The sequence below is a fragment of the Diadema antillarum genome, unplaced genomic scaffold (genome assembly GCF_040938485.1).
Source record: "Diadema antillarum isolate AM-2024a unplaced genomic scaffold, OU_Dant_1.0 seq00000177_RagTag, whole genome shotgun sequence".
In the NCBI taxonomy this organism is placed as follows: Eukaryota; Metazoa; Echinodermata; class Echinoidea; order Diadematoida; family Diadematidae; genus Diadema; species Diadema antillarum.
The window spans coordinates 901,083-1,032,217 of NW_027271244.1; the positions used below are offsets into that span (position 1 = coordinate 901,083).

Consider the following 131,135-nt stretch of genomic DNA (forward strand, 5'->3'; position numbering starts at 1 on the left):
CTTTATACATGTACATATACATACACATGTACTGATGTAGCCCATTGTAGTACCACATGTAGTAATGTGTATACTGCAACCTTTTCATTGTTACATTTGGGGATGTTTCGGGATGTTGAAATGTCTGAAGGTAAGCAATTTGGAAGGAAATTTGATGCAATGTATGTTAATCATATTGGAAGTAATATGTAATTCATGTGTGTTTGGGTAGGAGTTCTCAAGGAGTTGGGAATCCCCCTTTCTTCCCGTAATTAGTTTAAAAAAATCACGGCGAGATTGCGTCCGGATAATAGAGAGATCCGGATAAAGGGAGGCAGGATAATAGAGGTTCAACTTTATTTTGTATTATGATCCCGGATTTGAATTGGATAATGAGTGATGCACTGATGAACGAAGTCTCATTTACCCGAGTTGGATATTTTAGTTTGAACGAGTGTACAGTGTAAAGGTAAGATCGTAAGCGAGAAAGACAGACTCTAGAATATGATGAGAACAACAGGGATATTCTGGATTGGTATGTGTAATGCCAAACGCATTATCTATCTCACTCTATAAATCTTTAGCTTCTCTGAAAGTGTATGTATTCAAAGATTTCTGAGTATGAGATTCTAATGTCATAACCCAGTCCTTGCAAGTTATTTTTTTTTTTTAGACTTTGTTTCATCTGAAGGATATGACTAACATCGCTAATGTAGTTCAATTCATCTATTATTATCATCCATATCAACCAGTATGGAACCTCCATTAGACAGGAAGATTTATTTTTCTATTTGCAAAAGATTTTCCTACTTTCAGGTGGATTTCTCATGCTCAACATGATTCAATTTTTGTTTTTGCTTTCATGATAAATATTGATAATGACCCACCCCCTACTCATGTTTTATAAGAAAAATTTATGGGAATCGATGTCATTTATTTTGTTTTGTTGAAGAAGGGTCAGTTTTAGTAATGTCGTGTTTTGTTTCTGTATATCCCGGTTTATACTTCAAAGTGTACCGAAAACATAAATTATGCTTATTATTCATATCGAAACTATTATGCACGTTATGACATCAAGATGGTGCCACGGTACACCTTCTTTCAATCGATAGGCCCTATATAAGTAGGCCTACCATTCTTCTCCCAGACGAGAGATATTGGGTTAGATGTTTAAAGAGCAACCAGAATTTCATAACATTTTATTTTTTGAAAAAAGGCGCGCATATTCTCGACTTGTCACTGACGTATCTTAAGGGTACTATTATTCCCACTGCCTTTTGAAATTGTAAGTTGTTATTTCTTTCTATTCTAATATTTCTGAAGGCAGGATACGACTAATATAACGTGTGAATCATTTTCGTTTTTTTATCACCCATGCCATAGGCCTATCCATATCATACCAACCAATCCCGACAGGAAGATTCTTTTGTTTATTTTTGCAAAGGACTTCTCTACTTTCAAGTGGATTTCTCATTTCTGACATTCTTTAATGCTAATTTTGCTTCATTGTTTAAATTTTGCTATGTACTCAATTGTTTCAGAAAAATGTAAGCTGATGTCATTTATTTTGCTTTATTGACAATTGACTTTTATATTTTTTAATTAAAAATTTAACTATGAAAAAAACAAGGAAACAAAAACATCACTCTCCTCTTATACGCAACAACAGGAGTAGAGTAGTAGGGATAGGAGTAGATTAGTTAGTTAGATTAGTTAGAGTATTCTTAAAATGCAGCAGTTCGTTCTGTTCTAAATAATCTAAATAACTATAATAAATATAAATGTAATAACAATTATGATTATTTATGTTCTAAATAATTTGGGATAGGAGTAGAGTAGTTAGAGGAGTTAGTCTTAAAATGTATTTTTATATATAATTGAGCAATGAGTTACCCACAACATCCAACAAATCATACTGTTTGCGCTGGAGTTGAATTAACTGTTCTATCATCAACAACAACAACAACAAAAAGTACAAAGAAAGGTATTCTGAATCATCGTTATCCTATTAATTTTGCTCATCAAAGCTACCATACTCAAGACAAGCAAGCCTCGGAAGTTCTATTCAAAATATAGCGCGCGCATTCCATGATTACATTTTACTGTAACACAACATTCTAGCGGTGTCTTGCCATACACCAGCGGGCCGCGGCACCGGGGATAAGATAAAGGGGTTGGTTACTACACCAGGTCTACACGTGCTCGGTCGATAAGAAATGTATGTCGGCTTTCTGGTGTTACGGCCACTTTCGACTTTCTGCTTCGCATTCGATGAAAATCTGTTATAATGGCAAGAGCGCTCCCACCAGAGAAGATAACAGAACTGAAGCAGATCATACATAATCAGCTCGATCAGGTAAATTTAGGATATCGACGGGATCGAATGTTCCCAGACCCAGTCCAGTCCCAACCCTATCATATCCTTTCCACGGCCATGTTCCATCGACAATGATCCTGCGAGCGCGTATAAAAGATGGGAGGATTTCCATTTATATTTGGCCATATAATTGCAAGGATTGCAATATAGACTAGTAGATTTATACATGTAGAAATCTTATTAAATAATGTTAAGGAGTGAGTGACACATGTGCCCAGGGCTCGTCTTTTTAGTAATTTTACTTTTTTTTTTAGGGCAAAGCTGCCATTCTTCTTAATAAAACGTTAACATTTTGTAACAAGCCCAAACCTTAACAACGTTGATAATACCAAGGAGGTTTGAGAAATGGAGTTCCAACTGGCTGTGAAAATTCAAACAACTGTCAGTTTTCTTTTGATGTACAAAATAATTCCTCAGGTGCATTTGTCACTGTGATGATCGGGGTTCAATGCCACCGTCTTTCTGAGCAAAGTGATGATTCATTTGGGACGCTAACATAATGTCAGCTATAGTGAAATTAAATTTCAGCTAATGATGATGAGGCATAATAAAAAAAGAAAGTAACTCCTGTCCAGGATTTATGTCACCATGGGTGTATGCAAGGGGGGGTCGGGAGGGTCGTACGACCCCCCCAAATTTTCAAGAGGTCCACTTTTTGTAAAAGACATTTTTTTTTAGGGCTTTTTACTCTATATAGGCCTACAACAGGAAAAAAAAAAGTGACCAGGTGGTGTTCCAGCAAATTGTCAAAAACCTCGTAAATTTCGTAACTTAGTTTTAGTATGCCATAATTTACCTTATTTCTAAGCTGCACTGCCATGCCGAAAAAGTCACTTTTGTATGCACCAAAGTGCCCCATTTTAAGATATAGAATTCAAAAACTCCCTATACCGTGGAAGGGGGGACACCCCCCTCCCACACCCTCCCCCCGCTCGGTCGCTCCGCTCCCTCGCAAAGGTAAAGGTCCAAAAATTTTGGTTACGACCCCCCCAGAAAAAATCCTGGATACACCCCTGGTCACTAGTGTAAATCTGAGCCGTACGTTGTGAAAATATTTGAATGCACATTAATACTACGGACTGGAAAGTCGATTTTTATCATCTTTCCGATTACTTCTGTGGCAAATGAAATTGGTATGGTACTGTATATTTAAATCTTCAAGTGTAGTTCTTTATTAATTCATATGGTAAGATTAGTGTAAAAGCATGTAAAGTTAGGTAATTTTAATTCTTATTTTATAAATTTTGTGGAAATTTTATTCGCACATCCCTGTGTCTGTCTATATCTTTATGTACCGCTCATGTTTCATAAAGAAGGGACAGCGAAAAGTAATTACCATCATAAAGACATATCTTCCATTAACTATACACAGCCCTGTTGCTGTACACGAGTGTAAGTCGCTTGTGCACGGCGTCTGGTCGGGCTAATCTTCCATGAGAGTGAAGAGTCATGATGCAATGCTACATGAATCAATTGTCTTCCTATCTGTGAGGCAGCTCCAGTTTAGCACATCAAATGTTTCTTATAGTGGCAGCATCAAACATGGGATGAAAGGGAATAACACTGTTGTTACTCCATCTCTTGAACCTCCTTGATAATATAATGAAGTATTATTACATGTAGAAAAAACTACATGGCAACTAGAACTAGGGTCTATGAAACATTGTTGAAGCGTTGTCATGCAGAGATGCCAAGTTCAAAAAAATGTTATGCGTGAGATTTTCATGACTCGGCATCTCGGCGTGCGCGCGCATTTGCGAGGGTGTGGAGGGGGGGGGGGTGTCTCCCCTCCCACGGTAAGAAGCCTTTTCAATTTTTAGCTCATAATGGTGCATGTACTCAAGTGACAATTTTACTTATTTGGAAGACAAAAAGGGAAATGTAGGGATGCCAAGTTCAAAAAAATTTTATGAGTGAGATTTTCATGACTCGGCATCTCAGCATGCGAATGTGCGCGCGAGCGAGGGTGTGGGAGGGGTCCCCCCCCCCCCCTGTGGCCTCCCACGGTAGGGAGCTTTTTCAATTTTTAGCTCCTAATGGTGCGATCAGATGCATACTTAAGTGACTATTTTTTACTTATTTTGAAAGACAAAAGGGAAATATACCTTCATTTGCAGAGACTCCAACCCAAAGCACCTTCAGATCTGGAGATTCTCCCGCCTGAAACCCCTAGCAAACGGGAGACTCCAACTTGATGTGTGCGAAGCGCGAAGTTCCTAGGGTTCTAGATGCTCTCTTGTGCTATCTAAGGCTTATTTTTTCAACACACGATAGAAATAAGTAAGGAATCCTTTCCAACGGGAGACAAAGAGCCAGGGCGGGAGAAATTAAATCTCAAACGGGAGAACGGGAGATTTTGCAAAAATGGGTCTTCGGCGGGAGATCTCCCGTCGAAAACGGGAGAGTTGGAGTCTCTGCATTTGCAACTATCACTTTAATCTTTTGAGCTATGCTCATTGTCCCCGCCAAACGAGTTCGAGCAGGGGACTATGAAACGGGCTCCGTACGTGTGTGTGTCTGTGCGTCCGTCCGTGCGTCCGTCCGTCCGTGCGTCCGTCCGTGTGTGATCAAAATGTTCAATTTGCTACTTCTCTGTCATTTATGAGCCAATTTTGATTCTGTTTGCTTTATATGATAGCACTACATGGGAGCTTTAAAACTTCTACACAGAATTTCAGTTGTGACCTTTGACCTTGACCTTTGACCTATATTGTACATTTTGCTACAAAATGCTACTCCTTCGCCATTTCTAACCCGATTTCGATTCCGTTTGCTTTATGTGATGGCACTAGGTGAGGGCTTCAAAACATCTACACAGAATTTTGACCTTTGACTTCTTTGACCTTTGACCTTGATTTTTGACCTATATTGTACATTTTGCTACAAAATGCTACTCCTTCGCCATTTCTAACCCAATTTCAATTCCGTTTGCTTTATATGATGGCACTAGTTGAGGGCTTCAAAACTTCTACACAGAATTTTGACCTTTGACTTCTTTGACCTTTGACCTTGATTTTTGACCTATATTGTGCATTTTGCTACAAAATGCTACTCCTTCGCCACTTCTAACCCGATTTCGATTCCGTTTGCTTTATGTGATAGCACTAGGTGAGGGCTTCAAATCTTCTACACAGAATTTTGACCTTTGTCTTCTTTGACCTTTGACCTTGATTTTTGACCTATATTGTACATTGGCTACAAAATGCTACTCCTTCGCCATTTCTAACCCAATTTCGATTCCATTTGCTTTATATGATGGCACTAGGTGAGGGCTTCAAAACTTCTACACAGAATTTTGACCTTTGACTTCTTTGACCTTTGACCTTGATTTTTTACCTATATTGCACATTTTGTTACAAAATGCTACTTCCGGCGGGGACATATATTACGCACCGCGTAATTTCTACTTTTCCTTGTTATTATAGGCCCAAGTTGCAGACTTCGCCCGATGCGTTAGAAAAATAGGTGCCATGCGTGAGATCGTGAAATGGCCCCTAAATGCTTGAGTCTCACGCAGAATTTGTGAGACTTGGTAGCTCTGGAAATGTACCTTCAATTGCAACTGTCACTTTAATCCTTTGAGCTATGTCCGAATGTGTGAGAAAATTGGTGACATGCGTGAGATCGTGAGACAGACCCTAAATGCGTGAGTCTCACGCAGAATGCGTGAGACTTGGTAGCTCTGGTCATAAGGCAAGGCAATGAAATCTACTATCTAGATTAGGGGGTCTAGCTAGATCCATTTTCTAAACTACTTGTCTGCATTATAAAATAGAGACACTAGAGTTAAGAATTCTTCATCAGATTTATCAACATGTGATGTACATTTATGGTGCGGTGCATGTGCATGTGTGTAACTGTGGCCTTCGTAACTTCGGGCTTCTGAAATGGTATTGTGTTGCTGTTGACCGTTGACTGTGGTTTACCAGCCCAGAGTAGGGAGCTTAGTAAACCCCCCCCCCCCCCCTCCAAAAAAAAAAAAAAAAAAAAAAAAATACAGAATAAAGATTCTATCTAGAGTTTTTCTGTGTTACTAATTTGTTGTAATTTGTTGATAGTCTCAAATTGTGAGTAAATTTTACCTTACTCCACGCATAATTCATGAAGACCACCACCTTCTTCTTCTTCCTTCTTAAGCTGCCTCCTCCTGAAGATTCTTGCAATATGAAAGGGGCTGCATCGCAAAGGAAGTGAAATGCTGAGTGTCCTAAAATTTAATAATGAAAGTTTTTACAAAAGTTATAGGGACTGTACAGTACTGGTTGAGGTGAGGGATTAATGTTTTCAACATTCCTAAGTGAGATAATGAGAAACCTCCTATGAAATATTAAAGAGCATGTAATTTTAAGAAGTATTCAACATTTATTTGATGAAATTTGGTTTTCAAATGGCTGAGATATCCAAAAAAGTGAGAATAATAAAAGGCGACAGGCCACAACTTTATTAGGATCTCTTTGTTTCACCTTGTTTTGGGATATCTCAGCCATTTCAAAACCGATTTTCATCAAATGAACTTTTGATACCCCTCAGAATTGCATGCTCTTTGGCATCTCTTAGAGTGGTTTCTGAATATCTCGCAAAACGTTAAAAGCTAAATCCTCGCCTCGACCAGAATTGTACACACCCTTTAATGTGTGGACTTATTTTGAACCTGATTCCATCCATTCTCTTATTCTTTTTTTAAATAAATGAAAATGATTTCGTTTTTGCATCATGCGATACTGATAGCATTTCCTCATAAAATTTGCCAACCCGCTTCACAGATGAATGTCCAGGCGAGAATCCGTGACATTCTCTCCGATTCAATCGGCGACAAGGTGGACGAGAGCTTGGCTTTGGGGGAGCAGGAGCTACTTGAGGCTGTGCGTCAAAGAGGTTTGGTGGAAGAAATCATGGACAGATTGGAGATCGGCGGGAGAGAAAGGAGTAGTCCATCAGGATCACGGTCTGCATCACACGGTCCACGCTCAAAACAAGCCACTCACTTCATAAACAAGGACGACCGCGTCTCTACAGTCCCCCTGAAGAAAGGTGCGTGTGTGTGTGTGTGTCAGGTGTGTGAAATATAATCTAATTATGCACTTCACCTTCAAAATTACCTGTTTGCATAGTTGTACTGCAGTTTGCAATTGTCAGTTGTTATGCTGCTGTCTACAACAGTTTCCTCTGGAAACTTGAACTAAAATGTGGTGAGGAATGGCTGCATATCAAATGTCACATCATGGGTATAAGTACTCTGTTTCTTCCTTTGAAAAAAATTGAAAATTTGTTTTTTAACAGAAAAAAAATGATATTCTGAAGGTTGATTTAGTGTGGTAGTGTATTATAAAAGTGCAATTATGACAGTTTTATGCTAAAATTTGTTTTTTAACAGAAAAAAAATGATATTCTGAAGGTTGATTTAGTGTGGTAGTGTATTATAAAAGTGCAATTATGACAGTTTTATGCTAAAATTAGATTTTTTTGCCTTCAAAATAATGATTTTTACTTTCATCAGTATGTTTTTAGATCTGCAGATGCAGAAGTGGGCAGCCCTGCAGATATTTCATAAAATTTGCCTATCCTTGTGCAATGAGCATGTTGTGTCTTTTATATAGTGTGGCGAAAGATGAATTGACACTCTCAGTAGTCCAGTGTTACAATAAGCTTTTCCCTTGGTTTGCAGCCTGCTCTTTGCTTGAAAATGACCAAACGTTTATCTCTGTCATCCCTTCCAAACCAGCCAACATCGACCCAACACGGCGCTACCTGTACTTCCAGATTCTCGGTGGCAAGGCATTCTTGGAGCATCTCCAGGAGCCGGAAGCGCTTCCGGGTCAGACCACCTCCACATTCGCTATCCACATCCACTTCCGGGGTCAGAGGTTTCGGTCGCGGCCAGTGCCCTGTGCCTGCGAGCCTGATTTCCAGGAGGGCTTTTTAGTTGAACTTCACAATCGTACAGGAGGTATGGAAAATGTTTTTATCAAATAAATTTGTACTTAATGGAAAAAACGACAACAACAATTAGAATGTATGAGGTATCGTAGAGACACAGGCTGTCCTTTAATGTCAGACATTCTGCTATGATTCTCATAGTAAGTGTAAGAAGCTTATTGCATCATTTTCCACAAGATTAGTTAAGTGTCATGTATTGGTATAAAACTGTGAAATGTTTACAATACTCTGACATAGTTAGGGTTTTTATGCATCCGCCACGAAGTGGTGCCGGAGGCATGTTTTCGGTTTGTCCGTCCATCCGTCCTTCCGTCCGTAATTAATTTTGTGGCAAGCGTAACTAAAAAACTTTCTAAAGGGATTGTATAGTTTTGGTTGAGACCTAATTTCAGGTTTCTAACATTTTTTTGGTGAGATAATGAGAAACCTCTTATGAAATGTGAAAGAGCATGTAATTCCATGAGGAATTCAACGTTTATTTGATGAAAATTGGTTTTGAAATGGCTGAGATATCCAAAACAGAGTGATTCTAATAAGTGTGGGACCCACACTTTATCATGATCGCTTTGTTTTACTTTGTTTTTGGATGTTTCAGTCATTCCAAACCCGATTTTCATCAAATAAACTTTGAATTCCTCTTAAAATGGTATGCTCTGAACTATTTCATAAGTGTTTTCTTGGTATCTCACAAAAAGTTAAAAGTCCAATTCTCATCTCCACCTAAATACTGTACTATCCCATGAAGGTATCCTAATGAAACTTGGCATGTATGTGTATTAGGGGGTGAAGTTGTGCCTATCAACTTTTGTGTGCACATGCTCAAGGTCAAAGGTCAAAAGGTCAAGGTCAAATACATACAATTTCACTATTTCCACCATATCTCTGCAATACCTGAAGATATTTTCTTGAAACTTAGTGTATTTATGGATTACCCAATTAAGATTCTCTGGTGAAAGTTTGGGGTCATGAGGTCAAAGGTCAAGAGGTCAAGTAAAAATATTAAAACTTCACTTTTTTCTCTGTACCTTGGAAATTGTTCGAGGTATCTTCATGGAACATACATGTACTGACTGGCAGTGATTATCTAGAGAATTTAGGGTTCATGGGGTCAAAGGTATGGGGTCAAAGGTCAAGGGCAATGTTTCAAAATTTTACTATTTCCCTCATGCTTATGCAATGCCAGCAGGATTATTTTCTTAACACTTGGTGTATGCATGTATAACCTAATAGAGATTCTCTGGAAAGCTTTTTTTTTTTTGCCTCAAAGGTCAAAAGGTCAAAGATCAAGTGAAAGTGCTGAACTAAGTTTTTCCTCCATATCTCGGAAGTGGCTGAAGTTATCTTTAAACTTTCTACATATTTATGCATGTTCTGCCTGACAGTGATTATCTTATGAATTGTAGGGTCAAAGGCCAGATGAAAATGGTAACAATTTACTATTCAGTACAGAAATTGCACTTTTCCTCCATACCTTGGAAATTACTCAATGCATAAACGTATGAATTGGTCAAAGTCAAGTTAAAGTCCTTAAATCCCAAATCATGCTCTCCTATTCATCCAATTAAGCCTAGGTCAAGGAAGGTGAACATTCAACACATTTGTGACAAACTTGTCATTTTAATATTTAACCAATTTTGTGAAAATATAATCACACATTGTCCACATGTACTATCTACACCTATTAGGAGAATCATGCATCATGGCGGAGGCATACCAGTCGCCATAGCGACATTTCTAGTCTTGCTTTGGATTTCCTTCTGCATGCATGGGCATAAAACTGAAAGCAGTGCCAGGTACCCCGACTCTGCATGAAAAAGGGAGCCTTTCTGACATTCAAAAGTCAGTCACACCCAGATAGTATACTTAATTTATTCATAATTTGACGGTATATAATTATGACTTGTATGGAATATTTTTATGCCTCCGCCAACGAAGTGGCCAGAGGCATTATGTTTTCGGGTCGTCCGTCCGTCCGTCCGTCCGTCCGTACGTCCCGTTTTGTTTTTGTCGATATCTCAAGAACCGTGTGGTGGTTTTACATCAAACTTGGTATGAGGGTATATCCTTGGGGGATAATACTTTGTGTGGATTTTAGGGTCACAGGGTCAAAGGTCAAAGGTCACAGGTTATTTTGTGAAAAAAAATTGACATTTCATGTTTTTCTCCATATCTCGCAAATGGTTCAAGGTATCTTCATGGAACTTAGTATATATGCTTGTACCGATGGGCAGTGATTATCTAGGGAAGTTGGGGGTCATGGGTCAAAGGTCAGGGGGTCAAAGGTCAAGGTCAACTCCTCAAAATATCACTACTTTCCTTATATTTATGCAATGCCTAAAGGTGTTTTTTTGATGTATACATGTATACATGTATTACCCAATATATATTCTGTGGGAAGTTTCTTGCCCAAAGGTCAAAAGGTCAAAGGTCAAGTGAAAGTGCTGAATTGCACTTTTTCCTCCATATCTCAAAAGTAACTCAGGTATCATCATTAAACTTACATATTTATGCATGTTCAACCTAACAGTGATTCTCTTTGGAACTGTGAGGTCAAAGGTCAAAGGCCAGGTTTAGATAATGCCATTTTCCCATTTGATACTGAAATTATATTTTTTCTCAATACCTTGAAACTGAATGCATTTAAACTTATAAAAGGGCCAAAAGTCAAGTAAAAATCATCAGTTCCCCAAATACCTGCACTCTGACATTTTAATCATTCATCCAATTGAACCTAGTTCTAGGAAAGTGAACATTCAGCACATTAAATGTGTCAAACCGGTCATTTTAATATTTTGCCAATTGTGTGAAACTGTCATCACACATTGTCAAGACATTGTACTATAGACCTATTAGGAGAACCATGAATTATTGCGGAGGCATATCAGTCGCCATAGCGATATATCTAGTTTTAGATATGATGCATGTGCATGGACAATGATGGTCATCTTTAGATACTGTTTGATATGTTTCTCTCTTGTATGCATTTGGCCCTCAACTTCATTCAGGGATTTTACTTTATAATCTCCCACGATAGTTCATTTTCCATGTTTCATTCCCATGCTAGCCGTCATCTATATATCATTTCCTCCTTCCCTCTCGCTTCTCTGTGTATAGGAGATGCAGCCAGGATGGCCGACACCACCACCCTCCTGTCGCTTAGCAACCCCATCCACTTGGTCCTCATCAAGACAGATCCCACGGGCGAAACAACCCTCCTCTCATCTCATTATCTAGAGTGGAGGACAGTTCTGTCCACCAGCAGTGGTCGGCAGAGCATCCCTCTTGAGCTGATGGGCGTTGGTAGGAGGAATTCCCTTTTAGTCTCCAGAATTCTCTATATGCCATATATTTTGCGAGTTTTTATTTTTTTGAGGTTGCTATTTTTTGCTAATTTCATATGTCAGATGGCATTCATGAATGTAGCAACACATGAAAATATTTGCAGATCCCGACATGAATGCGACATGCATGTTTACATTTCTCCGTCCTTTGCTGTACTCCACCATCATGAATTTAACTACTCGCAAAATTGTCAGGAAGTTCCGATTCATGAAAAAATTTGCTCTCTGAGTGTATGGCATATATAGTAATCAAGTTTCCAAACTCTTCATGTGCCATGGTGTAAAGCCCTGTGTGCCGCATTATTCTGAGACAGCAACGTAGTCATGCTTTGGGAAAACATGCTGTTTTTCAAATCTGTGTAACTTTTATGGATTGTTGTTACACTGGACATGTAATGAGCAAAGTTGTAGAGAAAATGCCAAGCGTTGCTTTGATGTAAGTTGCATGACAAATCTATGAATGTTTTTCCTTCAAATGACCATGTAGCTACGCTATTGTAGAGCCATTACTTTTGCACACAAAACAGTGACAGAAACTTAGAAATTACTCACAAATCTAGTTGGGAACACCACTTGATAGTCGATCATCACATAAAATGCAAGCTACATGCAACAGGAATGGAATTGCGAGAAGCACTTTCATTGTACTGTGGCATTTGGCAATCATTTTGATCATTACTTTAAATTAAAAATTGTGCAGAACTGCCCAAGTGCCATGATGTATAGGAGCATTAAAACTTCATTTGTTTTTTTTCTTCCGTAGTAATGTAAACCTTTGTAGACAACAACTGCACTGCAGAATGCAGAATGATTGCAGTGAATGTGGTGAACAGGGGGTTGATAAGAACCAGTTGGCTTTTAGCATTTGATTTGTTGCCATGATAACTGCAAGAACTGTATCTTGCAATGATTTTACACTTCCTAATAAAATAGGTCCCTTATGCTGAAGCTTGATATATATACCTGTATATATGCCTTGCATATGAAGTGTATTCATTACGTTGTAGTTAAAAGAGATGTGATTGTGACTTGGAGACTTATTGTCAAGTACTCTTTTTACCCTCCTTCTCCCTGCGATATAGGAGCTGAGTGCAAAGTTCCCGTAGGAATCTTGGAAGTCAAATTAGAGCTCCTCCCAAGACCAGACCAGATGCTTGCCGAAGAAGTGATATCAACACAGGTAGGGCTCAAAAGATGTACAGTGTAGACAGTGAAAGGAAATATGTAGGCATGTGTCTATCTGCGTGTGTGTCTGACATGGTGTTGTTGATTTTGTGATGTACTCATTTTTCTTCGGTAAAATATCTGAAACTATAAAACTATGTGTGTGTAATGTGATGAGCAGTTGACCAATCAGATAGCTAGAATCTTTTTAGGTGTTCCAAAGATAGTACCACATGTTTTAAGACACTGCTCAGTACTATTCTGTTTTTGTTTTGTTTTGTTTTCTTGGTTTGTATGGACCAGATCTCAGTGGAAAGGAACCGGATAGCAGAGCGGGAGCGTCTCTTTCTGGTGTATGCCAAACAGTGGTGGAGGGAATACCTGCAAATCCGACCCTCACATCAGGGTAGACTGGTCAAGATATTTGCACAGGTGAGCTGTGCTTTCATCGCTTAATGTAAGCAAGTAAAATTTGTGCAAGTCAATGCCATTTGAACAAGAGAAAAGGCTTGGATGTAACTGAGTATTTTGCTCGCAAGTTCATCCCATACTGATTAGAAGCAACATTTTCCGCATGGAGTATTTTCTGGACAAAAGATTTGTCATTTGTAAAGGATATAGTAAAGTGAAAAATACTGAAAGCCATCCAGCTACATGAAACATCTTGGCAGTTTTAACAGCTTGTAATGTGTTGGAAGAATGTATTGCCTAAAATCCCCAAATTGTGTAAGGCCAATATATATATGCTTAGCATAATGATTTCAGATCATTGATTATGGCCAGCTTTTTTGTTCATATTTTTGTACACATTTAGCATTTTATTTCAAGAATGTCCTCCAAATGACATTTGACTGGAACAGCAGAGCTGCCAAGTCTCCCTGATTCTGCAGGAGTCTCCCTGAAAATATCAAAATCTGTTCACGTCTCAATAAAAGAATATGAAAATCTCCCTGATTTGGGTATTATTTTTGCCCATTGAAATGCATGGAACACACAGATATCTCCCTGATTGCTGTGTGGAATCTCCCTGATTTGGTTGTGGGAATGTTGGCAGACCTGGAACAGGAACATTTAGCAGGAGCTGAAAGTGAGGATTGTTTGCATAGATGCAATGTCAGAATCCCTGAATCTAACTTGAGACACAAAAAGGATACCGTACAAGTTGATGCTGTCAAACTTTAAAAACACTTTCTCCTCCATTTTTATAGCAGTGCTCATTGATATACTCTGGAAGGGGATGTTTAGAGTAGGAAAATAAAGCACATTGCAGTGTGCAGTGAAAATGTGTGCCCCAAATTGGTAGGGGAGCGGGTTTCTTGAGCCAATCAGCCCCTCTCTGCCATCATAAGTCTTATGTAGTGTAATAGCAAATTAATTGAGATGCCATTTAGATACCGAACCAAGAAGAGGATGTTGCCTATGAAACTGTTTTCTCTGCAATGCACATTTTCCCTTCAGCAAGGCACTTTATCCACATTGCTGCTCTCCACCCAGAAGTATAAATAGGTACCCGGAAGGATGAGAAATGTTGGTTGATCAGCATTAGCGTGCCTGTAAAATGGCGACTGGCTGGAATCCTCCCCAGGGAGTGGAGAGTGAGCACAGTCAATGCTGGTGGGAAATAATGTATCTAGAGACCAGGATCATAATAGTATGTACATGTATGCGCTTTGAGCACTCTACAGAGTGAATTTGGCGTAATGTGAATTCATATTATTACTATTATTATTATTATTATTATTATGATGATGATGATTATTATTGATATTATTATAATTATTGTTATTATTGTTGTTATTGTTATTATTATTTTTATTATTCGCAGGATGAGAATGGTGTGAACAGGCCAGTTTGCTCATTCGTCAAGCCACTCTCGGGGGCGCGCCTTCTGGACTCTCCCCGGCACGCCGCCCGATTCGTCAGCGTGGTTGGGTACGAGCGGGTGTCTGTCGTGGGAGGGGGACAGCCGAAAGAAATCTGGAGCAGTGTCCATGCCTTCGTCTGCAAAAACAAAGGGGTGAGTGAGATGCCACGTTGAGTCTACATCCTAACCCTGATGCTAATTTTTGCCTAATTTATATCAAAATTTGGCTTTAAATGTATTGTTGAAGCTGGGTAATCCCACATTTGCTGCTGCTGCTGGAAAAAACAACAGCAACACACACAATAAAAGATAAAAAATGATTACAAAAAATAAATAGAAATAATAATGATGCTAATTATAAATGACATTTAATTCTAACAATATTCCAAAAGACAGAAAAAAAGCATGTTTTTCAGTGATGTACTTAACCTGAAAAGTCTAATCCTTTTTTTATCATAGTAATATGTTTTTCTAGAGACGCTTTGAATCATTTATTGGACGGAGGAGAAAATGGAGGCAAGAAGATATTTGTTTAAAGTTCATTATGTCACTCCCATGAACTGGCCTCGGCTCAGTTGGTAGTGCTGTAGGTGAGTGAACTAGCAACAGGTGCAAATCCGAAGATGCTTTTTATGCCGCCGCCAACGAAGTGGCCGGAGGCATTATGTTTTCGGGTCGTCTGTCCGTCCCGTTTTGTTTTTGTCGATATCTCAAGAACCGTGTGGTGGTTTTACATCAAACTTGGTATGAGGGTATATCCTGGGGGGATGATACTTTGTTTGGATTTTAGGGTCACGGGGGGTCAAAGGTCACAGGTTATTTTGTGGAAACAAGTTGAAAATTCACAACATATCTCACAAATGGTTCAAGGTATCTTCATGGAACTTAGTATATATGCTTGTTCCAATGGGCAGTGATTATCTAGGGAAGTTGGGAGTCATGGTTCATAGGTCAGGGGGTCAAAGGTCAAGGTCAACTCCTCAAAATATCACTACTTTCCTTATATTTATGCAATGCCTGAAGGTTTTTTTTTTAAAAACTTGATGTATACATGTATTACCCAATATATACTGTAAAACGAGGAATTTTCGCGTGCATTTTAATTTCGCGAATTTCGCGAGCGCCAAGATTCGCGAAATTAAAATGCACGCGAAAGTTCTTGTCTACACTATATGCATTGAATGCCAGTGGCAGTTCGCGAAAATTTCATGCCGCAAAAAAGGCCGTCGGCTCCAATTCGCGAAAAATTCATGCCGCGAATGTATCATGTTTTACAGTATTCTGTGGGAAGTTTAATGCCAAAAGGTCAAAGGTCAAAAGGTCAAAGGTCAAGTGAAAGTGCTGAATTGCACTTTTTCCTCCATATCTCAAAAGTAACTCAAGGTATCATCATGAAACTTACATATTTATGCATGTTCAACCTAACAGTGATTCTCTTTGGAACTGTGAGGTCAAAGATCAAAGGCCAGGTTTAGATAATGCTATTTTCCCATTTGATACTGAAATTATACTTTTTCCCAATACCTTGAAAATTACTCAATGCATAAGCTTATAAAAGGGTCAAAAGTCAAGTAAAAATCATCAGTTCCCCAAATACCTGCACTCTGACATTTTAATCATTTATCCAATTGAACCTAGTTCTAGGAAAGTGAACATTCAACACATTTGTGTCAAACCTGTCATTTTAATATTTTGCCAATTGTGTGAAACTGTCATCACACATTGTCAAGACATTGTACTATAGACCTATTAGGAGAACCATGCATTATGGCGGAGGCATATCAGTCGCCATAGCGATATATCTAGTTTCTCTTACACTTGGTCCATTTTAGTGAAACGGCTTGTATCAGTGAGCTTACCCAGGGAAAGCTGCAACCAAAACAGCTATTCATATAAACCCCAACCAATGTTACAGTGTTACAAAAAAACAAAACACAAAAAACAAGAAATGCCGTTGTGGAGGATAGTCTCACTTCTTGATAAACTTGCCGAGGAAGTGAGTTAAGGTTAATTCGCGAGAAACCTCTGGGTGCTAAAAGGTTAACCCTTCCATTCCTGCCAGGACTGCGAAGATCATGCGGTACTACTTTGCAGTCTGCTGCTGGGGTTCGGCCTCAACGCTTTCATCTGTGTGGGCACAAAGGGCAGAGGTCAGGCGCACTCCTGGGTCATGACCTCGGGCGCGGACGGACTGGTCACATTCTGGGAGAGTCTCACCTGTCAGAGGTAATTTAACATGTCATGTGACATGTCATGTGACTCTTTGGACTCAACATAATGCTGCATGTGTTTGACTTTTCTGCCTCTGTCTGATTTTCGACAAACTATCCAAACATGGAGTGCAGTGAGGAAATAAGTCTTCTGACATTGCAAACAATATCAATGCAATCTTTTTTTAATGATTACATATCAGTATCTCACACCGCATTTTCAAATATCTGGGCTACGCAAGAATAACAATTGTGCAATCAGTTGTTGGTAAACATAGATCATCACTGAAGATATGGGGATTGCAAGGTTCGAGGTCAAACTCTTAGGTGTAAAGTCAGCTTTGTCATTCTTTGTGCAATAATTCAACTGTCATAAACTGGGATGACCTTTATATTACAATTCACTCTATGTGCCTATGCACCAAAAGGGTTGCCATTATTGTTTTTTGTTTGTTTCCGAAAGCTCTGCAAATGAATTTTGGAGGTGATGAAAGATCAGACATGTCTCAAAATTGTTCTGTGGGTGAAATATGACAGGGACATTGATTGATAAGACACACATTCTTGATCAAATTTCAAGGTTGTATTCTACATTTTAAAATGTGTGTTTGTATGTATGTGTGTGTGTATGCATGTGTATATGCATGTACAAATTTTGTATGGTCGTAAGTATGTTTGTATATTATGTATGTATGTATTTAAACACTAGTACTCTTCTATTCATGTATTTGTCTTAATTCTTTATGTCATCATTTATCTAGTCATCATTCCTTCATTCTTCCATTGACTACTAAGGTACATCCACCGCCCTGTGAATCCCAATGATCCCCCGTCTGTGGAGCAGCCCACACCTCAGTACCCATACCGCACCATTGGCTGTGTCTTCAACCACCAGGCTTTCTATGCAAACTGTCAGGTAATCTTAACCCATTGAGGACGAGTCCCGAGTATACTTGGGCTGGAATATATGGGAAACTTGTGTTGCAGCAAAATCAGCCCACCCTCAAGGGGTTAAGCCATTTGGAATGTGTGACTCAGGGGACTTGATGGGGTAAATGTTATCTGAAGTCATCTCTATGCTGAAAATTATGTGCATGGAAAAGAAATGAAAAAACAAAACAAAACAAAACAAATTTACCTCCAGTATTCGAGGATAGATTTGGTACAGTAAGTAGTATGTGTTGTGACAGGTGGCTTCCTAGGTATATGTGGCTGCGTGCATCCTGTGTGTGTGTGTGTGTGTGTGTGTGTATGTGTGTGTGTCGCGAATAGACATACCTAGGAGATTGACTTTGCACCTTTATACTGCTGAAAATCACTCTACATTGCCCAAGTGGTTTGCGATGAATACGAGCACAATGCCAATCTAGGAAACGTGTGCAATACCACCTGGGGGCATTTCATTAAGTGTTTAAATAGTCAGATATTTTTATTCTGACAAACTGTTTTAAGCTACTTAAATCCATGCATCTGATCAGCTGAGAGCAAATTTGTCAGAAAAAATATCTGACAAGATACTTATGAAATGCACCCCTGGGAGGCATTTCATGAAGCATTTTGTCAGACAAAGTTGTCGGACAAATTTGCTCTCTGCCAATCAGATGCAAGAATTTCAGTAGCTTGTAACAATCTGTCAGGAAAATATCTGACCAAAATGCTTCATGAAATGCCCCCCTGGTGTCCTCTTCTGCCCAGATCAGCCAATGTTGTGTAACTCCATCCATATGTATGTATTTTGTAAGAATGAGCAGCCTAGATTATATCAGGTAGATCTTGAATGCCAATTTTAATTATAGTAGTAGTAGTAGTATATGGAGTGTACAAGACGCCAAATCAATCTATTAGTTGAATGCTCCAGGCGCAACTTGTGTAAAATATGAATTACTTGCATGCGCACAAGAAAGAGAGTGAAACAGTACAGTACATTGAAGAAAAGTAATGGCAATCAATTATTGTTGGCCAAGTTATACAAATGCTTCTTGAGATAATCTTTAGGTACTTCAGCAGAATTACTATTCTTAATCAATTGAGAGAGTGAGTTCCACATAGAAGACCCAGCATGAGCAAAGGTTCATTCCCCCACTTTGTGTGCACCCTAGGGATAGTGAAAAGGCAAGAGTTCTGAGAACATAGAAGTCTAGAGGGAATGTATTGGTTGACCAGGCCAGTGTTATACTGTGGAGCAGAGCCGTTTAAACAGTGAAATAAAAGCAAAAGAATTTTGAAAATAACATGTTATCTACAGGCAGCCAGTGGAGTGATTTCAGAACTGATGTGATTTGGCTGTGTTTGTTGGAGAAGGTTATTACATGAGCAGCTGACTTCTGTAATTTTTGTAATGTTGCTAATAAGTTAAAAAGCAAACTGAACAGGAGGCCATTACTGAAATCCAGGCACGATGAAATCAATGCATAAAAATTTTTCCTATTACTGTAGCACTACTGTTAAGATATTCATGGATGAAACCTAACTTGTGTAACTGACATCAATTGATCTCAAAACAAACTGAATTTGTGTAGACATTGTCATATATGGAGTCAACATACACACCGAGGTTGTGGCATACGTTAGACAAGTTAGTAGTGTGTCTGCCTCATGAGCCAAAGGACCCCGGTTCGATTCCCGGGTTCCACTGAGCATTGTTGTGTGTAATCATACTGTCCTCTCTAGTAAGAGACAAAACATTCTGTCCCTCAGATAGGACATAAAATGGAGGTCCCATGTTTGAGAGACTCACAAGTCATGCGCGTAAAAGATCTCGCTTCATTCATTCATTGCAAAGAGCAGGGTGTTTAACCCGGTGAAGTGGTCCTGTCGTACATCCAGCTGGACCCCATGGAAGACCAGCTATTGCAGCTGAATATGGGCTATCCAGCCATCTTCTCAGATGGAAATGAAACAAACAAGCAATTTCATATCTAACAAGATTCATAGAAGTGATCGAAATCTTCTTGAGTGGAGTCTTTGTCTTTTGTCACAAATTTGTCCGGAGTAACATTAAAAAAGGATTGGTTTTTTTTCTCGCATAGCAACTTACATGGAAGCTACTGGCAACAATCACTGTGTCAGGTTCAAAGTATTCTGTGATGTCTGCGGGATAGTGTGATAGAAGCGTCGCCAAGTTTTTTATTTGGGTTACATGTGTGCAAAACATGAGTTGAGAAGTTTCAAACTTCCTTGTAGAGTTGGTGTGAAGCAGAATATTTTGATGCAAGAATCTCTTCAAGAGTTTCATTTATTCGTGTATCCTTGATCTAGAAACCACGAAGTACATGAATAGAATTATGTATGGGCATTCATACGGAAAGCAAATGTATGACCAGTAATGGCATCAATAAAGAAATGTTTTTGGATTTTTTTCTCATCAAATCCTATGAAATTACATTTCAAGATCCTTCAGCACTGCAGCTTGTGACGTAAGACTTCACATTTTCAAATAGGCTTTGTCTTAATACAGGTGCATGAAACTACTCGGAAAAGTAATTTTAAAACTGAATCACCTAGAAAAATCACCTAAGTATTAAATGCCATACCGAGGACAGTCCACTCTCTTGCAAAGCCAGCGGCATCTTAGATTCTTTGAAATGTATTCAACTGATTATTCCCAATGGCCTTTAGATAGAGGTGGAGGATTTGCCTGTTTTTCATGGAGCGAAAAATAACCAGATTTACCTCAAGAGCTCACAAGCCCCATCTGAGACATTCCGTTATCATGTAATTCATTCATATCCATCTCCAGCTAACCGTACTGAACTCTTGAAAATATCCGATGTATTATTCAGTTTTTTCATCCTCGGTCTCTTTCCTCTCTCCCCCACACTGACTTGTTGCGGCATCTCATGAATTATTTATGCCAATCTCCCCACATTCTAGTAGAGTGTGTCCCGCGGGATGATGTATATTCTAAATGGCAGTAATTAGAGGTAAACAACGAATCAATGAGGATTAAAGGCCCATTCCTTGGCATCCTCTTCTGATCCTGTGTATAAGATAATAGCTCTTCACATTGCAAAATCAGATAACATTGTTTGATTGAAATACGTGTCAAATTGTTTTAATCGTGTGATTTTTTTTAAATGCCTCCGCCGCAAAGTGTCATCTAAGGCATTTTGTTTCTTGGGTTGTTCATCCGTCCATCTGTCTGTCCTTACGTCCGTCCATCTTTCTGTCTTTTCATTCGTAATTGAGTTTGTGGACAACATAACTTCAGAACCATTTGAGGTACTGTAAAACGAGAAATGTTCGCGTGCATTTTAATTTCGCGAATTTCGCGAGCGCCAAGATTCGCGAAATTTCTTATCTACACTATATGCATTGACCGTAAGAGGCAATTTGCGAAAATTTCTTGCCACGAAAAAGGCCGTCGGCTCCAATTCACGAAAATTTCGTGCCGTGAATATATCATGTTTTACAGTATCTGAATGAAACTTTGGAGTTGTATGTATGAGTTGACAAAGCTGTGCCTATCAACTCTTGGTTGCCCATGCTCAAGGGCAAAAGTCAAGATCAAATTCTAGACTTTTACTTTCCCCCCATATCTCTGCAGTGCCTGAAAATATTCTCGTGAAATTTAGTGTAACATGCATGAATTACAAGATAATGATTCTGGAGGGAAAGTTTAGGGCCAAAGGGTCAAAGGTCAAAGGTCAAGTGGAAAGGTTAGAATTCTACTTTTTTTCCTCCATAGCTTTCAAGTGGCTCAAGGTATCGTTATGGCTCGTGATAGATATTGCCTGACAATAATTCTTTTGGGAATTTTGGGGTAATGGGGACAAAGGTCAGGTTATGCTAAAATTTTACCATTTAGTTCTGAAATTACACTATTTTCTCCATACCTTCGAAAGTACTTGATGCATACGCTTAATTAAAGTAGGTACCTGTGTTACTGCACAGTAATTCTGTCGGGAGAGATTTGGGTCACTGGGTCAAAGATCAAGTGAAAATGTTAACATGTCAAAATTTTTCCCAGAATATGGAAGTCACTTTTGAAAGAGCTTTACTTACTCTTATTTCAACCAAGATATTATGCTAATTTTTATCTGCTTTGTCCAATTTTTTTCACTACAAAATCCATAAAGAATATCTTGCATGTTTGATTGTCATTTGTCAGTACACATACTTAATTTCCAGGAAAGGACTCAAAGTGAATCTAATCTGCAGTCGGGCACAATCATTATGCAATGATGCAACAACCATGTGTTATAATTTGCACAATTGAACAAAGCACTGTTAATAGCCTTGTCTGCATACTTCTATTATGTGTATACCAGCCCACAGATAAAGTTGAGCTGTGTTACTTCGACCTCCACGACTCCTCGCTATGGAAAGCCATGAGCGCTGACGCCATCTCCTCCGTGTGTGGTCCATCAAATGTGGTGAGCTATTTCCATTGGCATATTCAATGAAGTACAGAAAAGGCCCGTTATGACATGCTTGGTTACAATGATGAATAGTTTCTTAACTCGGTGAATGTGGCAGTCCTGATTTTCTCTCGCTGTGTTTAGCTGGTCTATATTTTTGATATATTTATGAGGTATAGGTCATAACAAGGTGAAATTGGAGATCCTTGTGACCTTGTCATGACGAGGATTCCCTGTACTGATAGCTTTTAAAGCCCTTCAAGTGAAATCAAACAGTCAAGGTTCATAAATTTCAAGAAATCCATAATCTAGATCACAAGCACAAATTAATTGAGGTGATAATAAATACTGCACATGGCAAGTCTCTAGTTGACCAAAATACAAATCATCACTTAATTTACACTTTAAAATGAAAACAAATCAAAAAGAGTAATGTCTGTTGCATGAAATAATTCCTTTAGAGTTGTAATAGCTGAGCAATACTGCATATATGTGGTATGCTGTTTAAAGGACAAGTTCACCTTCATAAACATAAGGATTGAGAGAATGTAGCAATATTAGTATAACACATCATTGAAAGTTTGAGGAAAGTCGGACAAAAGTTATGAATTTTTGAAGTTTTTGTGCAGTAACCTCTGGATGAGAAGACTACTGCAGTGTATGAATAACTTAGATGTCACATGCGTACAACAATATAAGGAAAATATAAAGAGAATTTCACAAAATTTCATCTTTTGAAAAAAGTACACATTCCCTTGACTCGTTACCGACATATGTTATGGGTAATATTATTCCCCCTGCCTTTAGAAAGAGCCAAGTCAAGTGCTCTTTTATTATGCGAAAAAAGTGAAAATATGTTGAATTTTCTTTACATTTTCTTTATACTGTTGTACGCATAATTACTCACAAGCTGTAGTAGTCTCCTCATCCAGCGATTCCAACACAAAAATTTTAAAAATTCATAACTTTTGCATTGATTGTCCAATTTTCCTCAAACTTTCACTGATGCGTTCTGCTAATATAGCTGCATTCTCTCAATCCTTATGTTTATGAAGGTGAACTTGTCCTTTAATGCCTGTAAAAAAGCAAACTTCGACACAAAATCTAATAAGTGTTGATATGTTCATTTCTATGTGAGGGAAGTTAATGATTGCCAGGTAAAAGGGACATCCTGTTCAGTGCCACAAATATTTTTTTTTCGAAATGAATAGAAAAAGGATGTCTTTCATATTAATGTATGAAATTTCACAACTTTGTGCTCTACTTTCCCATTCTCTCATTTTCTTGTCTGCAGTCTCACTGGCCCAATATCCCACCCCTGGTGCCATCCTCTTTTGACCACGCCCTGGTCAGCAATGAGCTCGAGCTCGAGCTGAGAGCTCTGACCGTAGACCACAGAAAGGTAGGTTTCATGGACATCATTGTTTGATACTGTTGTCATGAATATGCGTTTTTGTGCAAAGTGGGTGTGTCCTGTTCAGCCCACGTTGGAGAAGAGGGATCAGGACTGGGACAATGGCGCTCGAGGGGAGGGAAAAATAAAGTTCTCTTGTTACTTTAAGTCTGATGTCATGTTGGTGGTGATTTGTTTTGTTGTCAGAATGTGTGACATGTTGTTGTGCTACCACTATTTCCCTCCCTCCCGTGATACTGTGGTGAACTAGATGTTAGACAGTTGTCAAATGTAGTTATGTCAACCGTATTATTGAAATGGTTGAAATCGTGAGATAAGCTCTGAATGGCCACAAGTGTTTTGTCTGACATAAGTCATTAATCAGCACTTATATTACATGATAAGTGCTCCTACCAGAAAAAAAAACCCCAAAAACCTTTAATTGTATTGATGTTTTGCTTTAAAAGGAAGGGATTCCCTTTTCTGAATCCTAGCAGATATGGAAAAAAAAAAATGTTTTACATGATTTTGCATCTCAAAAGCATTTGAATGCTCTGATTTTTCCCCCCAGATTTTCACTGATTTACTTCTCTGATTTTGGTTTTCATACAAAGCAACATACCATGGTGGGATTTTCATTGTAAGTTGGTGTATTATAGGCTCACTTCTTCATATTTATCTTCATAATCATTATTGTTTGTGTCTCACTGACCCTTTGCAGGACATCGGACTGACCAGTGTGTGGGACGAGGAGCTCAGCTTCCTTCTCAACCCTGCCCTGGCGGCCTACGAGCTGGAGAGGACCACGGGACTGTCGCCAGGCAATGAGGAGTTCCAGCAGGCAATCAGGAGGGCCGTGCCGGACGGGCACACGTTCAAGGGGTTCCCGATACAGTTTGTCCACCGCAACGCACGCAAGGTGTTTGCAATGTGCCTCAGGTTTGTAACATGCTATGTCGTACTGATATACCATTGAAATGTCAGCATCATGTAGTGTTGTATTAGTACTGTGTAGTGTAGTAAAGTGTAGAATTAGTATAGTATTAGGATAGTAGTATTGTGTACTAGTACTGTAAAAGCTGTTATATCCACTTCCAATTTTGTGAATGAAGAGGTCACAGACATTTTTGCAAGATGTTTTCACAGATTTGACGCTGTGGCTATGGTAAGTGCACTAATGCCTGTCTGTTTGCCATATTTTTGTGCATTGTTGAATTTGCAGTCGAACAGTGATTCGCAAAATTCTTGAAAATTAAACCCTCCTTGCAAAAATAGCAACTTTTACAGTAGTATAGTGTTATATCGTAGTGTACATTTGTATAAGTACACTTGTAGTAGTATTAGTAGTAGTAGTAGGAGTAGTAATGTAGTGTAATTGAGTAGTATAGTATAGTATTAGTACTGACAGTATTTTGTTCTCTGTGTTTCAATCATTCATGCATGTGAAGAATTGTGGGAAGCTATGAAATATGTTCCCCGATAAAATGTACAGTGTACATTGTAAGCACTGATTCCTGAATATACGTTAATCATCAATGCCTAGTGGACATTCTTTGATGTAAATTGCCTGATATTTGCCAAATATTGTAATGGTCTTTGTATTCACTGCATTACTTTGTAATGTTTGGTGATGTACTGTGTCAAACACTTTTCACAACTCAACATAATTCAACATAAATGTTGTTGTAGCTGATGAGATATGCAAGGAGCATATGATTATGGATAAGAAGTGCACACTCAACAGGCTTCTGTAAAATTGGAAAAATTTTCATAATTTTTTGTACCCATTTGCAGATTTAATGTATATTTCACCAATATAAAATGAGGAATGTTCGTGTGCACATCAATTTCACAAATTTTGCGAGAGCTGATATTTGTGAAATTAAAATGCACAAGAAAGTTCATGTCTGCACTATATGCGCTGAATGCCAGTGATAATTCGCAAAATGTCATGCCGCAAAAAAAAAAAAATGAAGTCGGCTCCCAATTTGCAAAGATGTCATGCTGTGAAAATATCTTGTTGTACAGTAGTTCTTTCTCTAAAGTAGGCTTCACATTTAAAATTCTGAATTGCCTATTCAATGAGGAATAGGAGAGAATTTGTACAGCAAAATTACCACGCGACTTGATAGGATACTGTATAACCAGAAATATTCACAGCATTTTTCGATTTGAAGTCGACGGCCTTTTCGCGACATGAAATTTTCAGGAATTGCCACTGGCGTTCTGTCCAGTGTAGACAAGAAATTATATTTCTAATATTATAATATCGTGAACTTTGCCTCTCGCAAGATTTGTGAAATAAAATGCACACAAATTCGTGAATTAAGGTGTACGCGAAAATTCCTCGTTTTACAGTAATATTTTCTGCCCTGTGTTGATATGTTTTCAGGTCACCAGTGTGCCAGGAAATCATCGCATGCCGTGGCGACCATGTCAGGCTGGCCGTGCGGGTGCGTGCCTTCACATACCCCGAGGCGGCTCTTGCCGTGTGGGTCATGTTTGCCTGCAAGTACAAGTCAGTGCTTTAATGGAAGCCAAAGCCCAATTATAAATGTGGATTGAGTGAAAAAAGTAATATTAGTAGAAAACATCAGCAAAAGTATAAGGAAAATCTTGTCGATTCAAAAGTGATATATTTTTAAAGTTTCAGTACCATCAATCAGGGGTCGCACTTAACTTTTTTTTAAACTAGCCAGGCGGACTACTTAGAATCAATTTTGACACTGAAGCAATAGTTTGGCTAGCCAGACGGACTAGTTACTTCAGAATTTTATGATTTTTAGCTAGTCCGACATGATTTTGGGTGGCCACTGGCCAGCGGACCATCGCCAATTTCGAACCCTGATCATTGCTGGATAAGGAGACCATTATACTTGATAACATCATTATGGACAATGATATAAAGAAAGTTCAACATATTTTCACTTTTGTAGCATAATGAAAGAATACTTGACTTACCGCTTTCAGAAAGCAGGGGGAATAACATTACCCTTAAAGGGATTGTATAGTTTTGGTTGAGACTTAACTTCAGGTTTTTATCATTTCTTGGTGAAATAGTGTGAAACCTTCCGCCTGCTATCCGTGGAATAATGAAATCCTGAAATATCAGCAGTCTGTAGGAAGCTGTGGAGATTATCTCGGGGGACTGAATAAAGCCTAATAGGCTTTATAGCATTTTGAAAACCTTCGATCTAGTATGCATGCCCCAGTTGTCGTTGGGTCACGCTTGCCAAGGACATGCTGCCTTCGCGTCAGGTAGAGCCTCTGTGGATGTACCCGGAAACTGGTTTCTTTCTCCTTGCCATGATGCAAATGCTTAAGCTTACTGCAGTGGACTCCCGTTGTAACGAAGTCTTCGGGACCAGCAGTTTTCTTTCATCATATCGAAATTTCGTTATAACCGAACAAATAAACAATAACAACACATAGAGCTGATAATGTTGTGGCTTGAATTTTTACTTCGTTGTAACCAGAATTTCGTAATAACCATGTTCATTATAACGGGAGTGCACTGTACATGTATTCTGATCTGTTCCTGTATGATTTTATCAAACATAAATGCCCACTGGAAAAAAAAAAATATCTATAAATATAATCAAAATAAGGCAGAGGGACTTTTTTGTTGTTGGTGTTGTTATAGTTCAATGTGTTGGTTTGTGCTTATTGCTTTTGATATGCTATTTTCATGTTTAAGTGCAGTTTGCGTGCTTTGTTATGCTAGTTTCTTTTTGTGAAGATGTGACAAAATTCCTGTATGGACAGGGGCACACATCTTGGCATGGCATCAAGAATTTTGCCATAATGTAAGATGTGAAACTACCAGTACTTGAGTTAAATGATGTCGCATCAATACACAGTTCATTGTAAAAATGTCAGTGACCAGTATATCAGTGTCTTTGTCTTTCTTAAACCCACTGAAGACTAGTCTGAATAATACTTGAGCAGGTGTCTATGGGAAATGTGTGCTATAGCAAAATCAGCTCGTCCTTTAATGGGTTAAGAAGATTAGGTATCAGGAAGGAACTACATTTTGAAATCTTTACTTGATAGTGATGGTCTGCCAAGTAACTGGAAAGGGAAGGAGAAATTAACAATCGATTGTAATTAAGTCTTTCTGTGCTATAATCACAAAACATTTGTCACACCAAACCAAAAAGCCACAGATTTTGGGGGGTAATGAAAATGATTCCAGGCATTGTATGAGCACCCACATTCTTGTCCATTCTCATCTCGTGTATGCCCAACTTCAATCAGACATGTAGCAGAAGAAAGGACAGGCGAGGATTTGGTTGCTATAGAAACCAGTTCAGTCTTCATCTTCTTTATATGGCCTCTTTTCAAATACTTCTCGTGGGTTTTGTACCTCTGCTAGTTGGATTTTTTTTGATTAGCGGGTAATCACACAGATCAGGGGATGATTCGCAAGTAAATTTTCTCAAATTCTCCACAAGGTTCCAGTTGATCGTACTGTAGAAATGACTCGTCCCCCATCCCCCAGATTTACATATCAAATTGGACAAAAGCCCAAGGATTCTAATGAAGGATCTGCATATCTCATCTCATTAGTCCAACAAGATATGGGAGAGCCTTTTTCTTTGTATTGAGTTAAGAGTCTTTGTAGTATCATTGGCTGTCGCTGTTCTTTGAAGATGGATGATTGCCATTGATTGGCCTTGCCAGTGAGGTAAAAAAAGAAGCGCTTATCACAGATTAAAGAGACATGTTTCTTCACAGAGTCGGTCAATGAATTTTAAATCCCTCATACCTACAGAAGTACGCATACATATACGTGTGCAAGGATAGGCCGACAGAAGGGTCATGCGAAACGGAGGAAACCACAACAGTTCATCCATCAGAGAATGGCATAGTGTAGGGCAGTGTCGGACTTTGAATACATCGTAATTGTTTAATGCCAAATTTGCTTTAACCTGTAACCATGTTTGTTTGTTTTGTTTTTCTGTTGTTTGCATGCCTTATTGTATCATGTGTGTGTGTTTGGGGGGGGGGGGATGGGAATGGGCAAAGAGGCATTAAAGCCACTGTTTACCATGGGAGAACTGCTTAAAAAGATTTCAAGTTCTCACATTTGATGCATATGTATAGTTCAGTTGAATCACATACCATATCAGTTATAAAAATTTTGCAATATAGCCACAAATATACGGAGATACCACCAATTTTTTAAATAAACCATAACTGATAACTGGAGACGGTTTATTGTAGAAATTATCTTAATAGAACTCTTGTTCATATTTTGTATAGTTAACAATACCCAGCACAGATTATACTGAGTAATATATACATTGGTTGTTTCTGTCTCATCTCACAATCGAGAACGATTTTGAAGCACTAAAGCTGGGGGGGGGGGGGGGGGGGGGTTGTTAAAGTAAACAGTGGCTTTTCAATGTGTTCATGCACATGGCTTCTCTGTACACATGAGGAGATACATGGATGGCTCTGCTAAAGAATTTGAAGAGGATAATTAATTTATGAAACGTGTGTGTCTTCAGTTGCAAATTGTCTCACATGTATTCAGCTTCTGAAGGTATTACAGGAAAGGTACATATTCCTGGCAAGAATGCTTATTGTTGGTGTCAGGCAGTATGTGACATGATGAAAGAAAGAATTTCCAGGATATATTGGCCGTATTTGTATGTATATTAATATCAAATATTAAGAAATATGAAAGGTGCAAACGTATATAATTTGATTTTTTTTTTGTAAAATCCATTGTGTAAATAGGTATGAATGAATTTAAAAAAAAATTACTTTCCTGTCTGAAAAGGTGTAATTTCTACTAACTGTAGTGCCTCATTTATGGTATGTTTTTGAATTCAGCTTTTTCTTTATGACGGAGACGAGTGACATACAAGATTCTGAAGAGAAATGTTTCCTATGTCTGCATGAGAAAGTGTCTGTGCTACATGTGTGTGTGTATGCATAAACACGAGCATTGGTTTTAATACTGGGGGATAGAATTGAGACAATTGACACTTTCCTGAAATGAACCAAACCGTACTGTACCCGAGCCAGAGGAGCGCTTGAACGCTCCTATAGTGTACCGTACCGGACTAAACCGAGCATTTAAAAGTGGACCACTTCCCGATGTGATCCAAAAGTGGTCCAAAACGTACAGGGAGTTGGCATGTGAAGAATGCATGTAACATGTATACGTCACAATACAAAGAGTTCATTCCCCACTTGTTTGGGACATCTGTAAGTAGTTTAAGCACGCCAGGTGAATGACCCTGTTGGTACAAAATGTGTGACTGCCTCTAAAAATGCCTCATGGGTACGTTTTTTCCACAGAACGCTCAAACGCTCCAAATGCGGCACAATGTGGTTCACTACACTTTGGTTCTGTTCACTTTGGTTCGCTTTTGAGAGCTTAAAAGCACCCAAAGTTTCATGATCACGGCACTTACGTTGATACTTTTGTAGGACCATCATGATATTCAACCTAAATTTCTGGGTTGTATCTATGATAAGTAAACTCTTCGCAAACTCATTTCATGATTTTTAGAGATAATGATAATAGTAGCACACAGTATTTCTCCACTTGCAGTCATCACACATGTATAACATATTGATTAGTATTGTAGTCCTTTTAACACATTCCCACCAACAGAGTCTGTACAAACAACTTCACAATGCACGTAGATGACATCAACAAGTCCATAAAAGAAGCCATTAAGATTGTTTAATACACTGTACAAAGCATGAATAATGTTACATAATATACAAACTTTACTTCGTAAGTATTTCACGCATGAGCGTACAACGTCACACAGTGGACATTATGCAAGTCTGCTGCACAGACTGCCTTCTGAATACTTCAATACTCCTGAAAGTACACTCTCTCTGTAACTGTAATTGCACATTTTCTTTCCTCCATACTTTCACGAACACTAGACCAAATATGCAAGCATGTGCTGCCTGCTTGATGGACATACAATATCACAATATAATACACAGCAGTATTTATCTGACCAATGAGCATTCGTTTCATTTCCAAATCTGTCAAGCTCATATCAAACATAGGTCCTGTTGAATACTCCTTTCAGGTCTTTTAATTCCTGTCCAGCATCACTATGATGCTCTTAAATCTGTACCTCACCCCTCCCCCATGATGCAAGGTAGAACAAAAAATGAAAATAAAATAAAATACATGTAGATAAAGATGAACCAGATATTTCCTCTTTGCATTATCACATGGCTCAACTGATAGAGTAAGAGAATGCCTATTTAGGTTGATATCACACCTGTAGCAAGAAGATTACTCTTGACAGAGGTATGCAAAAGACTTTATTCCTCCGAACACTGGAAGAAAAGGATGGACCAATCGGTAATATATCAAGAGCAAAGGAGAATTAGTCATGCCAAATAGGAGACCATTTCCTGCACGTCCTAATTGAATGAATAACAGCTTAACTTGGATCCTGCTCAGTGCTAGCTGTAATCAATCTTACGTGATTGATATATTCTGTGACATTTTGGGAACTTCAACATGCACACCTGGGTCTTTGATTGGGGTGTTTGTTTTGTTTCAATATACTTTGTTTTCTATCTGTCTGTCTGTCTGTCTGTCTGACTTCTTATTATTACATATCAGCGGATTTGTTTCCATCTAATGGAGCAAACAACAACAACATAGCTTGATTGAAGCAAATTGATAGCGGGTTCAGCCCTAATCTTGATGACGGGAAAAGACACGCAGCACAAACAGAAAACAGGTGAAAAGGGTCTCGGAAATCTGTCTTATCTCCTTTGAATAAATACATGATAGATGGCATGTAATGGATGCGGGAGCAATCACTCTAACGAGAAAAGTGAAATCCTGCGGAGCCGCTGACTCCTCGAGAGAATTTGGATGACAGAATTCCACAGACCAATTCCTGAGCTGGGTGATGGACTGGTTATATGAATTACATGTTTGCCCTGACAAAAAAAACAACAAAAAAAACAAAAAAAACACAGCAGCCACTTTGAAAAAGGAAGAGGAGGAGGAGGAGAAGGAGGGATGGGGAAGTAACGGGAGGGGTTGGGATGGAGGAAGGCGAGTGTGTCTGGGGGAAATGTTGACAAGAGTGGTTTGGGGGTCGGAGCTGAGAATAGTTAATAGAACATTTACAGCAAATAAAGATAAAGGGGAATCCAACTGTAACGAGATGGAAAGGTCCAGCTAATTCAACTTGTTGTATCCAGACTCTCGTATACATATCTTTGGACCACATCCATAAATGTACACTGTATGAATATGCTGTGGTAAAATGGGTTACTTTGATAGTTAAACGCATTATCAATGAGCAGGAAGATGGAAAACACAAAAAGAAAGTGCTACAAGAATTTTCGTGAAAAACAAACACATTATTCTCTCTGCTTGTCAAATTTGTAACTTATACAGTAATCATGTTCAGACACGACCAACCTTTTGTCGAGTATGATAATAAATCTTCCCCTTGTTTACACGTCATCTTTAAATTGTACCTAAGGAATCTACAACACTGTTATTTGTGCCAAGCGATAATGCTTTCTTGTTTCTTTCAGACACAATCAGATTATAAGGTGGATAACCCCCTTCCCTCCGGCATTGTATTTGGATGAGTGAATACAGAAATAGAGATTGAGGAGCTATATTAAATCTTAATTCAGGAGCTACTGTATATTAAATGTAAAATTGAGGAGCTATTGTGTATCAAATGTTGATTGAGGAGCTACTGTATATTAAATGTTAATTGAGGAGCTATATTAAAATCAAGTGATTATTGGAGAACACAGTGAAATAGAGCAAATTGAATTGGGTAAATATCAATTGTTATTAGTCTCTGTTGTTGACTATTACCCTAGAAACAAATACTTAATTGGAAGAAAACAATTCGTGTGTTCCAGTTTCTCAAATTTGCATTAACTAAATGTGTGTGTCACGAGATGAAAAAGATAATTTCCACCCAAAGTATGAACGGATCAAGCAAAGTAAAGATGAGATATTTCATATAAGAAAGGTATTGCAAATGGGAAAAAATAACATCTTGGCCAAGGTATTTCAGAGGCATAAATTCTCTATAAATATGAATTGAAGCACACCAAAAATATGAATATCTTTCTTTTAATAATGTCATGTGAACAGCCCACATACCAAAAACACTCATTGGCAAGTATGGAAAGTAGCTATTCAACATAGTTTGCTGGTTTTAACAGTGCTTCATTTTGGCTGGTTTGATTTGAGACAGAAACTTTCATTACATCCGCAAATATTCTCCTTTGCTTTTCTGTGTTTTTTGGGGGTGAAATTTCTCTCACAATAATACAAACCTCAAATTCCAATAGGTGAACACACATAAGTCAGTTGTGACCCGACAATCTGCCTCGTTAAAAGTGGACTCCCGTTGTAATGTATCCAACCTCGTTATAATGGGATTCCCCAGTATTTGTGTAAGTTACTGTCTGGTGGTCCTTGAGCAAACCCATTTTTCCATTGAAGTTTTGTCTACAGATGGCAGTTTCTTTGCTTGCAGGAAGAAAGGGGTATCTTTTTGCCGATAATAGTATAAAACAACATACATGTCCTTTAAATTTCTCCTTATTGAAATTTCTAGAGGTTGTGAGTACTTCATATGTCTTCCAAGCAACATTTTGATCCAACCAGTCAAAATTTTTCAATTCATGAAATTCTTCCATCGATGTAGGGTAATTGTCAATCAGTTGCAGTCAAAATTTACCAGCCCAAGGTGACAATGAATTTACAAACATTTGATTCACTGATATCCATGCCAGATAATCTCCAGTACCACTGACGAGACATACAGTTTATGCTCGTCACCTCAGCTTATTTGTTAAGGTTGTCAACTACTTGCAATATATCAATCTTGCCGGTATAAATTGTGACATTCCGCTGTTAATACAATATACAGGTATTCCACATCAGAAGCCAGCACATTGTGTGTGTGTGTGTGTATCCATGTCATCATAATTCTTCATCAGTGTCGATGTCGCCATCATCCTCCTCCTCCTCCTCTTCCACCATTTGCATCTCTCTCTGAATGGCCGTGAGGGCAGCAACACACTCCACCGTTACTCCCATCACGGCGATAACCGTGGTCCCATCCGTGGCACTGTACACTGTCAATTAAAGGGTGGGTGGAAAATGTATTTAACAAGACAAGTTCTGGTGGAGCACTTTTCTAAGGACATATAAAGGCCCATTCAGGTATACTGGGCAAAGTTCAGATTGTGCTGTGGTTTGGAAATGTTTCGCTCATGGGTGGACAGGCAGAATAATCAAAACAATAAGTAAGATTGAACAAGATTTCTAATTTCATGAGAAGATTTGTTTTGAATGATGATCACTCTTTTCCTTTGTTTTGTTTTGTTTTTACTTTGCTTTAATGTCACAACACATAAGAGTTGGGAACATGCATGTGTCTAATCTCATTAGTATATCACCACTCATGAAAAAGCTGAAAAATAGACACACTTACATGCCTTAACATTCATTACTAATAAAAAAAATCATTTGCATAAAAAAGAACATGAGATGCTGTAATAAGTGCAGGTAGTAACAGCATAGCAATAAATACAATGTACTTTTTTCTGCTTATTGTCATATCAGAGAAATCAGGGGGCCGATCCAGGAATTCTGTAAAGAGGGGGCGCCTTTACAAAAAGTGGGGGGGGGGGGGGGTGCACGCACACACCCCTCCCCACATTTTTTTTCTTTTTATTGCTTTTGTTTATAAAAAAAAATAATAAAGGGGGGCGCAAGCCCGATGCGGTCCTCCCTGGATCTGCCACTGGAAAGAATACAGACTAGAAGCAAGAAATTGCGATGACAACCCACCATCGACTTCTCCATCGATCATGTCCCGCCCCTCCTCCAGCATGGCCCGGAGGTCTACGTAGGCGTGGCCAACCTCCACACACTCTGCATCCTCCTGCTCCTCCTCCGGGGGCTCGCTGACGACAGTCAGTCGGAGTCTGAAATTGTCGGAGAGAGAGGGCTTGGTTCATCCCACTCTTGTTTTTTTTTTCTTTTGTCTGTTTCCTTCATCCTTCTTTTACTCTGTTCATTTCATCACTTCATGCAGTTCATCAAATTTACTATGTTCATTTACTCCACTTAAAACCAAGTCCATAAGTTAGCATTAATACTCGTGACTATGAAATGTTATCCCAAATTTGAAGAGTAATTGAGGGCTAGTGAAGGCTGCTTTGCGTGATATCTTGTGCATCAATACTACAAACCTTGGAACATTTGAACAAGACTGTAAAAGAATTGACATAAAAAGAAGTATCCTAACATTTTTGAGGAATGTAAACTTCATATGGCTTATTACACTGACTCAAAGTTGGATGACCCAAGGAGGTTTGAGAAATGGAGTAACAACAGTGTTATTCCCTTTGATCCTATGTTTGGTGCCGCCACTAAGAAATATTTGAAGAATGTGCTAAACTGGAGCTGCCTCGCAGATAGAAAGACAATTGATTCATGTGGCATTGCATCATGACTCGTCACTCTCAATGGAAGATATGTCTTTATGATGGCAATTATTTTTCGCTGTCCCTTCTTATGAAACATGAGCGGTACATACACTGTAAAGGTACAGACAAAGGGATGTGCGAATAAAAATTCTGAAAAAATTGATGAAATAAGAATTAAAATTACCTGACTTTACATGTTTTTTACTGTGTCAGTTTCATTTGTCGGAAGTGGTCGGAAAGATGATAAAATCAACTTTCCAGTAAGGGTGCAGTTCAAATATTTTTAATACATACGGCTCAGATTTACACTTTTTGACATAATCCTGGACAGTAGGATACTTTCTTTTACATATGCCTTATCATTCACTGAAATATCCTTTAATACGAAAACAAACAAAATATAGCCGACATTACGTTAGCATTCCAAATGAATCATCTCCTTTCTCGGAGAGACGGCGGCATCGAACCCTGATCATCAAAGTCACAAATCCACCTGTGGATCCAGCTGTTTGAATTGACTACAGCCAGTTGGAACTCCATCTCTCAAACCTCCTTGGATGACCTTAATACTGCTGCTGTTTGAGACATGTGTGCCTCCCATTCTTATTATCCTTTTTTTTTAATTGTTCTATCACTATTACAGTCAGTATTACTGCAGGGCTTGACATTAGCAGTGGCCCAGGGCCACTAAAAATTGATGTTGGGCCACCAAATTTCCAAAGAGTTATCTTTTGGTGGCCTGATTGGACAGCTTAAGTTGAAAATAAAAATGTATATAATCTTCTATTTTGGGCCATTGCACATCTTTTTCGCACCAAAATTTCAAATTCAAAGAATTGAGTGGCCCAAGTTTAGTGGATGGATTACTTTTGCTCATCATTGTACTCATCATCATCATCATCATCACTGGCATCATTATTCTCATCATCATCATCATCATCCTCATCATCACCATGATCACTGCTATCATTGTCATCACCATCATCCTCACCATCACCATGATCACTGCCATCATCGTCATCATCATCATCACCATAATCACTGGCATCATTGCCATCATCACCATCACCATGATCACTGGCATCATTGCATCATCATCACCATCACCATGATCACTGGCATCATTGTACTCATCATCATTGTCACCATGATCACTGGCATCATTGTACTCATCATCATTGTCACCATCATTATGATCACTGGCATCATTGTCATCATTATTGTCACCATCACCATGATCACTGCCATCACTGTTCTCATCATCATCCTCACTATCACCATGATCATTGCATCATTGTCCTCCTCCTCCTCACCATCATCACCATCATGATCATTGCTATCATTGTCATCACCATCATCCTCATCATCACCATGATCACTGGCATCATTGTCCTTATCATCATCCTCACCATCACCATAATCACTGCCATCATTGTCATTGTCATCATCATCATCATCACCATCACCATGATCACAGCCATCACTGTCCTCATTATCATCATCACCATCACCATGATCACAGCCATCACTGTCCTCATTATCATCCTCATCATCACCATGATCACTGGCATCATTGTCCTTATCATCATCCTCACCATCACAATAATCACTGCCATCATTGTCATCATCATCATCACCATAATCACTGGCATCATTGCCATCATCACCATCACCATAATCACTGGCATCATTGTCCTTATCATCATCCTCACCATCACCATAATCACTGCCATCATTGTCATCATCATCATCATCATTAGTCCCTTGACATACATGTATCACTTAAATAATTGGGGTTCCTCATGAGAGTCTAGTGGCCCAAACTCACCTTCCCTGCTCGGCGTGCTCTGGTCTCAGGAAGTCAGCAAGGTATTCCCTTCGTGTAGCGTGGTTCTCGGCATCAACGTAGATCACTGTGTGAAGGCAGTGGGTTTAAAGCACATATCAAGGTGAGTGAGGAATACACTATCACATTCAAATATCACATTAAAACAGCATAATGTGTGTGTTTGTATTTGTGTGTATGTGTGAGGGAGAGAGAGAGAGAAAGACAACCGAACGTCATCTCATGCACTGTTACATGTGCCTACAGCATTATGATGATATCGACTGCCTTCACCTTTGATGTAACATACTTCTCATACATGTATTACATAGTCACATTTACTTTAAAATCAGAAATATTTGCGACATGAGATTTTTGCGAATTGGTGCCGACAGCCTTTTTTTTTTGTGGCATGAAATTTTTGCAAAGTGCCACTTGTATGCATAGAGTGCAGACAAGGACTTGGGCTTTACCTCAATTTTGCACGTCTCGGCTCCTCATGAAATTTGCAAAAACTTACATGCACGCAAAAATGTTTGGTTTTACAGTATCCCATGAATTTTCAGCATTTAAGTTTTGGCTAAGTGAATCGGACCACTGACTCTTGATTGTGAGGTTTCTCACTGATGTCCTCTTGGCAGATGTAGATGTAACCTCATGCAAGGGGCTTTACCCTGACTGCCTAGTAACTCCAAGGGGACCTAAAGCTGCTCGTCCCATGTACTGTATATGCCAAATATTTCACAAGGTTTTTATGTTTGCGAATTTTGCGAGTCAGGTGCTATTTGCCAAATTAAAGACACACGAAAATAACGACCCTGATTCCGATATGACTGTGACGCAGATCTATACATTCATTCGTGCAGCACAGTACTCCACAATCGCGGATTCAACCACTCACAGAATTGTTGGCAAGTCTTCATTTGCAAAAAATTTATACTCACTAAACATATTGCATATACAGTAATTTGTTCAAAGGTATACAAGTGCTTCCTAAATAATATTGTTAATGAATCCAAAAAGAGAAACAAGGACTCCTTCTACAGGAGGTTGAAAGAGAGTGCATGCAATGAAAATTGATGTCATAATAAGCAAGATATTACGAATGACATTATCATTACCATCATCATCATCATCATCATCATCATCTCTACTTCCTCATTTGTTTTCCTACCTTCATCAGTAACAGCATCATTGTCATTATCATCAGCACTTTGAATTATTATTACCTTAATATTCATCATTACCACCATCGCGAAAGAAAATTTCAATTTATTGATGGCAAGCGTGACAGTTTTCTAAGCCTGTCAAAGAGTGCAAGGTCCCTAGTAAAAGGTGAAACACACCTTTAATTACGACCACTTTGTTTTGCATATAACTCAACCATTCCAAAACCTATTTTCATCAAATAAACTTTTAGATCCTCTTAGAATCATATGCTGTTTAATATTTCATGTATACATGGTTTCTAATCATTTTGCAAAAAAAGTTACAGCCTGAATCCCTATCTCAACCAACACTACATCATCCCTATAAGCATCATGCATTCATTTCTTACAGTTAATCTGAGTAGGCACTGGTATTACTACACCATACAATTTATTCTAATGCCAAAAAACTGCCTGAGGAGGTGGAAACAAATCTTATAAAGAATAGACGAAGCTTGGCAATCAGAGATTTCACTTTTGTGGTATCTTCTAGTTACACTGTATGTGTACCTTAAAGGCAAAACATAGGTAGTAATGTATACCTTAAAGGCAAAGCAATGCATTAATTTTTTACAGCTAATCTGAGCAGGCATTAGAGCTAAAATCTGTATATGATTTATTCTGATGCCAAAACACTGTCTAAGGAGGTGGAAAGAGATCTAAGAAGAATTGAAGAAGTCTAGCTGGCTATTAGAGATTTCATTTTTGTGGTATCTTCCAGTTATGTATACCTTACAAGAAAAACATACATACTAATGTACACCTTAAAGGCAAAACAATGGATTAATTTCTTACAGCTAATCTGAGTAGGCATTAGAGCTAAAATCTGTATATGATCTATTCTGATGCCAAAACACTGTCTGTGGAGGTGGAAAGGAATCTGAGAGGAATTGAAGAAGCCTGGCTGTAAGGGATTCCACATTTGTGGTATCCTTTAGTAATGTATACCTTGAAGGCAAAACATAGCAAATAATCATTTGCTGCGAGGGCGATGATACAATTTAACAATTTGACAATTTAACATCGCCAAGCTGATCCACGAGGTGTCTATGAGGCAGAACCGCAGGTGAGAGCTGAAAGAAACCTCAGGGATCACCAAGGCGATGTCACATTGTATCCATTGCCAGAGAAATAGGAGATGATTACATGTATTTGCTTTATATCCCACATCCATTACAAACTTGAGATTTGATAAAAATGTATTCCATTAACCACGCAGATTTCATTTTTATAATTGTGCTGAATGTTACGACACAGGGGGTAGTACCATACAACCACAGTCCGCGACATGGCAGCAGTCGAATGAACAAGACTAACATAACATCTCAGACAATAACAAGTGATACTGCTGTATCAATAATTGTGCAATGTGTGCCACTACTGTAGAACTTGGTAGCTACTCGCGTGGCTGATAGATGCAAGCAATACCTCTATCAATTTTAATTGCGGGTATGTAAAAAGTGCTCATGAAAAAGACGTTCACATATGTTAAAGCACCATGACATGGATGTTGGGAGAAAGACATCTCTCGGCCACGTGTTTCAAATTCAAGTAATCCCATTGGTCAAACATACTTATGTGGGATATAACTATGAATACCTCAAAGGCAAAACATAGTTAGTTATGAATACCTTAAAGGCAAAACATAATTCTCAGAAGCACACAAAATTCATCTTTCATCAATTAAGATTTGCTTGAAAAATACTAAAAGGGACTTTTCTGGTTGACAAGATTTGCCATGATAATGACTTGGTTTGGAGCATTTTTGAGACCAAAAGTGTAAAATAAGACTTGATGTACCTGACTTCCATTCCCGAAGCTCCTTCCCTGCTCAGCACTGGGTATGTAGAATGTCATACAGTGATCAATCATGCCCTTGCAATTGTTATTTCCCAACAAGCTGCATGTGATTTACTTGTGCTTGAAAGAGTGACGGATACTGCTTCAGTCTGATTTGTCAGTTATTGATAACCTATCATAAAACATTAAATAGTAACCACCACCATTGGATACATTTTCTGATTGCAATACTTTGTCATTATCTAACTGAAATTGTGTCATTATCTAACTGAAATTGTGTCATCTCAGAGTTATTTTGCACATTTCACACAAATCATATGAGTACATTTTAGGGCAAAAATCAACAGTTTCTGTATTCCTATCAAAACTATGTTTTCCCATGTTAGGGCAACTACTCAAGACCCTTCCCCTAACTGTAACCCTAATCCTAATCCTGAACCTAATCCAAACCTTAACCCAAACTCTAACCCTAAACGTAACCCTAACCCTAATCCTTCTACTGCACCACCGCTGGAGAGCAAAACAAGAAACCAACAGGTCCTCTCAGTACATGGGAGTGGAGCACCACCACTTGTATAAGCCATAGTCCCCTCCAAGTGTGGGCCAAAATGCAGCCATCAATTTTCAAGAAGATGAAAATGTAGAAAAATTATGACAATATCAGCTAAGTTAGGGTAATGGGGGCCTCTAGGGGTCCAACACAATTTTGGCACAAACTAAAAATTAAAGCTACTTTAAAAAAAAAATGAAAATGTAAAAAATTGAGAAAAATTAGCTAAATTTTCATTATTTCAGGCCCACTTTGGAGCCCACTTTTGAGGCCCCCTACTGAACACCCCCACCATCTGTACAAAACATGATCCCCTCCCCCTTCCATTAGTAATTCCCACCAAGTTTGGTCAAAATCTAGCAATATGTTTTCAAGAAGATGAAAGTATGACAGAGTTCACGCACAACACATAACGCGGAGTACGCTCTGCCATAGCTCAACTATTAAGCCAGTTGGCTCAAGTGAGCTAACAATGAATATTCAATACTGACCATGCTTTTCGTGTAGATTTCCTAGATTAATTTTAATTCTGATACACACACGGATCACAAACCATTCTAAATGCATGGCAGTAAGTCTTGTCTATATATCGATGGCATCAGCACAGAAAATCGATGCATAATTACTTCCTGTGAGAAGGTGAAAAAGAGAAAAAACAAGAGCTTAATCAGACAAACGGACAGAAAAAGGAGGGAAGGAGGGAGAAGTAAATCTAGAAAATCTCACTGGCACTGCCATACGTTTTGCCATCAGAGAGAATGAGAGAGAACAGTTTGCATAAAATCCCCTTCTACTGATATTCCAATGAATCATTTATGAAGGGATATTGACTGGATTAGTCTTAATCCCTCACTAAAATTGATTTGTTCAAGTGCACAGGTGAAAGCCCACTTGAATTTGTCATATACAAAAATATATACAACTTGCACACAAACAAACAACAACAACACAGAGTGACATCAGTAATGAAAAAAACAAACTCTTCTTAATAGCAGGGATCTACTTTCAGTGAAGAAAAACAGCAGAGTTCAAAAAAAAAAAAAATGTCAATGTCCATGCTTTGTATTGGTCACTTCATCTTTCAAAAGTGTAAGCCAACTAAGAAACTCATAAAATATTCACGTTAATAGAGTGAAATATTGTTACTGTCTGAGTATTGTGCATAAGCTAAAGTGTATTGATCGCGTCACTGATTATAGGCTTACGTGCTGCAGTTGTTACGTGCAATGAAAGTGTGATATTGAATTGAATAGAGACTCTAGGTTTCCCCTCGTCCAGTTTCTGCCCTTTCCTCTCTCTTTTGCTCCTCCTGCATCCAACCCTGTTTGCTTTTTGAAGTACAGAATTTACTTTCCACAGCATTGTGTTCATTTGTTTGATGAGATGTCACGCCTTCCCTGCAGTTGAGAGGTTTTGCTGGCACGTTGCAAGAACTGAATGCGCATGTGACATGCTTTCTATGTTTCCCCATGTATTTGCTTTCATGTGGCATAGTGAAGTACCATTTGTTTCAAATTTCATTTTGTTGCATTTCATTTCAAAGAAACCAGAGCCCAAATATAAACGGGGATTACGTGAAAAGCACCAAAAATATCAATAGAACACTTCAGTAAAGTTTGAAGAAATTCAAAAAATCGATTTAAAAAAAATGAATTTTTAAAGTTGCTATGCCATGATTGCTGGATGAAAAGACTACTACAATTCATGATGTTATTTTTGACTATGATTTAATGAATAAAACGACGCCATGAAGTGTAGTAGTCTCCTCATCAAGCGAAGATGGCACCAAAACTTCAAACATTCCCAACTTTTGAATAGATTGTCTAATTTTCCTCAAACTTTCACTGATGTGTTCTACTAATATTACTGCTTTCACTCACTCCACATTCATATTTGGGCTTTGCTGGTTTCCTTTACGTCATACCTTACAACTCCAGGAAATACTTTTCCTGGTATTGTATTGCAAATTGCTATGCATTTTTCTTTTTTATACCACTGCTACACAAACTATCTTTAAGGAAGAAGTTTTCTTCCATAAAAGGGTACAGGATACCATTTGAAATATTGTTCATCAGCTAAAATTGCAAATCAAATTTGAGTTGGAACACTATCATACTCTTGAACTCTAAAAGGTGTGGCTTGCTCTTTGATCTAAGCATGTCTCTCACCTTTGTGAAAATTGTAGGAGAGCGAGAGGGAGCCCGATTTGCCCCTCTTCGGGAGGGAGAAGGGGGTCTCTAACTCCTCCTGGGGGATCCCCAGAATCTGGTACTCAACAAAGAGCTTGTGGATGCTGTCATCTTCCAGCAGCTCAGCCGTGGGCTCCAGGTTGAGGTGACTGACGTTGACGATCACGATATCCTCACTCTGGTTGGGGGGGGGGGGGGAGGGAGTCGAGAGTGATAATAACCCACTGTTTACTGAGAACATGTTGGGTGCTGTCAAAATTCTGCTGGGATTCTTTGAGTCTCACTAGAAGCAGGTTTACATTGTGTGATTATACTAGATTTTCACCCACATATACTAGATGCACACATGCATCATGCAGCAAAATTTCCTGGGGGAGATTTCCTCTGAGTAAAACATGTTGTTTATACCAATGATACAGAAGCAGTTCTATGAGCACACAATCTATAACAATTGCAGAAATAAATCACTCATCCACTAAATCTGTGTGTGTAGCTACATGCAACATATGTTTCTGCAGAAGTACGTTGACACTACAGAGAATTATCCATACATGTGCCGCATTACCAACCTTCCTTATTGTCATGTCTTTTGTTTTAATCACATCAAAAATGTCTGTGTCAGTCCACAAATTTAGGTCATCTTTAGTAACAGACTAGAACTCGAAATCCAAGCTTCATTAAAACTGAGCAATTATCTGCAAGTAATGACTTCAGAAAGAAAACAGTTTCCCATCATGTTTTAATGATTAAGCATGGGGGTATTGCAATTTCAGACAGGAGAATTCATTGCAGATGTCATGTAAATGTGATGTCCATACAACGGAGATAAGAAAATTAATTTGCAGTACAGCAAAATCCATGAAAGCTCTCTAATTTAAACATGCATTGCTATAGCAGGGGACAGAGTTCATATTGACACAGCAAAACTTAACCAGATTTGAAATAATCTTCATTGGGAAATGAAACAGTTGATGCCTCCGTTGCATGGACATCAGGAGCTTGTTGACCCAACCTGATGGAGTGACCCATCTGGCAATGTAGACTAGGCAATTCAAACAATACCTTACAGAGGGACCATGCAAGCATGTCGACATCAACATTTTGCTGATTAAAAATGTGCACTTTGTGGAAGAATTGTATGACCTGTACAGTGATAGAAAGGGGGGGGGGGGGGTGTGGTTAATGGGAGTATATCTATTGTGTCGAGAAATGGAGATGATTTGTAGATTTATGGAAGGTTTATAGGACTTATTGTCCAATCCTTGCTGTAAGAAAGAAATGCCAGAAACACCCACTGCCATCGCCGAGACGGGTCTGCTCGTAGACGTCGGCATGACAACGCCTTCGCTATCACTCGATGCCTGGCTCTCTGGATTGGCCACCCTTGCTTCCTCCACATCCTCTTCCTCCTCCTCACCAGCTTCTGGTATCTCAACATCCTCCTCAATAGAGGATTCATCAACTGTTGGACAAAGAGGGATTTAAATAAATTTGCATAGACAACACAACTTTATGAAAGTCATTATTTGCTCAGCATCATATGGTTCACGCCTTGCAAAAATAAAAAATAAAATAAGATCATGAAAGTGTTTACATAGGATAGAATGATCAAAGTAATTGGTTAACACAGCATACAATGAAAGTAAGACAAATATGCAGCATTGCTGACTGGAACAACAGTTGGGACTTTGTGAATGAGGTAAAGCCCACACAGTCAGTATATGCCAAAGCCTTTGAACAAATTTTCTGACTTTGTTGATTTTCATAGAACATTACAAAGAGTATACCATTAAACTTTTGAAGAATTATTCACATAATCAGGATATTTCAGCAAGAAATGCCTTGATAACAAATAACACTTTAAGTGTCTATGAGAAAACTGCTGATGCATGGAGAGTTCAAGTCTTGCATGTATCTTACGATATGATTTAATTGTGGCAAGGGGAATAAACCCTGTGACATTCGCAACTCCCTAGACATCAAACCATAAGCAAAACAGTCAGAAAATGTGAGATACTGGTCCATGTATTCCTATTCAAGTAATGTCTGGGTTGAATCTCCACAGGGATATATAGAGTTTCTACACAAAGTATTTTGAAGATGCGTCTCGACTTTCAAAGCATGAGAGTGTGTATACTTCAAGGCTCTAACTTACACTCATTGTCTGCATTCGGAGCGGATGTTTCCCCAAACATTGTGTCATCATACACCTCGGTCTTTCCAATCTGAAAGAGAAAGGGCACCAAAAACAAACTTTAGTTGGATTTGAATTATTCATCATGACTGCTTAACAATAAAACCTCGATAACTCTTTAATGGGGATGGCTAGTAACTGATCAGTGGGAATGCTGGGGGATGATTGTTCCAATCCTTGTGGGATTCATTTAAGAGTACATTATATATCTATTGTTGTGTGCCCGTTAACAATCGCCCTGACACTGTACAGGCATGCTAACCTGGAAACATTGAACTGCACATTACTTAAATATGAGACCACTCTGAAGCAAATAATTTTCACACAACAATAGATATATAATGTACTCTTAAATGAATCCCACAAGGATTGGAACAATCATCCCCCGGCATTTCCACTCATCAGTTACTAGCCATCCCCTTTAAATAGCTTTTTGATCCCTCTAGTTCCATCTGTCAATACACTATTCACTACTGGATTTGTGAACAGCTTTTGGAAAATGCCAATGCATTCATCAGATGCAACAAGTAAAAAAATAGTAGGAATGGAATAATAATGGGGGGAAACTTGCTAGATGACCACGACATGGCAACACGGTCAGCATGAATGTGACTTTGGACTCACCTGCGTGGTGTCCTGCCCAAACTCCTTCTGAAGCTCTCTGGCTACCAGGTCATCGTCGTCGTCCTCGTCCGCCTCCTCTTCCTCCTTTCCTTGCCCCTTCGCGGCTGTCTTCCCAGCGGATTCATCCGGCCCCTGCGCCTCTCGCTCCTGCCGGGCCATCTCTCCGGCAATCTCCCTCTCCAGGTCGTCCATGGAGGATTCCCCCTCCTCCTCCCCCTCTTCGGTGGAAGGAGGACCGTGGGGGACTTCTTCTTCCTGCCCTGGACGAGAACCCTCCTGAGGCGTAGCCTCGCTGCCAGCTGAACTCGGCTCGCCAGATGTCTGTGGGTCAGCGTACAAATTGTAGACATGAACAAAACATGATTTAATGGTTGGTTGAAGAACAATTGTCCCAAAAGTGCAGGTGTCGGGTCTGCACTTTGCTACTTAATGACTTGGTGTTTTACAAAAAATAGCATTTGGGCAATTCCACGGTATGTAGGACACAGATGCCGAAAATTTAAAATGATATTTGTTTCAAACACCATACATTTTCAGACAATACTTGAGTTGAAGTTTTAAGAATCATTATGTTTTTCAATAAAAGCGGCCATTTTGATTTTCAAAATGGCTGCCAAAATATGCCTATAACTCAATGGTAAGAGAGAGTGTATTGTCGCATAATTTACCCTCTGTATATCCACTTTATTAGTACTCTAAACAACAATCTTTTATATGATTGGAGTTACCAGACAAGTCTTTTACCACATGATAAAAAGAAAAAGCTGGTTGCTTTAAGGAATTTTATAAAAACTTTTGATTAATTTGACAATGATGGATGTAACGTCAGTTACCAAAAACAAGGAAATTTCAACATTATTTATCAAAGAAAGTGAGCTGTATGATATGACTTAGGATTTCTAATGTAAGCCCATATGCCTTCCTTTCAATACCAGAAAATAAGGATACTTGGCATACTGGAGAGTCAAATGAACACATCAAAATGTGTAACGTCAGTTACCGAAACGTCATATACCAGTATGTAACGTCAGTTACCATGGCAGTAATTATAACTTAGGCAAATTTTTTGACTTTAGGCCATTTCAATACATCTGGGAAGTCAAAGGTTATCAACAAAGAGCAGCAATCCCTTTGATAGGGAATGATGTCATCACCATGGTACACTGTATGTCCATGGATACATTTTTTTTTTTCACTTTATCTTATTTATTTATTTATCATATTTTTTGGGGGGTGGGGGCGGGGGCTTGAGCTTTTGATTTTCGGTTCAGCACAAGTTTAAGGTTAAATCATCTGGAAGTTTAGGTTTACCACATGTAATATAGAGTGCACTCAAATTACTACCGGTATACAGTACTCACTGTCCTACGGGATGATAAAGCTACCAAATTTGTAGGCCTAATCAATGATGTGGTTGCATGGTAACCACCTTTTTCTATTAAAAAGCTTGTGTACATCTGTATACCAACAGTTTTATAATCTTTACTAATGACTATTTTTGCAAGCATTTTTCTTTTTTTCTGGAAGCTTAGTGGAGTTTCTACCTCAAGGCAAATGCAGGAACAGATATATTTCTTCGCTTGCACTTAAATGTGTGGTTTAGTTAATATGGCACATCTTGAAATGGTACATAGATGAGCAGGCCTGACATAAGGCATGTACTGTCATTACTGTTTGAAACTAACACTGATGTTGCTCAACATTTAACACTGATGTTGTTCAAAGTGAGAGGTGATTCTAGGGTAAAATAAAAAAACTGTTCATGTTTGTTGATTACTTTATTTCATTCATGCAGGGACATTTTTGTAATACATGATAATCATGAAGAGGAAGATTCGTTTATATTGATCTTAGAATTCTTTTGGTGCAAAGTCCTATTTCTTGGTTTCTGGGATGTATTTGCAAGCCTTGATATACCAATGAAAAGAAAAAGAAAAACAATTCCATTCCTTCAAGCAAGGAATAAACAAATACAGTAATGCCCTTTTGACCAAGAAAGCATGTTTCTTCTTCACAAAAAAAAAACATTAAAAGTGTTATGATGATGGAGATCATTTTTTATTTGTGGCCCTAACAGTGCCTTGAGGGAGAAGGAGTAAAATAAAGAAAAGAAGAAAGAATATATCACGGTAGATTTCATACATATTCATGAATATTTTTATTTGTATGTGTTTTTTCCCCATGACCTGAAAGATATTTTTTTTTCACACACAAAAACATCTGTGTTTAGTGTAGTACTGGAGGGCATTATGGGTGGGGTACTCTAGATAGAAACTTTCCTGTTCATAAAAAAAAACAAAACAAAACAAAACATAAAAAAGACAAAAAACAACCCTAAGTTATGTCAATATTTATACTTGGAACTGCTGAATCTAAATGGCTCTGTGTAATCATAACTGTTGAATAAGCATTCAATCTTAAGACAAATGTCAAGAAATATCCTCTGGTGCATTTACATTATTTTTGCTCAACTGTGCTATGGCATGGGGGGGGGGGAAGCTTGCCCTCTAAGGGCCCCACCCCATTTTTGTCTTAAGATTTTGTTTTAATTTGTTGCTAAGTAAATGCCTGGGATTGTTACTGGTATATTGCAGCAGTATAATAACGTGTTAAATAAATTAGTTCTTTGTAAACCTCATAGCAAAAGTATGTGTAACGTCAGTTACTGACATGTTTACCTTTAAGTTTTCAGAAAACATAAAGAAAATGAACTTATGTTTCATTTCATTTGGGTATTTGTAATTGATGAACCAAGGCATGATTCCATATCAAACAAATCACTTTGAAAGGTCAGAATTATAAAATATCACAAAATTATTCCTAATCATGATTTTCCATGTGTAAACCCTATGGCAAATGTAAGCGTAACGTCAGTTACCGTCATGCCTTCACTGAAATTGGCATGGTGCTAAAAGGGAATATCTAAAGTGCACATTATTTTGCACACCTGTTCCTAAGAACCTAGGTGTATTGCCATATTAAATACATAAAGTTTAGAAGTCAGGGACATGAGATATTTCCATTTAAATCTACACCATAATTTCCCATGTCCTTTTTCCGTAACGTCAGTTACCGACACATTTTCACTTGCTATGTGATAAGAAATGCAGTTTGAGAGAAAAACTTTCCACCTATTTCTTCATTCTCATGAACTCATTCATCAATGCTAATTACAAGCCCCGGGTGCTTTCATTTACAAAACTACAACACAAACAATTTCATGAAAATCCTTAAACGCGTAACGTCAGTTACCGTGGAGTTGCCCATTTATGACAACTACACCTAAAGCAGCTCCAGAGATTCTCTCCATTACCAAGGTAGCTGGGTAGATCTTACCATTTCAGCATTGGAAGTTTTGTAAGCACTAGACTAACTATATAAAAAAATTTGTTCACAGAACAAAGCTTATGTTTCTCATGGATTTGTCATCTTCTACTAAACATTCACAGCCCTGTAAATAGACACCATACAATGGCAATTTACAACAACAGCTTCCATTACAATCCCTCATTTAAGCTTTCAGGTTCTCTCTACCTGCTCTTATGGTATTTTATACGATAATAGGTTCCTACGACACAAATAATCACTCTCATTAAGCCATGGAGCCCTTCATTTAAGACTATCATATGAGATGTTAAATAAAGGAAAGGACGGATGCAAAGTCTTATCCATGTGGCATGAAATGAATGCACCATATCTGAGAGATCAAGCTCTTGGTAATCAGATTGTCAAGGTAGTACAGCCATTCTGAGTAGAAAGACATCTAGAGACACAGCACATCATGGACTTTCTTCCTGATTTACCAGAATTCTGACCACTCACAAGACACCATTACCCAGTTACAATGAGAAAGGCTTTGCAGCAAAGGGCAATAATTAAGAAAAAAAAAATCAGTGTGACAGTACAGCATCTGCCATTCCCACAGCTGAAAATCCTTGAGGAAACTGCTACACACTTCAAATTTTACACTATCAGCTCTGGTTTACACAACCTGACTGGTATAAAAGTGGCATGTGTCAAAAATACAGCCCATACTTTATAGAGGTCTACAGTGAAGTACGACTGTATAAATGATTGTCCTTTCTGTTTGTTAAAACCTCCTCACAGGGTACACTGTCCTCTATGTCCACCCCCTTAAAGGGAAGCAATCCTGAGATTTTCACTGTACTGATAATTAAGAAGAGTAAAGAATATAACCTTTCACCAATTTATACGCGTGGACATCAAAAATTGTCTCCGTACGCGATTTTTAAAAAATAATTCCTGCAAGCGATCGTGTAAGAGCCTGCCAAAAGGTGCAACGTCATTGATGCCCTACTCTCAAGTTGACAGCCGTGCCTCAGAAAACCAATTTAAGTGTTCAAAATGATCATATCTCATTTTTTCATAAAATGTGACAATATGTGGTTTTATTATTTCAAACAAAATATTTCAAGCTTATTTATATATACAATTAATATAAAAATGAATAGTAAACATGTATTTATAAATTACTAGGGATGACGAGCATAACACCGCTGGAAAGAGTTGTGCATCGATAACGTATGACTCTCCGCCAAGACTTGCTCATTTGCAGAGTCACACTTTTTTAACCGAAATGTACAAGCTTATTTGGTGATTTGAAAGTTTGTTTTTGATGTAAGTAGTTCATTGGAGGTACCAACAACAACATATTTTTTTTAATTTCGTGAGGACTGCGTCCCTTTAAGGAAAGAAGGGTCCAATTTTCTTATCTGCACTTTATTTTTTTTTTCTTTCTTACTTTATCGTATTCTTCATACTTTTTTGGGAGGGGAGGGGGAGGGGGAGGGTACATAGAACATTTTGACCATCCATGAATTAAAACCTGAGATGTATCTTCTTGTACCTCCTGAAAATGTTTTGCAAATTATGAGGCCTTTGCTTTCAAACATTAGAAATTGGCATAGTGGTAGTCTAACTCATTGCATTGCATATTACTATTACATGTCTAATGATCACTAAACCAAGTTGCATCTTTCCAAGCATGCATGGTCTGGCACAGTCAAATCAACATGTTAAAAATCTACATTCACTGCTGATGAGCAAGACTGAATTCACGACACAAACTTTCATATTATGAACAACAATGACAAAACAAAAAATAGCAAAAATCACTGCAGACGTCCACTCTAGTTGATAGAAAGTTGGTTAACATTGGTTAGAACTGAAAAGAAGTACGCTTTACTCTGATAGGAGGGTTAGTAAGAGTATTCACTTTAGTTATGCAATGTGTGAAGTCTGTACAAACTTGTTAAGAGTTTCACAGGGGTCTGTTTCTTTGTACGGGCAATCATGGGTTGTTTTTTCTTTGTCTTCGAACGGGCAATCATGGGTTGTTTTTCTTTGTATCATCTGTCTTCTATGAATATGATAAAATGTTTATCACTGTCAATGTACAGTTGTAAATGTTGAGAGGAACAATATGAGTCAAAACATGCATGTTATGATAGGCAATTTGGGTAGAATGTAGCCAAAGTCACACAATACTGCATTCATGTGAAAAATGAAAAAGGTTTTGTACAAGGCAAGTATTTTGCATGCAACACAATAAGCAACAAATTAATGACAGCAGACAGTTACATATTCAAAGACACACAAAGCAAATTTAACCCCAACTAGGCCTGGCTATTTAGGTAGTTGATGGAGCGGGGGGGGGGGGGGGGGGGGGGGGCCTCATCCCAGGCCCCCCTCCAGATCTCGGCCATCGACCGCGCGATCGCGACGAAAATTGGCACACACATTGCCTATGATGTAATCTAAAATACCATGAAGTTATTTTTTTCAAAAAATCATCATGTATGCTAAATTATGCTAATTTATGCATGATGATGCATAAAATCAGACTATTTGGTATAAATCACAAAATAAAGCTCAAAACAGGCACATTTTTTGTGTAAATATTCTTTTTAGTGTCCTTAGCAAATGTAATTTACAAAAATTGTGATATCAGAAAAAATTCTTATGTATTTTATTGTTTTTTTGAATTTCTTATGTATTTCGTTGTTTTTTCGACTTTATGTTTTTCATTGTTTTTTCGATGAAATTTGTCCGCGACATCGCTCCGAACAAGAAAATATGTTATTCACTGATTTTAATCAATAAAACACCAAAATAATCACACTTTTATGAAATTTGCCTGTAAGCACAGTTTGCATTGAAACTGTACACGAATTAACGTTTTTGAGCAATTTTTTGTCTGACATGCATGTACATGTTTACGCGTAACTTCGGAACCGCGCGCCCGGGCGTCGCAAATTTGGTGTCAAAAGATGCGGGAGACTCGAAAGTAAAAAGTCATGAAATGTCGCGGCGATAGCTCTTTGCAATTGCGAGACATCGCACGGAACGGCGAGGGGGGGGGCCTCGGAGGCCCCCCCCCCCCCCCGGCCTAGTTAGGGTTAAGCAACACAGAGAACACACTACAAGTGTTTGTTTTTGTTTGTTGCCTTCTACTGCTAATAGCACAACAAACAGCACAGCAAAACCAAACCGCAGTAAAGGCTCAGAAGGGGGCAGAGCGGGGATATGGCTACCTGTGGGGCGGGAGTTGTGGCTGGCTCGGTGGGTGGTGCAGGGGTGGGGGCAGGCTTTTCCTTCGCCTGCGCTTTGCTTTCTTCCGCTGCTGCCACTTCTTCATCAGCCTGAGTATTGCATGCATGTACATATTTATACACATGATGGAGTGGTAAAGCAGTACATAGAAGGCAGCACATGGGGCACACAGGAGAAAGTATACCATTTTACCCTTCTGATCATGAAGGGCACAAGTGACAATAGCTGCTAGTCTGGAGTATTTCTTTCATCCAGCTCAAACTTATGGCACAATAATTCAGCCTGAACGGAATAAGCACTTGCTGGGTTGTTCAAAGATGAACTTTCCAACAGTAACAACAATATAATCAACCAAATAGTAGCTTGAATTGATGATTTTGTTGTGAATTTCATGCTAAACTGTGATGTCATTTGCTCCTGTTTACACAGAAAGAGCAATATTCATTCGAACATATTCAACTTCAACATGGCAGGCATGAATAAGATGTATCTCAAAGCGAGAAAAATATCGGTAAAGCTTGGCTTTCATCCACTAAAAATCTATTTGGATGCTTGATTTTGATTTTTTTTCAGTTTTGATGAACCATGACCTTTCATATGGAAAAAAATATATACATGTTGTGAATGAGCAAATTACATTATAGTGACAGAATGTAGAGTTCCAAAAAGAGTAAACAAATTGCATGGATATCTTTTGTTTTTTCACAGTGAGTAATGTCCACATTATACTCAAAAGAAATTTTGTAAATTTCAATAACTCTTCAGATCTGTAAAACAGGGGCAGAGAACAGTGGTGGATCGGGGGAGGGGAGGGGGTGGCGGTTAGGGGAGTTAAACCCACCCCTTGGGCTCCCCTTTTTGTGTTTTTATTTGTTTTGTTTTGGGGTGTAGGGGTTTAGACCCCCTGTTTTTTTTTTTATTAATTTATTATTATCATTCTTTTTCTTGCCATGACCCATCGTCATTGGGTCAACCCCCCCACCCCCCCCCCCCCCCCCCCATCTTTAGCAAAAAGCTAGCTAGCCCCTGGGGAAGAAGGTTGCAGCTTTATCAGCCTTAGGTTACACACTGTTTGAAATCACCACATACATTTACCTGCATAACCACAATAAAATGCTTTTGTCTGCATACTTTGTGTGATAAAAATGGTCATTGACAGATGATTTCATTGAATTCTGATTTGTTTGCAGAGGGTCAACAACACACACTGCTTCTCATACCAAGCACCATACCAAGAGATGTATGTTTGCATACTTCACATTTCATATTCAAATGGAAATCTAGCCTAGCGCAAACGTAGAAACAAAGTAAAACAGAAGGCATGGCTCTCTGTAGTTGACAGCTACAGAGGGGTCCAATTCATAGCAAATATATCAAGCTGGCTTCAATCATGCTTAGAAAACAAGGGGAAAAAAATTGAAACACTGCTAAATAAATGTGAATAATCAAGCAAACAAACAAACAAACAAGGAGCAGTATTTTACTAAGAGCAATGGGTACAAACATGCGTAAACAAACATGATGCTGTGTATGCTTTTATGTTACAGGCAAACTGGGATAATAAGGGCATTTCTACTTTGCAGTAGGCTTGAATATTACCAAGCTGGAAATGCTTATAGATATTCAAAGGCAGCCAAGCTTTCACACAAGTCTTTTCAATATCACAGTCCACATTATCTACATGTAGATGATATTTGGCATAACACTAAAATTCATATTTTGGATAACACCTTCATCAAAATTATATTTGTAAGATGTATAAGGAATCAAATTATGCAAGTTTAATCAGTGTGATTTCATCTTCTGATTCAATGGAAGAGACTTTACTTTGACATGACAATGCACAAGCTAACACATCATTATCTGGAAGCAAATATACGTGTATGTACAGTATATAAAGTTTTTAATAGTGTATATATTGCTGTCTGTTTAGTTGTTAGTTTCCAAACTTTTCTTTTCATTACATAAAGCATCAACATCACATGAACCAGCACATGGTCAAACATCACAAGACACTACACATGACACAAATCATACAACATGTATCCTGCGGCAATAAATCAAGTGACAATTGCCACACAGTGTGATGTGAGAGACATCACACAGGACTGCACTTTTCAGACTCACCTCCTGTACTTGGGGTAAGATGCCCGGCTCCCTCAGCCTCTCCCTGGAGTTACGTCTCACTGGCGCTAAGCCTGATGGCGTTGAAGAGGCTGAAGAAAGTATGAGGGCAGAATAGAGCACAGATGTACAACAGCCATTCTTAGATTCTAATAGGAATACATATTATCAGTTAGATGATACCACTGTTCTCATAAGATGATTACAACAAATAAACAAGAACAGCAGTCCTTTTTCTCTCCTATGATGAATCTGCACAGCAGCTACAAAGACTCATGAAGAGCACCAATGTCTTATGATCACACAATCCACACAATGCACATCTATCTTTTATATATTTGTACTTTTATCATTGCATTATTCTTTGATGGGTATATCTGGGGGGCATTTCATGAAGCATTTCGTCCGACAAAGTTGTCAGACAAATTTGCTCTCAGCCAATCAGATGCAAGGATTTCAGTAGCTTGTAACAGTTTGTCCAAAAAATATCCGACCAAACTGCTTCATGAAATGCCCCCCAGATCACATGCTTCTTAAAAGAAAAAAAGAACAACTGTCCTACACTTGCAATTATTACTTTTTTCACACTATTTCAAGCTGCACTTACCCAGGGGCTTGAGGGGTGGTTTGTCCCTGGTGGGGGTCAAGTGCATGTCCTTGGAACCTGAGCTGGGAGCGACAGCTTGTACCTTGGGTGGGGCTGTGGGCGGGGCTGTGGGCGGGGCTGTGGGTGGTGGCTGGGGCTGCCTACCTGTTGGACCAGAGGGGGGTCTACCCGATGGGGGTCTGGTCGTGGGAGGCTTGGGCGGCGCGGTCACTTGAATGGACGGCTAGAATGAGAAGGGAAGATGCTCTTACATGAAGTGTATGAAATTCCTACACAACAATCTGTGTGCTTGAAGACCAGAAATGTCAAAGGTTTAGGGCTCTGTTTAATCAGTGAATTTCAGCCATGGATAGCAGTTGCAATGTGTGAAAAAATTGAGAGATTGCTCTGCATTCTTGGCATACAACAAAGAATATTCCAGCCAACATCTTGAAACAAATTTTGTATAAAATGAAAAAAAAAAATGAAGAAGAAGAAATTAAATGCCATTAAATAGCAGGAGGGTATGTGCATTAAGTTTACATGTCCAAAGTATAACCGAAATATCCTAAGCATGCATGCAGTACTGTTCAATTCACCAAAAGTTCTACCATTGTCCCAGGAAATCAAACTACGAAGTTCCACGACTATATCATATTGTCATGTCGCTGACACTTGAGAGAGAAAAAGAAATCAAATGATATGCCTCAACTGAGACTTTGTGAAAAAAATGTATATATATATATATATATATATATTCAAACATACATACATGCATACATAAATTAGCTGATAGCACGTTCTGATCGAGTTGCCAGTTTTTGTTACCTTCTGTGGTGTGTGGGTAGTCATCTTAGGAGCCATGTACGGATACTGCCATTTGATTGCTACATCAATGGTACCCCTTGTAGCTTCACCCTGGTGGGATACAAACAAAAGAGATGGAAAGAGAGATGGAATGACAAATAAACACAGAGCAGGGTCCAGTTTGATAAAGCTGTTTGTACAGTTACGCACAACTTTACGAATGATTGGAATATGAAGTGCCAATATGTGTGCCCATTTCCCCCCCCCCCCCCCTTACATGTATGTTTTAACAAAGTATGATGGTACACCAATATTTCATCTACATTGGGGCAAAATCTATTTTCAACTAAAAACGTGTATTAGAATGTAAGAATAATCATTATCACCTGCAATTTTCAACTTTAGCAATTGAAATTAACAATGATTAGGAAAGTCACTTGTCATGCCATATTAAGTCGTTCATAAAGTCGTGCATAACTTCACGAACAGCTTTATGAAACAGGGCCCTGGTGTGGTGTTGTTGAAATACTGCAGAAACACTAGGGCTATGGATAAGGGACTTACTGCCACAATAGCTGTAATTCACTTGCTCCATAAAGTAAGACATGTTTCTGTTTTCTCCAACATTTTGTGCAAGTGTGAAAAGAGTCTGCTTTCATCTTTTCAATAATAATGCCTAAGACTATTATTTACAATTTTTTGTAATATATTTTGATTTTGGCAAAGTTTTCTGGCACAGTGTTAGCTTTGTTTGTTTGTGCCTTTTCATCAGCAAAACAAGAGACCCGCGGGTCTAGCGCTCACCTGAGTATCGCAAGTTCACCTTTCACGCAGTCACTAATCTAAATTATTCACAGCTCTACCAAAATTTGACCAGGCATTCTCAAGTAGAAGATGAAACTGTACAATAAGGGCCCAAATTTTTTAAGATTCCTTAATTTGGGGGGGGGGGGGGGATTGGGGCCCCCTGGGGCCCTCTGGGTGGGGCATGGTGCCCATTTTTATATATTGAGATCCTGACCCCCTAGGGATGCTACCTGCCAAGTTTGATGAAAATACATCATGAGGTTTTCAGGAAGAAGATGAAAATGTACAATTCAGGTCCCCATTTGGACCTTCCCAACCAACCCCCCCCCCCCCCCCCTGTCCCCAAGAGGGGCACCCCTTGATCTCCTATGAACAAACTTGAAAATACAGTCATTAATGTACTCACTCATAGTATTATCTTACCTCTATAACTTCTGATTCTAGAGAAGATTTTTAAAGATTCCTTCATTTTGGGGGTTTGGGGCCCCCCTGGGGGCCCCCTGGGTGGGGAATGGTGCCCATTTTAAGAAATTGAAATCCTAACTCCCTAGGGATGCTACCTGCCAAGTTTGGTGAAAATGGGTCATGGGGTTCTCAAGAAGAAGATAAAAATGTACAATTTAGGCCCCATTAGGACCCCTCCTCACCCCCCTCCCTGGGTCCCAAGGGGGGCACCCCTGATTCTGCCATGAACAAACTTGAAACTACAGTCATCAATGTACAAACTCATAGTATTAACTTAGCTCTATCACTTCTGGTTCTGGAGAAGAAGATTTTTACAGATTCCTTAAGTTTGGGGCGTTTGGGCCCCCTGCGGGCCCACTGGGTGGGGCATGGTGCCCATTTTAACAAATTGAGTTCCTAACCCCCTAGGGATGCTACCTGCCAAGTTTGGTGAAAATGGGTAATGGGGTTCTCAAGAAGAAGATGAAAATGTACAATTTAGGCCCCATTAGAACCCCTCCCCACCCCCCTCCCCTGGGTCCCAAGGGGGGCACCCCTAATTTTGCCATGAACAAACTTGAAACTACAGTCATCAATGTACTAACTCATAGTATTAACTTAGCTCTATCACTTCTGGTTCTAGAGAAGAAGATTTTTACAGATTCCTTAATTTTGGGGGGTTTGGGCCCCCCTGGGGGCCCCCTGGGTGGGGCATGGTGCCCATTTTAACAAATTGAGTTCCTAACCCCCTAGGGATGCTACCTGCCAAGTTTGATGAAAATCGGTCTTGGGGTTTTCAAGAAGAAGATGAAAATGTAAAAAGTTTACGCACGACGCACGACGGACGACGGACGACGGACGACGGACGACGCACGACGCACGACGCACGACGCACGACGCACGACGCACGACGCACGACGGACGCCGGACGAAGGGCGATCGCAATAGCTCACTTGAGCCTTTGGCTCAGGTGAGCTAAAAAAGGAAACACCACATTTCACGTGCTATGGTCCAGATGTCTGACATTTCACTCTATGTGAAGTATTTCTCTCCTTTTTGCACTTAATATCACTTATTACCATTCCAAGGGAGGGAGGGGAATGGTTCTGCTCCATTAAATAAACTCAATCCATCAGGAAAACATTTTGTACAGTTTTCTGGATTTTAAAGGGACCGTACAGTACTGGTTGAGGTGGGGATTCATGTTTTGAACATTCCTAAGTGAGATAATGAGAAACCTCTTATGAAATATGAAAGAGCATGTAATTTTAAGAAGGATTCAACATTTATTTGATGAAAATTGGTTTTCAAATGGCTGAGATATCCAAAAAAGTGATAATAATAAAAGGCGACATCCCATGCCTTTTATTATGATCTCTTTGTTTCACCTCGTTTTTGGATATCTCAGCCATTTCAAAACCAATTTTCATCAAATAAACTTTTGATACCCCTTAGAATTGCATGCTCTTTGACATCTCATAGAGTGGTTTTGGAATATCTCGCAAAATGTTAAAAGCTAAATCCTCACCTCAACCAGAACTGTACACACCCTTTAAGGTACTCACTGTGCTGCAGTGTTAAAGTGAATATCAGCGCAACCTGGGCGTCTCACCTGTTTGAGCTCAAAAGTACCCTTGATGGCCTTATTGTTGGCAAGACTGATGAGGGGCACCTTGGCCACGCCTAGCAACGATGACTCCTCCGGATCCGTATCATCAAAGATGTAGAAGTCAAGGCTCTGAAAGACAAGTATGAGTTGAACTTTGAACTCTGTGACTTACTCTAAGGCATTTTCATTCAGGTTTAAAATTGTTCACAAAGAACTTTAAGTTTGTAAAATATTTTGAAATGATTCATCTTTTTTTTTCCTTCAATCATTATCATGGACTAATGTTACCTTTTGTTGTTGTTTCTTTTCCTTTTATGTTTCTTCTGTCACTATCAGGACTACTGTAACAACAACACAACCATCGCTGTTGTTTCTTTTTATCTTCTTTTTTTAACAAGAGACCAAAAGCCAGAAGTTTCTTTTACGATAAATTTATCACATTACATCACATGCATCAGCCATAGAGCTAATAGCAACCCCCAAAACTGTATCCTTCCCCTTCGTGGGTTATCACCTCTGTTCTCAGATAGCGGTCGAGATCTGGGGTGACAGGCACAGGGTAGGTCTGGCTGTCGTTGAACTCCGGCGTGTTGCTGCTGTGGACTATCGTCGTGTCGTGGTCGTTGAAGTCGAAAAAGCGATACACAGCATATGGGTTTGGTTGCACACCTTATGGGAGAAAACACATAAACATACAGAAAGTTGACATGAAGCCTGTCAGTGTGTTCGGGGTGAAAAAAAGAAAAAGGAAAAGGAATGGGTTGAGAGTACTGGCAGGCACATAAAGAATAAACATTTAGCAAAGACCTTGGGTTAAGAAAAGCAGCTTCAATTCACGGAATAGTTTAAAGTAATGTACAGTCAACTCACCATTTCCACTAAAGCTTTATGTGAAAGATCCTATCAGTGCACATAAAAAATTGTTACATTTGACTGCATCCTGATTCCTCACTAAAGCAAGCTCTGTAAGGTTTTTATTCTAAGGTGAACATAGAGCTTCCATTTTGCAAATACAGTGTGATTATCTGATCACTGGTCACTCTTTCATTTCCTCTCATGAGATGAGCACATTCATTCTGTAAACCTCAACATGGGTTCAAGTTCTCCCTATCACATATAAATGTAAACATTTAGTCACTAGCGGTTGGGTCCGTAAGCTGGCCATATGTTAGGTGTAAATGAATGAGGTGATCTTCCACACCTGTGTGCAATGAGCGGAGGTAAACAGGGTTAGCTTTCAAGGTTCAATTGTGCACTTCCAGTAATGTGGAGTTATTGCGCAGCAGGCACAGGCAGAGTGTACATGTACACTTTATAATAATCACATCTAATTTTCCCCTTACTATCATGATCTTAACATGGCCACTTCACAATAAAAATGCATTTACAGAGCAAACAGTTGATATCTCTTTTTCCCAACATGTAATAGTTGCTAAGAAAATCTACATAACTATTGTAGTTTCGAGACAGAGATAGTGCTCTGCATTGAACGCAAGAGGCAATTCGCGAAAATTTCTTGCCACGAAAAAGGCAGTCGTCTCCAATTCGCGAAAATATCATGCCGCGAATATATCATGTTTTACAGTATGTGATTAGCGAGAATTCTCCCCAGACAATTGGTCACTGTCCCTCCTACCTTCTCGCCTGGCTTTGATGTCGTTGCAGCGCACCACCCGGACGGTCAGCTGGTTCACGTTCTCATCTCTCTCGCCAACTGCTGCATCCTCCTGGGTCTTGGCAAGATCGGCGAGAGCCTGCTGCGTCTTCCTCTGATTGGATGACATGTAGCCCAGCGCTTTCACCCGTTCCTACGGCAACACGACACAAGGTTTAAGTGAGAACAGTTAGAAAACAGCTGGAATATTGGCGTTGTCATTTTCTGCTGTCTTAAAGCAGTGATGCAACAGAACTCTTCAGATACTACATGCTCACAACTAAGGTTGGTTTGAATTAATCATACTAATTGGCTCAGCAGTCATTTTTTTTTTTGTAACTTTGGTGGCCATTATTACTAGAGCTGATATTCAGGACACTCAAATCTATTTTGCTAGGCCTGCAGGAATGGGTGTAAAAAAAAAAGGACTTCTAAGGAAGTGAGGTTTAAACTAATTTGTTTCATCAAATACATCATTCCACAAGATAATGTTCAGCAGACATTTTATTGATTTACAACTGTGGAGCACGAGCACCTTGAGATTTGAAAAGTCATTTGCACATTGATTGACAAGAGAGAAAAATATACAAGCTTTGCCTGAGCATAACAGTGTCAGCAACTACTCTTTTGCTTTTTAAATATGTACCATATACATTCATGTTAGTATTATTGACTCTTACTAATGGGGTAATGGAAAGTTCTTGTGATATTTCACAAAATTGTCACAACTAATGTGTTGGTAATCGTGACAGAACAGATTCATATTGCATAAAATATCACTGTTATGCTGCAGTTCCTCTGTCTTCAAGTTCCCATGGAGCCTCTGTCATAAGCAGTACGATGCTGTAAGAAATGTCACTGTGTATACCACTTTTATGAACTAGAGAAGCACTCTGAGAGTGCAGACCTCCGCCAAGCATGCAATTAATCATTTTCACCACTGATCTTGTTCTGCCATTGAGATATCAGTGATTTCCATCCATGAGTACGTATAGCATTGTGTGCTGAAAGTCGCCCAATTTCCCAATATACAAGCCTTTGTTACGTCATAAACCTTCAGCTGCACGGCGTGCCTTGCCCTAGCAGAAACTAAAGCACGCACTTTATTGCGTGCATGCAAACCTCAAATACGCGCAGCCTGCACTCCCAAGTTCATTGACCCTACCTGTCAAAATATCAAAATCCTTCGTAAATTCCCCAAAAATTCTCGGATCACCACCAAAAGTTAATCGTTTGTTACTTGTGTCATTCTCAACCTTTCCTGCACGTTGCATCCAAATCCATTAACTACTTTTTGAGTTATTTTGCACACGGACAAACTAACTAACGAACTAACTAACGAACAAACCAACGGTGACGAAAACATAACCTCCTCCCTTGGCGGAGGTAAAAATAGGAACCATAAAATATCATCACTAGAATCTTACTACTCCTGAGAGAAGACTATTACAGCAAACACTGAGTATATACCATGACAAACGTACAATCATCTACTGTCATTTTGTCAATGAAAAGCTATTAGCTTTTTCTTTATAGACAGTGTTTAAAAAATGTTGTTCCTTACCCTGAAAAGACGAAGCGCTTGATCCATAGGAACCCGCAATCTGACCCAGAATTCCACGGAACCATAGATGACATCTGTTCGCCCTGACTCAATACCTGCGATGTGAACAGGAAAATATTTTGTTCTGTAGTGTAGATCCATTGGACTGAACAACAACAACAACAACAGAAACGACAACAAAGGATTATGATACTCTTAACTAAAGCTGACACTACGAACTTTGCATTACATGAATGGACAACAGAAAACATAACTGAGTATGATAGCATGGGAGTGTCGGGAAAGAATAAAAAAGAATGGAGGTCAATAATGAAAAACGGAGTGTCACAGTTAACCTCTCCTCCTTTCTATCCCAAGTCATATCCTGTTCAGGCGAACTCGAGATGTATGTAAACAATTCTTGACTCCTTCACATTTAATAAATTTATGTTCAATGATTTCACAGTAGTATGTTGCTCATTTTTTGAAAGGACAAAAGTTCCTGGCACATAAAAAGGGATAGATTACAATACAGGAGCAATAAAATAAACAATATTATCATCTATATAGGATGTTTTAGCGGCACATTAAAAACACGTATTGTAGTCCGCTCAAATTTTACCGTTCAATATCAGAGCATATTGAACGAAACGCATAGACCAACATATTAATTCCCCATAGGCTACCATTGTTACTTGCCGTTCAAGATCACACCACATTCAATTCTGTCTCGTCTATTGCGCGAGCGCTTGCTGAATGCGCAAACACTTGCTACTAGTGCGCGTTATTTTGTTACAATTCACAAGCGTGCAAACATCTTGCTAGTTGTTTGTTTCATACGCAGTTTTAGGGGCTTCCCCTTTTCAGCGCTGGGATGTGACTGCCGAGTCAACTTCAGAGACGAGTAGAAGCCGGGTAATTTTGTGCAGTTTATGCTTGCTCGACTTGATTGTATTGATGATAATAATTATATTGGATGGCCTTGATTCATGGAATACCAGGGAATATTGCACTCGTTAGGGTCAATATTGCACTCATCTTCGATTCGTGCAATATTGGCCTTAACTCATGCAATATTCCCTGGTATCCCATTCATAGCCATCCAATATAATATAATTGTGGAATTAGTTCAAGTGTAGCTGAACAGGGGAGGGGATGGAAATTCACATGGATAGCATTGAAATATCAAGTAAGTGAGCACATCTTCATTGACATAGGGTAACCTCTATGGAGTTATTGTTTTCTCCAGAGAGGAATACAATCTTCACTATCCAAGTATTTCCACACAGCAATTTTCATGTCCGGATAAAGAGGGGCATGGTGGGTAAAACATCTTGTCTTAGGATGTACCCCTGTGCAGAATCTTCCTCTGTTTCCTTCTTTTTCTAATAGGACCACAGACTTTATTGACTTACCAACCAGCTGGGCAGTGCCATGGACTCTACCCTGAGGCTTGTCCAGGAGGTCCCTGAAGCGGAGCTGGCAGGCGGCCACCGTGCGGTACTCGGTGCCAATAGCCTGGTGCACCTCCATCGTGGTGCCTCCCTTCATCAGGTGGTGCAGGAAAAAGTCATCCACAGTGACGCGGTACTGGGACGTGAATTTGAACAACGGTCTGCAGATGGGACAGTTCACAGAGAAACCCAAAGTGTAAGTTATGCGATAGGGAGAACTTGAGTTAAAATCAAGCCATATAATTTTTTGGATAATTCCTATTACAAGATGACTGTTACAACAATGTTCATAAACACAAGCAATTAAAAAATTTGTGGTTTACAACTCTTGTACGCAGAAATGCAAACTTTGAACCCTTTCCCTATAAGATAGTCATTTCAAGTGACAGAAATTAATGATTACAGTTGAAGAAAGAAAGAAGGACATTGTCGTAAGTGTTACTTTCAACACTTTCACGAAACAAAATGAGGTGGTACACCTCTTCCCAGTCCCACATTTACCAATCTATGTTAGTTGCATGACTCACTTATCACCCTTGACAACAGGTGTAGACTGCAGTTCAAACTCAAAGAACTCATATGTGGCAAAGGTTGTTGGCTCGTCATCCCCTAATTCCCTCAGTCCCTCCTTTGAGAAGACAATCTGAAAGATACAGAAAAGGAAACACAAATCATCACAAACAAATCAAGGCCAGGAATGTCTTCATTAAGTGTTAAGTCCAGAAATCAATAAACAAATTCATGCAAAATTCTGTCTGTCATAATATCATGTATACCCATTACAAGGGACAGAAATAGATACAAAATAACAAATATCTTACATGCATACAATACATTGCACTGCTAAATCATACATCAAGCAGAAGCTTAATCATAAACTCACTTCAGTTGAATTGCTGAGTTTGGGATTCTAAGTCTGAAAATATGATGAAATCAAACACTCTATATATTATCAAATCTCTGCATGCACCACTCTTTCATCTGGTAATCTTACAATCATGCTGCTGCAATCTCAATCTCCTGATCCTAGAAAACTTTACTGCATCTTGGCAGTGGTCTTAAAACTATATAGAATTAAGTGGCAACCGAAGGCATTGGAATAATGTCTTTAGGGTTGAAAGCTTTCTGGCTTTCACCTGACAATGCAATTATATCACTAACGAAGAGGAAGTGATAATAACACATTGAATAATATGGCTGTACTCATAAAGGGTGGCCGCTATACAGTGTAAGCACCGTTCTTCCAGAGGGCTCTGTCATAATCAAGAATTGATAAGAGACTTGGTTTAAAACACAGAGTAGAATCACTTGCACTTGTAAAATGAGAAAGAGAAAGTATCATTGTAAGAGACTGCTCACCCGCTCGATGTGTATCTCCATGAGATTCTGGCCTCGCTCCAACTTGATGCTCTCATCAACTTCCTCAACGTCATCCTCCTCCTAAAAACATACAGACATACAAAGAGACATTGTCACTATGCTGGACTCTTGGCAAGGCAGGACAAAGGCCTGCTCTGACCGAGCAGCAATTTTTCAAATTACATAATGAATGCCATAAAATAATAGACATCAGTTTACTGAGTTGAGAAGTACAGCTTCCTCACGGAAACATTCTTGCTACAGCAGCAAGTGGTTCTATTTTTTCTTTTCATAATTTCTTACATTGTTTACCACAAATCTCACTGAGATGTCCTTGGACAGAAAGTTTGTGGATTTGCAACATGGACATGATATTCAAAGCAAGTTCAAACACAGCAAAACATTTGTTGAATTGTGGGTGGGGAAAAAATCACTCATGGGAACATGACAGTATCACCGATCGTGTTCTTTCACATGAATTATTAGAATCTCTATAAATATTTGACCATTGAATATTAGATCTGAGAAAGTCCATAATCACAGTGAATTTACCGATCTGCTCAGCATCACCATTCAGCCCTGTGAATTTTATGCAATGCTACACTTTTCTCATGGATACTCTTCCCAGTGGAAACATATATGAACACGTCTGGAATGACATCTGGATTGACTGTGTGCAGATTGTTTAATGCATCACTGCGTACCAACAGACAAAATATTTCTTTCTTTTCTCCCACAATATCTAGCATTAATTTACTCAAAAAGTACTGTAAAAAGAGGAATGGTCGCAAGCAGTATAATTTCATGAATTTTGTGAGAGCCAAGATTCACGAAATCAAAATGCACATGAAAGTTCTTAATTACATTATACACATTAAATGTTAGAGGCAACTCACAAAAATTTCATGCCGCGAAAAAGGCCATCGGCTCCAATTCGCAAAAATTTCATGCCGCAAAAATTTCGTTTACAGTACCCTGTGACAGTAAGGGAAATATCAGTAACTGAGGAGACAAGTTATGCTACAAGCTCTGTGAAATGACAACGGGACGTAAAACTTACTGGTGCGACGTCGGCCACTTTGAACTGCTTCGTGCCATAAGCAATATCCTTCATCTGTCTCTCCAGTTTCTGGGGTGAGAGAGGGAGTAAGACATATCATTTCAAACATGGAGCACACACTTGCTTGTGGCTTTCACATGTCAAACAGAAAAAGATTACTGCAAATAAGATGTTAAGTGGAATCCCATACTACTGTGCTGTCAACCATCCTGTGACTGGTTTATATCTTTGCTAGTGCAGTAAGCATGCTGGTTGGTATCATACCATGAGCTACTGCTGTAGCCAAGTGTGCACATGATGTCATGATTGAGTGTCCATGTACCTTAAGCAAATGTTGTGCATCACATACTACGAAAATATTACCAGAAGTCTCTGAGAATCCTTTCACAACCACTGTCTCATATTCTCTCGTTCTTGTAGTTGATGGTTTTGCTATTGGCTACAGTGCAATTAAGGCAAGCAAGGGTCTGTCCATGTCAATTACCCTTACCTACATGTACTTTCACCTGTCCGTTGCTGGCATTCAGCCAGTGAATAGAGTTCTGAAACCTATGGCGTGCACGTGGTCAACATCATTGTAAGCATGCTATATCTTAACACTCTTTCCATGGCATGTTGCAGGAGAGTGCGGACTAACATTGTATACCACAGAAAGTGATAACCTCATGTCAATTTTGATTTTTGCTTGTTTGTTGTTGTTCTTGTCATAGTCTATACAAAGCTACCATGCTGCATACTGCCCTCTCGGGGCAACGTGTAGCCTTGGCCCACTAACCTTGATCCTCGCCGCCCGTATGTCCAGGAGCTGGGCGTACTCGTCGAGCTTCGTCTCGTACTCCTGCTTGTACTCCTCCAGCCTAGTGCTGGCGCTCTCCACTTCCTGCTTGTAGTCCCGGTTGATCTTGTTCTGGAGGAGCAACATGTTGCGCGTCTTCTCCAGTTCGTTCACGGTCTCTGCGTGCTCCGCCTGCAAGGAGCTGATCTGCATCTTCAGGTCTGGGGGAAAAAAAAATAACAATAAAGATGATGACGACGATATCTGTAATGATGATGGTGATGATAATAATGATGACGATGATGACGTCAGTGATAATGACCATACTGACTTATGGTGACATTGGCTACAATTTGCAAGGGTTGGAGTAACAATCACCATAAAACAATAACTTTTTGGTTCTGATAACATTAATGATAATAATACTCTAAAACATTCCTTGACAGAAAGCTATTAGCTGTTCTCTACAATATTCTGCAGTCCTTGTAGACTTAAAACAACATCCACAAGGTTTCCTGAACTTCGGGTTGACAACAAGTTGGATGAAATGTGCTTATATATAAGTCTAACATGTATCACTACATAAAGAGAACTGCAATATCAATCATATGTAAACAAAGCATTTCTACAAATTCATGATGTCACACATGAGACAACTATATGAAGAAAATATACAGAAAATTCAACATATCTACTAATTTAAAACATAATGAACAAGCAATTGGCTCACCTTCTTCAGAAGGCAAGTGTCCTTTCATTATCATGTTAGAAACCTGAAAATATGTTGAATTATCCCTATTATTTCATTTGTATATTTGCCCTACTGTGACATCACAAACTACTGTAGCCTTCAAATCCAGCCAAGACAGTACATGGATTTAACCAAAATGTTGAATATTAAAAATTCCACATTTACCAGACTGTCCAATTTCCCTCACACTTCACTGATGATATTTCTGCTTTAACTGAATCCACACTATATTTGGGGTTCACTCCCCCACAAAAGCAGAGATGATTAATATTATTATCAACTCACCATTATTGGCTGTGTCATCAACTTTCTCCAAGAATACTAAGTCCTGATCATTCCTTTCTTTCCTTTTCTGTAATGAAAAAAAGAGTGATACAACTACATATAGCTACAATATAAATATTGCAAATGAATTCTTTCATTGTCTTCCAAAGAAGATAAAATAATCTTGTGATGATACATATGAATAGATAACACTGTGTCATAATACTTTATTTGCACAATGTAATTGCGACCAATAACACTGTCTCTTAAAATTATGTTACAGGGGAATTCCAGTTGAGTTGAAAGATAGTCTGAAAGAGAAGAAGTAGAGTTTTCTTAGCACAACAATAAAAATTTGATCAAAATCAGACGAAAAATACAGAATTTATGACATTTTGAAGTTTTGCTAATTTTTCAATAAACAGTTCTAAAACAGTCAATATGAATATGCAAATAGTGAAGTGATGATGTCATCCCTCACCACTTGAATACAAAATTTTAAATTTCCAGTATTTCATTCCAAGGCAATTATGCCCCAGTCTCAAATCCTGATATATTTAAACGCTCCTTATTCTGAAGTTATAAAGCCAGGAATACCTTCATGTTTTACACTTTAATGACAGAAACATTGAATTTCCATTCTTTTTTTTTTTTGGTACACAATAAATGGAAAATTGTGAGTTGATGACATCGCACTCATTTGCATATTCATATTAATTGTATGAGAGCTGTTCAGCCAAAATTAGCGAAATTTCATGATTTCATTAATTCCCTAATTTTTATCTAATTTTGATCAAATTTTTACCATTGTACTTGTAAGATTTCACTCTTCTTATAAGATTAACATATAAGTGGACAGGCATTCTTTCAAATTCAAAAAGTTTTTTTTCTTTCCAGTTACAGCAAGTTTTTTTTTCTCCATTTTAATGTTGCCTTGGTTCCATCTACTGAAGTCAACTGTAGCACGGATTGGCATATTCACTTCGGTCCCACATCGCAGGGACAGTCAGGACATATCTTATCTCTTTATGACTGACCGCCCACAGTACTATCTCCACATGAGAACATTCTCTTGTTTTGAGATCCAGCACACTTATGTTTGAGATGCCCACCAAGATCCATAGAGGGTCCTGAGACTGTAACATTGCAACACACAATAACGACTGTTAGAAGAGCGCTGGCTTTAACCCATCGAGGACGAGTCCTGAGTATACTCAGGCAAGCGTCTATGGGAAATGCGCGTTTTAGCAAAATCAAACTGTCCTCAGCAGGTTAATCAAGTGAAGGAATTAGAACAGGAAATCATGGCATGACCCGAGCTTTGTGGCCTGTCTACCTTGACAAGGACGAGGGCCTCCTCCATCTCCTGCCAGTCGACGGCGCTCTCCTTGGTGAAGAAGCGCATCTTCTCCTGGAGTTCCTCCAGCTGCTGGCGGACGGCGTAGTACTTGACCTGCATCTCCCGGTTCTCTTTCTGCAGTTTCTCATAATGCTCTGGGCGCGGCGCAGACATACAGAAAACAAACAAACAAACAAAAACACAAACAAACATTTAATTCTGTTACCGTCATCAGCTTTTGACAACTTACAACGCTTGATGGAGTTCAGTGATGTGGATTCTACGCAAACAACTGGCATTGTTACCGAATGTGACAGGGTTAATTCTCACCCTGCCTACTTACATGCAACGTCTGCCATTTATGGATGGTCTCAAAAACACATAACAGATATGACTTTGCCCACACCTCCCTCCCCCCCCCCAAGTGCACTCCTTCAACTAGATAATGTCATGCCATAGAATACAAGTTTAAATTTCTGATTTGTCATGCACTCTTTCAAACACGGTAAACAGAGTTTTGTATTGTCTTTTTTTTTCCTCTCTGCGACATGGTAGCTATCAAATCATAGAATATTGAGAATCCAAATTACATAGAATTAGGTTTACTGAAAACAAATGAACAAAAAAGCGTTACTTCACTAGAGGTAGATGGTGCAGTTACCTCTCTCCTCGTTAAGTTTGTCCAGCAGTGTGTTCTTGTCATTGAGATCTCCCTTCAGCGTCGCCTCCAGCTGGGCTATCTGGAGCTTGAGTTGCTTCTCGTTGGCTCGGTACTGGCGCTCCCTCTCGGCATCAAAGGCACTGAGGTGCAAAGCAAGCATCACAGACTTAAACTTCAACATATTAGGGAGCTTTAGATTTTGACGTGCAGACGTTCAGGGGGAAAAAAAACATGTTCTGAGCATGCGCAGAAGCGTCTGTCAAGTCGATCTATTCTAAGCTTGCGTCGCCTGAGTTTTTCACGCGTACTTGGGCTATTTTTACGTCCGCACAGTTTGCAACGTAGACTACTACTTCATGCACCGATCATATGGGGGCTCTATTTTATTTTTCATACGTTGCGTCCAAGCGTAATCTAAAGCTACTTTTCAACGCGACGCAGGGGAGAGGAGAACGTCCAGCGCACTCGTCGTCTCAAATGTCCGCGCGTCAAAATCTAAAGCACCCTAATCTTTGCCCTAGTGGGAACATTAATGCGTCTACAGTATAAGTAAGAAATACACAGTGTGAATTTATCCTTGCACCTTGTATCCAATCCATACAATCACTCTCTTCAGCACGAAACCCGTATCATGTTGGACCAGTAATGGGCATGGGACTGAGATATGGCACGAAATGGAGCAAGCAATGCAGTAAGCAAAAGAAGAGTCAAACTAACTCGCGTGCATTAGACCCAGTAGTGTCATAGTAGTAATGATAGAGGAAAAAGTTGAAGTATATTGGCGATGCTTCTCAGAGGTACAATCTGAATCCTTTAACCCGTTTCCTACAGGAACCTGGTGGCCTGTGCATTAAGTCTATGGGGATTTCAGATTTCAGTAAGAACCAGGTTAAAATGTTCAACAGTGACAAGCACAAAACATCATAAATGTTGATAACTCGCTATGACGCATAAGCAATAGGAGTTCTAATAATACCAAATGTCCACAAAAAAAGATTACATTAGGACCCTCCGCAACGACAACTTTATAATTAAATAGTGACTCAATCTAAATACAATTTCAGGGAATGAAACTATGACTTATTATCTACATCTTACTGAAAACCCCATCCGATTTGCTTCTGCGGTCACAGAGAAATTAGGATCTTTGTAAAGCATGTCAGGAATCCCTTCCCTCCAAGTTCTGTCCATTGTGTTCACACATTAATATGCACTTCCAAGAGCATCCAAGTGCTAAACTTGGAAGAAACAGACCCACAACATGCTTTACAACGATGCACATTTCTCTGTGACCACTTTATCAAATTGAATGGGGTTTTCTGTAAAATATAGGTAAGACATTATATTTTTAGAACCCGAAATAACATTCAGATAGTTTAATCATGTTGAAAGTTATCAGTGCGAAAATCCAATTGTATATATGTGACCCGCTACAACAAAATGGTCCTAAAGTCGCGCACGGTCGAAGCCGTGAAAATCGAGTTTGAAGTTAGAGCATCAAAATTGGTCAAAACTTACGATTTTTTCAATTTGACATATTATTAGAGTCTGACATGTCTTCTGTCATCTGTCGAAATTTTGAAGCAAAATGATGAAAGGAAAGACCCAAAAATAGCGTTTTTCTGGGTCATGTTTTTTGGGCGTTTCAACGAAGCAGAAACTGGTTCGAACATTTGGATTGAGCGCCACACATAGGCTCCGCCCCTAACAACGACCAGAGTGATCTCATTGGTCAGTTTGCTGCTTGCTGCTAACCGAAGCGTGAAGCTCGCACACTGCCCAGTCGACTGGTGCGTGCGGGTGGGTTGCGCTATGCCTAGCTGCTTCTCCTGACATCCTGGTCACTGATTGGTCGGTGAGGAGACCGCCGACGCTGTGTTTGAATGAGCATTTCGGGGGTTGCTAGGGCTTAACTTCTATTGTCCGGAGGTGAATACTGACTTGCGTGTCTCTTGATTGTGATTGCGTCGCAAGCAGAACTTTTAGGGCGCTTTTCTCGAAACAGTGATTTCCAAGACGTCTTGACATGCTCTCTTTTAAACATCGATATCTCCGCAGCCGATTATTTTTATAAGACGTGTTATATATCAATTTAAAGCAGAAAGATTAGGGAATTGTGTCATGCAATTTTCAAATAATCGACCTCGCCCGACTTTAGGATCATTTTGTTGTAGCGGGTCACATATATATATATATATATATATATATATATATATATATATATATATATATTTTTTTTTTTTTTTTTTTTTTTTTTTGGGGGGGGGGACATATTGTATATTAAATCTATCTTTGTGCAATTTAATAAAAACAGCAAGGGGCAAATCACCTCGAATATAAGCATTGGTCTCCTTTCTGACTTCAGCTACATATCTACCCGACACACATAGTAGTGAAGGAGGATACCAAAAATATCTTGTGAAAGAACAGTGAAAAGAAAGCATAAAGACCTGAAATGACATATTAATATGATACGAGTCAAAGCTATCATTTCCTTTAAAAAAAATACAGGCGTTGCAAAATTCGCCACTGATATGTAAACTTCTGAATTCAGAGACGACTTACCTGTTTAAGAGCTTCTCGTTTGCTTCCCTAAGAATATCCTTTTCTTTCTCGACGTCAGTTAATCTTTCTTGGAGCTGTTTGGAGAAAGAAAAAATTGATGCAAAGATGTGAAATTAAAAGCTGTGTATTTCTCCTAGTTTTGCATAGTGAATATCTCCATCATGTCCGAAGTGACTTCTATGAATAAAGTCAACTAAGAGGAAAAAGAAAGCTTCTTTAGACTTGGACTACTCTGCTAGGCATGGAATTTGAGTTAATGGGATGTTGCCTTTGACACAGCTAAAGCTATGGAACTTTACATGTATCCAATTATCTGTGTCACTAAACAGTGTTATGAACAAGAGGTCATTGATGGTGTGTCTGCAATAATAAAATATTTAGAAATAAACTTTTTTTAACGTACTTGTACATTGCAATTTCAGCTAAGAAGAAACTGAAAATGTAAAAAAAATTTACGACGGACTATGCACGACGAACAACACATGACAGACACTGAATGATAGCATTAGCTCACTTGCGCCAGCAGTTCAGGTGAGCTCAAAATATATCCCACTTTGAAATTAAAACTAGCCAACAACAACAACAAATGGTGAAATGGGTGAACCACGCACAGTACCAGTGGGTGGACTTTACATCAGCTGGGTAAAACGATACTCACCTCAGCAATGTTTCTCTGCAGTGTGGACCCCTGCTTCAGCTGAGTCTGTAGAGACAGTGCCCTCGCCTGCTCACCCTGGTACTTGTTGTTCAGCCCTTCGAGCTCGTCCATCACAGCATCGTAACTCTTCTTCAACGTTGTCTGACTCTGTATGCACCAGAAACATATAAATATATTGACTTCAATGAACACGTAAGCATGGCAACGTTTCTAATTGGATCTGTGACCAAGCTCAACTATCCTTGAATTTTTCTGTTCTATGCTTCCAGCTCCCTCTTCAACCAGCCTCAGCCTACTTTCCATCCATCACTGCCCAACACTGTACGCATCAGCAGCATACTGATCAACAGATATCATTATTGTAGTTTTAATAGTCAAACATGACAAAATACTGCTAGAATTAATTCTGACTTTTGACTGCACCTGGCTAATTTAGAACTCTGAGCACTGCTTTCATCTCTGTAACACCATATCTTTTGAAAGCAAGATATTATTCAGAAGGATGAAGGTTCAGGTGTGAGTTTCTTCAATTTGTCTCCCTCTACAAATGAAATTTGTTAAGATCACAACTGCTGATCTGTGAATTAAACAGTCGGAAAAAAGGAACCAGTGCGACTCGAACCTGTATTCTACTGCTTTCTGGGCAGCGACACTACCACCAGGCTGTCCCTGGTTGCCGGCAGTGACACAATGAACATGGAACAAATACCCAAGCTCTGAAATTCCGACATTGTAATGTTAAGTAGTCAAAGGCAGACAAGGCATATTAAATGAAAGCAAGATATCACTCAGAGGGATGAAGGTTCAGGTGTGAGTTTCTTCAATTTGTCTCCCTCTCGTTTGTTTGTTAATTTACATATCAGCAGTTGCGATCTTAACAAATTTCATTTGTAGAGGGAGACAAATTGAAGAAACTCACACCTGAACCATATCTTTTCTTCCCTATTAAAGAGTTGCTTGACTTGGAAAGACCAAGCAATACACTCCACAACAAAACCTGCTTATCCAAAAAACAGATAAACATGGCAAATCTCTTAAGTGTGAACTTCACCTTCAACCCCAATCACAGCTGACCCTGAATCTATTCAGCCAGTTGATAAACAGCAAATCAAAGTTACCTTTCTGGTAGATTATGACTGCAAATAACCACAATTAGGGCGTGGCTGGGGGAACACACCCCTAAAAGTATGGGCTCACCTCCTGGAGAGTGGCATACTGGGCCTCTAGGGCAGCAAGCTTCTGAGACTTCTCCTTCACTTCTCTCTGCAGCTTTATCATGTCCACATTCTCCTGGATGTTGCTCCTGGGACGTGCCACAGAGGCAGCAAAGAGGGCAGCAGACAGATTACAAAAATGCATTAATGGTATGCTGTGGTCATTTAGGATTACAGCTCATATCCAATGTTTACCACTACATACAAAAACTGGGTCAAAGGGACAATGCTCCTTTTGCTCCATTTTCATAAATTTGTCAATGATCTTGTCATACAGGGGAAAACAAAAGCTACCCACCCCCATCTTGATGAGACAATCTGACAATATGCTCTGTTTCTCTAGCAATCATAGTAATGCACGTTTCAGTTAAATCTTGCGTCAAGCGCATAAGTGGACCAGTCAGTCAGAAGGTGTTTCATACTTAACATGGGCACTACAATTGCAACTATCTGGTGGATACCAACGTGGACTGTGATGGAATCAAAATTTCATCATTGCTCTTACATTGCAACAGTGCTCCAATAATGTCAAAAGCTCTTATGTTGAGCAAAACATAGCAATACTCTGGAATGCTGTACGGCATGATCTTGCCTAAAAGAGAAGTAAATGGGTCTGGAATGTTACATTTTTGGAGCTGATTTGTTGTTTGTTTGTCGTTGTTTTCTTAGCTGCCTTATGGAGGTGGAGGAGAATGCTGCTATGGAATTTTGCAAATGCCACACAGACAGGCATCAAATGTCTTTGAAAAATCATTGGTAAAGAAAATTTAAATGAAAGGCAGAACCCCCCCTAAAAAAAACAAAACAAAACAAAACAAAACAAAACCCAAATGTGCCTCTACAAACACTACTACGTGAAAATGTAAAAAAGAAAAGAAAAAAGAAGACAATATCTATACACTTTTCAACATGCCATCTGCATGCTATTGTACAAAGAATTAAGAGGAAGAGGGTTCAAGGAGACTTGTTTACATGCTGAAAGTATCATATTTTCTCATTCAGATGATAACATGCTTTGATCAGAGTAAATGTTCAGACATCTTTCATGCGAGCATTTCCTTGAAAAACAAACAAACATACACTTAAATAAATGTTTTCAAGCTATGCAATACACCATGCAGTATCCATTTTCTTTTCTTTTCTTCTTTTTTTTCCCGCTCTATTCTTGCTTTGTTGGGGGCATGCAATCACAAAAGTACTGTACTTTTTATGTACATATGTTGGCAGCATTAGTATAAAATGTATATTTGCTCTCCACGATTAAGAGTTTATTGGGATGACTGTCTGGTTACACTTTACTGCTGGAAGTAAAACTACTGGTTAACATGCAGCTATATACACACATAGAGCTTCGAGCTAACTTTGTACAGGGATGAGATATCGATGTGATTGGTCATCAGCTTTGTTATACCTTGTGCTTTCATTAGTTGTCATTTTTTTTTGTTTTTTTGGCACAAATACACACAAATGACATCATGATAACGCATTTAACCCAGTGAGGACTATAGTCGCGAGTATACTCGGGCAAGCGTCTATGGGAAATGCGTGTTGTAGCAAAATCCAAACGTCCTCAATGGGTTTAAAACAAGGCCTTCCCTGTGCTCCATGAAGTGCCATGACCCCTAAAAAGTAAACACAACCACACACACTCAATGAAAAAAAAAATGAATAAAATCCCACAAACAAGCACACATAAATGTGCACTGCTAATATCCACATAAAACATATCAGTACATGGCAGTTCCTTCCTGCACCACAATTTTCAAATCATGTAAAGAGTGCATATGTGCGTAGATTTGTCTAAAAGCGTGAGTAAATAAGAATAGACATTCCTGTCAGGGGTAAAATTCGAATGATAACAATGAACAAAGTTATGTGACACCCTCTTCCATTCTCCCGCATGTATTCAATAACACCAGGAACGTAGTGAATGTCTACATGTGGGTTAGTTTGTCCATGTCTGCCTCATACAGTGTCTCACAACAAGTTTTTTTTTTTCAGTATCCCAGTACGCTTGGTGCGCAGACTATCACGTACACCCACATGTTGGTCAAACAATGACAATTGCACTACAGGACAAGCACAAAACACAGGTACATTGACATTTTCACATTGTACAAGGATTACGAGAAGCTAAGAAGAAGAGGTATTTTCCTTTACGGGGGAATTAATTTTGGCAGGCTTTCTTGTAACTCAACGCACAGGTGAGCAGCATGCAATCACAAATTAAATTTACAGTCTCATTTTTATGCAGCCCTGCAAATCTTGACTTGTAACAACTAGGAACCAGTTTTTAGTAATTATTAGTAGATATTTGGATAGATTTACTTTTATATGGAATGCAGTGTTTCATCAACAAAGTATTTCGCATGGTGAACTACGGAAGGCAATTAACATAGAAGTCTGAACTCTTTATATGGCTAGTAGTATTGATGTCACACAATCGTAAATGATAAAGCAATTAAGGTCTTTTCATAAGTACATTTCACGCAACTATAAACAGCAATTTCAAGATGCTGATGAGGATTTTTTTCTTTCTTTTTATTTAAGGAGAGAAATGATATAGGTTTGTCATTGCTCAAAAAAATATAAAATCAGAGCTGAATGACTAGTGAATTCACAAGTATAAAAATATTACGATAAGACCTGCCACAATAGACACATTCTCCATGCATATATCCACATTGCTTTTTTTTTTTTTAAATTCAACACTTTATTTATAATAATAATAAAAAGTAAATCTTGGAAAGGAAATGAAAAACGAAAACAAGAGTGGTGGGACAAGCAACCAATTTTACCAGAACCCAAGAATATGATGTGCAAGATCCATCGCAGCATTAAAGGGACTGTACAGTACTGGTTGAGTTAGGGATTCATGTTTTGAACATTCCTAAGTGAGATAATGAAAAGCCTCTTATGAAATATGAAAGAACATGTAATTCTAAGAAGGATTCAACATTTATTTGATGAAAATTGGTTTTCAAATGGCTGAGATATCCAAAAAAGTGCTAATAATAAAAGGCGACATGCCACAACTTTATTAGGATCTCTTTGTTTCACCTTGATTTTGGATATCTCAGCCATTTCAAAACCGATTTTCATCGAATAAACTTTTGATACCCCTTAGAACTGCATGCTCTTTGACATCTCATAGAGTGGTTTCTGAATATCTCGCAAAACGTTAAAAGCTAAATCTTCATCTCGACCAGAACTGTACACACCCTTTAAGGCTGTACATGATTAGTATGACAGATGAGCCAGACTGAGACTTTAGAGCGATTTAATGGGTGCAGTCAGGGGTTGATGCAGCAAGAAGAGGGGTAATCCTCTGTCACCGTGCTCCATCCCATTACAACAAAGCGTGCTTCACGTTTAGGGAGTACCATTCAGATAGATAGCAATCATTCACACAGAGAAAATATTAAAGGATGGGGGGAAGATATCAGAAATCGTCATACTTACTTGGCGGTGTGTCTGAAGGCATACATTCAATGCAGAAGGAACGACAGAATGCAATTAAAAGTTACAGTTTGATTCAAAGGGGAAGAATCCATGCAAAACACATTAAAGAGAAACAAGCAGAAAAACATAGAGAAAGAGATCTGACAGAGATCCAGACAAATTAAACAACTGGAGAGGAGCAAATTTAACAGGAGGATAAGCTTATGAGACATTGGAGAAGAGGAAACTGCAGCTGAGGAAAAATAAGTCAGAGGCAGAAATATATGCAGAGAGTGAAATAGCCTGTAGAGACAAAGACAGAGATAGACAGACAGATAGACAGACAGACAGACAGACAGACAGACAGAGACTGAAAGAGAGACAGACTGACTGAGTGATTGACAAGAGAGGACAGAAATGGAATAGAACCACAAAATCAATGGAAAAAGATATAAAGAGGGAGAGATTGCAGAAGAAGAGGGCATGGAAAATGGTCTAGACACAGGATAGTAATTTAACTTTCATCAAAAGGAAAGCAAACAACAACTTCGAAACTTCACTCTATCTTACAGCCAAAAAAAAAAAAAGAAAGAAGATTATTCTGTCTGCCAAGAATACAAATCATCGCAGGTTATGATCGTGTTCTGTCAGTTCACAACACATCATATCATTCAAGTGTGAAATTGCTTTGGCGTACATCAAGAGGTCGGACCACTGCCTGCTGTAAGTCAAATTTGGCTTCTCTACAGAGAACCTCGAGGGTGTTCAACCCTGCACAAGGTTTTGGCGTATCACTCACAAAGAATGTCTTCATTATTCTACAATATACTCAGAGAAGACTTCATTCAGCACAAATGTTAATTGAAAGCACAGGTTTTGACAAAATAATGATAATGACTGATAATAATATCTTCATTTCTATGTAAGAATTTACATAACACAAGGCTATTAGGAAGAATTTGGACAAAACTTGTCATATGACTAATTTCCAAGTTCAGCAATCAACAAAAATCATTATCATAGGTCCACACCTATACAAAACAACAACAAATACATAATGTAGTCCTAACTACTAGTATCTTTAGTTGGAGAAGCAGCTTTTAGACCATAATTGCATCCTAAAGTCAAAGGTTTGGTTGTTTTGGGATTGTTGTTGTTGTTGTTTTTTAATTGCAATTGGTCAAGTCAGGGGTAATTTAACACTACATGAGGTTTTACACTCATAGCATAAAATCCACACCAGCACAAACACAAACTTGCAACATTTATCACCTAAGTTGTATCTCACTATAATGCAGCTGTAATACACTGTATGGCCTCTATATTTCTTACTGAAAAAATGTGGCATTTCAAATGTTGTACTGGGTTGAAGGTACTGTATACACAGTATATTTTGCAGTGTTTTCATTTCTGCACATTATGAAAGCCACCTGAAATTTATGAAATCAGCAACTTGAGAAAATATTGCCTCCTGTATGAGACACAAATGCATCAAATATCATCTCTATGGTAGAAAATAACTAATTTTTCTTCTGCAAACAGTGTAACATTTCTCATTCATCACTGTGGTTGTCTATTGGAAGTTCAAAGGCATTATTTACCATTTGCAGATGAAACTAAAACCAAGCTTTAGTGCTTAAAAACAACCAATGCAAAACTGTTAATCAGTACAATCAATGTTAGGTATTGTTAAATATACGGAATGTGAACAGAAGTTATAATAGAATTGTTTCTAGAATAAACTGTCTACAGTTATGATTTATTGAGAAAATTAGCGATATCTACATATATCTTAGGCTTTATTGCAACGTTTTTATATGGTAGGATGTTTTGTGATACAACTAACCGACACATATGCATTAAATGTGATAACTCAAACATTTTTCAAATCACTGCCTCCAATGGTAAACAGTACCTTCAACCACTTGCAAAATAGTCATAAATCCCTATTTGTGAAATATTATCAACAAACTAACAAGTAGCTACCACCTCAAGTAGAGGAGCATCTCATGAGATTTTTTTTGCAATTAACATCTCAGAATGAAAAGAAATCAATGGCAGAAATAGGGGAAGGGGGAGTAACATGACACTACGCATTAAACAGAGGCGCAGAGAGCAGAAACAATCATAATTCCATGAAATTCTACACTAAGTATTTACTACACAAAGATACTCTGCCTATTTTGAGATTTTTTACAGCTTATACACCAAAGGCACTGCAAAGTCACACAAAGCTATGCAAAAGCCCATTTATGTCAGTCCTTCAGAAGACCGAAACGACCCCTAATGAATTTTGCTTGTGCGAAGGCATATGATAGATTATTGCATTCACATAGTACAGTGCATAATGACTACCTCATCACCATGAATCGTTTCTGATTTGAAGGGGAAACTACCTGGAAGACTAATTATTGTCCTTTTCTCTTTGCTAACTGCAGATATGAGAAAAAGTCTTTGCATTTCCTGAAATTTCATGATCAGCACAAGAATCAAGCAAATTTTGTTTGATTTTTCATATCATTTTTTTTTTTTCATTTCACAGCACATACTACAGGAAGAACCTTGGTCCAGTATGATAAAGAATGGCAAATCTTAACTTCACAATATCATCAAATGTAAAATGAGTGACTATACTAGCAGTCAGCAATCATTTGTGCTTGGTGAGCTCCAAATCTCATTCCAAGGAGGCATACAAAAAAAGAAAAAGAAAAAGAAAAAAAGAGCTTTGCTGTGTACCGTAGTTGAAAACATCTCACGTCATAACACATGAGGCAACAATAAATATGCACATTATAAAAAAAAAAATAATAAAAAATCACTCGCACGATTGATCTAGCATTCTGACCTTTGACCTGCTGACATTTGCTCTTTCAATCTCAAAAGCACTTCTTCATGGTCGAGCTCCTTGATTCTGATCTGCAAGTGACAGAGCATGGTTTGTATTATTAATATCATTTTTGAAAGTGTGGAAGGGAATCCTCTTTAAATTATTCAATGAAAATGACAGATGATAGTAGCAGCATCTAAATCAAATTTCAGGAAAGCAATATTCTGCATTTCAAAATCATATCGACTAATACTGGGTGAAGAAAATACATACAAAAATGTGCATTGCTTGGAAGCTCTGCAAGTGGTCCTACAGAAGAACTTCTCACAATATATGGGTATGACATACATGAGGCAAGTGAAATTACATATTAACAAAGATTTAGCAATTTAATTTTAGCTATTGCATCAAGCTTGACTGTTCTCACAGTACACAAATATTACACACTTCAACATACAAAAGTAATCAATGACTGGCACAACGCCACAGAATGGCAAAGATCACTATCCTATACCACCAACCATCTTAGAATAAACAATATTTTGAGTTTCAGTCTTGTAATTATCATCTTACATATTAAGTTTCCCCATGCCTTTCTATAGGTGTATATCTACAAGGAATTTAATGCATACACTCATTACCACGGCTCCATTTCTTACAAGTATGTCTGGGGCTCAGTTCAAGACTACAATATATGCTTGACAGTAACTATGTGGGAATTCAACTGAAAATGACTTAAAAGTTCCCTGAAATACAAATGCACGTTGATTTGTGTTGATTTATGATATCCTCAACATCACTTTTGCGGTGAAACAAATATCTAGAAACATTCCATATATTTTTTAATAATTTTTCTTCAATTTTTCTTCAAATTACTTGGATATGCCCACAAAAAAATCCTTCCAAACCAATATTCCTGTTGTGATCTCATCTGTCAATCATTGTTAAAGTACCGATATGTTTAACAAAAGACATTGGAATGCACCTTCCCCTCGACTCAGCATAACTTGCATATTCCCTTGCCATGTCTTTTGTTAGTCACACTAATATCACAGAAACATGGAAGTTATGCAGATAACTCAGAATACAGTTACAAAACTCCCTTATCAACCTCTTCAAATGAAATACATTTCAGCGGTTCAAGCAAAATTGGTGTAGATATATACTGCTTTGTTGAACGAGCCTTGGGCAATCTCTCGCGATTGTCAGAACCAATCTTTTTAATTTTTCTTTTATAGGCAAGCACAAAACATATAGAGGACTGCTCTATTTGCATCATGTCTCACCTGTTCCTGAAGCATTTCTTTCTCCTGCTCCAAATACGATATCTGTTCTTGCATGTCTCCCAGGATTTCATTCCTATGAAGAAAAAGGGAGGATCGAGAGATTTTGTTTGAGTTTTTATCATAATGACAAGGGTTTTCAAAGTGTTTTTAATCATGGCAGAGTTCACTCCAAGTGACATTGACTACAAAATCAATGCCTTAAAATGGCCAATTACCCTTAAACTGGAGTACCACCAGTCTACAAACTGAGGAGTTTGCAGAGAGTATTTACCAAAGTGGACACAAAATGCACTACATACTATGACCCTGATCCTTGGAATCAAACTCTCACCCACAGAGGGCTAACTCCATCTCGTACACAGTTTCATGACATTTGCTCCTGCAACAACTGCTCCAATGAAATATCTGCACGCTATTAAAGCCAAACATGAATTATACCCACAAACATAACCCTAACCCTAATCCTAATCCTTACATCAAACTAAACCTAAAACCCTATCACAACCCTGTAACCCTATGTCTTTATAAGACCAAAGCAATTGTCTCAGGAGCAAATGTCGTGTCACCCTCAAGGGAAGCATCTCAGGCAGGTTGCCACATTCCAATGCATACATGCTAATGTTTATGGTAGGTGCACACAATATATAGAACTTAATGTGAATTATTCATAGCATTTCTTTGAATAATATTTACATTTCCCACAAAAGACACAAGGCCAACCTGTCATACTCATTGACATCAACATTCAATAAAATTTGACTTCCAGTATAGATTTTTTTAAAGGCAGTTAGCTATCCATTAATGAAAAGGATGATTTAGTATATATATATTTATATTCTAGGAAGCATCAATGTTCTATCAAAACAAGCAGCTGAAACTCACACAAAAATACTAAATCAGGACACAGCAAATATGAACTATCACGATGAAAGGAAAGCAAGAAAGACAAGCATATTATTCATAATACAAGCAAAATTTTTAGGGCAATGTCTTTTTTGATTACTTTTCATATTTACACTGGGGCTTTGATATTCAAGAATAAGGTTCTTTGAACTTTTCATTGCAGAAATACAAAGTGCAAGACAAACAAACGACAAGAACTCACAGTCTCTGGTTCTCCGCCCTGGCCTCCTCCAGCAGGCTGTGACCGTATCTCGGCAGTACGTCATTCCGCAGCGACCGTGGCGTGGCCGATCTGACGAAGCACAAGAACGGGCAGATCAAAAATCTAACAACTCCCCGAGATGATATGAAACTAGCATGAACCCAACACAGATGTATCTTTAATATGTGTTATGGTCCAGGTGGTGTAATCTCCACAATTCAAAGCCATTGAAGGTAAACATCCATTATGTTCATATCATGCTTTATTTGTCCTTTACACTCTCTCAAATGTTTCACTTTTGGTCATTTGAATTCTAACTTGTTACCAATGGTGACTTTCTTTTACTGTTTATGCCCTGCATGACAAATTGCTTGAATGTTTGCACACTAGCTCATAGAACGGAACCCCTGAACACCAGGCAGAAACATACGAAAACTCAAACGGGAATAAATAGACAGGTGACAAAATGAAGAAAAAAGAAAAAAAAAGAAGGCAAAATACATTCCGAAAATGAAGCTATGCATCATGTACACCCAATCCAAAGTCATCATACACCCTAATAAATTACCTTAAAAATTTTCAGTCTAAAAAATGTGGAGGATTGATCATAGTGCTACGTATCTGAATTCATATCAGACAGATGAGCCGGAGGTATCATGTTTTGTGCTCGGATCTCAGTCCATCTTTGTCCACCTATTGATGCACATGTAATTTTCTTAGTTTGGCACATGGTTTATCCATAATAGAGGTTGTGCCCATCTACGTACATGATTTACCTTGTTCTTTCTCCTTGAACTCTTAATCCTTTCCTCATGCTGTCTTGAGGAGGTTTTGGAATTCCCTTTTGAGGCAAGAAAGGAAAGAGTGAGAGAAAATAGTGAGGCATTGTCATAAAGAACATTAATAATTACTGTGATGGACATGGCATGAGATGAATGAATCATTTGCTCATTGACAAACTTGTGTCTGTACTGTCATTTTAAATGATACAGAAAGGCAACAGAACGATTTGCTTCACACACAGACACACAGGCATACTACACTTTACCAGAGACTCCAACCCCAAGCACCTTCTGATCGGGAGATTCTCCCGCCTGAAACCCCTATCAAACGGGAGACTCCAATTTGATGTGCGCTTTGCGCACACCACGAGCGCAAAGCGCGAAGTTCCTTTCGGCCAGGGTCCAGGGCCCGCTTAAGGGCCCTGGAAGCTCGGTTCTAGATGCCCTCTCATGCTATCTAAGGCTTATTTTTCAACAAACAATGATATTAAAGTAAGAAATCATTTCAAGCGGGAGACACAGAGCCAGGGCGAGAGAAATGAAATCTCAGGCGAGAAAACAGGAGATTTTTCAAAATTGGGCTTTCGGCGGGAGATCTCCCGTTGAAAACGGGAGAGTTGGAGTCTCTGCTTTACACTTTGGACAGACACTACTGCAATAGATTGCACAAAGGCAGAGAATCAAAGCTGCACTAAATTTGATACTGTGGTGTAATTCACCCTGCACACAACTCACTGTGTTGATTCTGGACTGAACATGGTTATACGGGGTTCTCCTCTGGTTTTGGGTGGCAAGCTGCTGCTTTGCAACCATGAGCTGTGAATGAGGAACAAATTAGACAGAAAGTAAGTGAATGCACTGGGTATTGAAAGCCCATCAAACCTATTCCAGTGACGGCATTCAAATTGACAACTAACTAGAAAATAAGAAAAAAAAATGGGGAACCAATATGATCCAAATAAATCTACTCAGGGTCCATATAGATAAGTACTTTGCAGTCAAAGAAAATACATCATGAGTTTGATTAAAAGCCTACATGTAGATGGAGGTGGGGTCTGATATCAAGCCTTTCAGATTGCTGGCAGAGACACACCCATTCCTCTGAGCCTGTACTCCTGGTTTATCAAAGTTTTTTACTAATGACATAACCCTGGAATCTTGGAATTACCACAATGATATTCAATAAGTACTGCATTCAGAAAAGGTTTTTACAAATCATATGAGAGGAATCAACATTGTGTATGTCAGAAAACAAACAAGCAAACAAAACAGATAGGGAACCAACCTTGCTTCAAAATCACACAATATCTTGATAATTAATAGAAAATCAAGATAATTATGAATCATTCACAATGCACATTTCCAGATCAGGCCATATTAATGGGGCTCCTGGGAAACTGAGATGAGTCAGTGATTCTGTGTCATATGATACAGTCTTTTTCTTGCCGACATCTTACAAAGAAAATTAGCATTCTAATACAAAATTCAATTCCATTCTGCTGATAAGGCAGTACAGCTTTGCATAGATTCCTTATTAATGTTGCATGTACTGAACTTCCTGTACATGGAACAGAAAATATTTTAAAACATATATTTTCCATTTTCCATTTTTGGACAATAAATAAATGAAATGAAATGAAATTAACCACATCATAGTTGCATTTATGTGTCTATGACCAAGTACTCTGAGAAACTGCAAAACATTTTCATATTCTGTTTCCCCATGATTCTTCTTAGTGACTTCACTGAAACTTTTAATATCTTAATAACTCACTTCATTCATTATGATATCAAACAGTGGAATTTCTCTTTCTTATAGAATGTAAGACAGTGATGTACTCCGGCCACGACGCCTGGCTCACCTTGTTCTTGAGGGCATCATTCTGTTTCTCCAGTTCTCTGATAAGCTGCTGCTTTTCCTCCAGCATCTCCTCCATCTCAAGATCCCGTCCTCCTTTCCTCCTCACCCCTGCCCCGCCCGCAACACCAGCATCAGCATCCTTCTTCTTGTTGTCGTGCACCAGCCGCAGCAGTTTGGTGGCCATTCTGATAACGAGTATGTCAAATTCCACATGCACCATGATCTTTTACATTTTCATTTTTTTTTACAAGGACTACAGCTTTGTCAGTATAAAGCATCTTGCTGGCTGGTAGCAATTATTTTGCAAAATAGTTTCGAAGTACTAATACGAAGTACTGATACATTGATACATTCATATGTAGATGATAACATCGGGGCGGTTGACCAATACTACTCAATGTTAAAACTACACTTGGAAATCACAACAGTTATTTGCTGTGCCATATGTCTGGTGGCCCATTTCAAATGGGCCATCCATTTGCCACTAAAATCTTTAAATCTGAAAATTTGATGGCCCAAAATAAACAGAAACACAATAATCCATTTTGAATCCCAAGTGACTGATCAGGCCACCAAAAGATAGCCTATTTGGAAATTTAGTGGCCAGACATCAATCTGTAGTGGCCCTGGACCAGCTGGCCACCTCTAATGTTGAGGCCTGCTGAAGGCATTACCTAAAGTTACTCTCCGATTATCACGACAACAGAAGAAAAAAAAAACAACTCCTTGTACGTTCACAGTGAGAAATAAGATGACATGATCTAACATCAAAAAAATAAATAAAATGTCTCTCTAGCCACACTGGGGTAGAGACATTTGAAATGAATCATCTCACTTCTTGATCTTCTCTTCTTGCTTCCTGGCATGCCTCTTGAGGATGAGATTTTCATCATGGAGCCTCAAATATCGGTCCTCCAGTTCCTCTCGGCTAATCTTGGCCACCATCCTCCTTTGCTGTGCCCTTTTCTGTTCACTAACTGCACACAGAGCATAACAATGACAAATCATTTTCTTTTTGTTATACATTCAGTAATCATATTTTAGTGCCAAGAGTTCTGGGAATGTTATGCGTCCACCTCATGAATGGTGTACCCATTACTGAGTAATGCAAGATTATTCACCCCTCTGCCCCCTACTACACTGAGGATACGGTCAACAAAAACACTAGGTTTCCAGATCCCACCATGATAATTGATATGCCTACAAAGCAAATTTGAAAGAAATTTGGCTCAATGTGAGGCTGCAACGCAGGGCATGTAACAAATGTATGACACCATCAAATTCCAATTACCAGGAGATTTCCCTATCCCCAACTTGATTCTAATGTACAATGTAAAATCTCTGGTCTTTGATACATTGTTTCATTCATCCTGTAAATCTTACATGGAATGCACCATTCCTTCTTCTCCCTGTGAAAGTGACAAATTTTTCATGGTTGTTTAGATATCAAATTACAAGCAATGGCCAGGAATTGAAAAAATCTGTAGAGGTTCTTAAAATGTTGATGCACATTGCAGTGAGTTTCACCTACTTGTACATATCCCCAAACACCATTTACATTCTTGGACATGGTGACCTACCTCCATCATCCAAACCATTTCTGTGACCTCCTCCGGCACCACCAGGGTCTCTCACAGGATACTCATCTACACTGTCTGCATCCATCATCTCCACGCAGCCATTGCTGATCCTAATCAATGATGAATGATGCTGCCATTGTAAAAACTGGAACATTGATTTCACACGAGGACTCAAAATACAATGTACACAAATGATGCAAGTGAAATGGGTCAATCTTGTCAACTTTTTTTTTATTTTCTGACTGAGCAATTCTTCTTCTGAAAGTTCTAGATTTCCACATATTATTATAAACTTATAAGCTTGGATCATAAAATGAATGGGAAATTGTGCTTTCGTAGTTTGCTAGATACTCGTTTTAGTAGAGTGGTGTGATTAGATCCTATGTCTTTGGTAGAGGCCCCTTTTCATTTCTTAAAATCCTTTGCAGTACACACTCACTCTTTGATGCTAGATTCTTATGTACTTTGGTATCCATATATATAGATATCTCAAATTCTACTGAACTAAACTGCACCAAAATCATGGGATTATTTTCAATTACTCATATGAATTTGATAAATTGACAATTGGAACGAAAGCGAATCGATGTTGACTTTCAAGCCGTCACACAAAACACAGAGTCACACTCACTCTTAAGTGATCACAGCTTATGCCGCCTGCACAATCTAACTGTTAGAATCATGAAGTTAAAATTCTAATGTTGTAATGTTAGGTTATTTTACTCTAGCTAAGTCCCAAGATTTATGCAAACAAGACAAACCGCAGGAAGTAAAATTGAGACCTGTGACTGTGCAATGATTATATTGCAAGCTGAAAGAAGTCAGTTCTTTGTATTTGTGTGTGTACAAAATGTATGTCTCTGTCGGTCTCTCCTCTAGAACAACGTAGAAGTCTAGTCTAAGCTCTGTCCGTCAATCTATCTGTCTATACATAAGTCTAGGCTACAGTCAGTCTTGTGCGATCTGGTAAGTGGTAGGGCCTATATGGTAACTTAGTTATAGTAAATATAGGCCTAGGCCTAGTCTAGAAATCTGGAATAGAATCAAAATCGAACCTTTTTTAGGAACTGTATTTCTCATTTGACCTCTTTCAACCTGCCATAGACGTGTGAATAAGTTTGTATATTGGCTTTTGCTCTTAGTAATCTGAAAGATTCGTCGCATAATATTAGATTCTTAGAAGGCTAATTTCAGTTTCAGATTGTGCAGGCAGCCAGCAGGCAGCTTCGCCTTCGGATTATGTTTGCAGCTGATGGTAAACCACACGAAATATCATATGTGGGACTGGGCGATGGTCTGTCCTCACATATTTCGCACAATCCAAAATATTGTCTACACGGAAAAAAGCAAGAAAATGCGTCGTACAAATAACATACACAACAATTAATCACAAAGAACATTATAAGTAGACATAAACAAGGTGTGACATTACCCAGGAAACTGCAGTTAATCAACAAGTTGTCGAAATAGTCATTCAGAATTTTGGCGTCTCCGTTGTTATGCCTTTGAAATATTTAGCAACTACGCATGCGCAAGATGGGGGTTGGACAACTCGACCGCGGGATAAGTCGTCCCTGGACAAGTCGTCCCTACCCCTGGACAGCTCGACCGGGTCGAGTTGCAGGGTCAGGTTTGCGATTGGACAACTCGACCCAACTTTATTTGTGCCAGATTTTTGCAGAATGAAACACATTTTAGTCATTAAAATGGCATAGGTTAGTGGAATGATGTATGAAAAAATGTTTTATCGCATTTTTAAGGCAATTCCTATTTATTTTCTGATGCTGCGAAGCAATATTTCACGGTATCTTCCCTGCTCTGAGAATCTCGGTGACTGAGCTTTTTCTTGTGACGACAGCCTGTATGGTAAGGTGACATTTGTTGAGAAATTTCCATTAAATGCTTATAACCAGCAATAAAATATAGTATTTTACATAGTTATACGTGTTTTCTATCCTTAGTGACATTTTCATGAGCAGAGGAATCATTTCAGTATGAAAAATGAAACAAATGTCTACAGTATGTCGATTCGTCTTCGTTCGTACTTGTTCGGTTTCCATATCGTGGGACGCGCGCTGCTAGCTAGCAGCTGAGAGGCTAGGCTGAGCGTGGCGCTCGCTCGCTCCCTGGCCACCAGACCCCCTCCCACCGATACCAGCCCAACTTGTGACGACATCCTGTTTGGTAAGGTGAAATTTGTTGAGAAATTTCCCTAAGATGCTCATAACCAACAATAAAATATAGTATTTCATATAGGTGCATGTGTTTTCTATCCTTGGTGACATTTTACGGGCAAAGGAATAATTTCAGTAAGAAAAATGAAACAAATATATCTATGTCGAATCGTCTTCGTTCGATAGGTGTCCACACCGCGGCACGCTGCTGAGAGTGGCTCACGCTACCACCGATACCAGCAGAACGGGATACCGGCCCGCGGGCCCCGCGGGCCGTAGGGCTGGCAGTCGTGGTGCTCGCTCGATGGGTGGAGCGAGCTGTGTCGCTGCGTAGCTACGAAGTCGACCGTGATCTTTTCTTCGACATTTGGACTAAATTCCAGTCAATGAAACTATTTCATACCTTTCTCTTAACTTTGAACGATGTTATACTGACTAAATGGTTTGAAAAGTGTCTGGAATTCACCGGCACTGTATTGATTCATAAGTAAGTCATCAACAACATGACGACCAGTCTTATCTTGCAATCCCAAATTCTCTGTACTACCACACTACCCACAAGCTAGTATGGAGAACCCGACTCCATATTGATACACTTATTGTTTTACTGTACTGTCAACAAATAATGGGGAAAAAAATATAGTGACAAATAAAGGAAATAAAATTTCTCACTCTTTTTCTTTTACTTTTTTGTGGTTGGTTTGTTTATGTTTTTGCCAAAAAAAAGGAGAGTTGTTCTGCATGTCCTGCATGAAATTCATAAAAAAAAGAAAAAAAAAAACGGGTGTAGGACCTACTGTAAAAGTGGATATTTTCGCGCGACTAATTTTTCGCGTTTGGCCGGGTCAGAAGAGTTTCGCCTGTTTTTAATTCCGCGGAATCCAGACATCATGCACAATAACATATGGCAAGCAAAAATATTTGCATGCTTTTATTTTCGCGCTAGTTTCTGGTTGCGCGAAATGCACGAAAATTTCAACACCACGAAAATTTCCACGTTTACAAATATTGTCTGAAAACTCTTTTCTTTTTCTTTTTTTCTATGCACTTCTCTCCCGGTCTTTGCCGAAGATATTTTGAAAAAAAGAAAATGCCTACCGGTAAATACTTACACTTGAACACTTGTAACTTATATTTACTGGTGATTTCTGACAGTACTTTTCTGAAGTTGATGATATGATCTGAACTAACCCTTTTTAAGAAAAAAAAAAAAAAAGGGATGAAAGGGGGGGGGGGGCATCCCAGGCCTGCGTAGAACATCATTCTAATACCCTGGACAGAGTTGTGTTAGAAAAACAGAAATGTATAATTCTTAATTTCATTTTGTTACGTATGCATCATACAGGTTACAATGTCTCTCTCTGTCAAACTCAAAGGTATTTTTTTTTTCTTAAAATAGAATGATGGCCATAATAAAAAAAAAAAATCTGTATGGTACGGTATATACTTAAACATCTGTCTTTGCCAAAGATATAACTTGCGAAAACTGTTTGACGTTACAGACACTTCACTACACATTAGTTACAGTGTAACATTATCCTAAATTCCTAAGGCCACGTTAAAGTCCATCAAACCATCCAGATCTCTCTAAACCTTAGTTTCATCACAGAAAACAATGTCACACCTTTGTAGCAGCACGTACCCCGTTAGTTTGACAGTAAGTCACTGGCCGAGAGAGGGAGCCATTTCAATCGGTAGTATAGTCATGTTACTCTCTCCGGACGCTCCCTGATGGCAAAAAGAAACAAAAGAGCTCATTTTTTGCTGACCAGTCCTTTGACCACGGTTACGTAAAAAGGTACACGTAGGCTTATCCCATAATACTTGCCACGTAGCCCCTTTTTCCTAACATTAACCGTGGACAAAGCTCTTTTTCTCACTCTGGCTCCTTAACCTCCAAAGGAGATGGACATACAGTAGACCATAGCTCTCCTGCGTCCAATACAAAAAGGAGATGCAATATTACTTTCCAGAGTCACGTCCTTTCCTTATTGAGACGGTTTTGATAAATTCTCTAAGTTCATACATGTCTATTTTACACCACATCGGTGAGGTGCTTGGTTCCAGCAACATTGATTTGAAATAGTTTTTGGAACAATTATTACGGAAGAGGAGTTGCCTTCCTGTCACACTTGCGGATGCTGCATGAGGCTATTGCATCAGAGCTCGTCTCGCATCTCCTCTCATTGTCAACCCTGTCATCAATGACTGAGGATGAACTTCATCCATTTCCAGCTCACGACGAATTAGCGCAAATGTGAATCTCCAAGCTGGGATCGCATCATTGACAATCGCATTAGTGTCAGCGCTAAGTGATGTGAGTGCCAGGCGACGACCAGGCGGCGAACACCCGTTCCAAACAGTGTACACGTCAGCATCTCGACCCGGAGCTCATCGTGGCAGTGCGCACTGCAGTTCGCGATCGCGATCGAGATCCTCTTGGAGAGTGACGTGGCCATATTTCACCCTTGACGCGACCTGGGACTCTGCTCGGACTGTCACGGTGGTTCTATGAATAAAGGGAGAGTAAAATAGTCCTATTTGGACAAGTCAGCCATTTACGAAAGGGGAAGGGTACATTAAGGGAAACAAAAAGAATACTACCTTGGTCAAGTCAGCACATTGCTGCTACTAACTTTTGTTTTGTCTCGATTCCACACAAAGACATAACATGGAAAATAACTTCTGACCAATCACACCACTATCCCTTCTTACATAACTTATGTTACTTCTTGTCTGGAGTGAGAAATAAAGAGTTGTATAGCATCTACACTTCTGACCAATCATAAAGAAGGTCATTCTTACATAACTTATGTTATTCATTGTCTGAAAATCTATTCAAAGAAACACAAAAGAAAATTACTTTTAACCAATCATCTCTCTGTCTGGACCAGCAATGTATATCTCTATTTCCTGCTAGCCTCCTACCCTAAGGGTTAAGACCACCCAACCTTTGAGATGTTTGTCCCTGGACAGGGGATTTATCTTACATTAAGCTCCTGGGGACTGCCACCTGTTGTGGTCTGGAGATGGGGATGTACTATACAGTGCTATACATTTAAATGTGAAATGGACACTACTGTACGCATGGGGTATTTCCCACAAAATAATTGGGCTGACGTGACTATTGTGTGCATCTCACAATTATCATAATCACTATTGCTATTGACTGACTGTGCACAAATTGGAAAAGAATTTCACCGCTCTGTCGGTATGGCTTCCTGATTTTGAGGCCATCAAAAGTGTGCTGTTACCATGACACCACACTTTCCTCTTTAAGAATGCATCTTGCACTTCAAATATCATCTTTTTTATGTGTCCTTTTTTCCTGTCATTTCAATAAAAAAAATGAAGAATTAAGTCTTATTTGCTAGTCCTTTACTGCATTTAAAGGGTTATGATTTGTTGTTGCCATGACAACACAGTTTCTACCACTGATTAAAATGTGTCTTTCTCTTTCTACCACTGATTAAAATGTGTCTTTCTCTTCTTCTGGCTAATGCAAACAGGACTCCACAGCTATGGGATGTTCAGTTGCAGGCGCAAGGTTAGCAGTGCATAAAAAAGGGACCCCCCCCCCCCCCCCCCCCATGGATTCCTTGTGCATTTTTGTTGTTGTTGGTCTAATCAGCAATGGCCAACACAATTCTAATTATTGTCATAATTAGATATTTCTATATGGTAACATAGCATACAAAACTGTGTTAACCCCATTCATTTTATTCCAAGAAAGTGTTTCTATGGAGCTGACAGTAACAAACTGACAACCGATGATCATGGCATAAAAGGTGAATGCACCAAACTTTTTAGGTGACACTGATTAAATAGATGATGACTCGATCCCTTCACGCAGCAAATCGTCAGTGTAAACCATTAGGGTCAGGGTAAATAAAAAAATGCATAACATGGACAGATTGATGCAAAAGGACTCGTACAATCAGAGACACTTCCTCTACTTTTTTTCAATGACTTTGATCTTTAGTTTTGTCATGGATTCCTTGTGCATTTTTTTGTTGTTGTTGGTGGTCTCATCAACAATGGTCAACACAATTCTATATCAGGGATCCCTGTATAATTTTGTCAGGTAACTGGACAAACAGGTTACAGTTGGACTTTTTTTGTGATAGGTAACATAATAAATTGTATTAACCTTCCCCACCACCACCACCACCACCACCTCATCTCTCTTTCCAGGCTCTCTCTCTTGTATCTCTATCTCCCCTTCAAATCCTCCACTTACAGATTAAAATAGTTTTTGAATACCAATTCTGTGAGTTATAACTATGTCATTTTGGATGTCAGGTAGTCAAATCACATTCATTTGCAATCTTTACACTATGGATACATGATTGAGTTTTTTTTTTTTTTACTGTAATGTTCTGATTGTTCGACCGTTTCCCTCCTTGTGTGTGTGTGTGAGTGTGTATGCAATATGAACTTTAATGAGGAAAAAGATAGTAAAGTCAATGACCCTGGTATGTTTGACATTTTTATGGGGGGGGGGGAGGGGGGGGCAACATGACTGTTATATATTCTGATGATTGAAATGATCACATGATATTTCTTTGCTGCTAAAAGACATTATGTGGTACACACACACACATGTGCATGCACAAATGAAAAAAAAAAATACCGTGACATCATAACTTGACCAAAAATTTACCATCTATTTTCAGCCTTCTTAGTTAGTTTTTTAAGAATACTGATCGTCTTTTAATCAGATTGTGTTATGTTATCAATTGTATGTGAAAACAAACAACCATATATGCCCTATGGGTTAGAAATGTGAAATTGCTCATGTTATAAAAATGCTTGTGTGTTTGTCCTATAGGCATCATAAAATGAAATGTTTTCCTAGTTCTACAGCATACTCCTACGTACACACTTTGTTTTTTCAGTGTAGCAAAAAAAAAAAAAAAAAAGAGAGAGAGAGAAGAAAAAAAACAACTGCTGTTCAAAAACTGCTTAAATCCAATTGTGGAGAGCCAGTGGAGTAAAATGGAGTCAAATGGGCCTGAGCTTTCAATCCTAGCAGAATCTCTGTCAGAGGCAAAACGACAAACAGGCAGGGAAAGCAATCATATAATAGGACTTCACCCATAAAGAACAGTCAGAGACTCGCTAGGGACACAGAACAAGGAAAACAAAAGGGGAGGGTAGGAAGTCATGGGCAAGGAGCCCAACAGGTATAGGGAGGGGGATTAGAGTGGGAGGTTGACAGACAAAAGGCTGAGGAGGGTCAGTGATGATCCAGATCTGAGGACCAAAGGGGGAAACCTTGAAGGAACAGGATGAATAAGGAGGCAAAATCAAACAAGATAAAGAACAACAGAGGATAAAGAAAGGAAAAGAGTGAAAAGCATGGGGGGGGGGGGGGGGGCTGAGCAAGCAGTGAGCCTTAATAAGGTGTACCAAGAGGAGGCAACAAAATGAAAGTGAGTGTCAACCAACCAATGCAAGTTCTCAATCATATCAAAGGCAATGATAATAATAATAATAATAATAATAACAATAATAATAATGATAATGATATTAATAATGAAAATGATAATAATAATAATAATAACAAAATAATAACAATAATAATAATAGGGACCTAATAATAAGAGTAATAATGATATTGATGAAAGAAATAAAAATGATAATTAAAAAAAATATGTATAAATATGAAAAAGGGAGGAAATACACAAAATCCCTGGGAGAGAAAATGCATTTTAGGTTGAAGCTGGCATAAATACGCATAGAACCACATTCAATTTCATTTCATGAATCCGGACTATCTGTGCAGATCAGACATCTCCCCTTTTGCTTTATATTCCACAATTTCTATCAAACTTTAGTGACCACTTCATTCTGAAAGGAGTTTGCCTGTGTTGCAACAATTTTTCCAATCAGGTCGTACAAGACAACAGCAATGTATTAGTTGAAAATGTGACAAGCATTATTTGAGTTTGTGTCTTTATCAAGATAATGCCGTTTCTTGAAGGTGTGGTGAAGGCTAATGAATTCATGATAATGTAAAGCTACATAGTACATGTATGTTCTTTTAAAAAAATTAATTATGAATGTATTTTAATCTGTATTCATAGTTTTTAGGCAAATATCTCAAACTTTGGTACACATGATGACTGTGATATGAAAAAGTCCATGACACATCTTTGCAGTGTCCTGAATTGGTTGCTATGGTAATGGCATAGCAAAAATAAAGGATGAAGCATGATTATTAAACCTTATCACAGGATACCAGTAATTTTCATGAATTTTGCCACTATTGTTGGCCTCCATAAGAGAATGCAAGACACTAGGTTTCCTTGACATGGTCATGGCCTGTTGCATTATAACTCAGAGAAAACCTCCCAGAGAGAAGGAAACTGGATGGAGACAGGAGTACCTGTATACAAGGTAATCACCTTCATACAGTAATACCACATTTTGAGGTTTCATTTTGAGCAGAAATACTACCTGAAGCAAGAGGAATCATTCTGAAGGTTACAGCTCGTTATTCGAAAGGTTCGTTATTCCGAAGGCTCTTTAGTCCTAAGATTCGTTTATTCTGAAGGTTTCTTCATTCCAAATTTCATTTTCGGATTAACAAATCTCGGGAATAACGAACCTTCGGAATAATGCCACAAATGTTAAGACTAACGAACCCTTTTTCATTTTCGGATTAAAGAACCTCTAGGTATAGGGAATTTGCGAATTAAACGAACAGCACCCCATTCTGAAGCTGGTACTAAAAAAATTAGAGTACATGTAGTTTGATCCACAAGACTTTGTAAAGGATGGTCCATCGGTCAGTCCATTGCAAAGTCTTGTGGATCAAACTACCCTCATTTTTTTAGTAGTACTTGTACATTGTAAACCTAAATCTTGGCAGGTGTAGCCGCTAAATCACAGGCAGATATGCGCGACACCTTTTCCTCCCTAGATAACTGCAAACTTTATGAAAATCATGCATCTAAAGTTGTGGATTGAAATATATTCTCTCAATTGGCAATTCGTTGTATGTTTACAATCAGTAGGCCTATATTTTAATGTGTAGTTGTGCAAGACACTTTTGTGTGAGTGTCAAAAGATGTCTTGCCACTGTAACAACATTTTTGTACAAATCATTAAAAATTGTAGAATTCTCAAACTACTACACTGTAGTATGCTGGTTTTCAAGAGATTCAAGCAAAAATTGACTCAATATAAAGTTGTGCAAGATATATTAGTATACAAATGCATTCGAAGGTGTTTGCCATGACAATTGTAAGCCCTACATGATGGCCCAGGAAATTACAAAAAGACTTACAGATCACACTTCTCCAGTTTTTAAGTGATGACATAAGTTTAATAGCACACATTGGTCATGTTAGGCTCAATGTAAAGCTGTGTATACCCTTAGGCTGCGTTAACATAGAAGAATTCAGTATTCGTTATTCCCTATGCGTCGTCAAGTCGACCCAGTACACCATCACCCGCACCATCCGAATGTCTTCCTCCTACACAACCATCCCAGCAATCTTATTAAAGGACAAGTTCACCTTCATAGACATGTGGGTTGAGAGAATGCAGCAATATTAGTAGAACACATCAATGAGAGTTTGAGGATAAATCGGACAATCCGTTCAAAAGTTATGAATTTTTGAAGTTTATGCTCAGTCACGGCTGGATGAGAAGACTACTGTAGCTTGTGATGTTATATGAGTACAACTATATAAGAAAGTATAAAGAAAATTCAAGATATTCTCACTTTTCTCACATAATAAAAGAACACTCGACTTCTCTCTTTCAGAAGTCAGGGGGAATAATATTACCCCTAACATAAGTCAGTAACAAGTCAAGAAAATGTGCACTTTATTTAAAAAGTCAAGTTTTGTGAAATTCTCTTTTTATTTTCCTTATATCGTTGTACGCATGTGACATCATACACTGTAGTAGTCTTCTCATCCAGCAGTGATTGCACAGATATTTTAAAAATTCATAACTTTTGAACGGATTGTCGGATTTTCCCCAAACTTTCACTGATGTGTTCTACTAACATTGTTGCCTTCACTTAATCCACATGTATATGAAGGTGAACTTGTCCTTTAACAATTTCTAAACTGCATCAGAATGTCAGTCTATATGATTATTTTTGCTAAAGGGCTAATCGAGACCAAAGTTGTTACCATTTCAAAATCGAAAGACGGTATACGCTGCTCAAAAATCGAACAAGCGCGATTCCCACTATGCTTTACTATTCTGTGCTATTCGGCATATTCAAATAGTGCCCTCTTACCCGTGTTAGAAAATCATATCGTTCGATTCAAGCTATTCGCGTGCCCTCGAAAACGCGTACCGTACTATACCCGAATAGTATACTTCTATGTGAACGCAGCCTTATAGGCCAAATTGCATTTGGCCAAATTGCATTTGGGGGGGGGGGGGGGGGCTTTATGCACTGCTAGCCACCTTGCACCTGCAACCAAATATCCCAGCTGTGGAGTCCTGTTTACATTATAACATTTTAATCAGCACTGGGGAGAAAGTGTGTTGCCATGGCAATAGCAAATTATAACCCTTTAAGTGCGGTAATGGACTAACAAATTAGACTTAATTTGCCATTTTTTCAATTAGAAATTACCAGATATATGGAACACATAAAAAAATTGATATTCAAAGTGCAAGATACATTTTTAAAGAGTAAAGTGTGGTTGTCATGGTAACAGCACATTTCTGATGGCCTCAAAATGAGGAATGCCATGCAGGGTCATGAAATTCTTTTCCAATTTGTGCACATTCAATCTGTAGATATAGTATTAAATGATATTTTTTTGAGGTCAAATAGGCACCAGTACTTCAAGAGGGGGTATAAATCATTTTGACAATGACATTTCTGGTTTTCGTTTATACTCCTGTCTTTAAAGGGCTATTCAGCAAAATTTGAGGTTGTTCTATCTAGATACCAGATAAGTAGATTGATGAGCTCACATCAAACTGGGACATATAAAATAAGACAAGGTGGAATTTAAAATGCACCTTTGTTTATGCCCTAATAAATGAAATGTGATGAAAATTAGTCATGTCCAGACCCAAAATATGTTGTGAAGAAAGGTGTGACATTGTTTTCTGTGATGAAACTAAGGTTTAGAGAGATCTGGATGGTTTGATGGACTTTAACGTGGCCTTAGGAATTTAGGATAATGTTACACCGTAACCGATGTGTAGTGAACTGTCTGTAACGTCAAACAGTTTTCGCAGTTTATATCTTTGACAAAGACAGAATTTTAAGTACCGTACCATACAGAATTTTTTTTTATTATGACCATAATTCTATTTTAAGAAAAGAAAAGTACCTGTGAGTTTGACAGACAGAGACAATGTAACCTGTATCATGCATACGTAACAAAATCAAATTAAGATATACATTTCTGTTTTTCTGACACAACTCTGCCCAGGGCATTAGAATGATGTTCTATGCAGGCCTGGGATGCCCCCCCCCCCCCCCCCCCCCACCCACCCCTTTTTTTTTTCTTAAAAAGGATTAGTTCAGATCATATCATCAACTTCAGAAAAGTACTGTCCGAAATCACCGGTAAATATAAGTTACAAGTGTTCAAGTGTAAGTTACAAGAATTTTTTTTTTTCTTCAAAATAGTATCTTTGGCAAAGACCGAGAGAAGTGCGTAGAAGAAAAAAAAATAGAGGATTACATATTTGAAGTTTTCAGACAAGCTAAGACAGCCAGTACTTCATGTACTCCCTGTTCTTTTCTTTTTCTTTTCTTTTTTTTTAATGAATGCAAGACATGCAGGGCAATCCTTTTTTTTTTTTGGCAAAAACAGAAATAAACAAACCAACCACAAAAAAAAAGTAAAAGAAAAAGAGTGAGAAATCTTATTTCCTTTTTTGTCACTATCTTTTTCCCCCATTATTTGTTGACAGTACAGTAGTACAGTACTGGTCCCCACTGTATCAATACGGAGTCAGGTTCTCCATAGCTTGTGGGTAGTGGTGTGGTACGTAGTACAGAGAATTTGGGCTTGCAAGACAAAGACTGTAGCCTGGTCGTCATGTTGTTGATGGCTTACTTATGAATCAATACAGTGACGGTAAAATTTCAGACACTTTTCAAACCATTTAGTCAGTATAACATCGTTCAAAGTTAAGAGAAAGGTATGAAATAGTTTCATTGACTGGAATTTAGTCCAAATGTCGAAGAAAAGATCACGGTCGACTTCGTAGCTACGCAGCGACACAGCTCGCTCCACCCATCGAGCGAGCACCACGACTGCCAGCCCTACGGCCCGCGGGGCCCGCGGGCCGGTATCCCGTTCTGCTGGTATCGGTAGTAGCGTGAGCCACTCTCAGCAGCGTGCCGCGGTGTGGACACCTATCGAACGAAGACGATTCGACATAGATATATTTGTTTCATTTTTCTTACTGAAATTATTCCTTTGCCCATAAAATGTCACCAAGGATAGAAAACACATGCACCTATATGAAATACTATATTTTATTGTTGGTTATGAGCATCTTATGGAAATTTCTCAACAAATTTCACCTTACCAAACAGGATGTCGTCACAAGTTGGGCTGGTATCGGTGGGAGGGGGTCTGGTGGCCAGGGAGCGAGCGAGCGCCACGCTCAGCCTAGCCTCTCAGCTAGCAGCTAGCTAGCAGCGCGCGTCCCACGATATGGAAACCGAACAAGTACGAACGAAGACGAATCGACATACTGTAGACATTTGTTTCATTTTTCATACTGAAATGATTCCTCTGCTCATGAAAATGTCACTAAGGATAGAAAACACGTATAACTATGTAAAATACTATATTTTCTTGCTGGTTATAAGCATTTAATGGAAATTTCTCAACAAATGTCACCTTACCATACAGGCTGTCGTCACAAGAAAAAGCTCCGTCACCGAGATTCTCAGAGCAGGGAAGATACCGTGAAATATTGCTTCGCAGCATCAGAAAATAAATAGGAATTGCCTTAAAAATGCGATAAAACATTTTTTCATACATCATTCCACTAACCTATGCCATTTTAATGACTAAAATGTGTTTCATTCTGCAAAAATCTGGCACAAATAAAGTTGGGTCGAGTTGTCCAATCGCAAACCTGACCCTGGACAACTCGACCCGGTCGAGCTGTCCAGGGGTAGGGACGACTTGTCCAGGGACGACTTATCCCGCGGTCGAGTTGTCCAGGAACCCGCAAGATATATTCTATGAAATGAATACTAAGTACACGGTTGTACATGTATTTCGGGGCTTGGGTACAAAGAATACAGAAAGTGGGTATTCGTTCCGGGTTCTAATCGCGTAAAAGGGTGAATAATATCACCTTTAACATGTAGTTAGTGACAAGTCGAGGAAAAGTGCACTTTTTTTCAAAAATTAAAATTTTGTGAAATTATCTTTGACCAACTGTTGGTACAGTAGTCTGGAGTCATCCAGCAGTGACTGCGCAGATACAGTAAAAAATGCATAATTTATGAACGGATTATCCGATTCTCCCAAAACTGTCACTGTTGATGTTCTAGTAATTCAATCAATTCATATGTTTATGAAGGTGGTAAGCCTAGCAAAAAAAAAAAAAAAAAAAAAAAAAAAAAGAAGAAGAAAAGTACAAATGTTCACTTGTGGTTAAATGCCAACTTTATAATGCGATACTAATGTTCCTTTTTTCAGTCCAGGAGGGTCATGTTTTATCAATTTAGTCAGCGCTGACAAGTTGTCAGTCTCTGACAATTTCAACAAAATCCTTGGTTTTGATTGGCTGAGATGCTCTGGTCACTGACTGCTACTATGGTTATTGTCATAGACTGACAACTTGTCAGCGCTGACTAACTTGATGAAACAGCCCCCCTGGGGTAAGGATAAAAAGAAGTTTTGAAGAAACTGGTCAGATTTGCTCCGTAACACCTATCCAAAAAGTTACACACATGATTTCAACATTTCCTCTGCAATGCAGCGAAAAAGAACCTTTTATTTGGTCAAAACTCTATGGAGGAGAGGAGCATGGAACGTAATTTAAGTTAGTGCAAATGCTAAGCTCTAAATTTGTCATGCGAGAACCTACCGCGCTTAATAATTTGATGATGATGATGATGATGATGATGATGATGATGATGATGATGATGATGATGATGATGATGAAACAGCATTCATTTACAGCTCCATATACAGCGCCATTTATCTGTAGAAACATTCAAAGGCTCCCGGCTCCCACAATATGTCACACATCATTCACAAAGTTGCTGGAAATGATAAGTCTTCAGTTCAGATTTGAAGGTATTAGATGAGATTCTGTGCACTCTTTCTCTAACACTGCCCTAGTGCTACGGTACTTGCTTTATGAACTGACATTCACAATGAGCAATTATGCGCACCTGACTCATTCCGTATCTATATGTCATTATTTTTTCCTTTTGCTTTTGAAGCCCCAGTTATCATGTTTATCGTTTTTTAAAACCAGAGAGGTTTTTTTGTGGTGTTTTTTTGTTGTTGGTGTTTTTGTGTTTGTGTTTTTTTTTGTGTGTGTTTTGTTTTGTTTTGTTTTGTTTTGTTTTGTTTTGTTTTGTTTTGTTTTGTTTTGTTTTGTTTTGTTTTTTTGTTTTGTTTTGTTTTGTTTTTTTTGGGGGGGGGGGGGGGAGGGAGTGCATGGAATCTCTTCCAAATTTGTGCAAACTTACTGTGTAGGTCCTCTATGGAGTGACAATGATTGCATGCTTGACATACCACCGCCTTTGACGTTCTATGCTCCCGAGCCGCTTTTCCATCGAGTTTTCAACAAACCAAAGAAGAGGTTCTATAAGATTCTTACAATAAAAAAAAAAACCAACAACAACTGTATTTCAGAGGAAGTGTTGCAATCCTGTGTGGAACTTTTTGGTAATCTAAACAAATCCGTTCAGTCTTTCTTCGAATCTTCTTGTTATCAATTCCCCAGTACTGAAAAAAAAAAAATAATATGAGTTATGCCCCTGCCACACTTTGCCGGATAAGGCAAATGCATGAGAAACGAATGTCGAATTGTGGCATCCGTTTATCGCCGTTAAAAATGCCTTTCATGTCATTTTTATCCTTTAGATGGACGTTTATCTGCCGGTAATATCCGTCAGAGCGGCCAGAAAACTTTGTGCATGCACAAAGTTGTTTTTTTTTTTCACTCTCTCTCTCTCTCGCCAAAAGCAGAGAGCGATGTCTGACCCTTGTCCGACAGTTGTACGTTTTCTCCGGTAGTCGTTTTCCACGCGTTTCCATGAGCTAAATGCCTCCTGTATCGGACAGAGTCCGTAATTGCTGCACTGATGGAACGGATGGAACGGCTATAGTACAACACATCAAACGCATATGCACGGTTCTCTGACTTTGGGTGTACGTCCCATGCGTTATGCATTTGTTCTTCGTGTGTTTTATCCTGTGGGCATGCTGTTCATATTCGTTTCTCATGCGTTTGCGCACGTTTCACTGTCCTGTACACAATCGCCCCATTTCAGGTGCACTGTTTGTTCGCCGTTAGGTCCCTAGGCCGTGCATCACCTGTATATGCTCCACTAAAACGGAAACTTTAATAATAACTTTACACTTTGTCCACCGGACTTAAGATTTGAACAACGGATGAGTAAAATATCGCCCGTTTGTTATACGGTAGGCCCATACTATTTGGTTAAACCTATCCGGCAAAGTGTGGTGCAATGGGGGGGGGGGGGGGGGGGTGGGGGCACTTAGGCATAATTAAGTATGCATAATTGATATTGCATATAATTGATACTTGAGGCGGACGCTGTATATTGCTCTCGATCTTGTTCTCTCATTTTTTAATCAATCGAGTTTTGGGCCTGTTATCAGGCCTTCATCAGGATCTATCAACAGAACAATGATATTATCTAAATGGTATAATGTGCCATGATATATAATGTAATGTCATAATTATAATACCAATCTTCTGAAGTATTACCTTTATATACACAAATCAATCATTGTTTGGCTTCAATACAAAAATACAATCTAACATCATCTCATCAACAGAAATATAATTATTATGTATCAAAAATGACAAAAATATATCAATAATAAATAAATTCAATTCTTATATCAAACTTCTGAAATATAATAATCATACTTTACCATCATTTTAAGCATAATGATTACAAACAAAATAGCATTGTATATGTAGGACCCTATCTGTATATACTCATTAGCATCATCATTATGTTATTAGCAAATTATAATTTGTGTATTATGTGAATTGTTTGTTAGACATCATAAATATGTATAATAATTATTGTACAAGCAGAGCGGAAGACGATAGCCTATTTTGATAGGCCGCTGTATGTTTAAAGGCATTATGGCAATTTAAATCAAAAGATGAGTGTGTATGCGGCCCAGGGGGGGGGGGGGGGGAGGGAGGGCATGGGAGGTAAATCCCACGGATTAATGTGCTCATTCAACAAAAAAACAACAAACAAACAAACAAAAAACAACAACAACAACAACAACAAACTAAACATAGAGATTGAAAAGAGTATCGATATACGACACAGATCTGGGGCATTTCATGAAGCATTTTGTCCGACAAAGTTGTCGGACAAATTTGCTCTCAGCCAATCAGATGCTGATGAGGATTTCAGTAGATACAACGACAAAATAATATCTGCACAGAATTGCGTGATGCTACGGCCACGGGTGAACACAAAGTATAAAGAAACGCACGCAGCGAGCGCACTTTTGGTGAAAACCTCTCACCTGACTTTGCCGGTCGCACTCAAGTGAGTCACATGATTTTCAGGAAGCATTGTGTTTTAGTTTTGCAGACCATGAGACAGTCGATCCGAACCTAAGTGGTAACAGCACGGCACGGAGTTGTGTAGTAGATGCTTCAAATGTGTTTTAACAGCTAACATTTCCTGTGATTTCGAGTCGGCTTCGAGTTTTCTGAAGCAAATCTCCGCATGCTCTAACGTTACATCTGATGTGGTATTGTATGATTTTACTGATTCCATTTGCGTTGCCATTGGCATTGGCGTTGGCATTAAATTACAATACGATTGGCATTGCTGTTCATCAATATGTATTGTAGAAATTCTCACGGCCGTGTCGCTGTACAGGGGTGGTATTCTGAACACCGTTTTATCTCTGTTGTAACTTGTGTTGTAACTTGTGTTGTAAGTCTGTGAGTTACAACACCGCTAAAACAGTTGTAAATCGGTATTCTGAAAACTGTTTTAACGGTGTTGTAAGTCATGATAACCACGCCCATCGCAATAATCATATCCAATAGGAAATATTGTTAGAAGTAGCATCTAAGACATTTCAATCAATAAGATTGCTCCCTTCAGTTCGGGAAACCCACTCACAAGGGGGGCCCCTCCTTATAAGTAACCCGTCCCCCTTATAAGTAACCCCGTCCCCCTTATAAGTAACCCCCGGGGCACCCCTTATAAGGAGTCTCCACGCTTTTTTGCAATACAACGCGAAAATGAAAGGACTGCGGCAATTCGCTTGATTATGTCCATAAAGCTTGTCAAGTTTCCTAGTTACTCACGAAATTTGAGCAAAATCGGTTTGAGGCATCATATCTAAAATCATGGATTTAAATGCGATGTCAAACGACCCATGCGAATGCTGAAATGCGAGCGATTACTGGCGTGAGTGTCGCCAGGCGCGGCGGCGCGGCAATGCTTGAGTGCAGACGTGGCGACTGAGTACCGTACTCAGTCGCCACGTCTGCACTTAAGCATTGCCGCGCCGCCGCGCCTGGCGACACTCACGCCAGTAATCGCTCGCATTTCAGCATTCGCATGGGTCGTTTGACATCGCATTTAAGTCCATGATTTTAGATATGATGCCTCAAACCGATTTTGCTCAAATTTCGTGAGTAACTAGGAAACTTGTCAAGCTTTATGGACATAATCAAGCGAATTGCCGCAGTCCTTTCATTTTCGCGTTGCATTGCAAAAAAGCGTGGAGACTCCTTATAAGGGGTGCCCCGGGGGTTACTTATAAGGGGGACGGGGTTACTTATAAGGGGGACGGGTTACTTATAAGGAGGGGCCCCCCTTGTGAGTGGGTTTCCCGAACTGCCTTGGGCAAATGCGCCTTGCTTAACTCTGCACGTTTTAACAAGCGCTCATTCTCTGGCGTGCGCACAAATAGGACAATGGTATGCGCAGGTGAAGAGAGCCAGAAATAAAATAAAGTTACAGCAGAAGCTTGATCATTATGCCTTCTTACCGGTTTTGACGAATAGTTGGTGCAGTAGGGGATTCGCAAAGCTATCTCAGATTGAGTCTTTTTATTTGAAATTTTGTTGAAAAAATAAGAAGATATCTGGCGTTCATAAGAGGAACCCAAATTTCATGGTTTATGGGGAACTAGACGCTTCTAAATTAAGTTAATCCCTTGCAATGCCATGTTATTATTATCATTATTATTATTGTTGTTGTTGTCACTATCTTCACAAGATATCTCTTGGAGATCATTATCACGTAAAGTTCCATCATGGAACCTTAGACTTCTAATACTTTTCTCAGGATTCGCGCCATCCCCAGCAATAAATATTTTTGAAACACCCTAAGGTACTGATAATGAATTCTTTTTGGTGAAGATAGTGAAATCATATTAAAAAATATTTAATATTTTGAAAGATATTTTTGAAATGAATAGTGCTTAAAACAAGTTCGTGCCGACGGTGCCGGTAACCTTTCTGTTCATGTGTTTGTGTTTTTATCTATGTGCATAATTATGCTACGCTCATGTACTTGCAATGTTACTGTTACCAAATTTTGTATTGTGGAATGAGTTTACATTTTGTCAAACTGCTATATCATTTGCCTTTCTGTACATACATTGTTTTTATTTTTTGTATATCTTTTTATTTTGAACTCGCATACCACAATATTGAGTTGATGAATAATCTCACTATCTAACATAAGTTAAAACGAAAGTTACAACGGAGTTATAACACCCTCCACCCTGTTTTATCTCAGAAGCATAAATTTGCACGGGGCATGACTTACAACAGAAGATAAAACAGTTTTCAGAATACCGTGTAATCTAATGGGTGTTCAGGTTTGCGCCCACTGTTACGCGCGTGCGCATACCCTAAGACAATGGTATGCACAGGCAAAGAGTGCGCAAGATAAAACACTAGTTACAACAGAAGTTACAACAGAAGTTACAACAGAGATAAAACGGTGTTCAGAATACCGATTTGTTATCGTACAACAGACTTACAACAGAGATATAACGGTCTCAGAATACCACCCCAGATGTCATGTGTGGTCAGCCGTCATTGTGTCAGGTTAACTTGTGTGTAGATACTAGAGTGACCCATGCCATATCCATATTACATATTGAAATAAAGACTTTAAAAACAAAGTAAATTTGAATTAAATTTTACATGTAACGTTAATTACATATCTCAGCTCAGCAACCACACGACTTGTGAATGTCAAATCCCGTACCCTAGTGGCAGTGCCAGACACGTTGTTTAGTGGTTGATATTTCAAATATGAATAGATTCTACATATTCAATCTATGAATGACTGTTCCTAAGCCGGCAGCCGGTGTTGTGTGAGTAGACACAGATGATCAGATCATAGTTACATGCTACGACTAGTACCGGTATAGTACTGTGTCTACTTGTGTGTGTGGTTACTATGGGCGGAATGGGGAATCAGGGGCGGATCCAGGAATTCCGTAAAGGGGAGGGGAGGTGCCTTTACTTAACAAAATCACACCCCTATTTTTTTCTTTTGTTATAACAAAAAATAAAGAGCGGTGCGCCCCCCTCTGGATCTACCACTAGGAATGGAATTTGTAGAGTTCTAATTTCTATGTCTAGCTCTTTGATCCTGTGGCTGTATGACTATGACTCACTGAGTTTGTTTGAACCTTGAACCCAGATGAAACTGAAATAGCCCATTCCTCAGAAGAAGATCTTCTTTGTTACATGCAAAATGCATATTCTTCTCAATTTTAGGTAGAAGCCTGCATCATGGACGGTTTGGGCCACTGCTCCATTGCCATTCTTGCTGTTCATTTGTTTCGTCAGTGCAAGCAGTGTTTGACATCCCTGAACTCCATGAAATAGACTTTGTCTTTGACTTATTTTTTTCATAGAAAAATTAATCCAAATTTTCTGTTTTCTTTCCAATTGTTTATTAATAATGATACATGCATGTGCATCGAACAATGTTTTTACAGTCATGAATTTGTTTTCCAAATTGATTCACAGGATGTACGGAGGTAGGGAGTACAAGATGGACAAACATTTGGGGAGATTTTCCTTCTGCCTGGCACTGTGTTTCATGGCGGCCATGCTGTCCTCGGTGTCTGGGGATGCTAAGACAGACCTGATCACATACCTGCCTGGTCTCCTCAAACAGCCAAGTTTTAACCAGTACTCTGGGTACCTCAAAGGAACTGGAAACAATATGCTTCACTATTGGTATGAAGATATGAATATGATCCAAACAAATCATGTCCAGAATTGTACTAGTAGTCTGTTGTGTTAAGTCTTGCCATCTTTTTCAGTTTTCAAAACGTGAATGCCAGAGCACATTAACAATAATTCATGACCATTTCTTCCAGGGGCTGATGTATTTGGTGATTTTTATTTTTATTTTTTTAACACTGTAAGACTTATTTTTCTAGGTGAAATGTAAGTTAACCTGACATATCTTTTTAGTTTTGGATTGTCACATCAACTAAAGCAATAATCATGTTTCATGTGTTTTAAATATGATGTTGTGAAAAAAAAAGAAAAAAAAGGGGGTTGAGGGTTGGTGTACAGTGTTTACAGACAAAGTTAGAAGTTTGTAGAGGAGACAGTCTTGGCTGTATATGCACTGAAAGTAGTGATGCAGCGTGTGCTATGTGTATGTGAAGCAATAGAACAACTGTGAAACATCAACTCAAACCATGCCCCACCAACTGAGGTGCCCAGTCCTGGAAGAGCCATGCTTCCTAAATGACCTATTTGTGAGGAATGACAGGGTCCTCCTTTGTGTTAGAGTGTGGCCAGCCATCTGAGATACCAGGATCATGGACTCCAAGCAGCAGAAGAACATGGTCACAATGCTATAAACACATTCTGCTGATGTTTTTAGAAGAAATTGTAAGCAGAAACATTAAGACTGACTGAAAATTTTTGACATGAGGTGTATACAGAGTTTCTATTGGCCAATTAGGCGTGATGCATTTCTGTGCCTATGGATGTCTTTGTCTCGTGTCTGGGTTTTTTTTTTTGTGATAAATTTTTGTGCATGATCTGTGTTGCTGAGGTTTTATCATGAGGATCTGTCTTGGTGCATGTTTGCTTCTAGGTTTGTGGAGTCACAGACCTCGCCCACCAAGGATCCCATGATAGTATGGCTGAGCGGAGGGCCAGGATGCAGCTCCATGTATGCCATGCTGGCTGAAAATGGACCCTTCACCATCAGGACAGACGGTGTGAACCTCGACTACAACACCCACAGCTGGAACATGGTATGGAGTGACAGTTAAAGGCATTATTTACCATTTGCAGATGAAACAAAAACCCAACTTTACTCCTTCAAAATAGTTCTGTGAGTAAGGGATAGAAACAGCCGGTGTAAGAAAGTTAATCAGTGTAATCAATGTTAACCCTAAAAAGACTGGGGGGGGGGCTTTTTTGGGCCCCCGCTCGACATTTTTCACGATAAATCTGGAACGTAAAAATCTCTCGCCGCGACGTTTCATGACTTTTTTCTTTTAAGTCTTGCGCAACTTTTGAGACCAAATTCGCGGCGCCCGGGTACACGGTTCTGAAGTTATGCAATATTTTGTAAGTGCATGTCAGACCCGAAATTGCTCAAAAACGTGATTTCATATGTACAAATCCAATGCAAATTCTGTTTCTGACCAAAATCAATTAATTTCATGTTCTTTATGATCCAAATAATGTCACTGATGATTTCCATCGAAAAAAACAATACAAAACAAAAAGTCAAAAACTATGAAATACACAACAAATTTTAAAAACAATAAAATACATAAGAAAAAAATTTTAATAACGCCATTTTTTTTAATGTACATTCAATAAGAATCCTACACAGAGTACCTAAACCAAAAATTAGCAGTTTTGGACCTTTGATTACAGATTTACAGCCATTTTCTTTTAATTCATGCATAAATTAGCATAATTAATTGATTAAAAATAAATTTGAATATTTGTGAAATAATTACCTATTCAGTTTTGTAGAATACCTGGTGGGTGACGTGCCAATTTTCCTGGCGATCGCGCGGTCAACGGCCAAGATCTTGGGGGGGCAATGAGCCACCCCCCCGTCTTACGAGGCATCAAAATAGCCCAGTCTTTTTAGGGTTAAGTATTGTTAAATATACAAAATGTTAACAATAGTTAGAATAGAATTGTTTCTACGTCTACAGTTATGGTTTAGTAAGAAAAGTAGTGATATCTCCTTATATTTCAGGCTTTATTGCAAAATATTTATATGGTAGGATGTTTTGTGATACAACTGGCCTACCTACGACATATGCATCAAATGTGATAACTAAACTCGAACATTTTTGAAATCACTGCTCCCAAAGGTAAACTGTACCTTTTACCTGTTGACTCTTGCTAGAATGCACCTTTTGAAACTAAAAGTACTTGGGTTTGATGATGTTGAATTTGTGAAGAACTACAATGAGACTTGCATTTACCTTATCATGTTTAAAACTTGCCTTATGACATTTACCAAAGTGTAAAGTGCTCAAGAGATGTGTGGTTTATGGTATTTCCTCAAAGCTAGTCTTCATTTCCTGTACATTCTCCAGATTTTCACCAATTTTTATCTGTGTATTGTGCTTGAATTACCGTTTAATGAAAGTATGGGCAAAATCACTTCCCACTGTTGCGGTGATGAGTAGCGATATTTGAGCTACACTTAAAGTGTATCTTTGGCCAAAAAATATTTTTTGATATATGTAAGAGCTACATTTCAGTAACCTATTACACTAAGAATCAGAAAAAAAAGTTCAATATTAGAAAAGAAAAATACATTTAAAGTTATAAACATACCACTAAAGCCAGTGGGTCTGAAAAGAAGACTATATAGCTTTGCTATTGTTCCCAGGCTGCCTAATCTCTTGCTGGTTCCTGAGAACAAAAGAAAGTTGATAGTCTTTCCTTTCAGACTCACTGATTTAGTTCTTATTTTCTATATCAAAATATACTTTTTCTTCATTTATATGTAACTTTTTTTTCTGATTGTTGGTGCAACAGATTACTAAGATACACCTCTTTCACATATCAAAAAATATTTTTTGACCAAAGATACACTTTAACCTTATTTCTGTTAGATTTTGCTGTATCTTGTTTCTGATCTCAAACCAAAGCAGTTTGATACTCACTTGAGTATCAAATATTGGCCCAAGATAATGCCGACACTGTCTATCCATGACTAGCCTTTGTTTTAGATGACCCTGCCCACTTTTCCCACATTGTTGTGCATAATGACAGCTGTAACCACAGAGATCTGATGTCTTGTTCTACTCTGCAGTTTGCCAATGTGCTGTACATAGAATCACCAGCTGGGGTAGGATTCTCATACTCCAGCGATGGACAGATTGAAACAGATGATGACAAGGTAAGGGGATTGTAAGATTAACAATGAATAGATTTTAAAGAAGACAAAAAAAACCCAAACAACTAACATTCACTGACTATGATGAATATTATACAAATAATGAGTGCTATGAGGGGCACAGTTAAAATTATGGGCCCAAGGTGATGTGAAAACCATAACTATGCCCTCAGCTTCGCTTCGGGCATAGTTATGGTTTTCACATCACCGAGGGCCGACATAATTTTAACTGTGCCCCGAGTATCAAGCTGTCATTATTTGTTTTATATACTGAAAATATAGATTCCGAAATTTAGATACCGAAAATATAGATTCTAGTCTCTTTTACAGCACTCGTAATCAACGCTGATCGACAGCGCGGCGGTCATATCATTGGTGCGTACATATGAGTGATCTATGTGTACGGGGTTGCGACTGTCTCCAAACCTATTTATACAGGGCACAGTTGATTCTATGCCCCGGGCACAGTAAATCATGACGTCATTTCGATCAAAAATGGGGCACAGCTATTTTCATGACTCCACTTTTAACCAATTAGATGAGAGGAATCTATATATGAGGTATATAATACATAATAGTCTCATATAATTTCTCTGAGTTAATCAAGGCAGTTTTGTGCCTTGCCTAAAAAAGGAGGAAAATTACAAATGTAAAGTGAGAAAATGTATTGAGTAGAACAGAGAATCTTTCCAGGGCTGCACACTAACCCATATTTTCTACTGGTCCTACTCGTCTGTCGGACCAGTTGGCATGGCTGGTGCCACGCTTTCAAAAGTGGAGGGGCTTACTTCCATTTTTCATGACTATCGAGCAGTAAAATAAAAGGCCTTCAGTGCAACTTTTGGTGCCAATTCTTCAGCTGACAAGTAAAAAGAGAGAAAAAAAAAGCTTCAGCGCAAAAACAAGCACCTTGCTGCACTCAGAGGTTTCATTCAAAGTGGGGGAGGAGGGGCCTAAAGTGGTAACACCCTATGTTTTCCTATGTGTGGGTGCAAAAAAAAAAAAGTGTCAGGGAGGGGGGAGGCTCAAGCCCCTCCAACCTCATTGGGAGTGCTGTCAACATTGAGAGAATTTTATGTTTCTGATGCACAGGTTACACAGGATCATCTGGCGGCCTTGGAGCAGTTCTTCACATTCTACCCTGCATTTAAAGCCATACCTCTCTATCTCATCGGGGAGGGGTACGGTGGAGTCTACGCCCCCTTGTTGGCACGTCAGATCCAAAATGGTTCTGCGATTACATCTCTCAAGGTGTGTCATGGCACACAAATCTTTGTGTCATGGGTGTCAGTGTTGTCTTTATCATTCCCTGTATATGTGACCCTGCATCACAAAACAAACAAAAAGTCGCCAGAAATGGATTTTAGTTGAGAGTAGATTCTGAAAGAGCAGATTTTAAGCTTTAAACTGATGCATAACTCAATTTAAATGGACTCTTCTAAGCTATTCTCATATTGGAATGAAAGCACACACTCTGGAAAGTGTGAACTGAGAAAAGAGGCTCTGAAGCACAGGGTCTATTCAGGCGCTTAATCTTAATACCAAGCTGTGCTAGCTGTGCGATGAATGGAACAAAATAGGATGTTAACCACCAGAGCAACAACAATGAAGGGATTATCAGATTAAGCTGAAATTAGGCATGCTTTATTTACACATTCTGTAAATAATTAATGCCAACTTTCAATGCACAGCATCATTTTTTCCCAAAGTTATTGGAATTGAAAGTTAGGAGTATGGACAGATTTTATTTTTGTATGAAAAGAGGACTTTATGATAAACACCTAATCACACTATCCCACCAAAAAGTGTTCAAGAAAAACTGCTAAAAACACAAGTTCCTGTTCATTTTATGATCCCAGACTTTAGCATAATGTAGAAGAAGACCTGTTCTTTCATAAAATATGAAAAACTCAAGATTGGTTGGGTTGACCCATTTCAACTTTTTCAGTCCTCACACAGAATCAATGTGTGCGACTTTTTGTTTGTTTTGTGAGGCATGGTCACATATAAAGTACAATGTGTTGTACAAAATGCATTACCTTTGAGATGAAGAGTCCTATTTTGCTCTCTTTTTCCATGTTTCCCTTAGAATATTACTTTTAATGCAGAGATTATAGCAGTGACAGTGATAGCAACAGTGATGTCATTGTGAATGATAATAAATTTAATAATGATAAAGGCAGTAGGGATGACAATAGTATTACTGACACAAAAATCTACAACTGTTACTCTGCTCAATATCTTTTATCTTGACTAAAGGAAACCCCATGCCATAGTCCACAGTACAATACAGGGATTTTTGACACACATAATTGTGAAACCCAAAGCTGCAAAACGTAGCAACATTGCATATAGCATCTTCCATGCAATGAATGATGCGTTTGTCAAATTATTTTAAAAGAGACCATTTTAAAGAAAACAAGAGCGTAATCAATTACAGCATACTGGTTGCTTAAAGGGACTGTACAATACTGGTTGAGGTGGGGATTCATGTGTTGAATATTCTTAAGTGAGATAATGAGAAACCTCTTATGAGATATGAAAGAGCATGTAATTTTAAGAAGGATTCAACATTTATTTGATGAAAATTGGTTTTCAAATTGCTGAGATATCCAAAAAAGTGATAATGATAAAAGGCGACAGGCCACAACTTTATTAGGATCTCTTTGTTTCACCTTGTTTTTGGATATCTCAGCCATTTCAAGACCGATTTTCATCAAATAAACTTTTGATACCCCTTAGAATTGCATGCTCGTTGACATCTCATAGAGTGGTTTTTGAATATCTCGCAAAACGTTAAAAGCTAAATCCTCACCTCGACCAGAACTGTACACACCCTTTAAATGTAACTAAGGAAGTCTATATTAATCATTTTAATTTTCTGTAACAAATCTCTTTATCAATGTCTCCTACACAGGGCATTGCAGTTGGAAATGCAAGAACAAGTGACAGTCAACTGGCAAATTCCCTGATGTATTTTGCATACTACAGAGGCATTATTGGTGAAGAGTGAGTGTGAAATTATGCTTTTACCCTGGCATTTTCTGTAAATTTTCTAGGAGATATGTTCCAGTATTGGCTATAAGATGGATGGCTGTGTAAAGTCCGTTTCAAATACATGATCAGCAGAAATCATTAGAGAAAAAAAAGTCTATCTTCTGCAAGAACCTTGAAGGTAATGCCTTGACGTGTTTAGAAAGAGAAGCACATTTTTCTGAGTTTAAATCACATAAAAGGGTTCTCAGTGGCTGCGTTATCATTCACCTGTGGAAATGTCTTGCATCTTTTATCTCATTTATGCAAAATCTTGCTTCTTCATGGCTTTTACTACTCAGTCGAGTTATTATTATCGTTGCATTGGCTGCCATTGGAATCCACGAATCTATGTAGGCCCGAGTTGTCAAATGAAATGTGAGTCAGTTAATGAAATGCTGATGCCAGTCTTAGTGTTTGATTCATAAATTGAATTTCCTGGTCCCAAAGTGCAAAAGAAGAAGAAAAGTTAATTTGAGAAAATTGACATTTCACCAAGAACAATAACAACAACTGTGGTTCAAGAGAATCTCTGCTCAGAGGTGAAATAGTATTCAAAAATTCTTTAAAGACTTCATGAAGAGAATCTTCTTTTTAATAGTGTACTTTAGTTGTCATCAAAATCAACACTTTCTACACATGAGAAAGTACCAGTAATTGATCCTTGACAGTAGGAAGTTTTATAATCCATTGTATTAAGATTCAAAACAGGAAATAATGTTGATATGGACAAAGGAGAAGTGAAGTCTTTTTTTTTTTTTTTTTTTTGGGGGGGGGGGGGGGGGTTGTTTCTATTTTGGTTGTTTTTACCTGGTATTTACCTAGCAGAAGCTGTTGTAGCTAAGAAGATAGGCTAATAGACTGTCAGGAACAATGTTCCTGGTTCGAGTCCCCTGGCTGCAGCGGTTGTGCCCCTAGACAAGGCATTTCATCCCCATAGCCATAGTCTTTAAAGGGAACTTACAGCTGTCAATTGTCTGGTTACTTGCCGAGAATAATGCAATGCTTCTTTAGCAGTCATGCAAAAACAGGTCAATTCAATCTTTCATGTGTTTCTTCATTCTGTACATCTGTGAACTGACCATGATGTCATACCTTTTGTATGGTACACCCACAGCTTATGGAGCACTTTGCAGACTACCTGCTGCTCTGGGGATAGCTGCGACTTCTACAACCCGACAAGCAAGCAGTGTGAGGATGCTGTAAGTATGCATAGTATACCAAAATGTGCGAGAGCGAAGTGTACCGTCAAACCTGCCTCTGGGTGATACTGCTCTATGCCTTCATCCATCTGCCTTTGCTGCCAGAGTCAATTGCATGGGAAAGAAAATGGATTCCATATCAAAGAGCCTGATAAATGCTGCCCATATGTCCCATGTTGCTAATCTTTTTTAATGTTTTTATGATTTTATGTAGTACAGGTAGTTTTTGAGAGAAAATAAGTGAAAAGGGATGAGGACAGGTAAGCTGTGCAAAAAGTTGACAGTAACGGCTGAAAGGTTCACAAGAACATGATAAAAAAGAGTTTGTAGAGATTGTAAGGACAAGTATATTTTTGTTTTTGTTTCTTGGCTTATCAACACTGAATAAACTCAGAAAATGTGTAACAAATGGTATTTCATATCAGTTTTAACTATAAATTATTACAGATAGTATTTGAAGATGTGACCTTTGAACATCAAACTTAATATTCACTGATTCAGACCAACCTAAAGATTGGATGAAGCTGTGTGTCTGTTTTTGATTGAATCCATTTCCCTTGACATTCTCCTCCCATTTCAGGTGAACAAAGCCCTGACTAACGTAGACTCCATCGGCATCAACCCATACAACATCCTTGCAGATTGTGCTGGTGGTTCCCAGCCTCCAGAGGGAGCCCTTCACAAGGACGGCTTCTACCACTACAGCACCTCACCAACAGATCTCTTTGGGCACAGCCAATACATGCAGTACAAGAAGCAGGTCTGACCCTATCACAAGTTTCACATCTTTTTTTTTTTTCTTTTTTTTTTCAGATTTTAATTTTTAGATGTGCATTACATGATAGTGTGCCATTTCATAATTCTCTTTTGATCATAATAGGCACACAGAAAAGTCTAAATAACTCATCAAAACAATGAAAACAACTTTCTGGAACTCAAAGCTCTTTGTATGCTTTATGTTGTATTGTCTCCTCCGAGCATGGGAGAGAAATCTTCATAGATTGTAACTGAGTCAAGTTATGCAGCGCTGATCATCATACTGTCAGTTTGGAGGAAGTGTCACAGTGGGATTAGAAAAAGAAATATTCAATACATACTGGTAACCGATAAATTTTTTTTAGTGCAATAAAATAATTTTGTAAAAACATGCTTGATTGATATTTGCGATAGGCTTTGGTTATCACAAAATTTTTAGTAGACAAATGATTATAGTTTATACTGTGGGGGGGGGGGGAAGACTGCAGAACATTACAAAAGATGTTCCTTCTACTTGCCCAAATGGCCATGAGGGAAAGTGCCCGTTGATTTTGCTTGCTTGACAGTGAAATTTTGTTGCCCCAGACTACAGATTTTGAAACTCATTCATTGAAGACTTAATACAATTCAACACATCAACATGAGTCAGTCATGCTGCGTCATTGTCTAACTTTGATCAGCACTTGCTATGTATTTTGTGTTTTTGTTGCAGTTTCTGCATAAGCATTCTGCATCCAAACTGAAGCTGGACCTCACCTGTGTGAACACCAGTCTAGTCACCACCTACCTCAATAATCCCTACGTCAGAGAGGCCCTGCATATTGACCCTAGCAGGCCAGCTTGGCAAGTCTGCAAGTAAGTCACTTTGATCTCTGCAATAGAGAAATTTTGCTTATTTGTGTCTCTGCTGCCCTCTAGTGGTTGACTATCATAATGCCAGGGCTAACCTTCATATTTTTATTGTACTGATAATATGCACTTTTACCATATTTTAAAACAGACTTGGCATCAGTTTTGACCACTAGACATTTAGGCCTATATGTACAGAGATGTACAGTTTGTATATAAGTATAAGTGATAGATGGATAGACATAGCAATGAAACCTTGATCCAGATTGATCACAACCAATTTCTTTGTAAGGCCAAAAAAAAAAAAATCGTTGTATTGGCGTAACCTGCCCAACCCTAAAAAAAAACCCGACCCTGAACTTTTCACACGTAAAAAAAAAGGAAATACATCGTTTTTACCAAGAGAGGGCGCGATACGGGTTTGCGAATTATCAAAAACAACAACAAGAACAACAGCTGGTGTCGGTAAATTGCCGCGCAGTACAGCGTGTCGGCGACCGGCAAGTCTGGTTTGAAGATTTTATTTAATATTATTCGGAGAATCGATTTGTCTGTGGCGCTGGGTGATTTAGCCCAGGAATTTGTTCGTATTCTGACCAGTATGTCGTGACGGCTGTTAAAGTGGGGAAGGCGGAAACAGGTCCGTTCAGAGATGTCCTGCTGTCCGACCAGAGTGCCATTCTGTTGGATATGGGGTACCGGTATATGGTTTGCTACTACGAATACGATGGAGGCAAAGAAGTGCCGGTCGCGCCAGTACAAAACGCTCTATCTGTGTTGATGGCTTCACCAGCGAGATTGGCGAGTTCTCTGACCCCCTATCTACGGAAGAGTTTTCAACAGACCCCTCCCCCCATCTACGAAAGAATTTTCAGTGGACACCCCTATCTACGGAAAAGACTAAAAAACACCCCCCCCCCCTTCATAAATTTCTAGGGACAAATCTTCTGTAGATAGACGTTGAAAACGGGAACACTTTGAGTTGGGGGCCAGGGTGTTTTTCCATGTCCAAAATATGATTCTCTTTTAATATTTATTGCTTTTAAACCGGTGATATAACAAACTTTGGATGCAACAGACCCTCTCTATCGAATGGGGTTTTGTTAAATATGAGTTTTACACGTAAAATACAGGTAGAAAAAAAAAAAAAATCCGCCTGCCCGACCCGATTTGAAAATCTCATGTTACGCCAATACAACATTTTTTTTTTTGCCTAAATGTTGATATTCCATCATATATCTGATAGCCAGCCAAATTTGTTGCCATCACAATATTCCATCTTATGCTTTTCATAACATTTTTCCGTTCTTTCTTTCTACCTAGCTCTGATGTGAATGAGAAATACACTCAGATGTATCCTGACATGACCGCCACCTATATAGCGTTGCAAGAGTCCTATGTAAGTTTGATATCTGTTATTATGTTCACTTTGGTATTATCGTATTGTATTGTGCCATATTTCATTGTATCAAAGTGACTTCTGAAGACGTAACAGCAGCAAATATGTCAAACTACCTGGTACACTCTATCCCTCCTTCCCCACTTCATATTTAGTGTGTTTGTATGCATGCAAAGTGTATTGTTGGTGGGATGGCAAACCTTGTACCTCAGATTTTTGTGAAAAATCACTTTTTTTTAGTAATTGTCAAATGATCAGTGATGTGATGTCCTGTCCAAATCCCAGCTGCCTAACCCCAAAATGAAGCCTCCATGGTATGTCGAAGGAAAGGCGATCCATTTGTTATAGCGCTTTGGTTGCCATTTATTTTCGCTCTGCTTAACATTTGCCATTCTTTAGATACAAGGTTTTGTTGCCCCAACAGCGATACGTTAGGCTGGAGATGTTTCATTACCTCGTATATAGGCTGAAGAAGTTATGTGGCCCTTAACTGTCGTCATTTGTGTCAGGAATGCACAATTATAATTATATGCATTTGTGATATTAAGTCCGAACTTGTTCATACCAAGCTAATAAAATCAGATTGATATTTGATATTATAACTATTTGACTGCTGTTGAGACTTCTAATGCTGCAATCAAAGGGAGACGTCACACTTATTGTCCCCGCCGAACGAGTTCGAGCAGGGGACTATGAAACGGGCTCCGTACGTGTGTGTGTCCGTCCGTCCGTGTGTCCGTCCGTGTGTGATCAAAATCTTCAATTTGCTACTTCTCTGTCATTCATGAGCCAATTTTGATTCTGTTTGCTTTATATGATAGCACTACATGGGAGCTTTGAAACTTCTACACAGAATTTCAGTCGTGACCTTTGACCTTGACCTTTGACCTATATTGTACATTTTGCTACAAAATGCTACTCCTTCGCCATTTCTAACCCGATTTCGATTCCGTTTGCTTTATATAATGGCACTAGGTGAGGGCTTCAAAACTTCTACACAAAATTTTGACCTTTGACTTCTTTGACCTTTGACCTTGATTTTTGACCTATATTGTACATTTTGCTACAAAATGCTACTCCTTCGCCATTTCTAACCCGATTTCGATTCCGTTTGCTTTATGTGATGGCACTAGGTGAGGGCTTCAAAACTTGTGCACAGAATTTTGACCTTTGCCTTCTTTGACCTTTGACCTTGATTTTTTACCTATATTGTACATTTTGCTACAAAATGCTACTCCTTCGCCATTTCTAACCCGATTTCGATTCCGTTTGCTTTATGTGATGGCACTAGGTGAGGGCTTCAAAACTTGTACACAGAATTTTGACCTTTGCCTTCTTTGACCTTTGACCTTGATTTTTGACCTATATTGTACATTTTGCTACAAAATGCTACTCCTTCACCATTTCTAACCCGATTTCGATTCCGTTTGCTTTATGTGATGGCACTAGGTGAGGGCTTCAAAACTTCTACACAGAATTTTGACCTTTGCCTTCTTTGACCTTGATTTTTGACCTGTATTGTACATTGGCTACAAAATGCTACTCCTTCGCCATTTCTAACCCGATTTCGATTCCGTTTGCTTTATGTGATGGCACTAGGTGAGGGCTTCAAAACTTTACACAGAATTTTGACCTTTGCCTTCTTTGACCTTTGACCTTCATTTTTGACCTGTATTGTACATTGGCTATAAAATGCTACTCCTTTGCCATTTCTAACCCGATTTCGATTCCGTTTGCTTTATGTGATGGCACTAGGTGAGGGCTTCAAAACTTTTACACAGAATTTTGACCTTTGACTTCTTTGACCTTTGACCTTGATTTTTTACCTATATTGCACATTTTGCTACAAAATGCTACTTCCGGCGGGGACATATATTACGCACCGCGTAATTTCTACTTTTCCTTGTTGTAATTTCAAACTGATAATGATGTTTCTTGCTGGATAATCTTAATTCTTTCAATTGCTTCCTTTTTCTGTATTTTGTGATATTTTCACATTACTTGACTGATATTTCTCATACATTTTCTCAGAAAACAGCAGTAGTAACACTTCTTTCAACAGCCTATATGACCGTGTCAAATTTTACCCATGATATGCTGATTCATTTCAAAACCCATTGCCTGCGAGATTCTGTAATTTCCATGCGAGATTCTGTAATTTCCATGGAGTTTCAACAGGTCCTACCCAGTTCCAGTAGACTGTGGGTCAATTTCGCTTGACATCAGCCACAATAGCATTCTATTTGAAGTATAAGTCTCCCCCTCGAAACATCCAGTCTCTGCACCAAATTTTGATGGCCGACCCCACACACATTGCTTTTTGCAGAGTTACTACATGCTGGTGTACAATGGCGACCTTGATGCCATGTGTAACTGCCTGGGTGACGAGTGGTTTGTTGATGCTCTGGGGCTGGAAGAGGAGGTGCAGTGGCGCTCCTGGCTCTATACAGACTCCTCCCTGCAGATCGCTGGTTTCGTCAAGGAGTACGATCACGTCGCTTTTGCCACTGTCAAGGTGAGACTTTTTTTTTTTGAGGGAAGAGATATAAAAGTTATTGTAGAACCGAAGACATTTGCAGCATTGAGCTACGTGAATAGGGGCTGATGGGCTTTATCACAGCATGGAACTTGTGTGAATTGCCATTGGCATTCAATGCATTATGTAGACAAAATCTTTCATGCCCATTTTACATTCATGACTCACGAAATTAGCGAAAGTTTTGTGCGCATGAAAATTTCTGGTTTTACCGTAATATATACATTCATTTCGACTTTATAGTATAAAGGGGTATAAAAGTACCACATTGAAGCCAAAGTTTGGCAACAATTTTCAAGTTTTGCTTACTTGCATGTCGGGACATTTTTTTTTTTTTAATGAGTATTGACAAACATTAATTATATATACCACAAATGATAAGCTGAAGGGCTAATATCTTGGCACCGCCTGAAAGAAAGCATGCTGAAGATAGAAGCTACATGGCAGATAGTAATAGTCAATATGTCTGTATATGTGTGTGTGTGTGTGTGTAAAGGGGATGGATTTACCTGGCTATGATGTTGAAGAGCTTTTCGGCCAGTACCACATTCATCTACACTTTTTCATTTTTGTCTTCTCATTTCTGTGGCATAGGGAGCCGGTCACATGGCCAGTGCAGACAAGCCCATAGCGACAGCACAACTCATCAGCAATTTTGTTCTCCGGAGGCCGTTCTGAGCATCTCCAGCAGTTCAGACATTGTATCTCGCTGATAAGTGTGCGAGGTGGAGGGTAGAATGGGCAAGGAAAATTTATGTCTGGAAACTAACATCGTCTGTGTTTTTTGCCACACAGAAATGCAGTACTTAGACAACGCGTGTGCCAATAGAGAACTAATCAAAATATGTCTGGTTAGAACTTGTTTTGATCAAAAGCCAATATGGGCTAATTTGGCAGAATACAACGTACAGTTTACAACCTTGACACTGGAGTCGGTCTATATTCAAATGTTGTTGTTGTTTTTTTTTTTCCTATATTAAACTCTATGCTAAGTTTGATCAGGATTTTCCACTTATGGTAGTTACTGCCAGACTGTGGCCAAAGAAAAAAAAATTCTTTAATGATTCTTTTTGATCAATGTTGTCGTCTATTGCTCTGACATTTTGTATGTATATATTGGTCTTTATATATTATCAAGTGTGATTGCATAGACCAAGTGCCTGAAAGTCCACTCTAACACTATAAGTAAATGGACCAATGGCATTTGTAAATATCTGTACATGTGGTCTGAATCAGCAGAATGGAGTATGTAAAGAAGAAATGACATGAAAGCTAGAGATTAAGCAGATGGGTGAAGATATGGGGTATGACTTTTCTTCAATTTGTCTCCCTCGATCTGGTGGTAGTGTCGCTGCTTGGAAAGCAGTAGATGATAGGTTCAATTCCCGCTGGTTTCTGTTTTTCCAACATGTTTGTTAAAATATGTAGATTAGCAATTGTGACCTTACAAGTTGCATTTGTACAGAGGGAGACAAATTGAAGAAAACTCATACCCCGCAGGAAATGACACATTGGTTATGTTACCATTAACCGTAACTTGCCGACAAAAACAGTTGGACTTGAAAAAGAAGTACACTTTCCAGGCCAGTCTTTCTGTTCAGAAATGTCTTGAAGTTGAGAGGGCTTGCAAATCACATCAAGTGCAAACTTTGGATAAGATATTTCTCTTTTATTTTCTAGTTCTTTCAGAGTTTTTCACACTGACTGTTACTTAATTTGGTGCATTGTTTATTGGAAAAAGTGATTTCTTGTACTTGTATTTGTTTATCAGTTAATGTAGTCTTGATAAACCGTTGTTTATTGGTGTTATATTTACCTCGGTCCTCTAAATCTGATCGCTGCAAGTTTAAAATTTGCTATCTGATGTTGATCTTTTATATATAGACAAGTTTTGTGGGTTTTGTTGGGAGTGATTATCCACATTGAAGTGTTTTGTTTATGTTTCTTGCCTGCAACAGGGCTCATGTGGTATAGTAAGAAGCAGTGGAGAGTTTGTCGGTCATGTGCCCCACTATGTAGATTTTTTTTTTGATAATTTTTATTTTGTGTGTGCATGTGTGCTTGTTGAAGGCTCAACAACATCAACTTAGTAGCAGGTTTTGTAGATGGATTGCACCCTAATTTCATAAAAAGCAAGGCAATAATCTTAACAGATGTTACAAGTTTACTCACAATAATCTTAACAGATGTTACAAGTTTAATCATGAGTACACTTCGGATGATTACAGTAGGCCTCATCGTTCTCAACTGCAGCATTAATCAGTGGCCTTTTAAAGGCACTCATGCTGTTGGCATTGACAATTAAGCAGGGTTCCTGCGGTCACGGAAAACCTGGAAAAGTCATGGAATTCTGAAAATGTTTTTCCAGGTCTGGAAAAGTCATGGAAAATGCAGACTTACAGATGTTTCGTTGAAAAGTCATTGAAATTAATTACATTTGTATTTTTGTTACCTTTTAGTAATCTATATATATATATATTTTTTTTTTTTGGATGTAATTTTGTTCTTACGGAACCAGTTCATCGAATAAAATCAGACCAACTTGTGCACTGCAGAAGACAGTGATGGGATGGTATACACACTGATGTTTTACATGGGCACTACTTAATCTTATAGTTATTTCATTTATTTAACACTAACCACTTAGGTTTTCATGGACGTACCATCCAAAAAGGGTCCTGGATTTCTACAATTAAATGAAAAAGTCATGGATTTTTCTTCTTCTTTTTTTTTTTTTTTTTTGTTAACAGATGCAGGAACCCTGGTGAGGCAGAGCCAAACTGAGCCTGTCATTAGGGCCTTGTGAGGTCTGAGCATGCTATTATCATTCATGAGTAGGGAGAAAGCTTAGCGAGCATACCACTCCTACAGAATAGTTACTGAATGATTCAGTTAGTCATTCACACCTATTATAGCATCACCAGATTCACATACTGTATCAGCTGTTAGCCTGAAGATTATGTATGCATTACTTCTTTTAATAAAACTGCTGACACACTTTTTTTTTTCATGAATTTTTTTCATGAAATTTTGATGGGTCTCAAAAGGCTCTTTTAGCTGGTGACTGGAATCTGTCTCTCATGACAATCATACACTTGCTTCTTTAGCAATTATTACAGAAGCAGCACCTTTGGCAAAATCTATATAATCAGCTGTGCGTTTACTCAGTTTGACTAGACATACCTAATTCTTACAGTTTTCTTCTGTGTTGAGCTGTTACTTTCTTCAACACTTGTCAAGCAGTTGATAGATGCTATTGGTATATCTTTTGTATTATTTAGACTAGGACCTGTACCTGCTTAACTATAGTCATGTGTAAGAGATTGATTAGAGTTTCTGATCCACGGGATATCTGCCATGCATCAGTAGGCTACACATATTTAACTTGTAGTAGTGTTTCACATCTAGTAGCAGTTCCAAGAAATGACTAGAAAGAACTGAAAATGTGTTTTTTTTTAAAGCTACAATTTGTTTATCTGCTTTTCATTGAGTGACTGCTGATACAGTACATACGTCTCTCTGTTACATCAAATGTCTGTGCAATCATGTACATGAAATATGTGTTGAAAGCTTGAGCTGGTTAGAAAGTACTGTAATGTACATGCTTGTATGAAAGCATTTTGCCATGTAATCTCAAATGAATGATGTCCTGCATGTGATTCATGAGGGATTCCTTTATTTTGATACTGAAATTAATAAAAATAAATTAGTTTACTGTACATCAAAGACATATTGTTCTGATTTTGTCCATGTTTTCCAGACTTCATCCAGTTTAATCAATCAAGTTCAAGAAACCATGTTTGTGGTTTGTACTGTATTCTTTTATTACCCGTATAATTTTTACATTTCATGGCTATTTGGGGCAAAAATTGGGGCATTTCATGGCTATTTGGGGCAAATTATTTGATGTATAGGGCCCCAATTTTTCTCTCTTTCTCTTCTTTCTTTAAAACAACAACAACATGGCTAATATTTTATAAGGCATAATTAAAAAAAAAATCCACCTTAAATTTAAGCCTTGTATTGGTCATACACAGTACTGTTGTTAATTTCAGGTGCAGAATTACCAAAAGCCTTTTAACTGCTTAATTTATCACTAAATCGTTAGATTGACAAAATATTTTAAAAGAGATGAAACTTTCACGTCATACTGGCAAATTTGTGAGTAAAGGGGAGGTACCGACGATTTTCATAATTTCACATCATGTTGTACATAAATCAACAGCTTCATGTATAGATTTGTGGAATTTATTGTGGTCCTTTAGCAGAGAAATCGGTGCTCAGAAAAACCCAAAAAACAAATTACACTGAACAAGGATGATGACATAGGAGTCTCATATATTCCAGAATTGTAGCAATGTACAATGTAATCCAGTACAATACCTCTTGCTGGACAAGTTCACCCATGCAGAATTTATTCATGCTTTCTCCTTTCGTTCTGAGCCCCCATCATACATTACTGTAAAAGTGGATACAGTGTATTTTCGCGCGACTAATTTTTCGCGCTTGGCCGGGTAAGAAGGGTTTTGCGTGTTTATAATTCCGCGGAATCAATACATCATGCACAGTGCATGCACAGGAACATATGGCAAGCAAAAATATTCGCATGTTTTTATTTTCGCGATACTTTCTGGTTGCGCGAAAATTTCAACACCGCAAAAATTTCCACTTTTACAGTATGATGAAGCTGCCATGTCATCATCACCCTCGTTCATTGTGATCTGATATAGATTTTGAAATCCCTTATTCCTCATCCCCATCACTATTAATTCTGAAACGCTGTACCCAGTATAACCAACTTATAGTTGTTCAAATGTAAAAGTCTGAAAATAATGCGGAGGTCTGCTTTAAGAAAACAACTCTGATTTAGGACCTATTGCATATTAATTCAAAGGAGAATGAAACCCAAAAATACATGTTAAGTGAATGGAGCAGTATTAGGAGAATATTACATCAATGAAAGTTTGAGGAAAATCTGACAATTAATTTGTTCAAAAGTTATTAGTTTTTGAAGTTTTGGTGATGACACTGCTGGATCAGAAGACTGCATGTACTACGGATCATGACATCTCATTACGATCTGCACTACCAAATAAAGAAAATATGTACAATGTACATGTATAAAGAAAATTCAGCCTTTTTTTTTCACTTTTCTAGCATAATGAAAGAGCACTAGACTTGCCTCTTCCAGAATGCAGGGGGAATAATATGCTGTATTACCCTTGAAATATGTCACCACCAAGTCCAGGGAATGTGTACTTTTCATATGGAGTGATATTTTGTGGAAATTTCTTTATATTTTCTTTATATTGTAGTACATATGTGATGTCATGATCTGTAGTGGTCTTCTGATCCAGTGGTCTCATCACCAAAATGTCAAAAATTCATAACTTTTGAGCAGATTGTCTGATTTTCCTCATACTTTCACCGATATGCTCTACAGTATTGCTACATTCATTCAATCCACATGTACCATGTACATCTTGGGTTAATTCCCCTTTAGTAGATCTGAGTCAGTCTAATCGTTATCCAACATTGGATACCTATTGGTTTGCAGTGAAATTTTCAGGTGTGCAAAGTAACTAGGGACTAGATCATAATTTTCTGAGCAATTACCCCAGGATTTGATAGGTAAAAGGGAAAGTTTAAATTTCTTCCAGGGTTCCAGCTGAAAAATCCCTTTCTCAGAGAAAATCTGTCCAAACATAAATGAAACACTGATGAAAAGTTGAATGTACATCCTGAACAGTACTGAGGAATTTAATCCACAGGGAACTGGTCTAAAGTGCCCCCACCAAGATGTAGCATCAAATCTGTGAAAAAACATGTACATGTATGCTTCACTTTGATAATTTATCTACCTTCAGTGCCATCTGCTGTGGACTCATATCCATAAGTATCCTCAGTAATAGCCTCCAACACATGTCTATTTTGTTGAGTTGTTTGTGCAAAATTAGTTCGTGTATCTTTGTTGTTTTTTTTTTTCGGGGTCGATTGGGGAATCTGTTTTCGTGCAGTGAAGCCTTAATTACATGCAATCAACATTCGCTGAACGGATATGTGTGGATGCAAGGACAGAGACGTACAGAAAAACAGCAGACAGCAAACAAAGGGAAAGGAGATGAAGAAAAGTACATGTATGTGTGTGCAGAATCTGAAAAGTATGTGTGTACATTGCACGCTCTGACAGTTAAAATGCAGATACACTGTATTACATCATTAAAGGAAACCCAAACCCAAAGATAAGTGTGGATTGAGTGAAAGCAGCAACATTAGTAGAACATATCAGTGAAAGTTTGAGGCAAATCGGACAATCGATGAAAAAGTTGGGAATTTTTAAAGTTTTGGTGTTGGAACAGCTGGATGAGGAGACTACTAGAGGTCATGGTGTCATGTGTCGACAACTATACAACTGTATAAAGAAAATATAAAGGGAATTCCACAAAAATTCATTTTCCATGAAAATCACACATTCCATCAACTTGATACTGACATATATGCTAAGGTAGCAATTATTCCCTCTGCTTTCTGAAAGCAATTAGTCAAGTGCTAGCTCTTTCATTATGCTAGAAAAGTGAATTTTTGTGGAATTTTCTTCATATTTTCTTTATAGTGTTGCACACACATACGTCATAACCTCTAGTAGTCTCCCCATCCAGCTGTTCCAACAACAAAACTTTAGAATTTCATAACTTCTGCATCGATTGTCCCATTTTCCTCAAATTTTCATTGATGTGTTCTACTAATGTTGCTGCTTTCACTCAATCCACATTGCTCTTTGGGTTTGGGTTTCCTTTAACATTAGATGTGGTTTACAAGAGTTTTCTTGACAATGACACAAAGTCAATATCTATAGTATCTGCACAGAATTTCATTTTCAGAAGCAAGCTGGCTCAGATTTGCATCTCGCATTCATTTTCTCTACTTTTCTGGCAGAATACAGATAATAATGGTCTGAACTGTTTCATGAAAGCTAACCTTCAAGAAAAGGACAAAACACTGACACACAAACACAGGTATATACACTCACAAACATAATACATCAATATACAATTGTATGCACATATGCAAAATTTTGGTGGACTCGATTCTCCAACCAACTTTGAGTGAATGATTGTATTGACTTGCTGTATGTGACTGCTATTAGGAGTCATTGATGCTTGTAAGAAGGCAACAGCTTTTTAAATTTCCTTCTGAATGACTAGGGAAGGAGGATGGAGCGTCATGCTTACAAGCCAGTTCGTAATTACCTCACGTGCACATTGGTACAAATGACCTATTTTCTCAGTTGGTTAGGCACTTCACTTGTTTCAAACGTGACATAATGCATAAGCTTACCCCACGTAACAATTTATGGAATCCATGTTCATGCAAAAAAAAAAAAATGAACTTGTGGAGACCAGGTAACCAGAATGGTCCATTGACTTGGGTGAAACACCCATTGCTTGGTCTTGCATTGCATGCTGTAACAAACTTTTTCTGTTAATCTTGTCAAAATACCAGGCCTGCTGTCAGGTGGATGCACTGGCAAACATCATTTACAAAAATCATTGAACAATCATTGCATCACAGATGCTTACATATATCTCACTGAATTTAAAAATCATCATGCCTGTTGGTACAAATGACCTTTTTCCTGCTCCTGTGCAGAGTGAAACAATGAACTGGCTTATTGGCACAACTGCTGCAGCCCAGTGAGGGAATCAAACTAGATACATTCAGACTTACTAAAGTCAGTGATCATATCCACTGAATTACAACAACTTCATATGTCATGGAGATCAATGACGGATCTTTGAGTCTGGCTTACATGGTTATAATTTTCAAACATGGAAGACAAACAGAGCTGTACAATATAATTGTAAATACCCAAAATATTTTATTTTTACATTTTCATCAACCAGTAGAAATAAAATGCCATTCTATTTCTATACTCATTCATTCCATACTCATCACCTCACACACAAAGATTGATAAAAGCTTACAGATTAAATTAGGCAACATTGACATGAAGTACAACAGTCATGGAATTTCACGTTCTGCATATTTTGGCCAAACATAGCAGGCACATAGTGTTTGATGTCATCCACATGTCATCATCATCTTACAATTCTCCAACTGCTTTGTACAAGAAACTATCACGGAAGCCATATTTTCTGTTGATGATTCAGCCACTACAACCCAACCCTTCTTGAATGCCATCACAGCTGAGTTAAAACTACAGTAATATGCTACAACAGATATGGTGCGATGTCATGTCAAAAAGAGAAATATTGTTAAATATTTACACACAGGTCAATAGAAGACTTGAAAGGTGAGGACATCATCCACTCATCCCATTTACAAACGTTGTAACTTCTATCTTTATAACATGAACATAGGCAAAATGGAATATTCCATCACTTGTTTCATTCAATGTCTCAATGTCTGACTTCTAATGCAACTTCCTATAATACTGTTTGCCTTTTTTTACTATTTTTCTGATTTTACTCTTTTCAATAAAGTCAAATGGACCATGAAGTTGTATTCTTCGTAAGGCACAACTGTCACAAAAAGAAATATAGCGTTCATTGCAGACACACTCCAAAAACATACTACTCTACATGCATTCAAACTTGTGTTTGGGTGTCATAAAATAAGAATAAGGACTTTTTGGCACAATTTTCTTCACACACTCTGACAGAAAGTGATTTCTGAAAGCTAGTCATTTCAGACTACAGACAGGGATTTTGGCACAGAACAAAGTGGTTAACCCGTTGAGGAAGAACTGATTTTTCTATAACATGCATTTCCCACAGACACCTGCCTTAGTATACTGTACTAGGGACTAGACATCAACAGGTTAAGAGGATTGAGAACCATACCACAATTCTTGGAGATTAATTTGTCTTAGACTTTGTATCAGGTAGGTTTTTGGTTTGTTTTGATTTAAGAGCAAATATATTTAGTTAAAAAAACAACAACAACAATTAATTGGTCTCTTTATATCATTTGGGGTTATTTCCGTATCCAGAAATGATGACATTTTGAAACAAAAGTAAAATTTCATTGCTGCCCAACAGCTTTTTAATTATCAAACTCTAATGGCTAAGAAGCCTGTGCAACACTTCTTGAAACTGCCAAAACAGTAAAGGGAAACCCTGTATAACAAGCTCACTCATATCAAGATACCACTCACTAATGAGGGGATTTTTATCGGATCTATTTTTCTTTGCATGAAAACCTACAGCAGAATGGCTTCGTTGTAACAGGCTGGGCTATATTGAGATGAAGGTTTTATCAAAGACATTTTCTCAGCATCAGAACAAAGAAAAGCACAGCGATCTGATACGATACAAGGTTTCATTTCCTGACTCTGTGACCACTGCAAAAATTATGTAAACAAATTTGATTTACGATATTCAGTTTAATACAGTCTTCCTTATTCATATAATCTATGCCACTCAGCACTCGTACTAACAGGTGTGCATGACACGTGTACATGTACATGTATAGGTACACAATAAACTGTGAGTTCACAAGGACCCACACATGTACAGGAAATGAGGCAAGTGCATCAACCCCCGAAATTCCCTGGTTCTACAAGAAGAAGCAACGTTAAGTAATGTAGTAAGCAAATATCCAGTATGTCGTCTATTGCATGGCCAAATGAGAGATTATACCCTACATGCATGGGGCTACCCTGGGTAAAGAAAACTAAATAAATAAATAAATAAATGCATAAATTAGGATTTACAAAAGTTTTCTGCATTGGCAAGTTTTATACACATGAGCTAAAGAGCTTTTAACCTCAAACCATTTTTCTCTTTCTTCAGTTTCATTTTATGAATGATTCCTCATTCATTCTCAATATTATGACACACATACTGGCACAATATCGAGAGAAAGACTGCACAAGTAGTTGGACTATATATAAGGCACATGCCTCCATGCCCATGGTCTGTTTTTCATCTTAATGTGTACGATTATAGCAAGGAACTGGATATAACGAGGAAAACTCAGCGTCTAAATGGGCCTCACTGTAAACAAGGTTTCAATGCAACAACAGATTACAATTCAACAGAGAGAACTCCATACATGTGAGAGCACCAAATTTGAGTAAATTTGGCTGTACTGTAGACAAGAGACCCGGGGGTCACACGCTCACCCAAGTATCGCATTTTCACCTTCCATGCATTCTTGCACACTCTTACCTGAGAACATTGGAAATTTAGGTCTGCATATGATCCCCCCCCCCCCCCCCCCCCCCCTCAACTCCAAGGTGGGGGGGCAGGCAGCCCTGGATCTGCAATGAACAAACTTGGAACTAAAGTCATCAATGTACAAACTCATGGTATTAACTTTGCTTTATCATTTCTGGTTCTAGAGTAGAAGATTTTAAGTATTCCTTAATGTGGGGGGGGGGGGGGGGGGGGCTAGAGACCCCCTAAGAGGGACATGGTGCCCATTCGGAGGAATTGAGATTCTATCCCCCTAGGGATGCTACCTGCTAAGTTTGGTCGAAATTCTTTAAGAGGTTTTCAAGAAGAAAATGAACATGTACAATTCAGGCCCCATTACAACTGTAGGATTTCTCCCCATCCCCTCTCCTGGGTCCCAAGGGGGGGCACCTCTGATTCCGCCAACCCCATGAACAAACTTGACACTACAGTCATCAATGTACTAACTCATAGTATTTTCTAAGCCCTATCACTTCTGGTTCTACAGAAGATTTTTAAAGATTCCTCAAAAATAAATGTTAGGGGCTTTGGGCCCCCCCTGGGCCCCCCCCCCCCCCCCCCCCAGGTGGGGCATGGTGCCCATTTGAACAAATTGAGATCCTATCCCCCTGGGGATGCTACCTACCACGTTTGGTGAAAATCAGACCTGGCGATCTCAAAGTGAAGATGAAAATGTACAATTTAGGCCCCATTAGGACCCCTCCCCAACCCCCCAGCCCTGGGTCCCAAGGGGGCAGCCCTGATTCCCC

The 131,135-nt window shown here is 38.6% G+C and overlaps 3 protein-coding genes across 3 annotated transcripts; 2 read left to right on the forward strand and 1 right to left on the reverse strand.

The window, feature by feature from the left end:
* The first annotated feature begins 2,259 nt into the window (after positions 1-2,259).
* Positions 2,260-26,156, forward strand: LOC139728397 (centrosomal protein of 76 kDa-like). Its single transcript, XM_071639337.1, has 13 exons — positions 2,260-2,335; positions 7,120-7,387; positions 8,079-8,303; positions 11,408-11,593; positions 12,717-12,814; positions 13,102-13,230; positions 14,624-14,815; positions 16,725-16,888; positions 17,668-17,788; positions 22,143-22,247; positions 23,527-23,634; positions 24,347-24,564; positions 26,018-26,156. Exons 1-13 carry the CDS (start codon positions 2,267-2,269, stop codon positions 26,154-26,156), a joined length of 2,022 nt encoding a protein of 673 aa, XP_071495438.1. The 5' UTR covers positions 2,260-2,266.
* Positions 26,157-33,592: 7,436 nt separating this feature from the next.
* LOC139728378 (protein fantom-like) lies at positions 33,593-88,133 on the reverse strand. Its single transcript, XM_071639321.1, has 35 exons — positions 88,058-88,133; positions 86,626-86,735; positions 85,881-86,022; positions 85,047-85,230; positions 83,920-84,000; positions 83,179-83,243; positions 82,403-82,492; positions 81,298-81,370; positions 80,030-80,100; positions 77,206-77,217; positions 73,727-73,832; positions 72,530-72,676; positions 71,872-71,945; positions 69,307-69,446; positions 68,643-68,800; positions 67,328-67,394; positions 66,292-66,512; positions 65,517-65,585; positions 64,457-64,537; positions 63,625-63,740; positions 63,059-63,258; positions 61,665-61,759; positions 60,083-60,254; positions 58,961-59,115; positions 58,450-58,575; positions 55,608-55,697; positions 54,801-55,023; positions 54,197-54,285; positions 45,497-45,817; positions 44,834-44,903; positions 43,974-44,140; positions 42,658-42,856; positions 36,935-37,019; positions 34,466-34,602; positions 33,593-33,747 (listed from the first exon to the last, which is right to left on the reverse strand). Exons 2-35 carry the CDS (start codon positions 86,711-86,713, stop codon positions 33,593-33,595), a joined length of 4,269 nt encoding a protein of 1,422 aa, XP_071495422.1. The 5' UTR covers positions 86,714-86,735; positions 88,058-88,133.
* Positions 88,134-103,612: 15,479 nt separating this feature from the next.
* LOC139728398 (lysosomal protective protein-like) lies at positions 103,613-121,464 on the forward strand. The gene is made up of 12 exons (XM_071639338.1): positions 103,613-103,753; positions 107,016-107,228; positions 108,106-108,268; positions 110,308-110,394; positions 111,484-111,642; positions 113,309-113,400; positions 114,542-114,626; positions 115,207-115,386; positions 116,095-116,237; positions 117,555-117,630; positions 119,957-120,145; positions 120,761-121,464. Exons 1-12 carry the CDS (start codon positions 103,749-103,751, stop codon positions 120,842-120,844), a joined length of 1,476 nt encoding a protein of 491 aa, XP_071495439.1. The 5' UTR covers positions 103,613-103,748; the 3' UTR covers positions 120,845-121,464.
* The last annotated feature ends 9,671 nt before the right edge of the window (positions 121,465-131,135 follow it).

Bases quoted from the DNA above. Each gene is read 5' to 3' on its own strand.
- LOC139728378 (XM_071639321.1), bottom strand. From the start codon at position 86,713: ATGATGGATGCAGACAGTGTAGATGAGTATCCTGTGAGAGACCCTGGT. The intron at 80,101-81,297 runs GTGAGACATGAT...TGTCACTTGCAG, and splicing joins AAGAAATGCTTCAGGAACAG to ATCAGAATCAAGGAGCTCGA. The intron at 55,024-55,607 runs GTAACAAAAACT...TTCTCATTCTAG, and splicing joins CTACCCACACACCACAGAAG to CCGTCCATTCAAGTGACCGC.
- LOC139728398 (XM_071639338.1), top strand. The intron at 108,269-110,307 runs GTATGGAGTGAC...TCTACTCTGCAG, and splicing joins ACACCCACAGCTGGAACATG to TTTGCCAATGTGCTGTACAT. The intron at 111,643-113,308 runs GTGTGTCATGGC...TCTCCTACACAG, and splicing joins CTGCGATTACATCTCTCAAG to GGCATTGCAGTTGGAAATGC.
- LOC139728397 (XM_071639337.1), top strand. From the start codon at position 2,267: ATGGCAAGAGCGCTCCCACCAGAGAAGATAACAGAACTGAAGCAGATC. The intron at 17,789-22,142 runs GTAATCTTAACC...TGTGTATACCAG, and splicing joins CTTTCTATGCAAACTGTCAG to CCCACAGATAAAGTTGAGCT. The intron at 23,635-24,346 runs GTAGGTTTCATG...GACCCTTTGCAG, and splicing joins TGACCGTAGACCACAGAAAG to GACATCGGACTGACCAGTGT.